Below are 121,656 nucleotides of genomic sequence, written 5' to 3' on the forward strand. Positions count from 1 at the left end.
AGATAAAATGGCAGAACATTTTTTAAGAAGTGGGGTTGAAGCAGCATTGAGGTGACAGGTACAAGCATTGGATTTAACTATAAGCTCTGATAAAAAGGCTGGATCAATGGGAGCGAAATTAGCCAGGGGTTTATGAGTTGAGATCAAATGAAAACTATGCTCAGGTGAGGAAGAAGATAAGAGGACCTGATGGTAGACTTTAGTAATCTTGTCATTAAAAAATCTATGAAATTGCTCAACAGTGTTAAAGTTCTTGATTGTTTGTGACTGAATGAGTTTACAAACAGTAGTGAAAAGTGTTTTGGGCTTGCTAACATAATTATTAATAAGAGAACAAATGTATGCAGAACGGGCAGACTTTAAAGCAGCATTATAAGAAATCATGTGTTCAGTATATGCTATTAAGTTCACAGTAAGATCAGTATACTTTAAACGGCACTACAGACGCCTACCAGTGGTTTTCAGAGCGATGAGTTCAGGAGTGATCCAAGGGGAGGAGCGACCAGCAGGAACCTGTCTAGTCTTTAAGGGAGCCAATTGGTATCCCAGAAACAGTGTCATTAAAACAATCAGAATGTCATCAGGACAGGACAGCAAAGAAATTGCCGAAACTGCAGAAGACTGAAGAAGGACAGAAAAAAATTGAGGTTCGATAATTTTGATATTATACAGAAGGAGACAACATCTGTTAACAGATGTTAACAGATGTTTCAGCAAGCTTGTGGTCAGAAACATCAACAACTGAGTCAGAGACAGAGGTAACAGATAGACCAGTAGAGCAAATTAAATCCAATGTGTGGCCATGTGAGTGTGTGGAAAAATCAACATTTTGTGTCAAGCTAAAGCAGTCCAACAGAGACTCAAATTCAGTTGACAATGAACAGATAACTTCAACACGGATGTTAAAATCCCCAAGCATGATCAGAGCTGGACATACAGAACTGGTCAAGGTGAGTATCTCACAGAGTTCCATGAAGAAGTCAGAGGAAGTCTTTGGTGGGTGATAGATTAATGCAAACAGCACAGGGGTTGAGCTGACCAGTTTCAGAACCATGTATTCAAATGACTTTACCTCATGAAACTTACAAAGACATACATTAAGTGACCCATCAAAATTAACAGCGAGACCACCCCCTTCCCCTGTGGCCTGGGCTTAGCTAAATATCTAAAACCACTAGGTACCAACAAATTGTTGAGTTGATGATCACCAGGTTTTTGCCATGTCTCTGTATGGAAAAACACACAGATGTGGTTCACAACCATGAGATTAGGTAAAGGAGCTTTATCTGTTATAGAGCGAGAGTTAAGTAGTCCAAGTTTGTGTCCGTATGACGTGTTGGAGTAGGTCATCGATGGCAGTGGGGTGGCTCGAGGGAGAGACCGGAGAACGTCAAAGTAGAGCTGTAAGGGGTTCCGATGTGTTGCTTCCACCTACTAGACCATATGACAGAAACAGCAGAGTCAGAAAAATGATAAGTCGAGGTCTGGAAGAGCAGCCAAGTGACTGACATAACTTATATGTAGAACAACATACAGATCTATAACTGGCATCCAGAATCTTACAGAATGAGTGGAGACTCACCCAGGAGAGGCGCATACAGCACAACATTCAAAATGTTCGTAGTTTCAAAATGTTCGTAGGTACGAATGAAATTTACACCTGCTCCTGACACCACGTAAAGTTTGCGTATGTCCATAAGATGCTGAAAGTATCATCTGACCTGAGTGAACTTTATTCATTCATTGTCTCTAACACCTAAAGACACTTTTTTGGCTGTACCCATCAAACATTCATTCACTGTCTGAAACTTATCCAATTCAGGGTCATGGCAGTTCCAGAACCCACCTGTAATCACTGGGCGCAAGGCAGGAACACACTCTGGAGGGGGTGCTAGTCCTTCACAGGGCAACACACACCCACACATTCACTCATACACTCACACCCATGGACACTTTTTTGAGTCGCCAATCCACCTACCAACATTTGTTTTTGGACCGTGGGAGGAAATTGGAGCACCTGGAGGAAACCCACACGGACACGGGGAGAACACACCATACTCCTCACAGACAGTCACCCAGAGTGGGACATGAACTCACAATGTCGAGGTCTCTGGAGCTGTGTGACTGCGACACTACCTGCTGCGCCACCGTGCTGTCCTGTTAATAAAAAATTAAAAATAATTAAAATGCACGAACTAAATAAATAAACAATAAATTAATTAATAATCATACAACATTTAACACAACCTTCCTAATACAGCCTGTTATTCAGAGCAACTTCCAGTAGCAAATAGCAATTTCTTGCTGAATTATTTTGCTACTTGTTTAGTCAGTTACATAATGTGGATTTTCATGACCTACAGTTTTCAGAATACCATATATCACTCAGGTCTAAGAACTGATAGTGGCCCATCTTTGCATGGTCTCTTAGTAGTGCACTCCTAAACAGCCCTTTATTTTACAGAGACTTTATGTGATGGACCATCAATCTGCACTCCTTTCTACAGATAGTGGAAAAATCTCTTGTGCAAAAGTTTGGCACAAAAGCACAGAGCCATGTAAGTAGATACTGGCTGCTATTGCTGAAGATCAGGCAAGATATGACAAAGCTCCTCACTGTCCAGTCAACACATCAGGGATATCATCACTGTGACAAACACACTACCTGTGCATGTGAGAAATGCAAAGCGCCACTGCACATTGAGTGCTTCAAGATATACCACAGACAGTAGAAAAGGAGATAAGAATGAATGAAAAACAGATGAAAATGGCAATAAAATCACAACAAAACAATTGATAAAGGATGAGTACAATATTAGGTCTAGGAAGAGTAGTCAATGAAAAAGCAATTGTTTCTCAAGCCTATCTCTGTGATATTTGAACTGTAGACCTCTATGTGAATGAATGGATATTGTACAGGATAACTGTATAATAAATGTTATCTTTATGAAAATGACAGTAACTGCTAATGACCATTTTAATGTGTTATTAACTGGGCCGGGATATAACACAAGTTTCATGACTGCATATGAGAAATATTGTAATTATACTTAGGATAAGCTGTAAAATATCCTATGTCAATTCATTAAAAATTTGAAAAGGACCCAGTCCACTCTGTTCTGACCAGCAATCACAGCTTTTCTCTGGTGCCATCAGATAAGCACCTACTTTCTTCTGTGTTTTGCTGAATCAATTATATATTAAGTTCACACAGGTATCTAAAATCTTCCATTAGGGAAACTGGCATTTGAAATCCTTCATCCAGCCAAAATTTTGGGGAAGATTTGGCTCTGTTTTGGAATTGCTTGATTCAGTTGTGACATTTGTGTGCGTGTATGTGTTGCCCTGTGAAGGACTGGCTCCCCCTCTCACCGTGTGCCCAGTGATTCCAGGTGAACTCTGGACCCTCCGCGATCCTGAACTGGACAAGCAGTTAAAGACAATGAATGAATGAATGAATGAATGAGTAGTGACATTTTTTATGCAGCAAGATTACACACAACGGCTTCAGCTTAAACAAAATCACAAATGTTTGTACACACCACATTCATTCATTATCTGTAACCGCTTTTCTGTTCAAAACGACATTTTTTACAGCATTTTGAACCTTGGTAGTTTAACGGCATAAAAAAATGCGGTATTTATACTTTTACGGTGTAATTAAGGGCGCCTTACCGGCAGAAACTCTGTATTTTTCTGTGTTTTATAAAGGTAACGTGTCTTTTAGATGCTGTTTTTTGACCCCCTTGGCATTCCATAGCAGAGTGAATTGGCACCGCTCTCTCCATAGGCTCTCACAATGGCATCGCCAGCACAAAGCGGTTTGCAGCGTATCATGTGAAAGCGCCTTTGACCTGGAAAGAATGTAATGTACATTTATTTAACAAAACTGGACAAAAAAAAAAAAACACTGCTGTGCCTGTTCTATAACACTGTACCTTTAGTGACAATACTATACCTATATCGTTTTGGTTTTTTTTTTTGTTTTTTTTTTTGAGAGTGTATAATGATATGAAAAAGTAGATTGACAAAGTAGAGTTATAATATATTTGCTAAAGTAGGTCAAAGTCATAAAATATACTAGTTAGAAATAATTATTTTAATGTGTTATGTTGTACTGAACATTTTAGTTAACACATGTAGCCAGAAGACTGGTCATCTGTACCACAGGCAGCGGTGGTCAGCCTTCATCACTAAGACAGGCTTTGTAATGAATCCATACCCTCTTTAATGAGGACACACATAAAAAGGCTTGTCAGAGTTAATGAAAAACTAAGCTCTACATGTTACACAGCCCTGTGTGACACTATTGGAATACTGCAGCCTTTGAATGGTAATCATTACAGATTTCAAATGGCCTATTTTTACCACTCATCTTTGCATTTTTGTCAGTTAAATGATGTTGTGCAATGAGTGAACAAGTTCTAGCATTTGTGGCATATCTTTGCGTTCCTCATAAATTAAGAGAAAGCTGCTACAGAGTAAATGCATTTTTATTGGAACATATTGAGAAGAAAAGGTGCATTGGGGTCTAGTGAAGCATGAACCCTTGTTTCTGACAGACTGCTTCCCCTCTCTCTTTAACCTAAAGAAACTCACAACACCGCTGTAGTGCACTGTAGTGCACTAGAGCCTAAACTCTATAAGCAATGGAGCTTGACAATGATACTGGTAATGGTAAAGGTGGAGATGCTTAATTAATGCTCATTTCACATGTGAATACCAGCAAAACAAAAAATGAATATCCATGGCACTTCTTATTTAGTCAAAAGATACACTGATCAGCCATTACATTATGACCACCTCTTGGGTGGTAGATCATTCTCAGTGCTGCAGTGACAATGATGTTTTGCTTGTGTGTTAATGTGTGCTGTGCTGGTACAATTGGAGCAACTCCCAGTGAAGGAAGATGAGGTACTTTCTCTGACTTTACATCTACAAGTTGGACCAATGAAGTAGGCGTGTCTCATAGAGTGGACAATGTGTGGACACAGTATGCATTAACTCCAGCAGCACTGCTATGTCTGATCAACTCTTACCAGTATGGCATACACTAATCCACCACCACCACCATATCAGTGTCATTGCAGCCCTGAGAATTATTCACCACCCAAATAATACCTGCTCTGTGGTGGTTATACTGGGGTCCTGACATTGAAGAACAGAATGAAAATGGGCAAACAGCATGTAAAGCAACAGAGGCCTACATTCTGTAATAGGAGAAATACAAAATGCTCCTGTATAAATACTGAGTGCTACTACACTAGTGGAGCTGAAAGAATGGACAGTGAGTGTAGAAGCTAGGAGGTGGTCATAATGTAGATAGCCATGTTATGATAGGCTTTTTATCAGTGCCATGAGTGCCTTGGATATTCAGTTTTTGTTTAAGTTTTTTTACACCACATCTTATAAAGGACCATTGAAATGTACATATTTATTTCCTTCCAATTAGCACTATCTATTTTTATACCTTTTTGATGACCAGCCAAGCTGTATTAAGAACTACTGCTAGATACTGTGGAGTGAAAAGGTTTATGTTTACTGGATGTCATAATTCTGCTGAGCAGGTAGGCTGTTACTGGACTTACTGTATTAGGAATCTGATTGGCTGCAGTGGTGGAGAGGGTGTTGTACAGAATGTTAGCTAAATGCTGTTTTTGTGGTGGCCATTTCCTGGCAGAAGATAGAGGGGGTTGGAGTGGGTTGGAAGGTGCAGGCGGGGAGACAGATGCTTAACGACTCCCCTGGGGCCCTGTCTCTGGCCCCTTATCTCTTCCCCAGTTTGCACGGGTTGCTATAGAAACTGCCCCCGGATGAGCTTCACTTGCATTACACTAACCACTATTAGCTGGATTTAGTGGACTCAGTCAATGATTTAAAAACACTCAAGTACCAATGACCACAAAATATGAACCAGGTTTTGTTTTTTGACCTCTGACAGCCCTGTGAAAGGATTAAACTCTTTAATTGAAATGAACAATATAGTTGTTTCGTAAAGGGTATGTCATTTGCAAAAAACAATATTATAAGAGTTACATTCATTATTCTTTTTGCCAGAGCAACTGGAAAAACTGCCTCCAGACACCAGATCAATTTAAGGTAATCTCCAAGTATGGGAGACTGACAGCAGTCAAGCATGAACAAAAACCAGACACACACACACAAATGTAGGCTTGAGGACCGAAGAGTAGGCACTAGAGAGTATGATTGAAGTAAACTACTTAGATATGAAGGTGCAAGGTCATGCAAGGGTTTAAACACCAACACAAGCAATTTGTACTGTATATTGTACTTCACAGGAAGCCAATGAAGACGACTTTGGACTGAAGTAATATGCTCTCATGATCTTGTATGGGTCAGCACCCTAGCAGCAGAGTTCTGCACATACTGGTTACCCAAAGGGTACATATTCAGTACTATAAGTTAGGGGAAATTATTGTACCATATTCTATATTACTTGTAGAATTTTGTGTTGATTTTAGGCACCTGATTAATCTGCAGTTTATTATATTTTTTTCATAATTCTAAAATGAAATCTTACCAATTCAACTGAAGAAGTAATTGCGATATACCTTTAGGAAGCACAACTGGACTTTAAAACTACTGTTGTACCTTTGAAATGTGCATGTGCACTTTTTGTACCTTTAGTGACAACAATGTATTTTTAAATACATCTAAATATATCTAAAGCAATAGCCACAACACTGTTGGTTTAGGTTTGTATGGTGCAGAGTGCTCTTACTGTCACGCCCTCGTCTCGTCATGTCTGTTTTCCCCGGTCATGTGCTCTTTTAGCACATGGCTATGTTTGTTTATGTTCCAGTCTGCGCCTTAGTTCCGCCTCCTCGTCTGTCATTTGTTAACCCGTCCCCCTCGTTATCTGTCCAGGTGTGTCTCGTTTGTGTCTTGTATTTAAGTTCCCTTTTGTCTCTCCTGTTTGTCGAACATTTCTCCTTTCTCCGTTGTCTTCAGTCAAGTCGGTCATCCTGCCTGCCTGCCTGCCTGCCTGCCTGCCTGCCTCCGTAGTTTTTCCCCGTCGTCGTTTCATTTTCTTTTGTCGTTGTTTCACCTTTGTTTTGACACAAGTCATGTCGTGTTGTTTATCTCCCGTTTTCTAGTCAGGTCATGTTTGTTTCATAGTTTTGTCTTTCTGTGTTTTTCCTGTCCCCAGTTTAATATGCTCGTCTTGTTGTTTTCTTTATAGCTTGTCTTTTTGTTAGATCTTTTGTTATAATAAAATCATCGTGTTTTAGCAAGTGCGTCCGCTTCCGTCAGTCCGCCCCGTGATCCGTGACACTGACTGCTTAAAAGGTTCAGTATGTCATTTCTTCTGAGTCACCTGCATCACTGCAAGGAGAGCATTGTGAAGATGTCCATCAAATCTATTTAGGCAGGTATGAAGGAAGTTTTTTTTTTTGTTTGTTTAATGGGTATTGCCACCTTAAACCTGGCATTACCACTGAACTCTAGGGCATTACTGTGCCCTAATGTAATGAAATATTAAGTAAAAATAGTGGAAGTAAATATCTTTATAAAAAATATACATATATGCAGGTAAAAAAATAGATCATGCTTACAATGCCAAGAAACATAACTGAAATTTCTTCCAATCCATCCTTTGTTGTGAGTCCTATTGTAGCAATAAATTAGTTAAACAAACATTTTTTACAGACTCTGAGACAGAACATGTTTAGTTGCTATAACATCAAATGAACAAATTTGTATAAATTTGCAATGAATAATTGGGCTCCAGCCAAAAGATTGATTGCATAAAAGCTGTTTTTGGTTGAAATCCATTAGTGGAAGCCATTTTTTCTGCACACTTTGACATCTTGTGATTTTATTAATTTTTATTCCCAAAGATGCATGAATCTCCCACTCTGCTCCTTTGCAAAGAGTCCAGCAGAGAGAGAGTAACCACTTAGATGCTGTCATTGATTATAACTTGCAAAGGCCCTAGAATATAAAGTCCCCTTTTGGGAATTGAGAAATCTCCATATGCTTGCCTCCACTTGCTTATGGAAACTGCTGCTTGATTTACATTAGTAAGCATTAATATTAACTGGTGAGGTGGCAAAGATGGTGATTGAACCTGAAAGCAAAGGTGTATCAAGTGGTCCCCATAGTGAGGTGGAAAATTAAAGAAAGAAAGAGAGGGAGAGAGGATAACCCCTTTTCATCTGTCTATTCTAAGTCATCCAAGTCTTTGGTTCTCTTTTTCACCACAGACACTTTGCATGCATTAACATACCAATTAGACCTCAATTAGCAGTTTCCCTGACTGCTTTTTTAAAATCAATGAGTCTTTAAAATGTATTGTACAGTAATAACACCACATTGATTTATCAACTGTTTTTATTAGTTTCTGTTGAGAGAATTCATGTTCTTTGGGTGCCATAATGCTTAATATATTTAAATATTGTCAAGTCCATACAGTCAGAAATGGGTGCAAGAAAAAGAAACTCTTTTTCATTAACACAGCAATTCTCCAGTCTTTCTACTGATGTCGAGAATGCAGCCTAGATGTCTAATTCCTTTAGACTGTTTTCTAAGATTCAGAGTAACAATAACAGTTGAAATTATCTTGCTCTTTACCCATTTAGTCTAAACAACATCCACACTTGGTGCTGTAAAATGGTCTTGGAATGATAAGTCTCTGTAGTTGGCTTCTACTTTTTTTTAGGTGGAGAGGGGGATGCCAGGGTTTCAGGGTGCCCTCTCTACAATACATACAAACTGAATTAATGCCACCTTTTTACTCCCTTTGACTTAATTACTGCCTTCCTTTCCAGTGAGATGCTGATGGCTGCCAGAAGTTCCTGCTCACCTGCCTGAGACCAGTTGTCAGCCCTCCATTCCTAGTATCTGCCACACCCCGTATTTTTACACCACATCTGTGGCCCCTGTCGTCTCCATGCGGAAGCTTCTGGATATTTGATGGGACTGATTTCAGCACTTTAAAGACTCCAAGGCTGCTTCTACCTGCAGTTTTAAATTAAAACACTGTTTTTTTTTTATAATTTGTTTGACCAGAGTAGGAGGCTTTCTTGTGAGTCTTGGTTCCTTCCAAGGTTTAATCCTCCAGCTCTGAGGGAGTTTTTCCTCACCACAGTCTTCTTTGGTTTTCTCACCTGGGGTTATTTATACTAATTTTGTTTTAACTCTCAATTTCTGTAAACCTGCTTTGTGACACCATCAGGTACTAAACAGCACTACACAGATACACTTGGCTTGAATTTGAATATGAGGTAAGGATCTTAGTTTTTCATGGCTCATTCATTATCTGTAACCGCTTATCCAGTTCAGGGTTGTGGTGGGTCCAGAGCCTACCCAGAATCCCTGGGCGCACACCCTGAAGTGGACCCCAATCCTTCACAGGGCAACACACACACATTCACTCACACCTATGGATACTTTTGAGTCGCTAGTCCACCTACCAAACATGTGTTTTTGGACCGTGGTAGAAAACTGGAGCACCTGGAGGAAACCCACAGGGAGAACACAACAAACTCATTAACAGTCACCTAGAGCAGGACAATGGAGCTGTGCGACTGAGACACTACCTGCTGCACCACCTTTTCTTGGTACAAATAAAGTCAAAAAGGTTTTTCAACATATATGCAGTAAGAACACAGCAAAAACAAACAATGCAAAGGAGAGAGTTTTTCCTTTTGATCTCTCTATCTTTTGCACTGTGTAAAAGGTGTGAACAGGTTTTAAGCAGTTCAGTAGCAACACAGGTTTCTTACCATGTTTAGTTTGTGTTGCATATTGTATTTGGAATAGCCTAAACATTGTTTAAAAGTTTTATTTTTATTTGTTTACATCACGTGTACAATTTGGAATAAACAACTGTTTTGGTTCATCCTTACATGGACTCCTGCAGAGGTTTTACTTGGAATAATGCAGACACGAGTAAAAGAAGTTGATTCAGCCGCCAGAACATTGTTTAGCCCACATAAGGCTCAAAATTACAACAGAGTGTCAGACAGGAGAGGTAAACTAGAAGGTTGGGGAGGAATTCTGGACATGGAAGGTGGACCCTTCCTCTCACTCATCTTGAAAATGCAGTCATGGTAGAGTAGGAGGTGATAGGGTGGCGATGGGATGTCGTTTGGTGCGTAAAACTGAAAGGATTTAGGAGTGGTCCTTTGACCAATTAATTTATAACCCTGTTAACTAATGTTTACCACCAAAAGAAAAAAATATTTGTTATATTTACATTATGTTAACAAAGCGCAGCTTACTAGAGTCAAGCTAAACTATATTGCCAAAAGTATTTGCTCGGTTGCTTTTGCACACATAAGAACTTGAGTGACATCCCATTCTTCATAGGGTTTAATATGTTGGTCCAGCTTTTGCATCTATAACAGCTTCAAATCTTATGGGAAACTTTCCCCAAGGTTTAGGAGGACCATTCTTTCAGAAGCGCATTTGTGAGGTCAGATAATGATGCTGGACGAGAAGGCCTGGCTCACAGTCTCTAATTCATCCCAAAGGTGTTCTGTCAGGTGAAGGTCAGGACTCAACTGTGCAATCCAGTCAAGTTCTTCCACACCAACTCGCTCACCCATGTCTTTATGGAATTTTGCAATCACCAAAATGTTTCCACAAACTTGGGAGCATGAAATTGTCCGAAATTTTTTGGTATGCTGAGCCAAAGTCATGAAAAACAACCCCACACCATAATCCCTCTGCCACTAAACTTTACATTTGACAAAATGCAGTAATACAAGTACTGTTCTCCTGGCAACCGTCAAACCAAGAGTCATCCATTATTCATTGACTTATCCAAATGTTTGTAAAAGAAGTCTGCATGCCTAGTTCAGGGTCATGGTGGGTCCGAAGGCTAGCCAGAGCAAAATGAGGAAATAATAATATTAATAATTATTAATAAGTTTAAATTAAGTTTAATGGCAGATTCTTTACCTAATGGAAAATTATTGAAGAAAATGGCAGCTTCTAATGTTGTGTTATGCTTTAATGCCTTTATATTTTCTGTACATGTTTTTTGTTCTCCTTAATGTTTTTGAGAAGGTTCTTTTAGTAAAAAATTATTCATCATAGAAAGTGATAACTGACTGCCACCCATTATAATATTAAATAATAATAATAATGTTATTGTTTTTGTTTTTTTAACTTTTTAGTCTACCTAAATCAATTTACTGGGCTTATAGCAGGGGTGTGTGATCAGATACAAAAATTGCATTATCATGATGCATATGGGGCAGCACGGTGGTGCAGCAGTCACACAGCTCCAGGGGTTGTGGGTTCGATTCCCGCTCCGGGTGACTGTCTGTGAGGAGTTGGTGTGTTCTCCCTGTGTCCGCGTGGGTTTCCTCCGGGTGCTCCGGTTTCCTCCCACAGTCCAAAAACACACGTTGGTAGGTGGATTGGCGACTCAAAAGTGTCCGTAGGTGTGAATGTGTGTCTGTGTTGCCCTGTGAAGGACTGGCGCCCCCTCCATTGTGTATCCCCGCCTTGTGCCCAATGTTTCCAGGTAGGCTCTGGACCCAATGAAACCCTGAATTGGATAAGCGGTTACAGATAATGAATGAATGATTCATATGTATTTCACAATTTATATATTATTTTCATGTGGTATAATATGCCTTAGACTTGTCACATATTAAAAGATGGATAAACAAACAAACAAAAACATATTAGTACTGTAACTACTTCCTGGTCAATCATTGAGTCCACGCTTCATACTGATGTTAATGAAGTTATTTTATTCCTCATTACAAACTCGTCTTCATAGAACACCGTGAAAACTGAAATGAAATTAATATTTCAATAAATTCTTTCGTAACAGGCAGATAATTTCCACACATTCAAATACACTGTTCTATACAATAGCCATGCATAAGGATTCGGGTTTTAGACAAAAACACTGTTAGCTTAACAAGCCAACCATGTGGAAGTTAAACTCTTATTGAATAATCACAGAACAGAATTTCCAGCATTATATGGGAATTGTGTGCTAATGTGCCCACAGCCCAGTGCAGGCTAGCTCATACTACAACATACGATTGTTATGCAAATTTACATTTCACACCGCAAATCAATATGCGTGTCATTAAAGAAAGTTAGTACAAAACAAAGCAGCATTGTTTTACCGTGTGCGCCCTTGACCAGTTGTAGAATGGTAATGTTTCTCTCTCTTACTGTTCTCTCTTCTCTCTCTTTTATTCGTGTCTCTCCAAACCGAATCTCCGCGCTCGGAACCGCTGCGCGCCTGACGAACTACTTTCGATTTAACGATGTCAAAATAAAAGAACAATAAATAACAAAATGCAGTCGAAATAAAATCTTATGGTATTATTTACACTCCCACCAAATTACCATTTGGTTTATGGCTTAAACATACATTATTGGGCATGCCACACTCTTAGACAATAAATCAAAGGTAATTTCACCCTCATGACAAATTATAAACATTTATCTTGAGACACAGGGAATTTATTGCTCTCTACTAAAACAACTAACTTTTGAATGGGCCGCTCAACAACAGATGGCTTGCTGAGGCGTTCACCTCCGTCCCTTAGCCTTTGCTCGCCTATCTGTATGGTGGCTCTGCGGACAAGACCATCATCGTCTTTGCATACCTCCAAAACCCTGGCCAGCTTCCACTCGTTGCGAGGAGCATCATCTTGGACGATAACAATATCATCGATTTGCACATTTCGTCTTGGGGCATGCCATTTCTGCCTGATGCTAATCCCTGCTAGATATTCCTTTCTCCATCTGCACCAAAATTGCTCAGATAAATACTGCACCCGCCTCCATCTTTTCCTCGCGTATAAGTCCTCTTTGACAAATCTGCCTGGTGGCGGTAGAGGGACAGAGGATTTCATTGTGAGGAGATGGTTTGGTGTCAGTGGTTCTGGGCTTGTAGGATCATTAATACTATCCACAGTGAGAGGGCGGCTGTTTATAATGGACATGGCCTCATAAAAGAATGTCCTGAGAGAGGTGTCATCTAGTCTCCCAGCGCTCTGCGCTAGGACTGAACTCAACACACTCCTTGCTGTGCGTATCTGTCGCTCCCAGACTCCCCCTACGTGACTTGCGTCGGGAACATTCATGCAAAAGTCGCACTGTCGTTCCGCCAGAAATCTTGCCACTCTCTCTTCATCTAATTCTTTCAGAGCTCTATGCAGCTCATTCTTTGCACCAACAAAGTTGGATCCATGATCTGATCTTAATTGTCTCACTGGTCCTCGGATAGCTATGAAACATCTTAAGGCATTGATGAATGCGTCAGTAGTCATGTCTTCCAGTAATTCAATGTGTACCGCTCTAGAGCAGAGACACGTGAAGAGCAGACCATACCGCTTTTGTTCCTTGCGTCCCTGTTTGGTGTGAAAGGGACCAAAACAATCCATACCACAGAACGAGAATGGCGGTGTAGGTTCGGTACGATCTGTAGGAAGATCTGCCATCCTTTGCTGTTCTGTGGGTCTTCGAGCTCTTCTGCAGGTGACACACTGCCTTATATAACTGGCAACTGCTTTACTACCTGCAATGACCCAGTATCCATTAGCTCTGATTTCGTTGAGGGTTTGCCCTCTTCCTTGATGCTGGGTTTTCTCATGACAGTGTCTGAGAATGAGGCATGTCACGTCACCATTTGTCGGCAGAATTATTGGATGTCTCACATCAAAGGGTGAGGATGCTCTCCTTAATCGTCCTCCTACTCTTAGTATGCCGTCATGAATCTCTGGGTCAAGTGGATACAGTGGGTGGTTTCGAGAGAGCTTTCCAGATCTTTGGTTCAGAATGAGCAGCTCCTCTTTGAAGGCTTCTTGCTGCACAAGCTTGATGATGGTAAGTGAAGCTCTCCTTCTCTCTTCCACATTTATAGGTTTTATGTTCTTAGATTTTACAGCCAACTGGCGAATACGTGCCACAACATTCACTACAGTGGTCCATTTTGAGAATCGCGCCAGTCGCCCTAAAAAATTGTCCCGCGTTTCGACTAGTGTGTTCAGCACCTGTACTGTCTTGACCTCAGGATCTCCTACCACTAGGTCTGGCATTCCTTGCTCAATATTAAGCTCTCTTTCCCATAGGAATTTAGGTCCCTGAAACCAATTTGAGTTGATCATCTCTGATACTCTGAGGCCTCTTGAGGCATGATCGGCAGGGTTCTCACTTGTGTCAACATAATGCCATTGTTGTGGGTCAGTTGTTTCACGGATTCTCTGGACTCTGTTGGCTACAAAGACATGGAATCGCCGAGCTTCATTGCTGACATAACCTAGGACTACTCGCGAGTCTGTCCAAAAGTGCTCCTCATCAATCCTGAGCTCTAACTCCTCTTTCAGCATGCTGCTAACAGCAGCAGAGATTACTGCAGCAGTTAACTCCAGCCTTGGTATCGTAACTACTTTTGTGGGTGCGACCCTTGCTTTGCCCATTATCAGAGTGCAATGTACACTGTCTTCACTCACAAGTCTAATGTATGTACATTGACCGTAGCCTCGACTGCTGGCATCTGAGAAGTGATGCAGTTCAGTTCTCAGGATCTTTCCAAAGTTCTCAGGAGAGTAACATCTTGGGATTTGAATTTTTTCAAGGTTCCCAAGATCACTGACCCAGTTCTCCCACCTTGGCCTCAACTCATCAGGAAGTGGATCATCCCATCCTACACCTTTCTGACACATCTCCTGGAGCACTTGCTTTCCTGACAAGAGGAATGGAGCCAAGAACCCCAAAGGGTCATACACAGAGGCTATGGTGGAGAGAATCCCACGCCGTGTTGTTGATTTCTCTTCCAGAGAGACCTTGAAGGAGAACGTATCTCTCGTTACATTCCATCGCACTCCCAGTACTGTTTGGACAGGAAGATCATTGTGGCTGAGAGCTACGTCTTCCACTCCTTTGGCTCGTTCAGTCTCACAGATTGATTCCAGAACTGTTCGATTATTGGAAATGAATTTGTGGAGACGTAGTTGCCCTCTACTACACACAGCTTGAGCTTCTTTCACCAGCTTAATAGCAGTGTCCACAGAGTCTAGACTTACAATGCCATCGTCTACATAAAAATTTTTTCTTATGAAGTCTGCTGCTAAAGGGTATTCTTTCTCATTTTGGGTAGCTAGATACTTCATGCCATAATTGGCGCACCCTGGAGATGAGGCCGCTCCGAAGAGGTGGACCTTCATGCGGTATGCCTTGGGTTCGGATTCTGTAGCTCCACCTTTCCACCACAAGAAACGCAGATAGTCTCGATCCTCTTCGCTTACGTGGAATCTGTGAAACATCTTCTCTACATCGCACATCACAGCGATTGGGTGTTTGCGAAATCGACATAGCACTCCATTCAGTCTGTTAGTAAGATCGGGTCCGGTGAGAAGATGGTCATTCAAGGCAGTGCCCTCATACTTTGCAGAGCAATCAAAAACGACTCTGATCTTTTCTGGCTTTCTGGGGTGGTAGACCCCCTGATGTGGGATATACCACACATTGCCTGGCTCTGGTTCATTGAGGGCCTCTTCTGCTTCACCATCCTTTATAACACCTTCCACAAAGTTCACATAGTCACTCTTGAACTTGAGATCTCTGTCAAACTTCCGTTTCAAGTGCTTTATTCTGACTAAGGCAAGCTTCTTGTTTTCTGGGAGACAAGGACGTATTTTGAAAGGCAAAGGCATCTCTAGATGATTACACTCATTCTGTTGGATTCTTCCTTCTAGGATCCGGAGAAACTGGATGTCTTCCTGCGATATACTTTTTTCTGCCGGGTTGGTGTCTGCAAAATCAGACTCAAGTACTCGAATCACAGCCGCTGGTGTCACAGGAGGCAACTCTTTCACAGATATGCGATTGCACAGCCCTGTTACATCCTTGGAATTTACACTCTGAGCCACACTCCCAATGATGCTCCAGCCTAGGTCTGTCTTAATAGCATAAGGTTCATTGTCATCCCCTGTGATGACATGACGTGGTGCTAGTGCTCTGGAGCAGTCGTAGCCGATCAACAATCCTACCCCACAATCCATCAGTGGGGGCATTTCATGGGCTATGGCTGCAAGGTGATTCCACTTGTTAGCAGTTTCACAGGTGGGAATGTGTCCTCGTTCAAGTGGAATAAAATCTCGAGAATAGGCCGGAGGTAAGCTGATGGTGGTCTCTGATGAATATCCTCTTACTTTAAGCCCACTAACTCTCAGGCTTTCTATGACTGAGTCCTTTCCCATCATGGTAGAGATCTTGAGTTTCACAGGCTCTCCTGCTGCTTGCAGATTTTCACACGCACTTTGATCTACGAATGTTTTACTACTCTGAGTATCCAGTAAGGCATAAGCTAAGGTCTCGGGACTAGTGGTACGTGATGATGAGATCCATACTGGGACTATCATTGATGTGCTGCCATTCTCACCTCCATTCACACTGCATGACAGTGCAGAAGTATTTCCTTCTCTACTCTGAATTCTTTGCATAGTTGGCTTCTCCACACGTGGACGATCTTCGTGTAATGGAGTGGGATGGTTCCTTTTACACTTGCCACATGTGGCTTTCTTTTGACAGTCCTTTGAGTTATGCCCTTTCCTCAGGCATGAAAAGCACAGACTATTGTCTCTTACAAACCTTTGCTTTTCCTCCACCGAAATTGCCATTAGCTTTTGGCATTTATGTATAGAATGACTTTCTTCACAGTACACACATTTCACTGGTTCTGAGTTCTGTGCTGCTGAGTTCTCTTTCATGGGTTTGTTGAAGTCCTTTGGCTTGGCTTCATCACTATTGTTTGGTTTGGTTGTGGTGGTGTCTGAGGCCTGCACTTTGGTTGCAAACGTGTTTGCCTTTGTACGCTTTATTTCTCTTGTCAGCTTTTCTTCAGTGGGCCTCAGCGCATACAGTGAAGAGACTGGGTTGCATGCTATACGTGCCTCCCTTGCAATGAAGGAAGCAAAGTCTTTAAAATTGGGATAGTCCTTGGCCTGGTCAAGCTGCTCAGTGACATAGCGGTTCCACCTTGAAGTTACCCACTCTGGGAGCTTGAGCAACATCTTCTGATTTTCCTCACAGTCATTAAGCACCTGCAGACCTTTTACATGAGGCATAGCGCTGTCACATGCCTGTAGAAAATCACTGAATTCTCTCAGCTTTATATACTCCCTTGCTCCAATCTTAGGCCACCCATTGAGCTTCTCTCTGTACGCCCGTTGTACTACAAAGGAGTGGCCATATCTGACAGTCAACTTCTCCCATGCTTGCTGATAGGCCTCTTTATCAGTTCTGTAGAAAATACCCTCCAGGACTGACCTGGCTTCCCCAGCAACATATTTTTGCAAGTAGAAGAGCTTGTCGGCAGGATTGGGGCAGCGTCGATCTATTAGAGATTTAAAACTAGCACTCCACTGTATGAACTTCAACGGGTCACCAGAGAATATACTAGGTTCTGGAATTGGGAGTCTGGTGAGTACAGCTGAATCACTCAGTGCTTGCAGTAATAATGTCTCATTTTTTGGAGCTGCTTGATCACGACTGTAAGAACCTGAGTGATGAGAATCTATCAAACTGCTGTGTACAGTGCTGCATCTTTGACCGTTTTCCTTTGATTCCTCTTCTGTGTATACTTTAAGCTTGGCTTCCATAACCTCAAGATCCCTTTGTTGTTCGAGTCGTTTCAATTCTTGGCGCTGTGCGCTGATAATATTCTCCTTTTCAAATTCAACCTTTTTTGCAGCTAACTGAGCAGCCATCTCTGCTCTCTTGGCTGCTATGCTTGACGTCTCTGAGGCAGGTTTAAAGCTGCTAACCATCGATGGTGAGAAGGCTGTGGATCCATATATGGATTTGGCATAGTCTTTGTCCAGTAACAAACGCAGCCTTGGCTCTTCGGCTTCAGCATCAAAGTCTTCTCCTTCTTCAGACAAACGTACTCTCATCAGTTGTGTTAAGTCTCCTGTCACTGCAGAGCAGGCATCAATCTTTCGTTTCACTTCCTGAGAAGGAGTTGATTTTTCTCGTAAATTGTTATATTCCACTTTGGCTATAGCCTCAAGACTTTCCAGGGATTCCATCATCTTACACAGGTCATGGTCAGAGCATTCATGTTTTAGACTCGCACGGACATTTCTAACATGGGCCTTCCAATTCTCGTATGCTGAGAAGAACTTCCTTTCTCTTTGAGCGGATTGCTGCTCTGTCAACTCTAGCATCTTTGGTGTCAAACGTCTCTCACGTGAGGATTTCCTTATCTCCACGTTTGGTGCGGCTGCACCTTGCTCATTAGACACAAGCCCAGCGTCCGACATCTGTGCAGGCTCTACCCTTTCATGTTCGGACTGTGTAATTAGCTCATTCTGAATTTGTAATTCACTACACAATGACATTTTTCATTCTAGTTAACCATTATGTTAGAAAGAAATAACAATGCAACAATGTAAACAGACATTAAAGGCATAAAGGAAAACAATATAGCAATATTCCCTTTTTTTTTCTCTTTTTTTTGTCTATCTGAAACCACTTTAAATAGAGTCTTTTTAAAGAATTGTGGGGCTATCCATCAATTGTCTGAGAATGCAATGTTCCAATGGTAAAATCAGACCTTAAGGCAGTAAGGCTTCTCTTTGGAGCTGAAGTTCACTGCATTCCATGAAGAAGTGCTGCTCACTGAATCTTGAGGACCACAGACTGCAGGCGATGAAAACAGTGTTGAAGCCTGAAGTCAGGTGTAGTAGCAGACATCGTTGCACCTCAGGAGGATGGACAGTAGGCCACGTTTTCACTGTAACTACTTCCTGGTCAATCATTGAGTCCACGCTTCATACTGATGTTAATGAAGTTATTTTATTCCTCATTACAAACTCGTCTTCATAGAACACCGTGAAAACTGAAATGAAATTAATATTTCAATAAATTCTTTCGTAACAGGCAGATAATTTCCACACATTCAAATACACTGTTCTATACAATAGCCATTCATAAGGATTCGGGTTTTAGACAAAAACACTGTTAGCTTAACAAGCCAACCATGTGGAAGTTAAACTCTTATTGAATAATCACAGAACAGAATTTCCAGCATTATATGGGAATTGTGTGCTAATGTGCCCACAGCCCAGTGCAGGCTAGCTCATACTACAACATACGATTGTTATGCAAATTTACATTTCACACCGCAAATCAATATGCGTGTCATTAAAGAAAGTTAGTACAAAACAAAGCAGCATTGTTTTACCGTGTGCGCCCTTGACCAGTTGTAGAATGGTAATGTTTCTCTCTCTTACTGTTCTCTCTTCTCTCTCTTTTATTCGTGTCTCTCCAAACCGAATCTCCGCGCTCGGAACCGCTGCGCGCCTGACGAACTACTTTCGATTTAACGATGTCAAAATAAAAGAACAATAAATAACAAAATGCAGTCGAAATAAAATCTTATGGTATTATTTACAAGTACAATTTATCCTTTTTAGTATACTCCATAACAACACAAAACCTTTTATATTCTACTACAGTAACAGAAACAAGCAATTGGTCAGTGTCCTTTTAAATACTTGTAATATCCAGAATATCAGAAAAACGTGTTGTGATTTAGCTTATTATGGAATTTATGAAATATCATCATACATAAATCACTCTATCAATGATACAAACTTTTGCATGTGATTGATTAGTAGCAACACAGCACAGACAGCCAGACAAAATTTTCAGAATTTTCAAACACCAAATTTTTTGTTGTTGTTTGTTTTCACCACTGTAATAGATCAATCTTTAAGATTTACTCCTATTTTTCTATTCTATTCTATTATCCAGTAGACGTCACATATTCCCCATCAACTTCAGCTGATGCTCTTGCCATATTGCGGCCCCCGTCTGTTGTTCTGAGGGGACGGGGGCCACGACCATCTGTTCCCTATCCTCATCCTCCTCCTCCTCCCCCATGGCTTTAGCGCCCTATCCCTTCTTCTCCTCACTACCTCCATCCATCCACTTCCCTCTTGGCCCCTCCACTCACATTGTCTTTGCCTTCTCCTTGTAGATCATGCAATATTTAGACATTCATGTCTCAGCCATCATAGACTACATGCCTCTCCACTCTGAGGCCAGCATTAGGCACATTGATGAGATGTGTATTTGAGGAATGAGTGTTGTGGCTCAAAACAAATTACAACTCTCTAGAATGCTGGAATATTCTGGGTTGTTTGAACTCCCTGGACCTGTAATTTTCTTATGTTGATACTTGGTTAAGCAAAAAAATTGCTTGTTATTATGATTATAATGATAGCCAATTGTGGTGGGGTGTGAAAGTGGGGTGTTTAATGATAAATTTTCTGCAGGTACAAATAGACACATATTAATTAAATAAATAAGTAAATGGTAGTTAAACCCAAAGTTGCAGAATGTTATTTAATGGTGACATGAACAATACAAACATTACACACAACTCTCTCTCTCTCTCTCTCTCTCTCTCTCTATATATATATATATATATATATATATATATATATATATATTATTATTATTACATTGATACATTTCTGTCTGCTGTGTTTATTTTGTGAATAACTGGGAGGAATGTAGAGGTCAGGGAAGCCCTGTTAAAATTTTCTCTGGCTATGCATATCTGACAGCAGAAAAGCCCACAGCCTTGCATGTGTGCATGAATATAAATTACTCACGTAGCTTTGCACAAACCGAATCTGAAAAGTGCATGGGGATGCCATTAATAATAAAAGCAGCAGGACTCCATTTATTAAAATAGTGAAAAGTCATGTTTTCTCTGATGTGGCCTATTTAGAAGGCAGTTGGGAATAGCTTGGCTTGCTCATCACCAACTGTTCAGGCCCAAATAGGGGAGATTCTGCATCAAGTAGCACTCTGTAGTAATGTTAAAGCCAGGAGAGCAGCAGAGAACTTTTTCAGTGCAGACTCCTTAAATTTATCCTGTCTGGAAAACAAGTGCTCTCTCACTCTCCCTTTTTTTCTGAACTCTTCTTTTTTACTTTCTCTCTCTCTCTCCCCATCTCTTTATGTCTAGTTTCTCTCTTTCATGCTTGGATCCAAGATTTTATTATCCATGAAAATATTCTGTATATTTTTATGCCTGAAGCTATAAAATGTAATGAAAGTGGAACACCCCACAGTGCATAAAATACCCTTGAGATTGTTTTTTTTCCCCTGTGGTAATGTGTATAGATTTCTTGGATAGAAGGCAAAATACTTTAAATTTTATCTTTTGATTCACATTATACTATATTAACATTCCATTAAAAATTATCTATGTTGTCATGATCACAATTTTGGGCTCATAAATCATAAAGCTGCTTTATGAGCCATCCTTAAACAAAGAAATATCATGATGTTTTATTATATGTAAGCCAGTCATAACATTAAAAAGTCCTCCTTGTTTCTGCACTCATTGTCCATTTCATAAGCTCCACTTATCATATATGAGTCCTTATAGTACCAAATATTCACCCTGTCCTTAAACAGATGCAAGAAAGTAATCTGATTTGGCTGACCTGTGTATGCTCCAGTTTGCTATCAACTGGGTTTTATTTGACACTAACCATCCATTAATATAATTGTCTTATGGTGGTACAAAAGTGACCCACGGTGAGTAGCTCCAAACCTTTTTTTTCTTCTTCTTCTGTTTTTTTTTTTCTTTGACCAAACAGCACATGGTGCTGAAAATTAATAGCCTGCAGCCTTGATAATGGAGACACAGCCAAATCCAGGTTTTCCAAACCCTCATTCCCAAAGTCTGTTCCATATGGTTCACAATTTTTCTATTTGCTTTGGCTTTGTTTTTTTATTATACTATTTTACATAAACTTATGTATATATATATATATATATATATATATATATATATATATATATATATATTATGAGACAACATTGGTGTCAATAGTTTACTCTGTTTTTATATATGTTTTCTGACATGTTAAATATGATCCTCTCATGTTCAAATAAACAAGACTATCTTCTAAAAGATACACAGTCAAATATTATGAAAATGATAAGAATACAATTATGGTATATTGTTAAGAACACTTAAAAACTTTCATTTAAAGTTGGTAAGACTTGTCTTATTGATCATTTCATTATATGAAAAGTTTTCTACCTGAGACATTTTATTATAAAAAAAAAAACACAGAAACCGTATAGTTCATTAAAGCTGCATTCTTGTTACTGTAAAGCACAGTCAATTACAAATGATTTGCATCTTAATCTACATAATTACACTGTATTGGTTTAATGTTATTGGAAGCTGTATTATTGATGCCTGACATTTGAATGTTAATGTAAATAATATTATTAAATGTAATATATATTAATAAAGAAAAATAATAAATCAGTGGGTAATCTCAAATGATCATGTTCAAATGTTACTATCTCTGGCCTTATCCATGGTAGCAAGACACTGTGATGAGAGAGTTAGAGAAGTAGGCATGAAGTGGAAATGAACCCTTCCTGGACAGCTGCAGCAATAACCTGAATGGATGTCGTCCCCAAGTGCAATTAAAGTCTCCCTGATTAAGCCTCTCTAGCTATCGATTGGAAACTTTCACTTAATAACCACCAGCATGGTCTCTTATCGTAACCTCAGGGTCCAGGCTTCAGGAACCAGGCTGCTAGAGATTTATGTTCAATGGTCTAGCCACTCCTGTGGGAGTCTGTGTCATTTCTATATTCCACTGTGCAAAGTAGAATTAAGATCGCTTTTCATGTATTGTTAAGAGCTAGTAAATCTCTAAGATCTAGAGCCAGTAATATGATACACATAGATGAGTAAGTTTTAAAAGTGGATAGAAACTAGTTGCTCAGTTATTTTCACTCAGTATTTTTATTTTTCAAAATCTGTCATTTCTACCTGCCTCTTTCAAAAAATATTGCCTGAAATTGCATAAATTCAAATTGTGTGATATTATTAACTATTTTTTTAATAGCTCTGCATATTCTGCATATTTTCTGCACATTAGCTGCATACTTAAATGTTTGAGTAGTTTGAGCTTTGTAGCTTAAAGGAACGCTAGGTAAAATTTGGGGTTTTGCTCCTGTGTCACACTCTAGTGTAATTCATTTTAATAGCACTATACTGAAATTAGTGGGGAGGAGGAAGAAAGGGGTGGGGTTTCATACCTTCTTCCAAACATTACATAGTGCAGCTTTTGCAGTGCAGAACCCACAGCAGCAATGACAAAGGCTTTATTAAAGCACCACAATGACTTTGAAGTTGTAATTTTAAGGTAAAAATATGTAGTTTTCCTTTAATATTTCAGTTATATATAGCAAATTAGGAAATGTAGTAATTGTATAGACCGATTTCAGATTTGTATCCATCTCAGAAAAATAGAAAGTTGAAACATGCCATGTCAAGTTTGAGAATTACTGTTATATAATTTCTCGCCTGAAACAAACCAAAAATAAAAGTATTGTCATTAGTTTTTATTTCTAAATCAGCTGTGTAAGTACCACTCCATGAATGTAAACTCATAATATATTTACTTTTTATAAAATATATGATGTAAAATCAAAGGATAATTCTGCATGACATTTTATACTAGTTCATGCTCTGCTTTCATTTTACTTTACTGAAGACTTGTTAAGTGTATAAATACTTGGAATTCCAAACTGAATGATTGACTCCAAAACAAATAGTGCTTTTGACGTAAGGAAAACGTAGCCTTCACAGCCTGCACCTTCTTGCCGTACACCTGTCTGGCTGAGCATGCCAGTGCAGCTCCCTGGACCACACGCTGCTCACTCATGTGAAGCGAGCACAGGTTGTCCACGCTGCTGCCTTCGGGCACTGCAATGTGTTCACAGGCCCAGCTGGGGAAACAGAGAAGTAACAAGGGGAGGGGGCGGTGGTGGATGATGGTATATAGGGAGAAGTAATGAAACAATGCCGTGGCAATTCTCATAGTGTCTCTGAAAAGAAAGAGAACGATTTTGAGCGATGGAGATTACGAGACCTCTTTTCCAAAAATGTGTAACCTCAAGTATGCAGTTTGGGGGGGAATAAATAACCATAAAATAAAATAAATGTTGAAATCTAAGGTCAAGAACAAACATTAATATTTCATACTGACATTTATGACACTATGTAAAATGTTTTTCAGGTTGCTAATATACGTAATATTCCAGTAACTCGCCAGGATTTTAATATATTTAATTGTTAATAATTTTACACACTTATTCTAATTTAATATTTTACATTAAATACAGCAAATCTACTTTTAATATAAATATCCATTTGTTTGAATATGGTAAAATGAGATGTTTCAAGCTAAGTATTATTGCTTTTACAGTGTTGAGAAAGGAGAGTTGAAAGATGAGGGAAAAGAAGTGTCTTCAATGAAAAGAACTAGACTTCTAGAGCAAAGCTTTCCCTTTGTGCATTAGAGTAATACTGCCTTCTCTTGTGTCGTAGATGCTTTTCTTCAACATGGCAGTCTGGAGGCGACTGCTGCATTTATCACAAGGATCCTTGGAGAGGGGAAGACAATAGCTAATGAGAACTTGCTCCCCATTGGGCTGGGGATTCAGACAATGCAACAACATCTGTGCTGGCGTACTGATGTGCCCCTTCCCCAGAGTCAGGAGAGAAGGGAGGGTTATGGGGGATGCAGGTTCACCTGTCCTGCTCTTTCAGACACCCTCCACTTCTTCTCGGCTCCTCTTTACTTCTCCTTCTTCCTTCAGATGAGCACCAAGCCAAGGTTTTTAAGGGGACTCCCAGGTCAAAGCCATAAAGCATCTCTCATCAAGGTCACTGTTTAGCTTGAAAGCTGAAACCCATTAAAGAAACATTAAAAAATGTTTAAGTTAGCTGTTGGAAAAGAGAGGGAGTTGGTGGAGGTGGGAGGAGGACCAGTTGTGAACATCACTTCAGTTAGGGAGCTTTAACACATGAGTGAAACTATGCCTCCTATTTCCTCTATGGAAATGTCCTGGACATGGATATGATTCAAAACCTATGGAGTGAAGGCATTTTAATCTCACTGAAAAGAATGCCTGCAATTTATAATTTTACTCTCTGCTGAAATATAAATATTAATTTGACCACCAAATGAGAATAGTTTGACAAGTTTGAAAATGTATAATTTATACATTTCAGACAGAGGTACACCAAAGGAGGACTCCAAACCCAAAATGTCTGCATACAGACCCAGGAACAATTTTGTCCAACAGATGCTCAGGAACATTTGAAACTTTCAAACCTGTAAACCTTCAAACACCTTTCACCAACTCTCTCCTTCACCAAAAACTGAAGCACACAGTGACCCCTCTAAAGGACACAGGAAAAGTGGGTGGTAATTAAAATGCAATCTCTGCCACTGTGGCCCCCTGGAGCTGACACTCAGAGCCAGCGGTGTCGCCTAGGACCCTGAGGGCGTGAGGTGCCACCTGCCCAGCCATGCCACCTGCGCCCATCTTCTTCATTTATTGAGGTGTTGTATTTATACCACCTCTTCTGTTGCCCTTCTCCCTCCCCCCAACATCAGGTCTTCTGTATGCCCTAGTAAAGCAGCACTTTATTAGAATTAATGTGGTGCTGCGGAGATGCACAGGAAAGCCGGGAGTGGAGGTGCAGTAGGAGTGAGTCCCCAGCTCCTGGGCTGTCACATTGAATAAAAACGGCAGGGCAAGCCAAGCGAGGAGATGAGTGTGGACGGCCACATGACAGCACTGTTCTCAATGGGGCTGAGGAGAAAGCAAAGTATTTTTCCTGTACAATCTGCTCCCTTGTGCATGATAAGCTGTTAAGTGTGGATAGAATAGATGATGGAGCTGTGTACTGTAGGGATATTTTAGGAGGTGTATAATGGGAGTAGAGTTGATTTCAGAGAGCTTTGAACTGGCCCATAGCGTTGCAAGAGTTATTTTTAATTAGCTGCATGTGTATTTTTTATTTTAGCATTAAGAATCCTATTTAACAAGTTTCTCAGTTTAATTGCTGACCTTTGAAAAAACATCCTTAGCCTAAACCCTTTCCAATCAATTAGATTCACAGAAATTCAGGAAAATACACCAAATCCCTTAGTAGACAGAACATACTTTTATATCCTTGCTTTCCAATCAAATACATATATCTTCATTTTTGTCCACTTTGAACACAGCACTTCACAGTCTTTCACAATGTTTAAAATTTCTTGGTGAATGTGCCAAAATTTTTACAAAATTATTTGGAATGACATGTTTTACATTGGGACGGCACGGTGGCGCAGCCACACAGCTCCAGGGGCCTGGAGGTTATGGGTTCGATTCCAGCTCCGGGTGACTGTCTGTGAGGAGTTGGTGTGTTCTCCCCGTGTCCGCGTGGGTTTCCTCCGGGTGCTCCGGTTTCCTCCCACAGTCCAAAAACACACGTTGCAGGTGGATTGGCAACTCGAAAGTGTCCGTAGGTGTGAGTGTGTGAGTGAATGTGTGTGTGTCTGTGTCTGTGTTGCCCTGTGAAGGACTGGCGTCCCCTCCAGGGTGTATTCCCGCCTTGCGCCCGATGATTCCAGGTAGGCTCTGGACCCCCCGTGACCCTAAATTGGATAAGCGGTTACAGATAATGGATGGATGGATGGATGGATGTTTTACATTGACCTCCACTGAAATGTAAGATGGTATTTTTTTCTTCTCCTGTAAAGTTGCTATTTTGGAGATACATGTTTTTGATTGGACAATGACGAAATCTGTAAGAAATTCTCAGAATTTACTGACAGCCCTCTGATGCTATTACAGTTGAATTACAAACCCAGGCAATTGGAGGCAGTAAATAAATAATCATTTTGATAATATAAACAGAGGCGTCATAGTGGGGTGAACAGTGGGCCAGAGTTACCAGGGCCCCACATGTCATCTAAAAATCACAATAAATGGTAGATTTAATGTTTTGGGTAAAAAAAACGGTTGATTGATGGATTGAACAGGTGCCTTCACCCCTCGCACAAAATAGTTTAGTCCACCTTCACCAGGCTTTTTAACTAGGCACATTTAATATACCCTACGTTCACACTAGCAAGCGACAACTCGCTTACATCGCCATAATTTATAATTTTGGGCATGTCAAGGCCACTCTTGTTGTCTCAAAGGGGGGTGAGTGTGTTCAGAGACTCAGAAGCTGGCTGAACTTCGGACCTTGTGCCTACGATTTGTTCAAAGAATTTCTTGCAGAAATTTCATTTAGAATGTTGCTTCACCACGTCATAACTTATTTGCACAAAGTTGAGGAAATCTCAACTTGACTTGTCGCTCTGTCACTGTGTCGCTTGCCTGAAGTGCGGCTACAAATAGCGTTCTTCCCATAGGAAATGACTGGTCGCTTGTTGCTTTGTGGCCACAAGTTGAGCTTATAGTTTGAAATGAAAGCAAATCATTTTAGCTATAAATACTGAAATGTGTTTAATAACACTAAAGTCATGATCTGTGTTTTACTGTGGCCTATGTTTTGCTATAGCCTGATTAAAATAAGAGACTAAAGGAAATTCCATCCAATTTTAACTTTTTTCTCACATCCATAAGAAAAATAAAATGTCACATAATTTTTATGATGAAAATGATTTTATAAAATTTGAGAAACACTAAGAAAGGGTTGTGGGGGGGCCCATGGGCACTGCTTGTGCATAGGGCCCAGAAATTGGTGCTACGCCCCTGAATATAAACATTAAGCCTTATATAAACACAACATGAAGATGCAGGTGTACCATCTGCTGTCATGCCAATCCCATTTATGCTTTATAGTGTTAATAAGGAATTTAAAAGGAAAATAAATTAGTATTTTTACCTTTAAATTACAGATTGAAAGTGATTTTGAAGCTTCACTGGCCTATAATGGGAAGAATAGAACCTTTGTTTACTTCCTTTCCCTCCCTACTCCCATTGATTTCAGGAGAATTCAATAAAGGTGAATTTCTTTAACTGTAGGGGGAGCCCAGAAGCAAAAATACAAAATGTTGCCTAGTGTTCCTTTAAATCATATGATTTATACTTTTGTCTGAGATGACGTACTCATTTTTTCCAGTCAAGGTTAGCGACAGGAACCTTGCTGTTGTTAAATATCTCTCTGACTACTTTCCACTTGTAAGACTGCTTAAATTATTTCTACTAATTTCCTTACTCTACTCATTATTTTGTCATTGTTAAGGAAAATAAATGTATATCACTCATATTTCATTAATTCCTAAGTGTCATCACTGTGCATCAGCAAAACTGATCATCAAATTGAACATCAACAATAGAGGTGGAAAACTTAATGTGTGCAAAGAAATATTTTCATATTTCTCAAAGATAGCAACTCTTGGACGGGGTATGTCTTCTTTACATGTTACATTATGTATTTTCAACACACCCTGTCATGTTTGGGATCTATTATTTCAGATTTTACCCACCGTGACCCTGAACTGGATAAGTGGTTATACAATTTATGAATGAATGAATTAACTAATGAATTTCTTTTAGCACAGGATTAAACAGGGTCTAATATCACTCAGAAAGATTTTATATTTTTGCTCCTGGGCTGCCCCTATGGTTGCAAAGTGTAGTTCACCTTTATTGCTCAGAAATAAAGGGGGAAGGAGAAGGTAGGGGAAGAGGTTTCCTGCCCTTCTCCAAAAGTTACATAGTGCAGTTTCTACTTTTAATAGTAGAAACTGCACTATGTAACTTTTGGAGAAGGGCAGGAAACCTCTTAGTGTTAATCCTGGAGTACCAATGACAAATCCTCTATTACTCATCAGTGGAGCATCACAATAATTTTAGGGCTGTCATTTTGAGAATTGTGTTTCTTTAAAAGTAAAATGCCCAATATAGCTGATGTTATGGCTGCAGGCTGTTCAAAATGTAGCTTTAGTGTGAGGATTGTATTATTCTAATTTTCTGTTCCAGTTTAAATGCCACAGAATTTACATGCAGGACCCTGTGAACACAGAGACTTAACTAGTCATCTTTTAAGGTGGAACAGAGAGTTCAGACCTCTGCAGACAAAAGTAGATAATGTATCAACATATCTTACTAAATATGGTTGGTTGGTTGGTGCCAAAAAATTTTGAACTGCCCCTCAGATGTTGAGTGACACATGTCCAATATTGTCCAAACTTTGCGAAACAAATGTAAAGAGTGACTTACTAGCTTTGAATTTAAATTGTTTGGGGGCCATGCTAAGAGATTTGTTCCTTGGGAAAGGTTTTGAAATTGGCCACATCCATTTTACAGCTTTAGCCAGTACATTACTGTTCACTGTCTGCTATTTTCATTGTTGTTGTTGTTGTTCACAATAATTGCAGAACTCTTTCTCTTGGTCTGTGATAGACAAGGGGAGAGATCTTATGAAACTGACATATCTGAATATTCATGAGGCCGGAATATGATATGGCACTTTGGGAGGTTTTGCAAGGCTCATTTTACCGCACTTTTTTTTTTTTACTATATGGAATTTGCATCTTTTAAAGGTGACTTATGAGCTTTACCTTAATGCTGATTCTTAGGATTGTTCTTTACTGGTTTTCTGCTTTGGAAACTGTTGATCACACTATTCTCAGGTAGCGACTGAAACAATGGTTGGACTTAAATTGAACATCTACTTTTGTGGAGAAATGCAAAAAAATAAATAAATACTGTTGGTTTTTTTTTTTGTGAAAAAAGTGTAACTTGCATGCAAGATTTTATTTACCAAATTACCAAAGAAACTTATTTGTTTCATTTGTTTGAATGAGTTGTTTAGTTTTTTAGCACTTTCTGTAATGCAGTTAGCCATCACCTGATTTGGAGACATTTCCACCTTAAGTGATCCAAACAGCAAAAAGTCAATATTACCTATGGAGGAGGATTAACGCAATATTCTCATATTGGTTCATGCTTCTCAACGTTTTGTCTAAAATACTCCAGATGCTCCTGCCATGAGCATACAGGGCCATGACTTGTTTTTTTTCCTTATTTACTGACACTGGGGCTTTAGACCCGTTTCCAGCATGCAAACAATTTGAAGAGCTAGCAAATGGTGAGGAAAAATCTTCTGGATTTTTAAAAAGTGTTTTTTGATTACAGTCGTGAATGTCGCATTCAAGGTTTTGGCACTTAAATGGAATGTTGATGACTCTAGAGAACTGCTGTTCTTTAGTTTTTGTTTTAATTTAGAAGCTCTGTAAGTGGAGCAGTGTGTTTGAATAAAAAGCGAAATTTACACACTACTTTGTGCATGGGTGAAGTTTAACTTGAACAGGATTAGATTTTATTCAGTCTAAACTGAATTAGACATCATTCACTACTGAATTAACACAGCCACTTGTTTGTAACTCGAGATGTTTTAGTTTTGTAGCACTTTCGATATGCATTTACTTTCATGGAAAGTTAGCAGTCAATCAGTTCCACCTAAAATTACACATTAAAATCTTAAACAGCAAAAATATGTAAAAATAGAGAATCTCCAACCAATGTGTGCTAACCAAAGATGTTCATCTCCACAAGGCTTACGAGAATATTCAAAAAGTCTGTGGCTTGAATATTCTAGGAAAACATTTGCCTTTGTTTCACCCCATCCACCTGACATGGACTGTTAACATAATGCTGTTTGAGTAAATTCTGACCCTACCCTCTTTTGCCTTAGCTAAGGTTGAGATTGATCAAACTAGCCTATATTCAAGTTTTCAACAGTGCAGTTTTGTTGAGCTTTTACCCACTGCAGCCTCAATCTGTACTTGCTTGACAGAGGCAGAACCCGACGTTGCTTTCTGCTGTTGTAGCTCAACTGCCTAAAGGTTTGATGTGTTGTGTATTCTGAGATTCTGTGTTTTTCTGCTCACCACACGTTTACAGAGCAGTTACCTGAGTTACCGTAGTCTTTGTGTCAGTTCAAAAGAGTCTGACTATACTCTGTTGACCTCTCTCATACGTTGTTTCAATCGGCAGACTAGCTGCTCAGGTTTTTTCTTTACCGTATCATCTGGATTTTAGACCACTGATGTAAATTTGAAATGGGTGAATCCCATTTCTTCATTTTACCCCTTCCCCTCGTTTTCTATGGAGAGGAATTAGGGTCAGAGTGAAAAGCAATCATTGCAATAGAACAATGTGGACTTCAATCAGCATACGTCATTGCTTTTCCAAACTAACATGAAGAATACGTGACAAAATTAAAAGCAAAACCGCTATTACATTGTTTTCACGTTGCTTGACCGCTTTACTGAAAAACAATACACGAGGATTTGCATTTTAAAAATTACATGCTGAATTAGTGTCAAACAAAATACAGTCACCTCGAAATGTAACCAGTACTCAACTACAAAGCTTTACATCGTGAGATACTTCAAAATTAATTACACGTGAGATTACTTTTAAACACAGGCGTAAGTTGTAGTTAATGTAGTTTCTCCAGGACACAGCGCTAACATTAGTTGTGTCTAAAAGCATCTACAAGTTCCCAGCTCTGACCTGTTGTTCTCAGCGTCGTGAGATACTTCAAAAATAAACGTCTCATTGAAAATGTAATACACGTAAGATTACTTTTAAACACAGACGTGCGGAAAACGTGCAAATATTCTTTATTTACTGAATGTCGATCTGTCTCTTACCAGAAAAAAACAATACGTGTCGATTTCCATTTAAAGAATAAAATGCCGAATTCGTGTAAGAATTGAACACAAACCACCGAAAACTGCAATCAAGCTCAGCTGTATTGTAATTCCATTGTGTGGCGCTGTGAACGCGAACGAACCGGTTCAAAGAGCCGGCTCTTGTACGTGAACGATGAGAGCCGGTTCCCGTCTAAGACCGAGACATTTTTTTCATTCAACCAATCAGAGAACAACAAGCAAGTTCAAACCCTCCAAGCTGAGACACTTGGTTTTCCAAGTGTGGATGGTTTTCCATCCATCCATTATCTGTAACCGCTTATCCAATTTAGGGTCGCGGGGGGGTCCAGAGCCTACCTGGAATCATCGGGCGCAAGGCGGGAATACACCATGGAGGAGGCGCCAGTCCTTCACAGGGCAACACAGACACGGACACTTTCGAGTCGCCAATCCACCTGCGTTTTATTTTTGGACTGTGGGAGGAAACCGGAGCACCCGGAGGAAACCCACGCGGACACGGGGAGAACACACCAACTCCTCACAGACAGTCACCCGGAGTGGGAACCGAACCCACAACCTCCAGGCCCCTAGATCTGTGTGACTGCGACACTACCTGCTGCGCCACCATGCCGCCCCACGTTGAAGAAAATGTTAAATCAGTTGTGGTTGTTTTAATCACTACCGTTGAATGCTGCTGTTTTGCACATTTTATTTGTTTATTTTATTACCCAGAAATGGATGATTATTTAGTTTAATAAGCTATTTTGTAATACCTACCTTTTGGGTTCCATTGGCTATATTTCAGAGTTTACAAGTTATTTTTTTATTAAGGTGTTTAAATAAAAATCCAGTTATTTATACAATTGAATGTGTGAGTGTAATCAGTGAGTTATTACAAGACAACAATTAAAACTGTTGAGGACAGGCATAGGCTTGGGTTTTTTTTTGGGTTTGTGTGCACCTAAGGGATGACGTGCGCTAACTGGGTCACGTGGTGTTGGTGGCGGTAATGGTCTGTAATATCACCTGTTCACTCGTTAGATGAGGGGAAGTGAGTGGGTGATGGGGGAAGCCTACTTTTTGCTGACCGTCCAAAACGCTGTAACCTTGGCCGATGTAAATATTTTTTGCCTGTGAACTGATTGAATTGGATTTTATACCGTTGTCGATCGTGGATTTCTGTGGACCGATTCATTGATACTTTAATGTTTGAACGTTGAAGATTTGATAAAATAAAGCAACATCAACTGAAGCTTGGACTGGTGTTTGAACAGCAGAACGCGTCTGGCATTCGTTTCCCCTATTCAGCTGCTCGGCGACTCTGAAGTCTATTGAAGTCGCCAAACATTTGTCAGCAAAAAATACGGCAACGGAGGCTTCCGGATTCAGTGCACAGCCTGAACGCTGACGCGAGCCCACACACCACTGCCATTAAACCAACGAAAGCGGCCCGCCCGAGAGAGTCGGGAAGACAACGGTGGTATGTAACCAGCGCTTGTGCTGTTTTTTGGCTATTGCTTGTTTGAACGCAGTTTGGTTACTTCCAGGAGAAGACGTTGTGACGGGCTTGTCGCTGTGTTGTTGGACCGTGGCTATTGCCGTTTAGAGCTGTGTGTAGGCCTGAAGTTCATTGGGAATTTGGCATGTGTGTTGTGGCTTTGCGTGTGCTTAGCGAGCTGTTAAGAAATTGCTACTGATACTGAAGGCGCCTTTAAGCTGGTTTTGCATGTTCTTTGTTTGAATGCTAAAAATGAGCGGATCACAAGCTGCATCTGTCGTTGGGAAAACTGAACAGGATAAAAGATCAGTTGTTCTTACTGGGAAAGCCATTGCAAATAAAATTGAAATAATTCAGACAGGAAGAAAAAGGCATGTGAATAAAATGAAAAGGGTAATTCTGTCTCTTAAAGAGCTAATGAAGGATGATAAAAATGATTCACAGGTTAAATCACAGCTTGATGAATTAATGCATCTGTTTGAGGATGCCAGTGCACTGCATGAATCCTTGCTGCCTTTAATTCCATCTGATGAGAAAGATAAGCAAAATGCATGGTTTTCAAGCATCATAAAGTACAATAAAGGGTTTATTGAGGATGTTAAAATATGGCTTTCTGAGGTCGATAAATGTTCAAGCAGGCCATTTTTTGACACTGTGCCATCCCAAGAAACCCCATTAGAGGGGGAAATGGGTTTTCAAGACCACGCTGAAAAGGAACCTCAATTGTTTCCTAATCTTCAGCATGACATCTATGATGATGTGTTGCCATCCGATAGTGTATCAAATCAAGGCAGCAAGTTAAGCTCAAAGGTATCGTCAGCTACGTCTGCACATCTCAAGGCAGAAGCAGAAATGGCTGCCTTGCTCGCACGTCAACGTATGCTCAAGGAAAAACATGCAATTGAAGAACAGGAGGAGCAATTGAGGAGAAAGAAAGAACAACTTCAACTTGAAGCAGACATCGCCGCAACTGTTGCAAAGGTCAATGTGCTGAGAATTGGATCCACTGCGCGTAGTACAGCTTCACGGAAATCCAATGGAATGGAATCATATTTTAAAATGAAGGAAAAATTTTTTGAAATCCTCAATACTGATGCAGAGACCTTTTTTCCACAGACAATTAATTTAAAAGGAAATACAACTATTAGAAATGTGAAGCCTATGGTTAAACCAGTGCAGCAAAGCATGAAAAGGGATAAGCCTGCACCTCTCTTAAGGGGGCCTTCTGATCCTTTAAGACCATGTAGCACAATCCCAGGTTTGCCACTGCAGCCAACAGTTCGCCCAGCAACCAGTGAAAATCTTTTTTCCATTATGGAGAAACAAAGTGAATTAACTAGTATGCTGGTCTATCAACAAAGTCTTTCATTACTGCCTAAAAGAGAAATTCCAGTCTTTGATGGCAATCCTCTGCACTTCCATGCCTTCATGCGTTCGTTTGAACAGGTCATAGAAGCAAAAACAGGCAATGCTGACGATTGCTTGCATTACCTCGCACAGTATACCAGGGGGCAGCCCAATGAACTCGTCAAGAGCTGTCAACATATGTCTGATGGTACTGGATATATAAAGGCGAAGACACTGCTGTATGATCATTTTGGAAATGAACATGTAATTGCATCTGCTTATCTGAACAAGGTCCACTCATGGCCATTAATCAGATCAGAGGATGGAAAGGCTCTTCAAGCATACTGTTTGTTTCTACGTGGGTGTTGCAATGCGATGGAAGAGGTTCATGGCCTCTCTGAATTGAACACGCCTGCCAATATGCTTGCTGTGATTAAAAGGTTACCATATAAGTTGAAAGACAAATGGCGAACAGTAGCGTGTGACGTCCAGGAGAGGCAGCATCGCAGAGCTACATTCGTTGATATTGTTTTCTTTCTTGAGCGTCAAGTTAAAATTGCAACAGATCCTGTCTTCGGAAGTCTATGCGACACTCCTCCAACACATTTAATAGTAAAAGATAGTGATGGAGGGAAACGTCCTTATCCAAGAGTTAAAGGAAGTAGCTTTGGTACAACTGCTATTGCATTTGGGAGAAAAAATCAAACAGAGGCCCAAGATCATCACACTTCTGTGGAGATTTGTTTGTTCTGTAAGGGTGGACATACGCTGGAGTCATGCTCTCTGCTTGATAAGAAACCTCAAAATGAAAAGATTTCCTTTCTTAAAAGGAATGGTATTTGTTTTGGCTGTTTGTGTATTGGGCACATCAGCAAAGAATGTAGAAAACGCCTTTTATGTAAAATTTGTGGTTTCAGACATCCAAGTATCCTTCATATCCATCACGAGGAGGAAAAAGAGGTCGAGTCTGACACTGAAGCAGATAACATTCCCGTTACAGTTCAGACTAGTGGTCTTACTGGGGCCGGTGAACAAGACTGCAAGCTTGCCATTGTACCAGTTAAAGTAAAATCAAAGAAAGGCCGAAGAACAGTGGAAACGTATGCCTTCTTGGACCAGGGAAGTTCAGCGTCATTTTGTACAGTGGGTCTTCTGGACAAACTGAATCTTGCTGGGAGAAAGACCAAGATTCTCTTGCGTACCATGGGACAAGAGAAAGTAGTGGAAAGTTTCGTTGTGACTGGATTAGAAGTTGCTGGGTTGGAGAGTGATGTTTACTGTGAAATGCCTGCTCTCTTCACTCAACATAGAATGCCAGTTAATGTGTGTAACATCCCAAGACAACAAGATCTGGATGACTGGCCACACTTGAAGCATGTTTATTTGCCAGAAATTGAGGCACAAGTGGAGCTTTTGATTGGCATGAACATGCCCAGAGCGTTGGAACCTCTGGAGGTCGTCCAGAGTGTAGATGATGGACCTTTTGCCATTAAGACTGTGCTTGGTTGGACGGTAAACGGGCCACTTGGCAGGGAGTGCTGTGGAAGGCCAGGATGTTCGTCAACAGTCACCGCCAACAGAATTTCTGCTTTTACGCTTGACAAGTTATGGAAACAGCAGTTTAAGATGGACTTCCCTGAGAGCAGCCAGGATGAGCAGCTGGGACTATCAAGGGAAGATTCCAAGTTCTTGAAGTTGGTTAGTGAGACCACGATTCTGAGTGATGGGCACTACAGTATTGCCCTGCCTCTGAAGGACAGAGATATGAGAATGCCTGACAACCGTGCGATTGTGGAACAACACACCTTAAGTTTGAAGAGAAGGTTCATCAGAGATAAAGACTTTCACGAGGTTTACACCGCTTTCATGGAAGATCTTATATCCAGGGGGTACGCGCAAAGAGTGCCAATCGAAGACTTGGAGTGCAGTGAGGGTAAGGTTTGGTATGTTCCCCATCATGGGGTTTACCATTCTTTTAAAGGGAAACTCCGGGTTGTCTTCGACTGTGCAGCATCATTTCAAGGTGTTTCTCTTAATGCACAACTTCTGAGTGGTACTGACTTGACAAATGCATTGGTTGGTGTGTTGACTAGGTTTAGGAAGGAGCCAGTTGTGTTGATGTCTGATATTGAAGCCATGTTTCACCAAGTGCGTGTGCCAGAGGAAGATGCTGACCTTTTGAGATTTCTCTGGTGGCCTGGTGGCGATTTCAGTCAGAGCATGCAAGAATATAGGATGGGTGTTCATTTGTTTGGGGCGACTTCTTCTCCCAGCTGTGCTAACTATGCTCTACGGAAATGTGCAGAAGATAACAAAGCACAGTTTAGCCAGCAGGTGATTGACACCATCCTATACAGTTTTTATGTGGATGATTGTCTCGCCTCAATAGCCTCAGAAGAGGAAGCCATATCCCTTTATAAGGACCTTGGAGACATCTGCGCTAAGGGCGGCTTCCGCCTGACAAAGTGGATAAGTAATAGCCGCCGTGTTCTTGCCGTAATACCTGAGAAGGAAAGGGCAAAGGAAGTTAAAAACTTAGACTTGGACTGTGATCTTTTACCCGTTGAGCGAGCGTTGGGAGTGCGGTGGTGTGTGCAGTCAGATGCATTTAAGTTCTGCATATCCATCCCAAACAGGCCAATGACCCGCAGAGGAATCCTTTCTACAGTGAGCTCCTTTTATGACCCTCTGGGATTTCTTGCTCCCGTTATTTTCACAGCCAAGAAGATTCTTCAAGATCTGTGCCAGAAGGGGATAGGATGGGACGACGTTATACCACTCGCAGTTTCCCAAGAATGGAAAGACTGGGTGGGAGAGTTGCATCTGTTGGACAACATTAGCATAAGAAGATGTTTAAAACCTCCTGACTTTGGAGAGGTGACCACTGCTCAGTTACATCACTTTGCAGATGCAAGTGAGAAGGGGTATGGTGCTGTTACTTACCTGCTCCTGCGTAACAGTTGCTCACGCACCCACAGTTCCTTTATAATGGGGAAGTCTAGGGTGGCACCCCTAAAACTAGTAACGATTCCTCGTATGGAATTGACGGCAGCTGTGGTGGCAGCTCGTATGGATATACTGTGGAGGAGGGAGCTAAGGCTATCTCTCTTAGATTCAGTGTTTTGGACAGATAGTACCTCGGTGTTGAAATATATTAATAATGAGACATCTAGGTTTCGTGTTTTTGTAGCGAACCGAGTGTCCGAGATTTTAAAGGTTTCCAGGGCCTCCCAGTGGAGATATGTGAACACAACACACAACCCGGCAGACCGTGTTTCCAGAGGTATGAGGGCAGAGCCCTTTTTAATTAACACTGAATGGATATCTGGTCCCGCATTTCTTATGCAGCCAGAGAAAGAATGGCCTGTAAACCCAGAGAACATGCAGGAACTTCCACATGAAGATCCTGAAGTCAAAGTGTCTGCCGCTATTAATGTTTTGCAAGCAGATGATGATGGTGGCCCATTGACTGATTTAATTAGTCGTACCTCTTCTTGGATACGCCTTGTCAGGGTGATGGGTTGGATCCTGAGGTTTAAGACATTGTTTTTGCATTATGGAAAGGACAAGGCACGTTTTCAGCCTTTATCGGATGCAGCTCAGCGTAAGGATGCTCATCGCAAGGTGAAGTTCCGTAACGACTTTCTCTCATTGGAAGAGATTAAGGATGCTGAGATGCAAATAATAAAGTTCTGTCAGTGGAAAAGGTATGCTGAAGAAATCTCCTGCCTCCAAAGGGGAGAGAGCGTGAAACGAAGCAGCCACATCTATAAACTGAATCCTGTTTTAGAGGATGGTGTGCTCAGAGTTGGTGGACGTCTTAGTAGGGCTGTTATGTCAGAAAATTCCAAACATCCTGCCATAATCGCTAAGGATCTTCATATTTCTAATCTCATTTTACAGCATATCCATAAAGAGGTGGGTCATAATGGTAGGAACCATATTCTCTCAAGGCTGCATCAGAAATATTGGATTCCTGGTGCGGGCACCTTGATAAGAAGCATCATGTCAAGTTGTGTGGTCTGTAGACGGCTTCATGGATCCTTAGGCCAGCAGCAAATGGCTGACTTGCCTGAAAGTAGAGTGACCCCTGAGAAACCTCCCTTTAGCTTTGTTGGAGTGGATTATTTTGGCCCATTTGAAATAAAGCGTGGGAGAAGTATTGTGAAGCGTTATTTACGTGTTTGGCGATTAGAGCTGTACATATTGAGGTTGCCTCATCTCTTGATACTGACTCTTTTATTAACGCTTTACGCCGTTTCATTGCGAGACGAGGCCAGGTTCAAGAACTGCATTCCGACAATGGTACCAACTTTGTGGGGGCAGAGCATGAGCTGAGACAAGCTATGGAAGAGTGGAATCAGGAAAGGATTGCTGATGCATTGGCTTTGAAGGGGGTTAAATGGAATTTTAACCCTCCAACTGGATCGCATCATGGAGGAGCATGGGAGCGGTTGATTCGCTCCATCAGAAAGGTTCTCAACTCCACCTTGCAGACACAGTATTTGGATGAGGAGGGCCTTCAAACTGTTCTGTGTGAAGTGGAGTCAATCCTGAATAGTAGGCCCATTACACAGGAATCCAATGATCCAAATGATTTGGAAGCTTTAACACCAAATCACCTCCTCCTTCTCAAGTCTAATCCATGCTTACCACCTGGTCTGTTCCAGAAAAATGATCTTTATGCACGTAAGAGATGGAGACAGGTCCAATACATATCTGACCTCTTCTGGAAAAGATGGGTTAAAGAATATTTGCCACAACTTCAACAGCGCCAGAAATGGGCACAGAATAAACGCAACTTTACTCCTGGAGATGTGGTTCTCATAGTGGATGACTCTGCCCCTCGTGGTTCCTGGATAATTGGCAGAGTCACGGCAGTTGCACCAGACAAGAAAGGACTTGTACGTCAGGTCTGGGTTAAGACCTCAACCAGCCTTGTACGTAGACCGATCACGAAGCTATGCCTTCTTCAGGAGGTTTCTGACCTATGACAACATATTGGAACCAACTTGATAGGACTACAATATGACTTGATGTTGACAACACTACAGATATATGTCACAAACTGACTTGATATTTAGGCTAAGTGCTGGTAACCTCTGGCCTATGACTGACTGACGAGAAGAAGAAGAAAAGAAATAACTTGGATGGATTTTTAAGTGCATTGTATTATTATTATTATTATTATTATTATTATGATTCTCTTCCTTTTCATTGAGAATCTGTGATGTAACGTGTTTTTTGTGTGTTTGATTGTGGTGTTAGATGTATAATTATTACTGCGTGGTAATGTAATAATTAGGGGCCGGAATGTTGAGGACAGGCATAGGCTTGGGTTTTTTTTTGGGTTTGTGTGCACCTAAGGGATGACGTGCGCTAACTGGGTCACGTGGTGTTGGTGGCAGTAATGGTCTGTAATATCACCTGTTCACTCGTTAGATGAGGGGAAGTGAGTGGGTGATGGGGGAAGCCTGCTTTTTGCTGACCGTCCAAAACGCTGTAACCTTGGCCGATGTAAATATTTTTTGCCTGTGAACTGATTGAATTGGATTTTATACCGTTGTCGATCGTGGATTTCTGTGGACCGATTCATTGATACTTTAATGTTTGAACGTTGAAGATTTGATAAAATAAAGCAACATCAACTGAAGCTTGGACTGGTGTTTGAACAGCAGAACGCGTCTGGCATTCGTTTCCCCTATTCAGCTGCTCGGCGACTCTGAAGTCTATTGAAGTCGCCAAACAAAAACAATTGGCCATTGCAACACTACTTATTATTTTTAATATTGAACAATAATGTTTTGTCCATATAGTCATGTAAAATGTAGGTAATATTGTTCTGTACCAGTGTAATTAAGTGGTAAAACAAAGAGCCATTTAGGAGCCGAAAGAGCTGGCTCTTTATGAAGAGGCGAGCCAAAAGAGCCGGCTCCCCAAAAAGAGCCGAAATTCCCATCACTAAAGCGGGGACTGCATTTCAGCTGAGAACAGTGTTGCATTCGTGGCACAATTGAAAAGCAATCACTATCCAATCACAGTCCTCTACCGAATTTGGGGCGTGTTTCTTCAAGATTCTGGTTCATCCATACCAGGGGCGTAACCACGGCTGGGCCTGGGAGGGCCAGTCAGCCAGAGCTTATTCCCGGTGTGCGAGTTCACGTTCGTGAATACATTCTAATTTCAGATTGTTCCGCACAAACACACATTCCCGCGAGTCGCATTCAGAGTGCTTTGGAGTGCTTTGAAACAGTTTATTAACGGATTCTTTGTTTGAGACACGCTGCTGTCCCTCAGCCGGAGGGAGGGGCGAAAACTCCACAGCGCCTAAACAGAGAACGCGCTTTTCATTGTCCGTCACTTTTATTAAGCCAATGAGCAGCTAGGGTTGGCTGTCCTTCGTTCACTGCTGCAGCATGTATTTTTTCAGTAAAAAAGTCAAAAAACGTGAAAACAATGTAATAGCAGTTTTGCTTTTAATTTTGTCATGCATTCTTCATGTTAGTTTGGAAAATCAATGATGTGTATTGATTGCTTTTCAGTCTGGCACTAATTCCTCGCCATAGGTTTCAAGTGTTATCTTGCCCCACACGATGTAGTGGTTAAAATCCTCCCCTACAAACAAGATGGTCCTTCAAGACCACGATGCATTATCAGAACACAAAAACAAGAGCAGCACTTCAACTGTGCTGTCCTGCCGGGCTGCAGCGACATTAAATAAATGCTTCTGGATGTTAACGTAGTTAAATTTTGGATATCATATTTCTCCGAAAGCATTCCCCAATAATATAATATACCCCCAATCGTAACTATGTGGTATTAAGCTGAATTCAGCTGTTAATTATGTGACTTTTTGTTCAAAACCTCCAGTTCTAGCCTAAAATGTGACTGTAGATACAGATTCTAGCATTGCGTTACCATTTAATTTCCAAGACACTGGCAAAGTACTATCATTTTGTTTAAATATTTGTTATGATGGAGAGGACCATAATACATTAAAATTACATTGAACTAACACAATACAATGTTTTTTAAAAGGAGAAAATACTGACATTTGTAGCATTTTGACATGTGTTTGACGTGTGTCCCTGAAATTTGTTTACTCGGGTCTTTGTAAAGTAATCTGAGCAAATATTTTATAATATATTCAGATTTGGAATCGTTTCTTCATTTTGTCTATAAACTACTCTGACATAAAAAAATTAATAAAATGTGGTTTTGGAAGCCCAAGCCCAGGGATGTAGAAATAATATATTAATTTATTCATTTTTCCCAATGGGTCACAATAGATTTTTAACAACTAATGCCTAACCTCCCCTAGGTCTCCTGTATATAGGAGAGCTAATATGTTGAGCTGCCTGGTGCAAAGAGGAAGTGAGAGGGTGGTTGATAGATGCAGGACTAGTTTAAAATTTAAAGTAGAAGTGTGAACACAGGGCCCTTCCCCATTACAAGCATTACCACCATCATGGTCATAACCAGCACCTGAGACCCTCTTGAGAGGCAGGGGAATTTCCAATTCTACTCATTGCCAAGGGACAATTAATACAATGGAGTTTTAGGGCCATGGCATTGAAAAAAAAAAAAAAAACAAGATTCCCAGAATAAAGTCAGAATTCTGAGAATATTCTTGGAATAATTCTGAGAAAACATCTCAGAATTAAAAAAAAAATCTTAGAGTAAATGTTTAATATAAGGTTATCTTGCTTTTTTTCCTATAAAAAGAAACATTTGCAGGGGAGTGAAAATTGCTTAGTGTTTGCGAGTCTTGGGCAAACTGCATTACATTTAATGCCTGTGCAGTAGTGTGACTTTTATTTTGATAAGACTTATCCAGCACTCACATTTTTTTTGTCAGACTCTTATCAGTTTGGCATCATCGTATGATACCAGGGGGAGTTTAGCCATCACATATTTTTTCTTTGATAACGCTAAGTGTCCCTTGGAAATGGCTTGTGATTTTGACACAATGAACTTTAAAGGCCATTCAAGAATCAAAGCCCACCTCCAAAGTGGCAGTATGTGTCACTACACTGACTACTGAAGCACACAGCTTGAAATTTCATCCTGGCATTAATGGCATTGAGTTATGCACCAAGGGCCGTAGACACTTGTGGGCCTCACCCAGTCACTCATAGGTAATTCTTTATGCGAGTTCACATGTGTGGACACATGATCCTACAGATCCTCCTTCTCCCCTCCAACACCCGTAAACTGATTTTGGGATGCCATCTTGCCATAGGTCCAAATACTGGAGGAGACGAAAGAAGCAGTTTAAAATCAGCACAGAAGCCGCTTCCAGCAGAGGATACATAAAAGTATTTCAAAGATATGTCTGTGATTTTTCAAATTTTTCAGACACAGCATACACACAGCATGGAAAAGGCTACACACAAATATTGTGCAGGTGTCCTTCTATTAGAGTAGCTTAATGTATAATATGCATAGAGGAACTAACTGACTTCTTAATAATTTCTTTACAATGGTAATGTTAGGAATGAAATGTCTTGATATCTACATTCTATTGAACGCTAGACATGGATACAGCACAATATTAAATAGCACAAATTTCCAGTATTTAATTATATGTGTAGACTATAAATACACCATAGATCTAAGCTTTAGGAATATACAAAAATAAAACAAAAAATATAAGGGAAATTATGCAAGGGCAAAGAACAGTGCAATGATAAAAGTAAAAGAAGGCAAAAGAAGTTTAAAATATATATATACCAATTATACTTTGTAAATTTTGATTATGCTGAAATAAAACATATTTTCACATAAGTTTGTATTTCATTTTCATATACATTTTGAATACACTCATGTAAATTTGTCTTTAATATCTTCAGTGTTCTCCAACTCTCAGTTGTTAAGAGCTTGCCTTTCATAACTCCTTCACCCCAGAAACCCATTCATGCCAGCTATGACATGATAACAATAAGTGTTTCATGGGCAGTCAAGCACAACCTAGCTGAAGAATGAAATATATCCATGTACACTTTTTTTTTTTTACTCCACATGCATTATTTTTCTCTAATTGTTCACTCTTTTCCTGCCGCTCTTTGTTGGAGGCCACATGGGAGAGAGGAAAATTACAGACTACCTGATAATTAGCAAAGTTAAGAGCCAAACGGAGATCTGAGCTACAGGAGCAGTTCCCCGCCACTACCAGCTTTCTCTTAGCAACTAATTAAGGCTGCCTCAGAGGGATCTAGCTGTGGAGGAGCTAGATGCTACAACAGCACAATCAAAAAAGAAAGAAAGAGTGAGCAATAGAGAGGCTTAGCGTTCCCTTCTCCCTCAGCTTTTGAACAGGAGGATTAAAATGACACTGCCACTCCTGAAGGTTTGTTCCATTAGGATTTCTCTAATGGAAATAACAGTGGTAGTCACCATTATATGCCACTCCAAACAACAAGGTATGCTTGACTCATAATTAGACCTTTATTATTCTGTCATTATCCATATTCAAAAATGTGGCAAGACAGAAAAGAACAGCAGAGCATAATGATTTTTTCTGCAGAGGCTTTCAATAGCCTGCGGTTGAAACTTCTATACAAAGATTGTGATATTTAGCAATGTTACACTCATAACTGAAATAGGCATCATCAAATGGCATTTATTCTCATAATTTGTATTAAAAGGAGTTCTGAAGGTACATAATTCAATGTCTATAACCACTTATCTAGTTCAGGGTCGCAGTAGTTCCGAAGTGTACCTGGAATCACTGGGCGCCCAGCAGGAACACACCTTGGACAGGGCAATACGCACTCATCCAATCATTCACACATACTCACATCTAGGGTTAATTTGGCATTGTCAATCTACTTAGCAAAGTGTGTTTTTGGATTTGGGACTAAACCAGAGCACTCTGAGGAAACCCATGCAGACACAGGGTCTGTCTAATATAGAAAGATAAATAAATATCTGCATCTGATTCATTAAAGAAAGATATACCTGCATCTGTCAAAAAATAAATTAATATCTGTATTTTGAAACGTGATTTCCAGTTAAACAAACATGAAATAAACACAATGACAAAACACAACCAGCACAAGATACGAAGACATTCATCTTGACTAGTTTGAGCACCTAATTTCTTGAGTGTTGGGTGGGCAAGCATGAGCCCCAGGGACCTGTGATTGACTCCTGTAGCTGCAAAATAAACAAACAGTCCTTTATACAAGGGGAGATGAGTCCTCCCTGTTGAGAGGCTGCACTGCAAGTGTATTTATGATGCAATCCAAGATAGATGCATGTAGCTAGGGAGAAGAGGCAGTCATTATTTTCAGAGCAATTAGGGGAAACCTGAAGTCCTTGATAACAAGTGCAAAAATTCCACATAATTAGAAATACACCACAAACAGCATTATTGTCAGGAGAACACCAGCATATAATGAAGCAATTATAAATGAGCGGCTGAGCTCCTGTCATTAATTTCAGCTTTTAAGGATGTGAGTGGATGAGCAGAGGCTAAATGTCTCAGAGAGGGAGAGAGAAAGAGAGAGATTGGGGAGGAGAGGGAAGGTGCTTAGATGAATCAGTGCAGGCTTGGCCACATGAGGTTTCCTTCATTGACCTTAAGAGCTCTACAGAGAGAAGTGTTTACTTGGGAGTTATTATGTTCTATAGAAGTGGATCACAGACATAAAATGTCAGTCTACCATTAATCGATACTATCACGTTCCATCATAAAACCATGAAAATCTTTGCATTTGGTAACATATACATTCTGACCAATTTATTAGGCACACCTAACTTGTATCTCAAATCGTTTTTGTAAGGCCCAAGTAACTTATATATAGCATTCTGCTGTTTTGCATTTATGTGTGAGTGTGTGTTGCCCTGTGAAGGACTGGTGCCCCCTCCAGGGTATGTTCCCGCCTTGTGCCCAGTGATTCCAGGTAGGCTCTGGACCCACTGGGACCTTGAACTGGATAAGCGCTTACAGACAATGAATGTTTTGAATATTTTGTCCATCAAATTTGTGTACACTAAAATGCAAAATATACTTAGTAAGTGGACTTGAAAAATACATACTAAATGTAGGTAACTAGATAAAGATGCCTAACTTGTTAGAAACAGTTTTTGTAATAAGTGCATGGAGAGAGTGAGAGAGAGAGAGAGAGAGAGAGAGAGAGAGAGAGAGAGAGAGAATAATCATTACAGGCAGTCTTAGATCTTTCAGCAGCAATGAATACAAAAAAAAAAATTATCATCCTCGGCATAAAAAATACCTTAAACTTATTAATATGTCTTTGCAATGCACACTGAACTCTGCCAATTACAAGAAAAGAATAGAGAAACAGCATTTCATTAAAAAGCCACTGCTAGACTTAAACAGAGCATGGAATGGATGGACATGCACAACTTCATATTAAACAGTTGCATGTCTTTGACTTCCCCCATTACTTTTTGACCAACTGATTCACAAAAAGCAACATCTCTCTTCAATATGCATTTGAAATATCTAACACGAGTGCCTCTGAGGTTTCTAACAATAAGCCTTTAAACCAAGAGAATGAGAGAAAGAGCAAAATAGAGAAAGAAACAGACAGAGATGCCACTCTGCCTTCATAAGGTCTAGGAACTTGAACTCAGAAGATGTCAGCACCGTCCTTTGCAGTTAGAAATACATTCTTATTAATAGGCAGACACAAGCTAAAGGCACGCTACATCATTATTGTCTCAAGTATGCAGTGGCAGAGAAGGAGGCAATTAGACTGGGGAAGCTGCGAGGTTGCTATTATTTTAGCATTTAATGACCAACCGCTACACCAGGAACTTGATGCAAAAATAAGGGTCTCAGCGCTGAAATTATGCATTATCTGGCAGATCTTAGCATACACCCCGCCAAGACTCTTTTTCCTTCATAATGAATAAATTTACATGGAAATACTTATTTCTGTAATTTAGGCAGTGGAATTAAAATATACAATACAAATTCACTGGTGGAAGACAACTATCTACTTGCTGTTTTGTTTTTTAATGACCCTATTTCTTTCCCACTCAATTTGCTTTTTATTTTGTGGGGTCAGAATTGAAGGGGCTTTTTCAGAATGAGAATCATGTTTTTTCCTCCATCAGCTAAGGTATTTTTTGACAACATTAATAAATTGATTTGTGGACAAATTAAATTGGTCATATAAATTGGTGTATCTCAGTTTTATCTAAGCAGGATGTTTTAATTTGGAAAACTATTGTGGTTGTTTACAATGCAGATACACCAAAATTATTTACTCTCAGAATAGTGTGCAGTATGCTTTTAATAATAAAATAAACAATACATAATATTTAAAATACCTTAAAAACAGCTTTGAAATCATTGTGATGTTTCACTGAGAATTGAGTCTCTTTAATTGCTACTCTGGGCTCAATACTGCAGAAACTCTAAACTAGAAAATGTAACTTTTGAAAGAGTATAGAATGTAACATTTTTGTTTACTACATTATTCGAACACAGCAGCAGGAATTTTTCACAATGTTCCAAAATTACTTGAAATAAAATCTTTTTACACTGACTTCCTACGAAATTTAAGAAGATTTCCTCTAAAGTTCTATTTTGGAGATATGTGTTTGTATGTGCACAGTGAAGACATTTCACTTTGTTCATGAAAGAAATATGTTCATGTACTATCAGCACAATAAACAAATTTGTTTGGGTTATAATTTTTTGAAGAGACCGAAAAATGTAACATTTCTCAACATTGTGATTGATTGTGTATGAATTTAGTTGTTTTTTTTTTTCATAAACTGAATGCATGCATTTTGGCTAGCTAACCAGCAAGCTATTACTAATAAATTAAACTATCACACTGGTACAAAGCAACCTCACAAGAATTGTTGGAGAAAGAATGATCCCAACGCACCCCCCTACACCCCCCAAAACACACACATGTTCATGGAAAGATGTATGCTTAATGAATTTAACTGAATTATTAACTTTATGTAAATAATTATATATATATATGATTATTGTCATTAATCATAGTTTGACGTATAATGATTAAATGTAGACAAAATTCTTTGACCGATTTCTTTAAAATGCTGGTGATATTTACAAAGCAAATTTAGAATCTTAATATTTTTTATCACAAATCTGTCATAGCATAATATCTCTAGCATCAGGCAATGTAGTATTGAAGCAACGTTTTATGGAATCACTTATGAGAAAATACATTTTACAGGTATTAAGATACCCATGGTTTTAATTGCTTTAATGTTGAAATATTTTTTATTGCCTTTAAGATCACATATTTTGGTGTTTGAGCTGCTTCCTGGCTATGCAGCTGATTTCTGCATTGGAAACCTCAGCTATCTAGTAGAGTAGGAGTTCGTAGAGGCTTGTCTCCACTGCTGAAAGATGTTCATCATTCTTGATCTGGCTCTGTCAGGCCCTGGTGTTTTAGTGCCTCTTGCCATTAGGTGGAATTGACAGGCCAAGAAGGCACCACACAGCAGAAACGTGTGAAATTAAGGAGGGTGTGGGAGAGCGGGGAGGGAGAGCAAGTGGAGTGTGGCCGTCATTTAATGTGCAATTTATCAGTTTAGGCTGCACCTCGTTACAATGGAGGGATATCACTCCTGCTTTCAGGAGGGATGAGACGTTGTCTTGCCTGTTCCTCTGTCTTATTGTCTCTCTCTCTTTTCAAATTCACCTCTTAATATCAGCTGACAGACCAGCAGCAACATTTAAGGGAGAGAAAGATGGAGTTGTGGGATTCTTTTATTGTTATTTTTTCTTTATAATTTATATAACATTCAATCAAGATATATATATATATATATATGGAACTGGTTGCGTGGCACAGCAGGGTTAGTAGTGGGGTATTAGTGGGCAGGGGCACATCTTTTGCAGCATGTCTTTGGGCAGAGGTCACACAAACTTGTATCAGTTGCAACGGTTGCACACTTCTGCAGTACCATTCACATTTATTTTTGAGCAATCAATGTTTAATTGGCATTTTTTTCCATTAAGCCCCTCTTTTAATATCTTATTAAATTAAATTTGTATGAATTATGAGATTTGTTTGATTTCTCATTTTAGAAGGCTAATTAAATTACTTTCCAGTAATTGTGTGCAGTGGTATATTTTATATTCATAAGGAAATTCAATTCAAATGGCCTCTTTTCAAAGCAGCATTATACACATGTATTATACTTTGTCTGTCATTTCAGAAGACACAGTATAATCTGTAAACAAAACTTAATCATGTTTATGTGTGACAATATTTGGAGATAACCTATCCATTATCAGGTTGATCATTAAAAATAAAAGACTACATTTCAGAACAGTAAGTAAGAGTCACTAGCACTCAGAATGCTACTGTTGCACTAGCATCATTCCTTTAGAACTTAACTGATTAAGTGGACCTAATCCACTAAAAGAGAACTAAGTTGACATGCAGTGAACAAGCTAAGCTCTGATTTTGCTTTTTGCCAGTGTCACTGCTGAAAAAAGCCAGGCCAGTTTTAACTGTAGGGCATATTTCAAGAAATAAGGAAGACATTCATTCATTCATTCATTCATTCATTGTCTGTAACCGCTTATCCAGTTCAGGGTCGCAGTGGATCCGGAGCCTACTCGGAATCACTGAGCGTAAGGCAGGAACACACCCTGGAGGGGATGCCAGTCCTTCACAGGGTGACACACACTCACACATTCACTCACACTCCTATGGACCTTTTGAACACATTTTACTATCCAATCCACCTACCAGCGTGTGTTTTTGGACCGTGGGAGGAAACTGGAGCACCCAGAGGAAACCCATGTGGACACAGGGAGAACACACCAAACTCCTCACAGACATTCACCGGAGGGGGCCTAGAACCCACAACCCCAGGACCCTGGAGCTAGGGTGGCCACTTACATAACCCTAAAACAGAGGATATCACACCACCAAAAGGAGGACGTGACATTAAAATATCAGGGGGAAAAACCCCTTCTAAAGATTGCATTTATCAATTTCAAAAACCTCACAGTATGGTATGTCTAGCTGAAATGCTTTCATGAGTGTACAGAATAATTTCAACATCAGGTAACATCAAAACCTGTAAAAGAGGTAACCAACTTGAACTACAATTTCTCACCAAACCTGCCTACTTGCCATACTTAAGTCCTTTCCTTGCTGCCTCCAGGAGTTTGTTATTGGCCAGGAATGCGTGGTACATCTCTTTACACCCTGCTGTGAGGTTCACACAGATCTGAAGCTCTGCCTTGACATTATCCACCTCAAGACGATTACCCTCATTTCTCCATGCAGTGCTCATTTTCACAGTGTTGCTTGCGGCTGTTGTTAGAATTTACTAATTGACTAGCACTTAGAAGGCGTGTTTTCTGAGGTTAGCTGGTTGGTGGGTTATGAGATCACATGGCAATGCTGTTAAAGCAATTAAATTCAATGTATGTTTTGCGGCATGTTCATGAACCAATGACACGCAAAAACATATATGTCAAATGCAACCTCAGCTGCCCTCCAATAGTAGGACTAATAGTTGTCTGTTCAGGCACTGAGCCGGACGGAGGACAGGAAGCAGAAATACCGGATTGTCCGACTAAAACCCGGATGTCTGGCCACCGTACCCAAAGCTGTTTGACAGCTACACTACCTGCTGCGCAACTTAAAAGAAGACAGCAATATGAAAAAATATTGTTATGTCTGTGTAGTTAAAGTCTGTCCTGCAGCTCCTCTTTGGGTTTACCTATTCAGCCTTGCTCTGCAGCATGTATCAGGCTGTAAATTATATACAGGGCAATTTCTATTCTATAGCAGCATCACAAGATTGTGAGGGTACAGGTAAATATGTACTGTAGAATCTGTAGAAGCACGGGCTAGAGGAAAGGAGTTTTGGCATTGTGTCCAGTACTGCAAAACCCTGTGTATAAATAAATATGCCACACCTGGAAAATGAATATAAATTAAAGGGATGATATTATGGAAAACTTAAGTGTCACTTTAATTAATTCATTCATTCATTCATTCATTCATTATCTGTAACCAGTTATCCAGTTCAGGGTTGCAGTGGGTCACCAGCCTGCCTGGAATCATTGGGTGCAAGGCAGGAATACACCCTGGAGGGGGCAACAGTGCTTCACAGGGCAACACACACTCATTCACTCACGCATTCACTCACAACTAAGGACACTTTTGAGTCACCAATCAAACTACCAATGTAGGTTTTTGGACTATGGGAGGAAACCGGATTTAATTTTAGATCTAGCTAACTTTCCAGTTAAACCTGGTTCAGCAGCAAAAAATCTTGGTGTCATAATTGACCCGGATTTATCATTTGATCAACACATAGGTAGTATCACTAGGACAGCTTTTTTACATCTTCGCAATATTGCTAAGATTAGAAATGCCTTATCCCTCCAGGACGCAGAAACATTAGTACATGCCTTTATTACTTCAAGGCTTGACTACTGTAACGCACTACTGTCAGGATGCACCAGCAGCAATTTAAGAAAACTTCAACTAGTTCAAAATGCTGCAGCTAGGGTCCTCACTAAAACTAGAAAATTTGAACATATCAGCCCAGTTTTATCATCACTTCATTGGCTGCCTGTTAAATTCCGCATTGACTACAAAATTTTGTTATTAACATATAAAGCTCTACATGGGCTTGCTCCTGAATATCTTCAAGATACAATTTCCTATTATGAGCCTCCACGTTCACTCAGATCACAGAATACTGGATTTTTAAATGTTCCCAGAATTCAGAAGGCCTCAGCTGGGGGAAGAGCCTTTTCTTATAAAGCCCCCCAACTCTGGAATGATCTTCCAAAAAATGTTCGGGACTCAGACACAGTCGCAATCTTCAAATGTAGGCTAAAAACTCATTTGTTTACTTTATCATTTGGTAGCTAATGCTCCCCCATAGATAAAGGCGGCAGAGCCGGGGGGTCCATGGACACAGGGAATTATAGTATACTGAGAGGCTGGTGCTGTCGTCCCGCCGCTTCTCGCGATCACTCAGGTTTGTTGACGGTGGAGCGGAGGGATGCCAGTGTTTCAGGATGCTCCCGTGTCTGTGTGTCCTTCTGGTTCTCTCCTTTTAGTTAATGCTGTCATAGTCAGATCTGCCGGAGTCATTAGCCACACTCTGGAAATTTTCATATTTTCTACTTTACAAACACAAAACAGTTCAAAACTAATTCCATCCCTTTACATCTTTCCGAGTAAACGACTGCCCACCTGTCTGTCTGGACACTGATGGATGACTGTCGAGATCCTCCTCCACGCTTCAGACCAGCTGCCCACGCTCCAGCAACCACCAAGTGCCTTGAAGCTGTCCCTACACTGAAGTTCTCATGGACTACTAACTATCATCACCAGTAGATTGACCAGAGGAGGATGGGTCACCCCTTGTGAGCCTTGGTTCCTCCCAAGGTTTCTTCCTCAGCTGGGGGAGTTTTTCCTTGCCACTGTCGCCCCTGGCTTGCTCACTTGAGGGTTTTACATTTGTCTTTACATTTCATGTCAAATCTTGTCTTACTGGAATTCTGTGAAGCTGCTTTGTGACAACATCAGTTGTGAAAAGCGCTATATAAATAAATTTGATTTGATTTGATTTGATTTGATTTGATTCACTCACGCATTCACTCACAACTAAGGACACTTTTGAGTCACCAATCAAACTACCAATGTAGGTTTTTGGACTATGGGAGGAAACCGGAGCACCCAGAGGAAGCCCACGCAGACACAGGGAGAACACACCACACTCCTCACAGACAGTCACCCAGAGGAAGCCCACGCAGACACAGGGAGAACACACCACACTCCTCACAGACAGTCACCCAGAGGAAACCCACGCAGACACAGGGAGAACATACCGCACTCCTCAGAGACAGTCACCCGGAGGAAACCCACGCAGACACAGAGAGAACACACCACACTCCTCACAGATAGTCACCTGGAGGAAACCCACGCAGACACAGAGAGAACACACTGTACTCCTCACAGACAGTCACTCAGAGGAAACCCATGCAGACACAGGGAGAACAAACCACACTCCTCACAGACAGTCACCCGGAGGAAACCCACGCAGACATAGAGAGAACACACCACACTCCTCACAGACAGTCACCCGGAGGAAACCCACGCAGACACAGAGAGAACACACCACACTCCTCACAGACAGTCACCCGGAGGAAACCCACGCAGACACAGGGAGAACATACCACACTCCTCACAGGCAGTCACCCGGAGGAAACCCACGCAGACACGGGGAGAACACACTACACTCCTCACAGACAATCACCCGGAGGAAACCCACGCAGACACGGGCAGAACACACCAAAGTCCTCACAGTCACCCAGAGCGGGAATCGAACCCACAACCTCCAGGTCCCTGGAGCTGTGTGACTGTGAGACTACCTGCTGCACCACCATGCTGCCCATCACTTAAATTTTTATTTATTTATATTCGTCAGAGACCATGCAGTATATTATCACTGTCCAAAGAAAAACATGTATCTCCATTTTTGTCGATTTCTAGTTTACTACATCACTGAACACAACAGCTGTCCTTCACACTGTTACCAATTCATGATGAATGGAACAAGAGAAGTGCTTCAAAATTACTTGGAATAAAATCTTTTACACTGATTTTCACTGAAAGATTTTTTCCTTCTCCTACAAATTTTTACTATTTTGGAGAAACACGTTTTTCTTTGGACAGCTACTATATATGAAAACTGAACATGCCTATTTTGATTAGCACTATGACTGTGATCATAAAAACAGGTACATAACCACATCTTTAGGTCATATACCAGTCTTAAAGTAACATGAAGAAAGTACTCAAGTACAGCGAATGGTTTCTGATAAATAAATTAAAAAACACATATGTGAATAGAGGGGAAAAATATATATATAAAAAGTTTATAAACAATGCCGTGGAATTTGTGTATGTATGTATCTGATCTGATCATCAGTGGAACTGAGATCATATCTGATTCATCATGACACAATAATCTATATATTTGGACTGAACATCTCTCATATGAAGGCATGACATGGCATTCTCGGTTCAGAGTTTGTCAGCATTCAGACAGCTCACTTTTCCATCAGGCACATAGCCAGGCAGGTCTCTTTAGATCAGGCCATCAGAGCCAGGCCACTATGTTCAGTAACACAGATTTGTCTGTGATTTCTGTCACATTTTGTTCCAGTGATTCACAATTTAGTCAAGGCCATTCATGTTAGGACATAGAAAACACAGAAGCCCTTATTTGTAATGGTGTAGTGATTAATCTTGGAATTTATCAACAAATTTAGTTTGCTCACAGAACTCATTAATATGTCTCAGATCAGACACATGACTGACTGGTGTTGAACTCAGAAACTCCTTTTATTTAGGGTGACCATTTTTTATTTTTCCAAAAGATAGGACCCTTGGGGCAGGAATCTCTGGTGTTTTAGCTGTAATAATTTTGCCTGTTTTTACTTAGTTTAACAAAAAGCTGTGACTGTGTATTTGTGTTGTTACAGGGAAAGACAAGATGACATTCGTTCATTCATTTATTCATTGTAACAGCTTATCCTGTTTTGTGATATATAGAAAGGCATGTGTGCCAAAGAAGAACACACTACAATAAATTACCTTAACAACTTTCAACTCATTTCTGTTCAAGGCTATAGCAAATCACTGCAATGTTGTGCAGAACTTGGCTGAAAAGCAGTGAATTTGGTTTGCTGTAGCATTGTACATACAAAGGCAAGCGAAACAGAGTGTTTTTAATTCTAATCTCAGGTCCCTGTCCTCTAGAAAACATCCACACTCGTGCCCCTTTTTCTCACCTAAAACGTCAACAATGTGCACACTCCATGGAAGAGTTTGGGGCTTAAGGCATAAATTGAGACTGGAACTCCTGCAGACAGCAAAATCCCAGATATTTGTGGCAATATAAAATCCTGAACGGTGTCCTGATAAATTTAGATTTTCAACAATCCTCCAGTGAAACATAGTGTTGGCCAGTGTTTTGCTTCATAGTACAGCAATGCCAAATGTTTCAGTCTTAAAGATGTATTCCCAGTGTCTACAGGTTGGGTGGGGTTTCATTATTTATGGCTCTGATCACCGTTGGCAAGAAGTCTGCAGACTCTCTTGAGTACCAGTCTGTGTGTCCTGAAGCTACCTCAAGGCAATTTCATTCAGCTTTAATATGTGCACTTGAAGTTTTCTTCATTTAGCCTCCCTCTTTAATTTACCTGACATGATGCCGCCTGGTTTTGTTTGTTTGCTCTTCATTGAGAAGCCACCATCTCTCCCAGTGGATGGTTTAAGAGCAGTTATTTTGTGTGGAAATTTCAGAAGTTCAGTGTAAAAAGCAAGAGCACAGTGTCTTGTTATTACTGAGGTTCTAGAGGGAGCTTCTGAGATAAATCACACTGTGAACTATGGTGTAGTATGTGCACATAGTGATTAGGCCTCCTTAAAAAATTTAGGCATTTCTATTAAACATAATTCCTTGAAAGCAATCTTAAAAACATGCCTAAAGACTTGTTACGGCAGTACTGTTATATTTATCTCCTCTTATTCATGCCATTCTTAATGTGTCTTATTCCTGGTTTCTGTTTTCATACAGTTCTCTCATAACCTGCAATATGATCTTGTGCCTTTCAAATGCCATCATTGCAAAGTATAATCTTTAAGTAAAACTCAGTGTTTGCCAACAGGGAAAAAAAAATGCAAAACGCAATTTGCATAAATATTCCAACCCCTCAGATTTCAGTACATTTCTAAACATTTTACTGCAATAATAGTTTTACGTCAGTTGAGATAAGTTTCAACTACCTTTTCATGCTGTTTGAAAGCTTCCTCCATTCCTCCTGGCAGATTTGCTCCAGGTTATCACTTGTGCAATGTAGCACTCGAATAGTGCCACAGAGTCTCTGTGGGATTTAGATGTGGACTTATTTACAAACCACCAAAAATATTTACCAGGGCTGGGTTTCCCAAAGGCATCTAAAAACAATTAATATTCTTGTGGTAAAGTGGTAGAGTGAGAATCACACTGAAAAACCTCTCTCCCTGTTAAGATGACTACACTTGATAACTTAACGCTAAAATATTTTTGGGAAACTTGGCCCAAGTTGTTCAAGTTGTGACATTGTGCTTGAGATCACTGCGCTGCTTCATTTCTCCCAAGTATTAGTTTATAACACTGAAGCAAGCAGTCTTGCAAGATCTTTCAATACTTACTCAAAACTGATCCTCATTTCCTGCTAAAGAAATGCAGATTTACAACATGATGTTATCACCCCATACTTCACTGACTGGATACTGTTTGGTGAGGAAAGGAGAGTGTTGGGTTTGTACTACCTTCTGTGTTTAGAGTTTTGGCTAAGAAGTGTCATATGTCTATCAAATATTTATCTGCAATTTAACTGGGCCACATTCATGCTTTCTTGCAAACTTCAGACATGTTTCTATGTAGATGTTGAAATTTTTGCAGAGCTGTTGAAATCTTTGAGTGGTGCATTTTTGGTCCTGTTTAACTCTGTGCCCTTCAAAGAGAGGCCTTTCCGTGGCCTCCTTTACAAGTCTACCTTCTTGACCTGGTGCTGAGTTTTGAAAGATATTTTTGTCTAGATAGTGTCTGCATGGTATGACACAACTTTTGTTTACTCAAACAGTTGATCCAGCAGTGCTCATTACTAGCAATGTCTAAGTTGAAAACAAAATTCTGAAAATGTGCCAGTTTTTGTTTTCTGTAATACCTGTGGTACTGAAAATACTGTAGTATTTTCACAGGTACTGGAGGCACAACATTTCTAAAGGTCAATATCAGCTTGTTTAGGCTATCGCAGTGATAGCTTGTAATATGTGCCAGATGATTCTCAAAATCTTGGTAAGCGACCAACAATACAGTTCATCATCATCATCATCATCATCTTCTTTTCTGCTTTTCCATTTCAGGGTCGCGGTGCATTAGAGTTCAACCTGTCATCAACTATAAGTGTGTATATTTGAGGGTGTTAACATTCCTAAATTGGCTTTTTGATTTTTTTTTTCTAATCAGTATGTTTAACTGTTTGTTTTTAATTTATTGGCTGGACAGCAAAGTTGTAATGCTAGCCCAACTGGTCTAATCCCACAGAAGAGCTATTATAGTAAAAACTGCCTTCAAAAGCTCTTCAGGTATCACTCCGCAAAATACATGTAACCTAGCAACGATGCCAGCGCTATGTGCCTGGACTTTTTTATCCAACCGCGATCCGGTTAATTTTCCTTTCGCGTACATTATTTTGAACAGAGTAAAGGGTTATGGCGCAGTGGACAGTTAACTGCTTTCTGGTTTGTAAACAAAGGAAACCGGAAACAAATAAAAAGTATCTTGCTACGTCTGTGTGGTTTCTGTGATTCTATTTAAATCGAGTCTAGGCGCGTCTTTTTTCTCCACTGCTCTCGTTCACCAGCTCAGCAGCACGGCTCTGGAGCAACACGCCAAAATAACTAATTTTTAAATTAAACAGGGAGAACTTGTCATTGTTTAGAGTATGATATAGCTATGTCACTACATTCTGAATCCGCTATAAACAATGACATTTTATTGACTTGATGCGTTTATCTCTGCTTCTATCCTGATTTACACAGAGCTGAATAATGCAGCCTTGTTTCCCAACAAATCTGACGTAAACACGGACCGGCTCGCTGGACAGAACAACAGTTCAGAAACCCTGGACGGGTCCAACATCGCACAAGGTAAAGATCCAGAGTTAATTAAAAAGATCAAAATGTAGTGTGTGACGGAATGGGACTATTCTACCTCGCGGAAGGTTGATAAAAGAACCAAATCACTTTTCACTGTTTTCTTTATCTTAAAACCTAATAATAATGGCGATAACGAACTGTGGTATGATCGCATTAATATACATGAGGTTTGTGCTATAACGTGAGATACTGGCACTGATGAACTGATCCTACGACCGCAGCACACCAGTGCCAATAACTCAGGTAACAGCACGAACCTCGAGTGTATTATTGCGTAAATAAAAAAAATTAAATTGCATTTAAGTAACATCAGCTTAGCTAATGAGTGGCTTGTCAGCCAAATATAACAATGGGATTTAAGTAGTGTTTAGTACAGTTTTGTCTATTTCAGTAAACAATTGTTTTGAGTGGCTTTTAATTTTTTCTTTATTTTTAGACTTAATATTAGAACGTTAACAGTTCAGTACACAAGATCAACTTAAGTTGTGACCCAAACCAGCTGGACAGACAGCACCTGAACTTTGCCACAATCCCACAATAAACTGGAAACTTATTGTCAAATAAATTTTTTTCACTCCTGTTTACGCTTCATTTAGGTGCTGCCATTGTTAAAATAATGAAAATGAAGAAGTGATAGGTTCCTTTATTGCTCAAAGGCTTCATTGTACTCTGAACTTGTATTTCAGTTCTCACTCTACTTGTATTATTCTGGTGGTTTGTGATTAGAACATGTTAATAATAACAGTTTACAGCTAATACGTTTAGACTTTCTATTATTGTTATTATTATTATTACTATTATGTAGAAATACCAGGAAAATATCGGAAATATTTACATGCTGTGAACTTGAACCGTGGAGTTTGTCCGTTGTTTTTCAGATATACGTTAAACCGTCCCGCCTGACTGAAACGATGTGGTTAAGCATTTTATTTGGGATATTTCGCTATATATTGGGCACACTGACAACTCGAAACTCATTATGTTCTTTGTTTGCTCTGTTTGGTCGTTTCATATGGTGCGACTGCCATCTACTGGTAATTTAAGGCATTGCTAAAATTAGTGGAAACAGTTTTCAGTTTTTTAAAGAGAGAAAGCTGTATAAAAAGGGTTTATGACCATTACATTAAACTATTTAATGATGTAAAATAGATTTATATTAAATTCTAAAATATATTTTAAGTTTACCAAAAGGACACATGCTGATATATTTAATTACAACCCAGTTGCAGAAATACCAATTATTTTTTCTTTTTTTATGCAGCAGCAAAAGTAATTTATCTCAAATATGTACTTTAATGACAAAAGAATAACGAAAATGTTTGATTTTGTCACAGACTTTCAAGTTTGTATTTGTAAACATGAACCATTTCAGATGCCTGAAAAACATAAACACACACATATAACAAATAAACACGCTGGGACACAGGGATGTTTATCATTATGTTATCACCTTTCAATTTAATTGTACCTATTAATCCTATGGGATTTGAAGATAAAATTATTAAATTTCTTGTTTGGAACTGGATTTTTTGCCAATTTCTTGTTACAAGCTGCTCACCTATCCGTGGTCACCACTGACTGTTCTTTCAATGATTGCCTTACCAGACATGCTATTCTAAAACAAACATCCTGTGTCTATCAAGCCACACTGGCACGTACAAAAAGAGGCCTGGCATTGTCTTATTAACATAACTATGGACTTCCTTGGAAGGAACATTGCCTTGATGGCAGCATACGCCTCTCTAAAATCCCAATATATCTCTACACATCAATGATACCTTTACAGTTATGCAAGTCTGCAATATGGTTGGAACTGATGCACCCAAATACCATGACAAGATGTTGATTTTTTTTTCTCACCTTTCACTGATAAAAGTTTGGATGGTCACTTTCATTTCAGGCAAAGACAATGTGTAAGGTTACAACTGATTTCAGAACAACCCCAAAATTAATGCAGCTGCATTTATCACAGTAGCACAACAGATGTCCTAGGAAGTTTGAGGTCAGATAGATAAAGGACAACAAAGTATATAAGCCACCTGTATAGAAAGACCCCACCAGAAAAAAGGACTGAAAAAGATCAACTGTGAAGAATGTCAGAATGACTCTTCACAGATATGTGCTGTACCGGTTTCGTTCATGGCAAGGAGGTTTACAGCTGTCATTAACAAAGATGGTCATACAAAATACTAACAATTCCAAAACAACCAAATCTCATGTTTGAATTTGTTTTAGTTCGGTTGAATGTACAAACTGTTCATTGCAGATTAACCAGTCAAACATGTAAATGTTTATTATTTTACTTGAATAAAAAACAAACAATATAAATAAATAAATATCGTTGTATTGACCTGAACTGATGGTATTTCCAAACATTATTTGATGCTGAATATGGGCATGCTCATATACTGTATTCTGTATTTAGCCATCTTAGCTTGGCCTCAGGCTGTTAGAATAATTTGACATAAATACATCACATAGATGCATCAGATAAAGTTAATTTGAAACCCAACACAATAGAATCTTTTGATTTTAAACTGACAAAAACAACACTGGCACAACCATTAGGTGTTGCTGGATAATCTAAACATGATTGGAAGAAAGCTAATTATTTCATGTTGTGCCATTAAAGAAATTTGTAAGTAGCTTTTGTCACACTGTGGTTTTCAACTGACCTCTTTCTGTCACAGTGGGTAGTCCATAGTCCAATTTCTCCCAAACAAAAGCCAACCCATCTCCCAACCAGCAAGTCATTTTGGTTTATTAATACAACTAATTAACTTTTCCTAGACAAATTTGAATTTAAATGAACAACAGTAGATATCATCAGCAGATGCAAAGGCACCCCACTGTGGACTTTTTTTTTTTTTTTTGATAGAAAGATTACAATTAAAGCACTGGAGTGCTAAGGCTGAGGGAGAGGGAAGCTATTAGACGAAGAAAATCTCCAATTACAAATACGCCATACACTTGTCAGTGGTAATTAAATGTTTGGTGTGTAGAGGCTCTGCTATTTGTAGCTCGGAAATGAGACCAGTCTTGTTTTGTCAGACATGAGCTCAATTAATAATTTAGTGGACATGCTCTTATTGTACCCAGAGAAGAGCTAGACACAAAAATGAGTGAAAAAGATCCTGTTGTTGTTGAAAATTCAACTTTTAGGAATTAAAATGCTGTGCATTGAAATTCTGGTGTAAGGAAATACGCAAATACACCATATTCATGCATTCCTTTAAAGAACAAACCTTTTTAGTGTCCACCATTTTTGATTTATAAACTAAGGCTTATGCTTATTGTCTTAACCTTAACCATGAATAATGTGAGATATGAAATGGAAATAATATCCAACTTCTGCAAAGGACCTAATAACCATGCTTGGACAAGAGAAGATGGGAATTTTAATCTGTTTTAGCATTCTGTACAAATAGACACCAAATAGACAGTACATCTTCCCACAATGGGGCTAATAGTGCAAGGTCAATCTGGAAAAGTTGTGGCCAAATACAAAGCTGAAATGCTGCTCCGATTTATACCATATGGAATACTCAAAGTATTTCAAAATTTCTACATGAATCCTGAAGATATCACCAGTAATTTAGAGTTGTTTGAGGTGAAATACTCAGTTCTAGAAAAAGTTGGAATCAAAATTACAGACGTAGTTGTAGAAAACATATCCAAAGCATTTATTGCCTCTTAAAACTACCTCACAGAAAATGATTACATAAAAGGGTTAAGAATGTTATCCTAATATCTGAGACATTATTTTACAAGTGTAATATTTTGGCTAAAATTTATTTTTTATAAACCATTCTTGGCAGAGATGATGGGCATTGTAAAGTAAAATAAATGCCAAACCGTTGTTTAGATTTACCACTATTTTACCATATTTATCAGTACATATAAAATACAGACAACACAAATATTTGTACAGAAGATCAAGGTGCATATATTGTATTTGTTTATACACACTTCAAATACACATTTGTTTAAATTACTGATATAAAATAAATGTTCATACACGCCTTTTCTTGATTATAATTTAATTTGGCTGCATTAGTCTAAACTTACAATATATCACTACAAATACCAAACTGTTGCTTTGGTAGAAGGTTCCATAACTGTTATGTGCAAGTGAGACAAAATGCATATCCATGATCAGTATTTATGGAGATAGCACAGAGGAAAGATTTGAGGAGCAAGGAGGTCCTGTAGCAAAATTCTGAAGTTAAATAATTCTGTTAGTGCTGCATGTTCAAGAACAGAGGTCTCTACATTAGTAACTGTTATTAGCAATTATGCTTCATGCATCATTCAAATAAGAAGAAAAAAGGGTGAAAATACACAAGTATAATGACAAAAGAATGGAAGGCATTACACTTGGTAGTCTGTATTAAAAGCACACAAAAATAGACTGGCCATTCAGTGTACATGTTTTACACCAAGAACTGTACTGAACCTTTGTTGTTTTTATTTTTCAAGTACTCAAGTATTTAACAAGCATGCAAACACTGATTGGTCAGCACAAAAACACAGTGGAAAAAAAGAAACAAATAAACAAACAAAAAAAAAATTTAAATTTGTACATTTAAAGAATCTATTTTTGTCATTTAAATTTGCTTACGTGTATTGGGGAGTCGTTTAAAACTTTGAGATGATCATGCAAAATAAAATAATAATATATAAATTTAATATATTTATTAGTTCTAGGGCACTAAAAATGATTATGACAGAGGCATAAATAACTACTTCCATCAATGTTGTGTCATGGGACAACTACAGCAATATATATTGTATGTTCCTCCTACTGTTAATTTAATTGTGGTATAAATGAAGGATATTTGTCCTTGGTTAATTTTCCTTAATTATTCAATTCATTAATCCAGATTTTTATAGCTATTGCATGTATCTGAAATTTCTAAATATAAATTAGAATATAAAAAGGTATTTTATACTTTTAAGTTTAAAGTATTTTTTTTAGTTAAAAAAAAAAAAATTCTAAAACTAAAACATCTTCATTGTATATGGATTGGGGGGATCTTAAGCATACTGGCTGCTACTGATGCTCTCACCAAATTTATAACCTACAAGGGCAGAGGGAGGGATTGCCAAAATGCTAAACAAATACTGCAAATAGTAAATATTTACGCAATAACGCACTTGAGGTTCGTGCTCTAACGTGAGATATTGGCACTGGGGTGCTTCGGTAGTAGCGGCTGAGTGCCGAAGATCAGTACACCAGTGCCAAAATCTCATGTTAAGAGCATGAACCTCAAGTGTATTATTGCAATTATACCACAGTTCGTTATGGCCGTTTATTGTTAGGTTTTAAGATAAAGACCGTTGTTTGTTTATCAACCTTTCACGAAAAATAGTTCCATTCCGTCACACTCCTTTTTGCTCTTCTCAACAAACACTGGATCTTTAGTTAACTTGTGCGATGTTAAACCCATCTAAATCAGGACAGAAATAAAGATAAGCGCATCAAGTCAATAAAATGTCATGGTTTAACCATTGTTTACAGCAGATTTAGATCATAGTGATATCATACACTAAAAGATTCCAAGTTCTGTTCAAGTTGGCTCCAAAGCCATGCTGCGCCTTGACTCGAGTTAAATACAATCACACCAACCACATAGACGTAGCAATTTACTGTTAAATCATGTATATAAATTTCATATTTTCTTTTGTTTACAAATTAGAAAACAGAGTCCACTAAGCCATAAATCTTTACTCTGTTCAAAATAACGTACGCGAACAGAAAACAAACCTACTTCCCGTTGGCTGAAAAAGTCCAGGAAAAACTCCTACAACAGTTTTGGAAGCACTGACGTCGTTGCTAGGATACATGCATTTTGTGGAGTAATACCTTAAGAGCTTCGGTCAGAGTGCAATTATCATGTAATATTGGCACTCCTGGAACGTCTCTCAGCCAATCACATTACAGGGTCGGAACTGTGGTATAATGACTAATATAATACAGAACAAAACCTTGAAGGCTCCCATTAAAAATTATGAACAATGTTGCAACATGCTGATTCACCTGTTAACACAAGAAAGCCTGTTTACTCAGCTTACCGCCACATGCACCTCTTCATCCCCACAGTGCTTATTCATACTTTTAACATCATCTCATCTTCTGCAAAGCGTTAATTCATTAAAGTATATGAGGCATCATGAAAAGGATTAATGCAAGAGGAAAGTAATAAATACACTTTTATTTTATATAAATATGTGGGCCCTCATTTTCAAGCTGTCCAGACAAGAAAGACACTGACGAAATGTTTGAGAATGTCATGCCAGCTTACATCCTACAAGCTGCCCTGTTAAAAGATGATAGACAGTAGCAATACAAATCAAATGCTGTATTAGCATAATTTATTTGGTAATTTAACCAAAGCAATGACATGTGGCTTTCTATATAACTTTGTATAATTATATTGGGTTTTAAATGAGAAAAGATTGTACAATTTACATAAGGTGGAATCTGATTATTTTCTTAACTATCCTTACACTAACATGATTACATAATCACTGCAAGGAAGCCAGGTCCCTTTTTTTTTTTTTTACTATTTCCAAATTTTTAAATAACCAAACCACTTCTTGATGATTAAAATAAAAACGGTCATAATAACCCTACAACCTCATCAACACATACTCACAAGTAATGAAATTCAAATTTCCAAAATCAGTCTAAGGTCAGTATAAGCAGTTTCCCCCTCTTAACAGTAATTCACCCTGTGTAATTGTATATATTTTATTATGACTTTTGAAAATGTTAAATGTGTCTGTGGCTCTATGTACAGCTGTAGGCAAGGTGAGTATCGCTTTGCTGTGTGGGTTTCATGAAGGAGAGAGCAGTTCGTTGTCGCATCTTTTTCTTTCTCTCCTCACTACAGTCTGCCCATACAGGTGGATGTTCTGCCTCACTTGCGATCATCGATGGTTTTAATGAATTCCACAGCAGCCGTGAATTGCATCCACCAATAGCACTCCTCCCCACTCAGCCTGCTCGCATAGAAATTATTGATGTACTGGATGGTGGACAGAAGGCAGGGTGGGTTAGCCTGGAATGAGGGAGGGAAAGAGAAAGGAAGGAAAGGGAGTAAGAAAGAGAGACTGACTCACTTTGGAGAACTAGACATATATGCATGACGCTCGTAACTTGGTTTACACTCATGAGATGCACATATAATCAGTCTTCATAAGAACTTTACAAGAGAACGAATACAGCTCACACACATTAATTTTGGACAATTTCAATCAATCCATTCATACTATAAATGTTCATATCTTGGAAAGAGCATTTAAATTGAGAAAAAAAAGTTACAATAATAGAAAACTGTTATCGCACTTACATGGTACTTAATCAACAGCAAAGATATCATGACAGGCTTAAAAATACTGTATAAATACCTGTATTTAATACCTGTAGATACCTGTAAGATTATACCTGTAGATTAACTCACCCTGATAAGGACGAATACAAGCACAGGAACAAAATCATCTGCTCCAGGCACAGCATCCTCATTAGCTAGGCTAAGCAGGTTCATGATAGTGGAGCACATACGCAGGATGCACTGTACTTTGTCCCGTGGCGTTTTATATGCACTAATTGTCCTAATCTCAGCCTGTGCTGAGGGCCACGGAGCCTCCTTTATATACACCTACAAAAGCAAAATAGCCAGTTAATATAAACATGGACATTCAGATTTTCACACATTGAATTATGATACATGTTATAGTCACTTTCCATTTAAATGTTTCTACAGGTGCACCTCAATAAATTAAAATATCATCAAAAGGATAATTTATTTCAGCAATTCAATTCTAAAAGTGAAACTCGTATTATATAAATGCAATACAAACAGTGAAAACCCAAAGTCATTGTCTCAGAAAATTAATAATAATCAACACAAAACATCTGCAAAGAATTCCTAAGCCTTTAAAATGGTCCCTTAGTCTGGTCCAGTAATCCCCAATCATGGGGAAGACTGCTGACTTGACAGATGTCTAGAAGGCAGTCATTGACACCCTCCTGTGGAGCAGCCTTGGCCCAAATGGTTAGAGGATCAGGCTTGGTACCAAAAGGTTGTCGGCTCAATCCCCAGGACCAACAGGAACATCCATGGCCGAAGTGCCCTTGAGCAAGGTACTGAACCCCCAAACAGCTGCCCACCGCTCTGGGTGTGTGCTTACAGCTCCTAGTGCACTAGTGTGAATGTGGGTTCACTGCCACAGATGGGTTAAATGCAGAAGACAAATTTCATTGTATGTTGTACAATGACAAATAATTGCACATTATCATTACATTACCATTATCCAAGCATATTCATGGAAAGTTGATTGGAAGGAAAATGTTGCACAAACAACAGGGATAACCACAGCCTTGAAAGGATTGTCAAGAAAAGGCCATTAATAATTTGGGGGAGATTCACAAGGAGTGGACTGCTGATGGAGTCAGTGCTTCAAGAACCACCACACAGACGCATCCAGGACATGGGCTACAGCTGTCACATTCCTTGTGTCAAGCCACTCATGACCCAGAGACAACGCTAGAAGCGTCTTACCTGGACCAAGGAGAAAAAGGACTGGACTCTTGCTCAGTGTCCAAAGTCTTGTTTTCGGATGAAAGTAAATTTTGCATTTAAATTTGGAAATGAAGGTCCCAAAGTCTAGAGGAAGAGTGGAGAGGCACACAATCCAAGCAGCTTGAGTCTAGTGTGAAGTTTCCACAATCAGTGATGGTTTGTGGAGCCATGTCATCTGCTGGTGTTGATCCACTGTGTAATATAAAGTCCAAAGTCAGTGCAGCCCTCTACCAGGGAATTTTAGAGCACTTCATGCTTCCCTCTGCTGACAAGCTTTATGAAGATGCAGATTTAATTTTCCAGCAGGACTTGGCACCTGTCCACACTGCCAAAATTACCAATACCTGGTTTAATAGCCACAGCATCACTGTGCTTGATTGGCCAGCACGCTCGCCTGACCTAAACACTATAGAGAATCTTTGGGGTATTGTCAAGAGGAAGATGAGAGACAGATCCAACAAGGCAGATGAGCTGAAGGCCACTATCAAAGCAATATGGGCTAACATAACACCTCAGCAGTGCCACAGGCTGACTGACTCCACGCCACACCACATTGATATCGTAATTCATTCAAAAGGAGCCCCAACCAAGTATTGAGTGCATCCATACTTTTCAATAGGCCAACATTTCTGTATTTAAAATCAGTTTTTAAATTGGTCATATATAATATTTGAATTTTCTGAGATAATTACTTATGGGTTTCCATTGTCTGTAAGCCATAGTCATAAACATTAAAAGAGATAAATGCTTGAAATAGATCACTCGGTTTGTGATTAATCTATATATGAGTTTCACTTTTTGAATTGAATTACTGAAATAAATTAACTTTTTGATGATATTCTAATTTACAGAGATACACATGTATATCAGGCTATTTTTGAATGGCTCTTCTTTAATGTGCTTTTCACTTCATGCTCCTTACTCTACTCGGCTGTACAACAACGGCAGCAGTAAGGTTAAGCACTGTTTACTCATCGTGCATTTGTGTGTTGTTTTTGAGACTGAATATGGCTTAGTCACACATGATTTCAGACAGACCAAAGTGTTTTTTTTGTTCTTTGTTGCCCTGTCCATCTCTCACTTGAGTCTTTCATCAGCCACCACCCCAAGGAACTATCATTCCTATTTCAAAGGCCAGAGTATAATTTTATAAGCTGCCGTTATGAATGGGATAAAAAAAAAAAAAGTGATCTATACTGTAGCTTGGAGAGTTTAGTTTGTTAGTCACAGTTTAGTCCCTATTCTATGTACCAGATACCAAATTTGCCTAATGGAAAAGCAAACAAGCCAATTAGAGTGGGAATCATGCAATGGAAAAGCATCTGGGTTTTTGACTTCACAGCTTTTGTGATCTACTATGGCATGCAGCAGAATATTTATGGCGGATGGAGATTCAGATTCTTTACAGAAAAGTTGGACAATGGCAATTTTTTGATAACTTATTGGTTTTCTTGTGTAGGTTTAGAAGCAGTCATCAAAAGAGAAGAATATATATAATTTATGTCTTGGAATTTGGTAAAATTCTGATCACATAACATGGAAGAATAATCTGCTGAATTGGATAAAGCATCCCTAAAATTCTATAATGACATGCCTTTACTATTCTGTGGTCTAAAATGCTATTTACTTTTTGGCCTATTTCATCTAATGTGCTGTTTAAATCTGTTTCTTTCTGAAATATATATTAAAATGAAGTTCATAACTGCGTTTACCTCTGAGATTTGGAGAGCTTTGTGGTTGGCAGTCACTACCTTAGACAGACGATTAATATGCTCTTGTAAGACCCTGTACACAAGAAGTGTCAAATCAAAATCAAATCAAATCAAATAAAATCAAATAAAGTTTAGTCCCTCATAGTAGTAAAAGAAATAAGCAATACAAAATAACAGACAAATTAAAAGTACAGTAAGATACAGTAAAATTAAAGTTTATACTTTACAGACATGGAAATCATAATAAATAAATAAATAAATAAATAAATAAAGAGTCGTGAGTCCCCTCACTGGTCTCGGAGAATGTCTCCATCCTGATTGGGGTAGAAAGCCAGTTTGAAGATACGGTTCATGACGCTACGTTCAATGGCCATCTGGGCATCTTGGAGTTGCTCCTCACTGGCATACTGCCATATGGCATCATGGGCCATGGCACCATAGAGGTAACGCAGGAAATCTTCCACGGCTGCAGTCTTATCATCAGCTGCTGTGAAGCCCTGAAATGCTACAAATGTAGCCATCAAAAAACAAGAGGATGTCCGATTAGCTAAAGACATCTATGGCTATTGATTATAGCCTTTGCTAATTTTGATTAAGAACTTCAAGAAATAAACATGTACACAAAATACACACCTCTGATGAAATCCTGCATTTTGGACTCCATGTGTTCCAGAAGCAGTCGGACACAGACAGTGGTGAAATAACGGTTGGCCACTTCTTTATCTCTAAGCACCCTCTGCAGCAGCCGCTCCAAATGAGCCTGAGATGTCTGCAGCCCTTGCCGACATCTTGTCAGATATGCTATGTATGGAGCCCGCTTCCTGGTGGACACACACACTTCAGCTACACAGCGACTCATTGATAGCAATTATGTGTGTTCTGTGGTATGTTGCTTTATTTATTTTCCTCAATTAACACTATTAGCAGTCCTGTCTGTGTACCTGTAGTCTTCTGCAATGGCAGTGAGGAGTTTTCTGCAGGTGCGGGGGTCAAGACGACTGACACAGCGCATAGTCTCCTGGATCTGAGCCATCTGGTTCTTATCCTGTAGGTTGATGGCCTCTGCCAGTTGCACCTTCAGAAAGCATACAATCTCATTGTCTGTAGGTGGAGAGAGAGAGAGACAAACTAGATTCAGTGAGATGTGAAAAATTATTCTATAAATCCCTGTTCTTGGAAAAAAGAAAAAAAAAAAAGATTTACATTTATTCAAAATAAATGTAATTTTACATGATGATGAATGTGGGCAAGAAAGATAAAACTTTACAATTCCGCAGTGTCATATTTTTCATATATATATATATGAAAAATATTTTTTTTGGATAAGGCTGATGTGCATTTCTCGTTAAAATGTTCTTAAATATACCACTGCAATTATGGCATACTTTAAGGCAGGACATTCAAACAAGAAGGTACAAATATACAGAGTGGGAACCTGCAAAAAAGATAAATGTATTATAATCTGTATTTTGTAAAGCCATCATTTACTGATACATATTTTTTCCTTTTATCTGCCCCAGATCCCACTGTCTGCTCTAGATTCATATTTGACTGGCCAATGCATTTATTATACATACCTTCTGGGTCTGTATTGTCAGGGAGGCCATTCCGTGTTGTTGCAGGGGGGAAAATAGGAAAAACCACAGAATCTGCTGAGCATAGAGCCAGTCGTAATTTCTTCTTAGCATCACTGTAGAGAAGAATGGGAAAAGAGCGGTAGGAGTTACAGAGAGGAACATTGAGGGAGGGAGGGAGAGAGAGAGATTTAATAATCTTTATAAACAAGTCCAACACCATCTCACTTTTAAATTTTAGTGCACTACAGATATAAATTCATTAGATGATCCTCATGCTAGAATTTTAAAGAAGGAAAATTTTAGCAAGACCTGAAGGAGAACTTGTCCTGAAGTTGTGTAGTCTGACTGGCAGAGTCTGGAAGGTCATCTGTAGACATATTCTGTAGGCCCCTTTCTCTAGAGGAGTCATGTTCAATTTCTCCCTCTCGGCACACATCTGTACAACAGTAATGCATGATAAAGTGAGTTAAAGAATTAAATCTAAATAAATTTTCCTCTAAAGAAAATAACATTGTATGTGTTTTTTCATGGACGCAAAACAGTAATGTGCTTGTACAACATTAAAAAGGAAATCAGAAAATTCAGCTGTTAATGAGATATGGTGGATTATAAAGAAAGAGGTATTTTGACTTTTATGTAGAGTGATTATACAGATATCATATTCTTTTGGTATTATTCCATTCTATGAAATATGCATCTTTGTCCTGCAAGTACAATCACAATAGATTGCGTTAGTCATGAAACATCAACAAATTTCCACAGGAAAGTTGAAGTTGGTTCAAAATATATTAAAAGTATATTCAAAGTATTATATTTAAAAATGCTGAAAAAGGAGAATTGAGCTGTAGGGAAGTGTTTTGATAAGTCATGTGTAAACAAAAAATAACAATAATAAAATTACTTACTTTGTTGGCATCGGTACACTGTGTTTCTGTGGTTTTGATCTTCTCTTCCTTTTAGGCAAAAAAGAAAAAAAGTTTTACTATTAGCGCCTTCTAGTGGGCTTTCTGTAAAATTCAGACTAATAAGTGGCTAATTTCATTAGTTTATCAAGTGTGTCTCTCAAAGTCTTTAATAATGTAATATTCCACATTTTTTAATTCCTGAGTGTTACATTAAGTAATAACTGTTATGCTGGCAAAGTTCTATCTTTGGTTGATAACAAATTTGCTTTATGTTCATTCTTGACATAATTTCTGCTCATGTGTGGTTCACAGGATATCCATGTGTGAATAATCAATGGAGTACTGGATAATCACCAGATTAAGACCCTATTAACCATGCACAAGAGAAAGATTTAAGAAATATATAGTATAACAAAATATACTCTAAATGATGCATTTTAAATGTCTCCTGGCAAACAAATTCAATCATTCAGTTTACAGAACATACAAGAAAGTGTGACATTTTAGCCTTTCATCCAGGCTCTACCCCTTTAAACCTTTTATCTGCTTCAACTATTTCTGAGCAAGGCACGTAGGATGACACACCATCAAATTCATTTGGAGTGACTTCAGAATGCAATGGCATTTGTGTTGTTCAAAAGACATAGAAAGTGCAATAAGATATTATCTAGAATTGGACAACCAAATTGGTCACTTTCCAGGTCATAGGATTAAAGGACTGGAGTCACCATTTCCATTTCATATTTGTGCAAGTTCAATGTAAAATGGCTGGGTAAATGCAGAGTCTGTTGCAGAACCCGTAGATGACAACAGTAATAAGTCTATATTCCATATGACAGAATGGACTTAGCATTTAATCATCCCCGTCTATGGTCTACTCTCTTTTTACCTTATGAAAAATACAAACTTGCTCTACTGGGTCATAATATCCTTAGTAGGGGTGAGCAATATGGCCTAAACATCAATATATTTTAGGGTATTTTCGCTATAACGATCTTTGGCGATATGACGACACAATGAAAAATACTTTTATTAATTTCAAGAACACACTATTGCAACAAAAAATAAATGTTATATTATTATTAATTATATTAAATTTATGCAATATATATTAAAAGTATTTAATGGTTTTATTTATTAAAACATTTTATTTTACTACAAATGTAACTTCAATCATTGAGAGCCACTTTCCAATGTGCCACACTGTGCCTAAACGACTCATGTAAAGAACGTATGCCATATTATGGCTAATTGCATGATGTTGTTAAGGAAACATTTTAGAATATCACGATATTGACCTTGTAAAATTGTTTTAAAAATGATGATGATATTATTGCGAACGATACGATATGGCACAGCCCTATACCTTAAGAGAAAGCAAATACTTTGGTCCATTGTTTCACCTATGCACAAATGTTTGAAGTTGTGAGTCACTTGAAGAACTTTGCTTAAGAGAAGCAGAAACCTGAAATATTTGTTACTTAACTCATCGAAGTACTTGAGAACACATGGCATTCTTTGTTACAAAAAAGCAATAACCACGCATCACATGTCCACCAATTTCAACTTCAAAATCCTTTCATACCTCAAAAGATAATTTATTATGTTTTACTTATTAGAGATGAACAAAGAAACTATATAATATTTTAATCTGTTTTATTATAATATAATGTATGTATACATCTGTGCCTTCTGTGCAACTTTGGTTTATCAGATGTGTGTGAAAGAGAATATGTAAGGGCTTGGTCAAAGTGTAATGAAGAGGAATTTATTCATGCTTTTTACCAAGAATTAATTAATTATATCTGAAGAATGATTTGCATTCTTTTTTTTTCTTTGGTAGGGCATGATAGGAAATGAGAAAATAACTGAACCACTATAGGATGAAATAGAGGTTGATTTTATGTACAATGCTTTGATCCTGTGCCACCTCCTGTGTACAAAAATGGTTTAGCCTACATGAGGAGGAAAAAGATGAGAAGAAATCCATTATTTTAACCTTATTTTGCTCTTGTGCTATTATCTTGAAAACAGGGCAAGACATACATTAACTGTAGCAGTATTGTTTGCTTTCTCACAATCAAACAATCTTACCCGCATTGTCATAGGGTGCAGCTGTAGCTCCATCACCAGGGCTGGTTCTCTTGATGTTTCGGTATTTGTCCAATATGTCTTCTGCTGCCTGAGCATGGCAGCTCTGCCTATGCAATGACGACTCATCTGATATAACACACAAACACACAACACTAATGACAAAATCTACAATTACATGGTATATTAAAGGCTAATATCATCAAAATGTTTTAGTCTGGTTCAGTAGGCTACATAACCATACGGAAGACTGCTGACTTGACAAATGTCCAGAAGGCAGTCATTGACACTCTCCTGTTATATCCAAGCATATTAATCGAAGGTTGAATGGAAGGAAAACTGCTGCTGGACTGCACACACACTGGTCCAGGCCACAACTGTCGCATTCCTTGTGTCAAGCCACTCATGACCCAGACACAATGCCAGAATCGTCTTAGCTGGGCCAAGGAGAAAAAGAACTGGGCTGTTGCTCCGTGGTCCAAAGTCATGTCAGATAAAAGTAAATTTTGCATTTTATGTGGAAATTAATGTCCCAGAGTGGAGAGGCACACAAGCCAAGCTGCTTAAGGTCTAGTGTGAAGTTTCAACAATCAGTGATGGTTTGGTGAGCCATGTCATCTGCTGGTGTTGGTCCACTAGAAATTTTAGCACTTCATGCTTCCCTCTGCTGACAAGCTTTATTGAGATGTGGATTTCATGTTCCAGTAGGACTTGGCACCTGTCCACACTGCCAAAAAGTACCAGTACCTGGTTTAATAACCACAGAATCACTGTGCTTGATTTGCTAGCAATCTCGCCTGACCTAAACCCCATACAGAATCTTTGGGGTACTGTCAAGAAGATGATGAGAGACAGCAGACCCAACAAGATGATGAGAGACAGCAGACCCAACAATGCAGACAAGCAAAATGTTTTTTCTAGACATTTAATCATCGGAATGGCTACCCTCCACCACAAATGGAAATGGGGAAACTCTACCAGCATGGCTCTGTGCACACAACTGCCCAGCATCCACAAGGCCTAAGACATCCCCTAACCTAAAGACAGAAGCTAATGTCTGTGTGATGGAATTTGTTTATTGAATTGACTCAATCAATAGATATTTTTAATCAGCAATGACCACACATGCTTGTCTAACTGAAATTGTTTTATTCCTAATTCTCTGTGTGAAACAGCAGACGTGTGCGTGTGTCTCAAATAACAACATATCGACACCTTCTGTTCAGTCAACTCCTTTTGTCTCCAGACCAGAGAGGAGACAACTGAATAGACTGAATAGAGGGGGTGCACAGAGCACGTCTGGAAAGGTGTTAGAAATACCAAAGAGAGTAAAAACAAATGGTAAAAGACTTGGAGTCATACTGGGAGCAGGATACATTGAAAGGTGATTGAAATGTAAAAGAGCAAACAGATGGTAACTTCAAAAGGAATTCCAGGTATAAGAGACGCTAGTTGAGAAACGGTCAGACAGAGAGGAAACAGTGGTGCGCATAGCATTCTCTCTCCGTTAATAAATTGTTGTTTTACTTGATGCCGACTCATAGACTTAGCTTTCTTATTTCTGTCATAATTTTCCACCACAGTCTGCTAAAAACTGCTATCAGTACTGTGAAGACTTGGACTCACTAGGCAAAAGACAGATTCCAAAATTTTCTGAAGGACACCTAATGGAGTGTGCCTGAGTATGCAGCTGACAACTTGGATGAAAACACAGACATTGACATCTTACATCAGTTTCTGTGAAAACATGTGTTCCAACCAGGACTCAAATTAAATACAACAATAACGAGCCGTGGTACAACACAAAAATCAAACAGCTGCATCAGTCTAATGAGGAGGCGTACAAAGAGTGGATACCGAACGCTGTACAACAGTGCAAGTAATGCTTTACACAAAGAAATTTAATTAGCCATAAAGAGGTTCTCCAGCCAACTAAGTATTTGATGCCTGCCAGTGACCCATCAGCTGTGTGGAAAATCCTACAAGACATCACTGGCTACAAGAAGCCATCCCCCCAGGGCAAATGGGGTATCATCGCCTGGCTGACAAACTGAAAAATGGCTTTTATTGTAGTTTCGAGAAGCCCAGCACCATTCACACCTCTCCAATGCCCATTCAAATCATATCAACAACAATCCACTCTCCCCTACTCTGATTGCCCCTCTCAGGAAGGCACCAGGCACACTTTCCTGCTTGAATGTTATGTTTGCGTAGACCAACTTGCACTATTCTTCACTAAGATTTTCAACAAAATTTTGTCCCTGTCCCTGAGAGCGCCCCATCACTGGATTAAATATCTACAGAACCATTGTTCTTATATCTGAAGCATACACCTATCCCTCTGTCAAAAACTCAAGGTTCGCACCACTGTCATTGATTTTATCCAAGATGGTGATGAGTGAGGGTTCTGTGTAAACCATCCATCCATTATCCACCGCTTATCCGGGTCCGGGTTGCGGGGGAAGCAGTCGGAGCAAAGAAACCCAGACCTCCCTCTCCCCAGCCACCGCCTCCAGCTCCTCCGGGGGTATACCGAGGCGTTCCCAGGCCAGTCGAGACATATAGTCTCCCCAGCGTGTTCTTGGTCTGCCCCAGGGCCTCCTCCCCATTGGACATGCCCGGAACACCTCTCCAGGAAGGCGTCCAGGAGGCATCCGAACCAGATGCCCGAACCACCTCAACTGGCTCCTCTCGACATGGAGGAGCAGCGGCTCCACTCCGAGTCTCTCCCGGATGTCCGAGCTCCTAACCCTGCCTCTAAGGGAGAGTCCAGACATTCTGCGGAGAAAACTCATTTCAGCAGCTTGTACCCGCGATCTCGTTATTTTGGTCACTACCCAAAGCTCGTGACCATAGGTGAGCGTTGGGACGTAGATTGAACAGTAAATCGAGAGTTTTGCTTTTCTGCTCAGCTCTCTCTTCACCACAACGGACCGGTACAGAGCCCGCATTACTGCTGACGCTGCACCGATCCGCCTGTCAATCTCCCGCTCCATCTTTCCCTCACTCGTGAACAAGACCCCGAGGTATTTAAACTCCTCCACTTGAGGCAGGATCTCACTTCCAACCTGGAGAGAGCACTCCACCCTTTTCCGACTGAGTACCATGGACTCGGATTTGGAGGTGCTGATCCTCATCCCTATCGCTTCACACTCGGCTGCAAACTGGTTCAGCCTCAATGAAGCAGACATGGAATCCTGAGACCACCAAACCGGACACCCTCCGCCACTTGGCTACGTCGAGAAATTCTGTCCATAAAAATTGTGAACAGAACCGGTGACAACAGGCAGCCCTGACGGAGTCCAACTCAGACTGGAAACCAGTCGGACTTACTGCCAGCCATACGAACCAGACTCTTGCTCTGTTTGTACAGGGACTGGATAGCTCGTAACAAAGAGCCCAGTACCCCATACTCCTCGAGCACCCCCCACAGAATACCCCGAGGGACACGGTCGAATGCCTTCTCCAGATCCACAAAACACATGTAGACTGGTTGAGCAAACTCCCATGCACCCTCCAGGATCCTAGCGAGGGTAAAGAGCTGGTCCTGTGTTCCACGACCGGGGCGGAATCCGCATTGTTCCTCCAGGATCCGAGGTTCAACTATCAGTCGGACTCTCTTCTCCAGTACCCCCGCATAGACCTTACCGGGGAGGCTGAGGAGTATGATCCCCCTATAGTTGGAACACACCCTCCGATCCCCCTTTTTAAAAAGGGGAACCACCACCCCAGTCTGCCAGTCCAGAGGCACTGCCCCGGATGTCCATGCAATGTTGCAAAGACGTGTCAACCAAGACAGCCCCACAACATCCAGAGCCTTGAGGAACCCGGGGTGAACCTCATCCACCCCAGGGGCCCTACCGCCAAGGAGTTTCCCTACCACCTTAGCCACTTCATCCCCAGTGATAGACGAGCCCCCCCCCCCCCCCGGGGTCCCCAAGCTCTGCATCCTCTGCGGAAGGCGTGCTGGTGGGATTGAGAAGATCCTCAAAGTATTCCTTCCACCGTCTGGTGACGTCCCCAGTCGAGGTCAACAGTTCCCCACCCCCACCATATACAGTGTTGGTGGAAAACTGCTTTCCCCTCCTGAGTCGCCTGACGGTTTGCCAGAAACTTCTGGGAGCCGACCGAAAGTCGTTTTCCATGCACCGACAACCTTGCAGCCACAGCTCCATTCAGACGCCTCAACAATGATGGAGGTCCGGAACATGGCCCACTCGGACTCAATGTCACCAGCCTCCCCCGGGATGCAGTCGAAGCTCTGCCGCATGTGGGAGTTAAAGATCTTTCTGACAGGTTCCTCTGTCAAATGTTCCCAGCAAACCCTCAGCACACGTTTGGGCCTGCCAGGTCTGTCTGGCATCCTCCCCCGCCATCTGATCCAACTCACCACAAGGTGGTGATCAGTTGACAGCTCAGCGCCTCTCTTCATCCGAGTGTCCAGAACATATGGCCGCAGGTCAGATGATACGACTATAAAGTCAATCATCGAAATGCAGCCTAGGGTGTCCTGATGCCAGGTGTACTTGTGGACACCCTTATGCTCGAACATGGTGTTCGTAATGGACAAACTGTGACGAGCACAGAAATCCAATAACTGAACACCACTCGGGTTCAGATCAACGGGGCCGTTCCTCCCAATCACGCCCCTCCAGGTCTCACTGTCATTACCTACGTGAGCGTTGAAGTCCCCCAGCAGAACAATGGAGTCCCCAGAATGAGTGTTCTCCAGCACTCCCTCTAGGGTCCCCAAGAAGGCATGGTACTCTGAACTGCTGTTCGGTGCATAAGCACAAACAACAGTCAGAGCCCTTTCCCCAACCCGAAGGCGCAGGGAAATTACCCTCTTGTCCACTGGGGTAAACCCCAACGTACAGGCGCTAAGCCGGGGGGCTATGAGTAAGCCCAAACCTGCCTTACGCCTCTCACCTTGGGCAACTCCAGAGTGAAAGAGCATCCAGCCCCTCTCAAGGAGATTGGTTCCAGAGCCCATACTGTGTGTCGAGGTGAGCCCAACTATATCTAACCGGTACCTCTCAACCTCGCGCACCAACTCAGGCTCTTTTCCGACCAGAGAGGTTACGTTCCATGTTCCAAAAGCCAGTTTCAGTAACCGAGGATCAGAACGCCAGGGCCCCTGAAACAGACCGCCAGAAGGTTTCTGTGTAAACCTTCAAACACAAACATAAGTGAACCAATGAAACTGCAACATACAACATACAAACTTCAAACTACAATAAATACCATCAAAAGGACAACCCAGCAGATAGTAAAGGTTTTCTGACTGCTGAAGTATCTTAACCTGCCTCCGCATCTGCTGGTCCAGTTCTACACAGCTATTATAGAGCCTTTCCTTTCATAGCCAAGTGTATTTTTTTTTCCAAAAGAGGTACAGATGTAATCAGCAGCATACCTTGAGAGACCCTCTCTGCTCCTTGCTCATCCTTCTCCTGCTTGTCCCGCTTTCGGAATGCTGCCATTGGTGCTGCAGAGAGAAAACTTCCAAATCAGCATGTCAGCTGTATACTGCATCTATGCTGAAAATTCTCCTCATATGAACTCACTATGTTTTCTAGAAATGTATGAAAGCTGTTCAATCATGTCACAGCATAGTCATAATATTACACAAAAACTATATCACTATTACAACACTTAAAAGAACAAAAAAGCAGAGAGAAAAAGATTATTGCTTTCATTTACAACACAATTGTAGAAGTATGATTCAAATAACTGATGCAACTCTTTCTTGGCCACAAATAGCAAAATACCTTATATTTAAAGGATTCTGTTTTCTTTAAGTTATTTTGTAGGCACTATGCCCAAAGTTTGCATCAACCACCACACAATAAATCAAAGAAAGTACAACACAAATGAAATGTCACAGCTCCAGCCATCACACAGTGGGAGTCTACGGGATCTAGAATGTGTCTACTGTATATGAAAGACTCTAAGTCTTTGGCTTACAGTGCTAGCTCATGAGAGATACTGTGGTTACCTGGGATTTCATTTTCTGCAGTCCAATAGAGCACTGTGTGAGGAACACAAACAGCAACAAATACAACAGGGCTTAATAGACAAACAAATTTTGCCTCAGCCATGCTTCTTGCTAGTCATCGGTAGAAACCATTAAATACAAGTAATGGGTGAGCAGAATAATATGCTCATTTGGGAAAAACGAAAAAAAATCCCACAAAGACAAAAAAGACCACAAATAAGATGATGTGCCTGAAAATTAACTCACATTAAGGCAAAAATGCCACGCATACTGAATACAAACTTAAATCCAAATAATCTTAAAGCAAATTAAGCAATAAAAATACATTACAATAATAAAGTGCAGAATAAACAAATAAATCACTAATGGAAATGCAATATCTCAAACCTGAATTAAGAGTTGTATAAATAACGGATACCACTTTAGAATAAGACAACCCTTATGCAGCTTTATACATGGTTTAAAATCAGTTTATAAATGGTTATTAAGCAGGTTATCAGTTATAATGCATATATAGATAGAACAACAGTGACGTGTTTTTGCCAAGTAGTGAACTCACATCCATCTACACTGTTACTTATCTTACTTTGTCTGTTTCATTGGTCAACTTTAAGCCTGTCAGCTTCATTGCATATTAGTTAATGTCTAACCATTTAACCACCAAGTTAATTCCAAAGCACCAATTAACATCCAACAACCTTTTTAGTCATTAATTCATTTATTCATGACTATATTCACATTCTATATCTATATACTGACTGACAGACACCTCATGTTGAAGCGCACATGCACGAATAGGAACCCTTAGTTTAGCCATATTTCACAGAGAAAATTTAATGTGGCGCTACTACACTGTCTGTTGTTAGTTCAGACATATTTCACACAGTAGCTTGTGAATGAAATTTGGAATCATTCAGCTGTTACCAAACATCATCCCCTGGACAAGTCCTCTTTTTGGTATCTAAAAAATGTGCCCGGCCGGGATTTCTAAATCACCAAAAACGTCTGGGGTTTTGCTGTCTGCAGGCTTTCCCCCGTCCCATTTCTTGCCATAAGCCCTAAATCCTTTATTGAAGTGTTCACTTTGATGATGTTGTTGAAAGGTGAGGAGAAGGTGTGAGGGTTGAAATGTTCAAGGGGTCAGAGAGTTGAAAGCTCAATTGGGACACATTTGTGCCGCTACAGCGCTGTAGGTCCACCATCCAGCGAGTAGCTCAGTGTTTTACTGGAACCTCAAACAGAAATGTTTTTAACATTGTTGAGGTAATATTTATCATAGTCTCCTCTTTATGTTTGGAGAATGTTTCTGTGACCCAGCCTTTTGTTTTCTACTATATATTTGACAAACAGAAAGCCATTTTTTCTGTCCCTATGACACGAATACACAGACACATCTCACCATTACTGACTTTCTGAAAGTAAATCATCTGCACAGATTTTTGTTTAACTTTACACAAAAATAGACAAAATCTATTAATCTATTAATATTAAAGCCAAAACACCAGAGCAAGGTGTTACTCAAGTCAGTACATAAATATCTAGTTCCCAGAGATGCTCTGTTTCTTTATCAAGTATATATTACTTTGTTGATAAAATGTAAAGGTGCTTGGTATTAGAAATTTTTAAAAACTTAAATGTTTTTTTGTTGCTTTCTAGTAAACAAGTTGCTTTAATGTCACCTCAACACAGTGCTTCAGTTTTGTAGCTTTGTATGAACAGAACATAACAGGCTTTCTATGATCATATATACAAATTTGCACCTTCCTGTTTATGAAATGCCAGAAACACCTCTGTGACAACAGCTAATGGCAAAATTAGACTTGCCTAGTTTCTCTTTGCTCTTGTATTTATCTTGACATTTTCAGAGACATTTTTGATTATTACTATTAGGATAAAACAGATTACTGTTTCCCTTTCTGTCTGTGTGTTCAAATGATTATTAATTAAATCCTAATTAATAACAGTTTAATTAACTGATTTTAAACCATTTAAATCTTTAAATGGGCATACAAGGTCTTATAGTAAATTTTATAAAAATGCTCATATTTCACAGACACCAAATGCTCACCTTTTGGAATGGCAGGAACAAAGCGCTTCTTCCACCAGGGCCTGTTTCTGTCAGACTTTTCATCATCACTGTCCTTCCTGTCTTCAGGCTTGACAAACAAACATAAATAACTATCCATTTAGTAAATTACAAAAGATGGCAGTAGCAGAATTCAACCTGCAAGCCTGAGCTAAAAGTAGTCTGATTTAAGTTAACAAAAAAGTTAACTAAAGTTTCTTTAAAAAAAAAAAAAATATCAAGAAGCTACTCATTGGCTTGCAACTTTCAATATGATGTTCAACACAATCATTTGTATTGAATAAAGGTTTACAGTGTTTATTAAATTGAACAGTTCTTTCCTAAAAGAGAGGCATACAGTAGAGTTATAGCCTCATTGAAATTTCTTGCACTGCCCACCTCTACTCGTAGAGAATCTTTGCTGGGGGAGGCCGTGGGTCCTGTTGAATAGATACCAGGCTGGTCCCTTTCCTCTACCATGGTCCTGCGGTTTAGGCCTGGGTCGCTATTGGGTCTGCGGCCTGCAGACACAAGGTCCGTGCTGCGACTCCTGACCAGACGGTCAGGGTAAGAATGCCTCTGCTTGGTGTTCTCCAGGTCAGAGTGGGCTAGGGAAGGGGAGCTAAACAGTGAAGGACGGGGCTCAGATGACCCCACTGCACTGGCTTCTGGAATGGGAGGGTCTGGGGGAGGGTGAGGGGGCCTGGCATAGTGCACCTTGGGCCGAACAATGGTGCCAGTGCATGAGCCTGTGAAACAAAAATAATCAATAGGGATGGGCAAATGTGCCAAACACCTGCACTGAGGTCTGTCAATCAGTCATCAAATTCACCTCGTCCCATGCACACAAAAAAGCATACCCTCACATTAAATGCCTTTCACTTACCACTATCAGCCTGTCAATGTGATATATTTCCAATTTTTTTGTTTTTTTAGAGAAAGCCTGTCACGTATGGAGGGATGTGTTCCTGCCTTGTGCCCAGTGATTCCGTGTGGGCTACAGACCCACCACAACCCTCAACTGGATAAGCGATTATAGTTAGTGAATAAATGAATGAATTTACTTATTCACATAATGTCTCAAATATACCTCCACAGTCACAATCATGGAATCATAATTAATTTTAAAAAATATTTAAATTTAACCACTTTCTTTGGTATTGTCTATTGTTTCTAGCAAGGAAATTATATTATGTAGGGAGCTAGTGTGTCAGTCTACATAATGTTTGTCCACTGGGTTAATGTATAGGGTTTGCATAGGGTTGCAGTTGTTTGCACTTTCTAGGCACTGGACTCAAGGTAATGGCATGCATTTCTAGCACAGCAGTTTATACGCAATTTATAAGTTGCCAAGAGCAAAGCAGGTTGATGGTTAATATTACCTTCTCCAGAGGAGAGGGGATCGAACATGGCCAGCACAGAGTCAGCTTGAGTAGAAACACAGGTTATAGCATGTGTTCCTGGAAACATACAGAACAAGACAGGAGAATGCAAGTGTATTGTTTGCCTGCCGACATATGCATTGTCTCAGCAAAATTCCTTCCCAAGTTTAACAAAAGAGTAATTATATAAAATGTAAAATGACAATTTAAAACATTAAAAAAAGTGTTATAATTGTATTCCAGGTGAATGAGCTTATGTACCTTGAATAGACTCTTCTCCATCAGGACTAGTCACAGAGTCTTTGCCACCAAAGTCTGAGCTACATTCTGAATCTTCAATTTTGTTAGGGATGTCTTCCGATGTTGCACTGATACCTAAACAAGAAAGGCAAAACATGCACCACAATCATTAACTTGCAATGCAAAAATAGTTCTGCAAAAACAAATATATATATATATATATACACACACACACACTTAGAAATTGGAGTGAAAATAATGATAAACACGTTGTGGGTTCAAACCATGTTTCTTTTGCTGTCTCTTGGGTGTTTTGTGCAATCTCCCTGTGTCTGTGTGGGTTTCCTCCCACAGTCCAAATACACGATTGTAGGAGGGGTGTGAATGGGTGAGTGTGTGGGTGTGTGATGCCCGGTGATGAACTGGCACACCATCCAGGGTATCCTCCTGTCTTACACCTGGTAGTTCCAGCTGGGCCCAACATGACCCTCAACAGGAAAGAGCGGTTACAAAATATGAATGAATGAATTGTGATAAATGCACTGATAAAGAAACTCCCCTGATTCACCAAAAGTGGCTTAGATGTATTTCTGCACCTTTGCCTTCATTCAGTATGCTATTATATGTGAATATGCAATTAGTCCCGTCTCCCATTGACTCTGGCCTGTGGTTAGTTTGGCAGGTAGCCATGGATGTTCTTTCAAATTAAGGGGAAGGTGTAAATTCAGTGGTTAACTGTGTGACATGCTCTTTGCTTTCAGGTGGAAGGAAGATTCTGTCATTCCCATAAACAGTTTTCTGGCCTAGCTATTATGTCTTGTGTTGCGTTGTCATTTGATCACCTCCAAACAGGAATAACGGTGGCAGAATGTATCACATGATTATTGTATAAAAATGTGTTGTTGTTTTTTTAATTTGGGTGTGAAAAATTAATTGTCTTTTTAAGAAATTTATCTTCACAAATCACAAATTCCATCAACTTGTTTAAAGACACCGACAAATACTGTGCCTAGAAATTGCCCCAACATTTTATGATAATGACCAAACATAATATTTTACTGAAAATGACAGAGGAACCTACATTTGTAAGGTTTCCTCAATTCTGCTTTCTGCACTTATTTGGAGTGTGGATGCTGAGTCTGCTCTGATGCTAACTTGATGCTGAAGGGTCTTAGCGCACACTCCCCCCACCACAATCATCAGTTTGGGACAGGCCTCAGCCCTCCTCTTTTAAACAGAGGTGGCATGGATAGACGAAGTGAGTAGAAAGCTACTTGAGATTGAGGGTGAATCATCAAATGATGTTCACTATTCACTAATGATGTGCTTTTTTTTTACTTAAAAAGCAGTATGGTTTACATTTAATTTAAAAGGTAAATAAATATTTCTACTCTTTTTTTGGAGTGAGGTTAGTGAGTATATCACCATGTCACCTCCTTCTCTGTCATTTACACTGCCTCGATTTCCTTTTACAAGTCCGAAATATGGAATACAACCTACACATCACTGCACATGGACCAAACCTTGTTCCTATGTTACTGACACTTCATCCAAGGGACCTTTCACACATGCTATTTTAGTTCGAACCAAACCTTAATGTCAGAAAGTCCAGTCCAAGCAAGGTTTTAAAAAAAAAAAAAAAAGTAAAATGTTTTCAAAGGCAAAATACTGAATAAAGATGTCCTGAAATACATAAAACGGCAGTATAAACTACAATACTGCAGAGGTTAATGAAAGCATATTTGATTTCTCAAAGAAAGTCTTAAGAGACCTGTGAGTGTTTTTGTGACAGGGTATGAGTGTAGGAGAGTCTGAAATTAAAGATCTGAAGAGGTAGAGCAAATAACTTAAACTCTGGGGTGAAAGATGCCCATTGGAAATGTCATTCCCCTCAGTAATGCATTTTGTTCTTTTTTTTTTTTTTTTTTTTTTTTTTTTTTTTTAAATATCATTTTATATTAAAGTTTTTGTAAACTCAAAAGGTGTCTGATGTCTGGTCTTGAAAGCCCAGTTCAGTTGGTTGCTTGATATGTGGGGAATATGGCTTAAAATGAAGTGTGTGTTTGTGTGTGTGTGTATACCTGAGACAACACTTAGCCCTGGAGTGCTAGGCCGGGAGCTGACCTCTCTGACTTCAGTGTCATCTGACGTGCTGCCCACACCCGAGCAGCTCTCCAACTCCTGCAAACGTTCCTCCTGCTTTAAATCTGCAGTTTCTGCAAAACACCTTACTTTCATTAATACAAACTATTTTACCAAATCTATACAAAATCACTTCTGAAATTTCCTCCCTTGTTTGAATATTGCAGCAGTAGACTAAACCTTAGAGAAGCAGGCTTAGGAATGAAACATCTCCAACTCCAAATCCAGCAGCTGAAAAGCACTTTCTCTGCCCATGATCAAGGCACCTACCATAGAATTGTTCTACTCCTTCATACAGAATTTCTCTAGATGAGGGGGTATTTGATTAATTTAAATGAGAACTTGCTAAAGTTTCATAGTCTTTCAACAATAGCTTTGTCCATTTTCAAAGTAGGATACTTCTAACATAGTCATTATAAACTTATAGCTGTTGCATAGTAAAATTCACCCATGAATCAATCCCAGTTTCATGAATTTAAGGCCTGTATTTCAAGTATAAGAAATCAAGACATAATCTTCAGAAGATTTTTTTTTAAATGGCCTATATTTTAGATATTAAGAAAAACATATCCAGGCTTACAGAATGGCAACAATGACATTCAAATTTAGTACAATTCCACTTTATGTGCAGTCAACTGGTAACAAGCAAAAGGAAAAAGGCAGAAATCATTAAATACCACCACACGGCATATCTGTGACTACCTAAAATCCACTGCACTGCCTTTTAAGGTCCACTGTTTTCACTGTTGTAGCTCTGTTTTTTATCTAGGCAATACTGTGAAGGTATTCTTCTGTCATGGTATAAGGTTTGGGTTCTTTATTTAAGTGCAATATCAGAGACTTTCATGTTATGATGTTATTATGACATTATATCAGAAAGCACCTCTAAATATCTGCCTTATGTTCCTTAACATAAAGAAGCTGCTCAGCTTCTTATTCCTCTTTGTTCAAATGCTTGTCTCTCACTTTAAATGGTGCTAGCAACACAATGTAATATCTGCACTATATAATGTGGAATGGGTAAATATGAAAATGAAGCTGGGAAATAATGGAATGTCGTCGCTTAAAAGGAACATTTACAATTGTGGGTAAACCCTTTTCTCTAATTAGTTCAAAACTAGTTTTGTGTACGTGGCTGAAGTTGAACTTGTCTGTAAGTTTTTATTCACTGTTTGAATTTCCAAAGAAACTCATTTGGTACTCGAGTTATTTAGATTTATAGTGCTTTGTGTGTGTGATTAATTTCTTTGCACTTGGAACTCTCCCAAATTTAGAGTCAGTTTCATCAACAGCAAAAATAAGTCAATATTTTATTAACCACATAGCAGAAATAGAATAATATCCTCATCTCAGTTCATGCTTTTCAACATTTGGCTGTCTGTTCATTGTCTAAAATCCTCCAAAATGCCACTTTTCAGCCGTGAGCATTTAATCTAACATACCAGACTGAGACACTTTAGGTTTTTTACCAATTTACACACACTGGGGCTTTGTAAACACAATAGATTGGTTTTGAGCATACAAGCAGACTGGAGAGCAAGGAAATGGTGAGGAAATATCATCAACATTTGATAAAAAAGGGTTTTGTTGTTTAAAATCATGAACACCTTGAAGTTAACACTGATGCAAAGTCTTATTCTCCACCCAGATGTTAATTTCCTGGGATGTACATGAAATTTTAGCAAGACAATATTTGGCACTATTGTGCATGTGCTACAAAATGGTAGCTTTGCAGTGTGTGTGTGTGTGTGTGTTCAGTCTAGATCTGTCTCCAACTTAAAATGCATGGCATAACATGGAAAATAATTTCTTTGCATCTTTTTCAGTTTTTCAAAATCAGCAAATCACAGATACTTCGTTACATTGAAAAGATTCGGGTCTTGCTAACCTGAGTCACTGGGTAGGACCTCCACACTCCAGGCCTCACTTGTTGTCTCAGATACAGTTGATCCATAAGGATCCAAAAGAACAGAGCCAGACCCAGGCAAACACAATAGACTACCCAGCACGTTGTCCATGGTTGCCCCTGATAAGGAAAAGCACACAGAACAATAGAATTGAGTAGACCGTTGTTTATTTTTTTTTTATTATTTACTATTGTATTGTAATTCAATGACAAGTTAAAGTTTACTAACTATGAGGCTCTATGAGGATACCCATCCAGGTTGTCTGGAATGCTTCTAGTTTGGTTAGTCACCATTTATGCTATATATTTTGAACAGATTGTTTTAGGGCACTGGTGTAATCATTGAGTGTAGGCCTGTAACAATAATTACATTTTCGATTTATTATACAATAAAAGGATACTTCCTCAATAATTTTTGCTGACCTCAGGTGTTGCCCATTGGGTTTACTTGCAGTTATGTCAATAACTTCATAAGAGTGGTTATATTTTATTTTTGTATTATTTATTTAAAATACTTAAACATACATACATACATATATATATATATATATATATATATTCATATTCCAGTTCCAGTGTCTGAATATTCTTAATACCCAACTTACTGCTAAAAGTTTAATGCTCTTTAAAGGGGTGTAATTGCAATATTATGCTATTATTCTATCTTAATGTGAGTGGAATAAAATGGCCTTAAAATGAAAATAAAAATGTATCGCAATTATTTCTGGGACACTACATAAAACACACAAAAGGCTATAGTGACAAGCCTAACTAAGTGAGCTTTACCTGCCTAACGATTTTGTTACTTAGAACCAAAGGTTTTCTCAAAGCGCATGGATACCCTATCCACTTCCGTTTGCGCTGATGGAGAGTTTAAAAAAATCTGATAAATCCCTTTTCTTGCATGCATACAAATGCACATGCAGCAAGAGTTGTCTGGGTCATAATAGAGAGACAGAACAAGCAGGGCATTACTCTCAATCTCATTACTCACCCTTCCACTCTCACATATGCATTCCCTTGACAACCTTCATGTCAATAGCCGTAGATTTACAAGATAAGAGGCAAGGTGAATGAGTGATCTGGGTGCTATGAAAAGATAACTAAAATAAGTGAGTGTTTGAGATGGAAACAGACCATAAATGCACTGTGTGGTAGCATGAAAACAAACGTACCCCTCAGCATATACCAAATAAAGGGGGATGTGTGTGTGGGTGGAGTGCTGCAGGGAGTGTTTTGTGGGGCAGCAGAACTTCCCAAAACTGGCCATGTTAACAGTGAATGAGACAGGGACTCTGGGCTGCCAGTCTTTCAGCTGCATGATTAAATGAAAGGAAGCCGCAGTAGTACAACAATTAGAATTTCTGCCTCATTATCATGGTAATCTTATCAGTGAGATAATGAGGTATTAATGGTTATTTAATGTGCATCTCATAACCCAATCCCTCAGAGAAAACATAAGGAAATTGCTGTAAATTCACTTAATGATGGAAAAGTCCCCCAATGCCATATTCTTAGGTATGAAAAATTGAGTATGCTAATGAGAAGGAACCAAGGTCAATAAGACTGCAGAGTGTGAGAATATGAGAGAGAGAGAAGGTGAAATGTACAAGAGAACAAGAGTTAAGTGAAGCAGCGAAGGTGAGTGGTATCTTAATGGTATGGTGTGTAGGGAATAGATAATAGCTAGGCTTCTGTGATATTCATGTGATATACATAAAAAAGGTTTTAAAAAAATGTACCAGTTAAAAATATAAATATATATTTGAAAAACAAACAAACAAAAAAAACCATTTAACTCTGCGTAATGTCAAATAACACAAGGCAACACTCTCAGATGCAATTGTGTAAGTAACCACAAGATGGCAATAAAACATTTTGAAAAATAAATTTCTAACAATTTCATGTTCTCAACACAATAGCAGCCTTTCAACTTGAAGCATATGCCAATACAAACTGCTCATGGTTTGATGAAAGAAGACAACACTTATTAAGCTAGGGACAAACATAGTTTTTGTTCTGCTCAAATAAATGGCCTCCAAGTTCTGAAACAAAATTTACCAGAAGATAAACTGCATACTACCTGCTATTTCCTGAAGTCTGTCCTCATCCATATTGGGGTCAAAGTCACTACCAAGGACATCAGTGCTCCATGTTTCACTGACTGTCTCTGAAATATCCCGATCATCTGTCAGGCCCATCATGTCACGAATCTCAAACTTGCGGAGTTTATCATCCAGATTATCCTGTGTGGTGGCTAAGGGATAATATAAAAGGAGAATGGTTAACATCCGCAGAAAATATGTATTTGAAACACTGATGACACAATATAAATGTTTCTTTTCCTTGAGGTATCAATAAGATCAAAGATTAATATCGATAAGATAAAAAAAAATAAAAAATAAATGGTGCTGTAATCAAAAAATTATGCAATATTTGTACATTTATTCATAATAGGTAAATTTGGCTTTTCCCTGCGTCCCCTCCTTTTCCATCCCCTCACCGTTTACATCACTAGACGATGGTCCAATTAAACGACAATTACAGGCAGGAACAAGAAAATGAAGAACTAATGATGGGATCAGATTTTTGTCTTTCATGATGGCCATCATGTTAAATTTACAATAATAGTGCCACATATTAACCCCATATTTTGGTCAGCAGACTGGCAACATTACCCGTTTCATGCTGGTCAATTATCATTAGCATTCTTGTGTGAATTCATATGTCATGTAGGCAAGTTAAGTAAATGTCAATTATGGCTGCAGCAGCGCTGTGAGAGATGCTGGCAGTTTGGATGTTTCAGAGGAGGCGATGAAGAAAACCTACTGAGGGTGCATTCCTGGGAGTCACAAACAAGATAGTAAGGGCTGTCTAGCCTTTCCTTTGTTTTGCTGTTCCACCTCACAGCTGTGTTCCTTTTTTGTTTTATGTTTACACGTGCGCCAGGGAGAGACCATACACATGTTGGTCAGGGAGCATGTCGCACATTATGTCAAACAATGTAGACATGAGGGTGTCACAAGGCGACCCAGACGACACATTACTCTTCTTTAATTACAGCAGACTGTATGGCCTGTTCCTCATCTCTGAGGCTTTATATTTTGACAACATCACGTCAAAATCAGGCTAAATTCGTGTAGTCTGATTCTGTCATAAGGAGAGGTAAGAACTTTTGAAACATTTTAAACTGTCTGGGGTTATTTTACATGCTTTTTCATCGTTTTGCCAGGCACTTAATTTTTTTCCTAGCACTGCCCAGAACGCTTAAAAAGGTGTTCTATGATCAGTATCATGGTTATTAATGTCTAAATACTTAGAGTTAAGTAAATGACTAATAATGTAATAATCTAAACAACTAATCAAGTTATGTCACTAAATGTGGTCCCTGAAATTAACAAGATTGTGAGAGAAATTTAATTTAAAATGGGTACAATTACCTCACTCACCACATATATAACAGATACACCACATAATACATACATCTATACACACACACACAAAGTAAAGTAGTTCACATAAATGAAAAAGCATTTCATCGTAATACACTATGAGTCTTTTTTATACGTGCTGCATTGTAAGAACAGGATACCCATTGAGTTGCTGTTCATTTTTTGAAGACACTTAAAGACGAAGTTCACGATTGTAATAAAAATTCAGATGCTACCTTGCCATTTACAAGCTCACCAGTCTGCTTGTGTGCTTAAAATCTATCTAATGTGTTTATGAAGCTCTAGTGTCTATACGTGTGTATAAGTTTTTAATATAATTTAATAATTATATTAAAAAAAAAAAAAACGAAACTTAAAGTAGAAATGTCTCCTAACTCGGGAGACTGCTAAAGACATTACCGAAAAGGCTACAAAACTACATGTCTTGAGGTACAAATGAGTTTCTGTGGTAATCCAAACAGCTAATAAAAAAACTGACAGACAAGCTAAACTTCAGCCACATCGGGATTTTCCCTCAAACATACTGTTCCAACAAAACAGACATGGCACTTAGACATGATTTTCCCTACAAACATAGACTTTCCTTTCAGAGGAGAACCATTGGCATTGAATTAAGGACAAATTTTAAAATAATTGAGCACGTCCTGGTTTGGAAATGTTGACAGGGTTTCTGATAAGAAAATGGAGGAAAATGAAAAAAAAAAAGAAAAATGTGAAGTTAGCTACATTGTGCTACAAGCAGTTCTGATATATTACAGACTAGATTTATGACTGCATCTGATCAGGTTTGTCTCCATTTTTTTGATCCTATACAAGTATTAAAATTACTAATTCACTCATACAGGATATAGCAGTCTTTCAAAAAAAATCTATGAAACAAATCTCCATATTGTTTTCAATATGCCCTAACAAGCCCATAAAATGTATAAGCAATGCATTATCAGGGTCTGAAAAGTTTTATTTCAATATTTTTGATTGAGAAATTTATGTCTATTTGCAAGTCATACCTGCTCTTTAGTGGTCTTCCTGTAAGAGTCCTGACCACTGAAGAGCAAGGTAAAATGAGCATAGGAAAGTATGCAGAGAAGCAACAAAAAATTAAAACTACTACTGTAATTTTAGAACTATAAAGTTCTCATGCACGCTCAGTGGAGCTGATAAAATTGACAATGAATGTCGATACAGGAAGGTGTTTCTAATTAATTGATAATTCAGAACATTTCAATTAATTAATTAATTAAATAAATCAATCAATCTCCAACAGTGGGGAAGACAGTGGAGCTTAGTGGTCACATTTATGTCAACAGCTGCTAGTGCTTTACAGCGAGTGTCTATAATCAGGTTATGCAAACACCTCTAAAAGGTGTTGAAGCAGTTTTGTCTGTCATGAGATGAACAAAGATTCTGTGCCTAAACAAAGACATTCATATCTGAGTGCACACATCCATACCTTGTTCATGCTCTAGTAGCTGCAGAGCCTCAACTCCATTGCTGCTTGATGGTCCAGGGCCTAATTCTGACACAGACTCTCCCTCTAGGTCCAGAGACGACACAGAGTTGGAGCGGTTAGATGGCCCTACACACACACACACACACACACCAAAAAGAAAAAAAAAAGTAAGTAAATAAATAAATATATAAATAGATAGTTAAATAATTTACAAAACATTTGATCTTTATGATTTACAAACCCTCAGAAATGCCCTCCAGGTTGTCGCTGCAGAGAGAAAATCGCAAGGTTTTATCAGGTTTGCCATGTAGTTTTGTCTCATCAGTTGGGGCGTCTCCTTGACCTCCATCTGACAGATGTAAATTTAGCACCTTAAACAGAGAAAGATAATATTGTTTAATTACTACATTTTATAGCTGGTTAATTAGAAATCAATTTAAAAATACATACCTGAACATTTTTCAAGCTATCATACAACCAACTATAGTGCTATAAAAATCATGTACTGACAGAACATTCTCAGTGTTTGCATGGCAATGCTGCGGTAATTTGCCATGTTTTAATTAATTTGCACATGATGTTTTTTTTCTAACAGTAAAAAGAGAATAGCATTTACCATGGGCCAGCGAAGACAACTATCTAATAAATTATTGGTAACATTTTATAATAAGAATACATAATTTATGATACTTAAGACACTAATAAGCCTTAATAAATGATAAGGTAATTTCAGTACAGTTAATATACTCTTATTGTTAAATTTATCCCATCATGAAACATTGCTCTTCTCAGTTGCCTTAATTGTTTATCTATAATAGAGGTAAACATAAACACAGCTTAATACCTTAAATAAAATGTGCCACATTTCAGTTGTATGTAAAGTGAAACTTACAGCTTAAAAACTATTATTTTTTGGTTGAGCTTTGATCAGTTACTACAATCATGCCATAATAAATATTTAATATAAATAATGATATTTTTTTTTCCTTTTTCATTTACTGCTCACCACAGCGTGCTAATTTTCATCCTTTCCTTTAACATTGTTCACATACATATATGTTTTTATATGCTGCAAAACACATCATGAAAAAGCCAGGGTTTCTTAAGTTACTTCTTTTTAAGCACCAACCCAAGCAACTCACAGGGTGGGGCTTTCAATAAGCTCAAACTGCATTGATCATTGAAAAAGTGGGTGGAGACAAAGGTGAGAGATGCTTGGATTTTAAGTTATGTTTACTGTATACTGTAATTGCCTCCATGACATGAAGAAAATTATAAAAAACTATGAGGAAATCTAAAGGATAATGCAGCCATGTGTATTTGAAATTAACTTTGTCACCTCATTCTCTGACATCATTCCAGGTACTGTCTGAGGGGTTGTTCCTAATGAGATTACAAACACTTCCTCAGGAGTGACTTCCTGCTGAGAGTCTTGGGAGCCAGCATCAGGGTCACTATCTTGAGCAATGTTGGAGCGGGATCGGCTACGAGACGTTGCTGGGGAAAGAGGTACACAGATTCATGAATGCCCAAAGTGAATAAATAATAATTCATAAAAATAGATAATGTATTAATTTGTATGTATGTATGTTTGTGTGCATCCACCCATCCCAACTCCATGACTACCTCCATGTTTCTACATTCACTATGTTCCTCCAAGTATACAAGAGTGCTTTGTAGTTCTAAATTTACAGACTGAAGTACATCTCTGCATACTTTGGTTTGCCAGCTTTTGCCCTGAATTCCAATGATGAGCACCTCCACAGGACCACCACAGTGCAGGTATGTTTGCATAGTGGCTCAGTCTGACACTGACGTAGTGATGGGGTATTAATGTGTGTTGTGTTAAAATGGTCAGACACACACATAAGCACTGTCCAAAGAAAAACATGTATCTTCTCCAAAATAGCAACTTTATAGGAGAAAGAAATTTCAAGGGAAGTCATAAAAAATGTATTACAAGGAATTTCAAATTCACTCATCAAAATATTCTCACACAGTTGTAATTTTCAAATGAGGTAGTAAAATAAGAGCAACAATAATGGAGATACATGTTTACTTCGGACAGTGAGGGGAACAAAAAAAATATTATATCATAATATATATATATATGACAATTAATTTTTGTATTTGTCTCTGCAAAGTACTTTTTCTATGATAACTAAAGCAACAGATTCTCTTTGAAGTCCAGGTAACTTCAGACACCTCCACCAGGGGGAGACAGCAATTTCTTTGTGTGATAGGTGTAATAACACCAAATGAGGCTATGCTTCATAAAATCATATGTAAACAAAAACAATTACTTAAAATAATAACTACATTCTGATGATTTCTACCACCCTTATGCCTATTAGAACATGCACTTATATTAAACAGGAAAATGTATACACTTGGTTCAAATTTGAGCAAAAACAACAAACATCATTATATATATATATATAGACATTTTAATCATGGTTGTTGTTTTTGGTTATATATATATATATATATATATATATATATATATATATATATATATATATATATATATATATATATATATATATATATATATATATATATATATGCGCGTGGGTGTGTGTGAGTGGGTGTGTGGGATTGAATTTTTTTAAACAGAGAATTGCATTTAATTTTAGCATACAAAAAGCACATAGCTGAGGCAAGCCTCACTGGAAGCTTATACAGCCACACATAACTCATGCTTGTTATAAGAAAAGCATTTTGTTAGACTCACAAAAATGTCATGGAAGCATTTGTTTTGTGGTCAGTGGTATTTGCACCCCTGAATATTATATATAGAACATCACATAAAATATATCCTAAAATAATGTGCTAGTAAATCCACTTGGAAATATACATAAATACATTTTTTGATAATTTTTTGATTAAGTAACAAGACACAAAAATGGCAGGAATTTGGCAGGAAAAAAGGATGCAAAATGGAAAACAATGCCAGAATACAATTAATGGCACCCTTTGTTGAGTTTTAAACAATGACAAAATCAGAAAATTCTGTGATTAATTAAAGATTAGATTCAACTTTCTCCACCTAGTCCATGCTCACATGACTTTAGTTAGCATCATAAATCATTAAAATTGATGCTTAAAAAAGGGTTTAATCCCTCTTCTTTGTTCACAATCACAAAAAAAGATGTCAGAGGAGACCAAAAATGCTATTATCACCAAGCACAAGCATTTTAATATGGAAAAAGATTTGTGCCAAAAAGAATATCACAAACAAATTAAACTCAAACATAAAACTTATAACATGCAAACAAATTAGCCAGCTCTGATGTTTGTGTGTGAGCTGGACAAGTTTTCTGAGCAAGCTCTCCAAGTGTCATGTAAATGGTTCACAGATTCACTGATTATGACAAGTTTCCAGGTCCTGCAGAAGCAAACCAGACCACTACCATATTTGACTTTGGGTATGTCTGTCTTGTAGTAGGCACTGTTGGCTTTCCAGATCTAACTGGACATACAGCTTCTAAAAAAATATTCCATCTTTGACTCATCAGTTCATAGAATATTATCCCAAATATCTTGGAACAACCTAGATGTTCCAAATAACTGAAATCAGGTGTTCCATTTACTTCCATAGCTAGAGGTGTGTAAAACCAAGCACTCAGGCATGCAGAGTGCTTCTACAAACATTTGTGAAAGAATAGGTCACTCTCCATCATAATAGGATGCCACCTGTGCAACAATTCCAGTCATGAAATTTTCTCACTGCTAAATATTACAAAGTAAATTGTGAGAGGTATTTTAACAAAGTGGGAACGACAGCAATTCAGCCTGTACGTGGCAGGCCATGTAATATGACAAAGTGTAGTCAACAGATGCTGAGAGGCATAGTGCGCAGACGTCACCAACTTTCTGCAGCGTCAATCAGTAGAGACCTCCAAACTTCAAGTGGCCTTCAGATTAGCTCAAGAACAGTGAGTAGAGAGCTTCATGAAATGGGTTTCCATGGCCGAGCAACTGCATCCAAGCGCAACGCAAAGCATCGAATGCATTGGTGTAAAGTACACCACCACTGGACTCTAGAGCACTTCATTCTCCATCTGACAATCCGAATCTGGGTTTGGCGGTTGCCAGGAGAACGGTATCTGTCTGTTTGCATTGGGCCAAGTGTAAAGTTTGGTGGAGGGCTGCTTTTCAAGAGTTGGGCTCAGCCCCTTAACTAAAGTGAAAAAACTATTACAGAACCACTAGGTAAGAGTTATTTGCTCATGGGACTCCCCCTAGTGTAATTTATATTTACAACACTGTCCTGAAAACAATACAGGGGGGGGGGGGGGGGGTCCTACCTTCCTACAATTGCTACATAGTGCAGTTTCTATAGTCCTGAGCCCAGAGTAGCAATGATAGAGGTTCAACAGTTTGGGGATGCCCCTTGCTGTTCCAACACTTTTGACTGTGCACCAGTGCACAAAGCAAGGTCCACAAAGACATGGATGAGTGAGTTTGGTGTGGAAGAACTTGACTGGCCTGCAGAGTCCTGACCTCAACCCAAAACAACACATTTAAGATGAATTGAAAAATCTAACTGCCTATTAATAATCCAATCCACTCTCTGATAGAATAGACACCACTGAGGAGGCTAGTTATGCCTTTCATTTTGTGCTGTATTTATTTAAAATAAATAAATTGAGAGTAGTGTGTATGTGGTTTGATTTACATTAGCAGTTTTGCATATATGATTTGCATAAGAAACAAACAAATTCCTTTTTTTTTTTTCAGGAAATAAGCTTACTGCACATGACAGCTATTATCTAGGTTCACAATTTGAGTGTATAAATCTTAAGTGTATACAACCCACAGCAAGCACATAGTATTAATTTTATTAGATGTCATAACTATTACTTCTACAGTATCTAAAGTGTGTATTTCAGATCAGAGACAGCTAAAGGCAGCAACAAGCACACTGAAAGCAAAAACATATAGGCAAAATGAGGATTTGCAAGCAAACTTGCAAGTAAAATCATGAGGGTTGGGATATAAGGAGAACAAAAGAGAGGACGTAGGCCCTAATCTTACAGAGTCAAATAGCTGCCATATGCATTTAATGTGAATTTTGAATATTTGAATGATATTAATTTGAATTATGAATATTTGAACAGGGTGGCACTGTCCTTAGGTACGAGTGGATGAGTGAATGTGTGTTTGTCGCCCTGTGAAGGACCGGCGCACCCTCCAGGGTGTGTCCCTGTCTTGCGGCCAATGATTCTGGGTTGGCTCCGGACCCACCGCAACCCTGAACTGGACAAGTCATTACAGACAATGAATGAATATTTGAGTAATATTTATCTGTATTTTACATATTTTAATTGTATTTATACAGAAATTGATAAACTTGAAGTTATTTGATGGCATAACTAATGAATCTGAATTTTAACATTGCCTTTTTTGTGATCTTTAAACTTGTGTGGTGATGAAATTCAGCTCTCAAAAATACAAATCCAGGCCATAGGTCAACTACCCAGGCTTCTCAGGAAAAGTAAACTTCCACTTTCCACTTTGAGCGATCAACCACAGCTTTTACTATACAAATCTGTGACTGCTTTCTTACCAGCTCAATTTATTAAATCTGAACATTTCTCCACCCAAACATTTTCAAACACAAAACAAATTTATAAATTACACTATCAAATATTTCACATTTATCTGTGCCATGTAAATATATTTGAATATGTTAAAATCAGATAAATATAATTCAAATAAATAAAATTGGGATAAATATAATGAAAATATGCAAAAATTCAGATTCAAATATTTAAGGCAGCTAATTAGCTCCATGTAAGCTCAAAAACAATTCACAGCCTTGTAACAGAGCTACCCACCAAGAGAGGTTACTAAAGGAATATGAGAAGACAGGGCTGTGGCAGAGGAATCCCAACATGTAATGGCAGCTAACTGTTGTCCTGATGATCATTGGCAGCAAAGAGAAAAAAAAATTAAGGAAAAGAGGGAAAAGTGGAAGGGACATAAGAATTGATGGATGAAGAAGAAAAACATTGAGGGCTTTTGGAATGTGGTGACTTTGTTAGGCAAGAACAAGTCAATAATAATTAATATTCAATCGTCTTTCAATTGTAACCCAGTCTTCTCCACAATCATTAGTTCACCTGATAGCTAAGACTCCCCCAGTCACAGACAATGCCACCGCACTGGGAGGGTGAAAGCAAGCACTTGCTTCCTCAGAAAAATTTTTAGCCAGCCACTACTACTTCTCAAACTGCCAACTGCCTAAATTTGCCATGTCAGTCAAAAAACACCCACGCTGGCTAGCACTGTGTTTGTGATGGAGGAGAGGTGGGTCACTTGTATTCTACTGGAGTTTGTGCCTTAAATGGCTGAGGAATCCCCATCTAACTGGCAATCTATTAAACTATTGCACCTCTTAGGAGAGCCCCAAAAATAATGTAATCTATGCCTAAATCTATCTACCACATAGAAATTCCATTTGTAACAGTTGAAGTCATATTTTGTAATAAATAATCATTACAGCGGCACGGTGGCGCAGCAGGTAGTGTCGCAGTCACACAGCTCCAGGGGCCTGGAGGTTGTGGGTTCGATTCCTGCTCCGGGTAACTGCCTGTGAGGAGTTGGTGTGTTCTCCCCGTGTCCGCGTGGGTTTCCTCCGGGTGCTCCGGTTTCCTCCCACAGTCCAAAAACACACGTTGCAGGTGGATTGGCGACTCGAAAGTGTCCGTAGGTGTGTGTGAGTAAATGTGTGTGTGTCTGTGTTGCCCTGTGAAGGACTGGCGTCCCCTCCAGGGTGTATTCCTGCCTTGCGCCCGATGATTCCAGGTAGGCTCTGGACCACCCGCGACCCTAAATTGGATAAGCGGTTACAGATAATGGATGGATGGATGGATAATCATTACACGAGTGCCAATATTTGTCATCATATGAGAAAGAATACATTAGATATACTGTACAATATAATATTATAAAAAAATGCTACAAAATTTTGCATTCTTTTGTTGGAGAATGGCTCTAGAGCCGTGATGAGCTGGTAAATGAGAGCTGCATACAAAAATAAAGTACACACCTCAACTCACGCTGAACACAGCCATCAAATCAGAAAGCGGATAATGGGTCCACTGCACCATAACTCTTTATTCTGTTGAAAATTTGTTGTATGACGGGAAGCCGGAAGTCTAGGTGCCCCACTGCTGTCTTTTAAGCACTGATAAAAATTAAAAATTTAAGATCTGATAAAAATTTTTAATTAATAGACTGCATACCTCCCCATGTGGGAGAGAGCGAGCAAGAGAGAGAGAGAGAGAGAGAGTGTGAATGAGTCTAAGTGAGTGAGTGAGATAGATGGGTGTGTGTGTATAGAAGGGCAGAGATCCAGCAGCGTTTCTGAACTGTACAACGCAATACATGTTGTTGTGATTCAGTGGGCCAGCATTGTATTGCGTCGTTACATCTCTATTTCCTGTACACATTATTTCTGCCTAGATATCCAATACTTGATCCAGATAATTTTTTAAATATTGGGGCCAATATCCGGTCCTAAAATTCGATCAGTGCATCCCTATTGGTTAGTAAATAATAATTTGAACTATAATCAAAATACCTATGGGCAGTCTGTTCTTCTTGTTGGCAGGTGTTGTAGCTGGAGAAAGCTGGGGTGTATTGGAAGGAGTGAGCTCCAAGCTGTTGCTCTTAGTCGTGTGAGGCTGCGGTACACTGGCTAGTAGGGTCTCCAGTGCTAGATGATCTTCTTCTCTGAGCTGATCCCCTGTAGTCACACTCCGAACAAAATCAACCTAAAATTGTCACATAACCAATGTCAATAATTTCAGTTAAAAGGTTCCCATTATGATACTTCTATTTCACTTTCTCCCAGTTAACAATTAACAATTGACTGTTACATTTTTTTTTTCATATTTATTTATTTGTTATTATTTTACTGCAAGGAACTAGCTGATCCAAGTCATATAATAATTTTATGTTTAACAATTTTCCTAATTATACTTTCACTTCAGAACCTACCAAAGCCAGGAGCTGGCTATGCGTTATGTAAACCACAGTTCTTGTGAGACCTTCTAAAAGGTTCACGGATGACATAGGAGGGGTCTCCACAGCTCTTCCACCAATAACAACATCCAAAAAGGCAGCAACACAACTCTAGAGATAAAGAGAACAGTCAAAATCAATATCTTATAATCACAGTATGAAACTGATTCATGAAAGTCATTATGCATTTTCCTTTCAAACGAAAACAGAATCAGAATACTCAGGAATTAATTCTTACTTTATCAAATTTTGATAAACTGCTTTTTCGTCGAGGATCTCCATCATCTGCGTCAGTCATGGCTAACTGTTGTAATAGCTGGCCCACCTAAAACATTCAGATAATATTATGGGTGAGTATCTCAAAAAAAAAATAAATAAATAAAATAAAATAAGTGTACACCAACATACACTTTTTAAACAACTCAAATATATGTTATTTTTAAACAATGTCAAATATGACATTTACATAATTTATATTAGTAATATTTGAAATAATAACAACAAAAATACTAATAAAATTCTCAGGTAATAAAAATGAATGCATCCCCAAATTATCACCATTTGTGATCATCAATGATGGCAGCGCATATACATTGAAGCATATAATGCACATAATCTATTCACAATATCTGATTTGGTTTTACATATAGCATTTAGCATTAAGTAAATATTTTTACATTATTGTTGTGATTATTTTATCAACAGACACATTCATAATAAATTATCAAATTATTTTCACAGATGACTTGTTTACACTTGAAGGCGACATTCACAATTTTAATCAAAAAACACTTTTGATAAATTTCTGAGGATATAAACATATTAGACCGATTTCAAGCACCAAACAGAACTAGTCAATGGTAAAGGAACAAATTCTGAATTTTATAAAAAGTGTTTTTAAAATTACAGTTGTGAACTGAATTTAAATTTGAATAAATGCATGACAGGATGTAAAATTGTGAATTTCAAGGCAGCAACTGTCTTTAGCACAGGAAAAGAAGAGGCAGAAAGGATAGACAACAGGTTACTAAGTAACGTGTTGTAATCAGATTTCAGTCTGATTAACAACAGATGCATTTCTCTACCAAAAATGTAAATGCATGTGGCTAAAATCTTATCAGGATACAATCCAGATACTACTCATATGAAGTGATCTGGTGTAAACAGGTCAAAGGTTAAAGCATCAGACTTAAGGTTAAATACAGCAGATTTCTCTGTAGCACCTGGGTCAGCAGCAAAACATCTTGGTGTCATAATCGATCAAGGTCTATCTTTTGATGAACATTTAGGTATTATTAACAGGACAGCTTTCCTTCATCTTCAAAATATTGTTAAATTAAGAAATGCCCTAGCCCTTCATGATGTAGAAACATTTGTGCATGCTTTCATTACTTTCCAGGTAACACGCTGTTGTCAAAATGTTCCAGCAAAGTAAACTTTAGCTAGTTTAGGATGCTGCAGCCAGGTTCCTAACTAAAACCAGAAATTTTGATCATATCAGCCCAGTTCTATCAGCATTGCATTGGCTTCCAATTACATTTCATATTGATTATAAAATTCTTTTATTGACACACAAAGCCCTTCATGGTCTTGCTCCTGAATACTTGCAAGAACGTTTTTCCTATTACAAGACTATCACGTCCATTTAGGTCATAGTATGCTTTTTGGGCGGCTTTTTTACTTTAACTCCACTACATTTGACACATCAAGTCAAATATCTTACTTTTTACTCCACTACATTATGAAAATCTGCCATTCCTTTTGGCTTATGTGTAGGTAGAGCTCCCCCAGCTCCCCACCTAAAACCAAATAATAAGAAAGGCAGACTTTATATTTTAACCTTTGTACGTATGAGACAGTAAGTAATCACTTGTTTCAGTTCTTAGAACCATTATGAATTAGCAAAATGATTTTTATATGATCTGTAGATGTCATTAATCACTCCAAAACGATGATGAGAATCAGTTGCAGGTTCATTTATCAGTGTAAATTAACACAATACTCGATGCAAGGTCAAACCAGAAATATTCCAAAACCTGAAAATCAGTACAGCGAGATAAGTCCAAAGGGCAAATCCAAAAAACAACACAGAGTATCAGGCAAAAAGTCAGAAAAACTAAAAACATATTTAAAAAAAAACAGATGGCTCCGAACTGCAGAAATAGCTCAAATAATAAGCCTACTTTGCAACTATGAAGACAAAATAGAGCTTAAAAGGAACCCTACGTAATATTTTTACCTTAAAATTACAGCTTCAAAATTATTATGATGTTTCACCGAGCTGTAATAGGTAGAATAGGGCCTCTGTCATTGCTAATGTTAGCTCAGCACTGCAGAAACTGCACTTTTAGAGGAGGGTAGGCACACTTTTCCCCATGTGTTCCCGCTCCTCGTTGCTATTTTTTTCCTTTTTCTTTTGTTTAACCTTTTTATTCATTCTGTGTCTTCCAAATATATGTCTGAGGAAATCTCCTCAGTTCAGCTTTATCCATGTTTGTCTGACTGCAGATCACAGTCATTGCCGTCTGCGTCGATTAGTTTGTTGTATTTCTGGAGAGTTGCGAGTCAGCTTGGTTTGGTTCGAGGTGTGCCCTATGGTGTAGGTTCGATGCAAAATCTTAAATTGGGCTTAATACTTAGGAGACAGTGACTTCTGATAGAGAAACAACTTGGGTGTACATGACAGTTGATATAACATTCATTGTAATTAATATTTGGCTGTTTCTGCTGTATTCATCAGTGTCAGACTAATTAATGACATTCTACTAAAAGACTGGGGAAAGAGTGACACTAGAGTCTTTTGACCTACAATGTGTTGATTAAGCATGAATCTTGTTATAACAATGATAACAGGACATTAGAACCACAATAAATCATGGTACTTTTAATAATTAAGTACATTTGAAAGAAAATACTTCAGTACTTTTACTCAAATTGAGATCTTCATTGAGGAATTCTACTTTTACTGGAGTAATATTTTAATTTGAGTATCGGTACTTTAACTCAAGTACATGGATTATGTACTTTGTCCACCACTGAATAGTAGTCACTGCTGACATTAACTAACTAAACGTACAAATATATATTTTTTCATTCATAATGGTCCTAAGAACTGAAACAAGTGATTACAGTCTCAAATATGCACAACAGTTAAAATAAAAGGTCTGCCTTTCTTATTACATGGTTTTAGGTAAAAAGTCACCGAAAATGGAAAAAGTCAGTAAAGTACAGGTACACAAAAAAACTACAATAACAAATTACATTTACTTTGTTACTGTCCACCACTGGTGTAGATAAAATGTTAAGTATCTTAATAAGATGAAAGGACCCTGATGACACTGAAGGAAATTATCACTGAGTTTCAGTTCTGGTTTTAACTTGCCATCACCCACTTCACCTTGCAATTTCCCCTTGAGGGAAACCCAGATGAGATTTTAAAAGGGCCATACCATTTCTGTAGTAAATAAAGTACATAATCTGTATTAAATAAAGTACTTTAAACAAGCTCTTAGAAGGCTAAGTGTACAAATGAACAACAATATCCACTTCAGAAGAAGAAACTGCAGAAAATATATATTTTACACTGTGGTTTATTTATAAACATTGGGGGAAGAAAATCAGCTCGTGATAATGCATTGAAATCCTCCCAACATTGTCACTATGAGAGTACAGACTGTCCAGAAATAAATCAAATCTGTTCAATTAAAAGCATGTTTGTGTTTGTTGCCAAGGGTGAATGTGTTCCTATTCCCCTTGTACCAAGAATGAAGGCAAGTTTAAAATCTGAATTCAAATGCAGCTTATTTTTCTGGATGCAATTTGTATTACTATTCACACAATGAGACTAGCCATTTATTAAATTTCCTGAATCACTAGGGTCTAGCAAGACAACTTCAATTATTATGGGGTTATACAGCATTTTTTGAAAGAAGACAATATTTACCTCAGTGCCCAAATGTTTAAAACAGTCTGTGACACAAACCATAAAGATTATATTTTGGTTGTTCTGTGCTAAAACAAGTAAATTTAAGTTTATTCTAAAATATTTTCTTCTGGATGGCATTCCATATCGCTATTTTATCCATAGGCACTCCTTTGCTCTGCACCTCTGGGGTGCTCCTCCTGTACCCAGGCGCTGCCTTCCTCTCCCAGGCCAAGGGAGTGAGGGAACTCAGCACATCACCTCTCTTTGTTTTAGTTTGAGTCCCTGCTAGCTCAGAGCTAAGAGTGAACCCCTGTGGAGAGCGGGGTCCAGCAGTGCAGCCCTCCAGCGGGATGATAGGACCCTGCTTACAGCCAGCAGCCACTCATTGGTCCATAGCTACACTGAATCTCAGTTTTGAATTTATAAATACTTGAGTTTAAACCTTCCTACTGTCTTGGAGCCAGGAGCCAGGCATGTTTACTGTGGTGTGATGAACAAGGGATTATCTTGGGTGTTTATTGGGTTAAGATGTGTTTTTGTTCTTAACGCGTGAAAATTTTAAGGTATGTAAACATGTACAATCGCGATTATTACACGAACATCACATGAAAATGTTCATTCGAATTAACCAAATTAATTGTGAAAATCGCCCAGCACTATTGTCAGTATATAACAAACACAACACACCATACCTGCATGAGATTGAAGCGTGCTACTTCATTGATGGGAGCATCTGAAATGATCCCATACTGCTCAGGATTCACAATGGCAGGGCAGATGAAACAGGTCAGCAGCAGGTCTGTGCACATGGTTTTTACCTCTCCCACATCCAGACTTTCCACACGTGCTAGTGTCTTGTACATCTGAGACACAATCCAGCGCAAACTCTGGGGGAAGCAGTAGGTATTCTGCTTTAGGTAGCCAATGAAGGAATTGACCAGGGCCACTAGTTTTGCTTCGTTGACCTCTACAGCTGCTTGAACCTTTTGCCGGTAGACATCGGAGCCCTTCTCCCCAAATAGGCGCTCTTGTTGGGCTGGGGTGAATCTTTCAGTCAGCTTTGCTGGGTCTGTTTCCAGGTGGTCTTCATCCTCCACCAAAAGCTGCATAATGGGCTCATGTAAAGTGGCAGTGAGGAAGAGTTTGGCAGAGTACAGGCCCTCAGAAAAGAGCTTGAAAAGGATGCTAAAGGCACATGTTCCTCGCCGTAGTAGACGACGAGGGTTGTCGCTCTCCTTAAGCTCAAATTCAATCAGGTAACGTAGGACCTATGTGTAAAGGAGGAAATCATTTTTGGACAAAGAGTTTTTTTTTGTAAGCCAAAGCTGAGCAGTAATGTCATGTTATTATGTAGTGTAACCAAATAAATAGTAAAGGTCATTAGAACAGTGGTTATTTGAAGCGCATGGCATTAAACATTACTTACATATACATACACTACTGTTCCAAATTGAGAAAAAATTTCCCTCTTTTCCAAAGGAGAACACATGCAATTCAGAAGCAATTTTGTCCATTACACAATTCTCTCTGCCTCAATCTCCTGGTACGGCTGCCAGTTCAAGTTAAGAATGTTATTAGGCTAACAGCCATTTTGGGGTCTTTACATAAAAAACAAATGGAAATGAAATGTATATACCGGTATATATCCAGCATGCACCACGCGCGGAAGAAAATGAAGTAGGCGGCTGCTTACCGTAGTTGCGAGACCTGTTGTGGCTCAATATTGGTCCATATATAAAGGCGCACCGGATTATAAGGCGCACTGTCGGCTTTTGGGATAATTTGAGTTTTTTAGGTGTGCCTTATAGTGCGGAAAATACGGTAATTGACAGCTGCACTAAATAGAACCTGTCAAACACCAATGCATCAACAGTGAAAAGCCGACTTCAAGATGCTGTACTTCATGGCAGAATTGCCAAGAAAAAGCCATACCTCAGACTGGCTAATAAAAAGTAAAGACTACGATGGGCCCAAGAGAAAACACACTGGAAGATTGAAAGAAGATATTGTGTACAGATGAGTCCAAGTTTCAGGTCTTTGGATTAAACTGAAGAACACTTATGAGATGCAAGACTAATGCTTAATGCCATCTGTCAAGCATGGTGGAGGCAGTGTGATGGGGATGCTTTGGAGGTGGTAAAAGATTTATATAGAGTTTAAGGGACTTTGAAGAAGGAAGGCTAACACAAAAATTTCCAAAGCCAATGGGCAGCACTTTGAACACATTTTATGCTCAGAAACTTGTAAATAACTCATGAAAGAATAAAGTTATGTTAAACCATTGTTTTTCTTGTGAAATTCCCAATAAGTTTGATGTGTCACATGACCCTCTTCCCATTGAAAAAAAAAAGCTGGATCCAAAATGGCCACCACCCATCTTGAAAAGTTTCCCCACTCCCATATACTAATGTGCCACAAACAGGAAGTTAATATCACCAACCATTCCCATTTTATTAAGGTGTATCCATATAAATGGCCCACCCTGTATATTATATATATGTAGGGCAGCACAGCAGGTAATGTCACAGTCACACAGCTCCAGTAACCTGTCCCACTCTCAAATGTGTCCATAGGTGTGAGAGTGAGAGTGAATGTTTGTGTCTTCCTGTGAAGGACTGCCGTCCCTACAGCATGTGTTCCCTCCCAAATGAAGCTGTGTAGCCTCCGGACCCCCCGCGAACCTGAACTGGATTAGTGGTTACACACAATGAATGAATGAATGAATGAATATATTGAATATATATATATATATATATATATATATATATATATATATATATATATATATATAAATAAAAAAATATATATATACCTGCAGTAGGTAACTCTCATCCTCCTGCATGATGCAATTGCCATAGAGTGAGGTGAAAACCGTGTGGATCACTCCTTGAGTATGTTCTTGGTTTAACCTCTCTCCAGCAACAAGACAGGAAGCTACCAAACGTGGATTCTCCCTCAACCGCCCAAGGAACTCTCCATAGATGCTCTCCTGAAAGCAGAGTGTCTTATAGCCATCCACAAATACTGTGTCCTCTAATACCTTGGCACGCTGACAGCATTCAGCTGGGGAGGCTTCCGCACTGTGGGGAAGTCAGAAATCAGACATTTAGGGCAGGGAATGTGATTTGCATGAGGGTAATTAATTAAAAAGTAATAACAACAACAACAACATACTATTCAACATGTAGAAGTCTAATCTTTGTCTAAAAAACCTCAGATGCAGAGAGAAGGCCTAGCATATCGACGTAAGAGAGTTTTTTTAACCCACTGACAGACACAGTTTTTCGCAATTACATTAGACCTGTATCAAGCACAGACTGGAGAGCTGGCAAATGCCGAGGAAATATTCTCAGAATTTCATATGTAGTGGTTTTTATTAAAATCGTAAAAGTCGTCTTTAAGCCAAGGGAGCAGATGTGGCCTAAAAATCTAAAAAAAGAGAACCTGTGATCAAAAGGTCGCTGGTTTATGATGTGCATGGTGTGTCATTTCTGTTCTGTGTCCAAGTTAGGCACAAGACCAAAATATAAATTCATGTGCATTTAAAAGAGCAACAGGGAAGGGGTGCTGTGTGAGCTCACTGACTGGTGATGTCACAGTCTGAAAACAGGTGGTGAAAAAACACAAGCCCTGTAGCCCACCACAATTTTGAGTTAGCACTGAGCTTGGGTTAAAAGAGAGAGCAAGTAAGCTGAAAACACTCAGAAGACACTTCACTCAACATTTTGCTCACAGGTATGAGTCTTTATCCTCTGAAAAATATGTGTTTTGTGCCTTCACTTTGCAGGAAAATCATCTGTTGTGGTGTGCCAAAACAAGTGCCTGTTAGTTGGCCAGCTATGCTTCTAAACATTGTAGAACTAGAAATGTAGAGTCTTATTTCACTTCTTTTCTAACTGTTCTGTTCCTCCAGCACTTTATTTTATCTTTAACGTGTATTGGTATGTATTGTCGGGCTGTGCTGAGCTGAACTGTACAGCTTAAAAACCCTCGACCCATACTCTCATATGAGGCTTACGCAGCCCGACAGTGCACCCCCACCCTACGATAATACCATACAGCTTATTAATATTTTGAGACGGTATGATGGTATGAATAATGTGGATACTGCCTATCACTAGGTCTGACAGCAGGAGCTCATTTCTGAGCTGCCCAGAAGTAAAATTATCCTGCTATATTATGATGTGTTTAATGACGCTGTTACCTTTTTCTAGTACCTGGTGCAGTTTCAAGCAAATTCGAATCAAAAGTTGCAGTTTCGAATCAAAATGTAACTCCAGAGAAGAGTAAAAGACACAAAAGAGCTGTTGTGTTTACAAGCATTACAGCAAGGCACACATCTTCTCAGCTGGTAAAAATTAATGAAACACTGAGAAAAACCATGTTCGGTATTCTGCCTTCAGTCAAATGTTTCATATCGTTTGGTTTCAGCCAAACATTTTCATTTTTGTGCACTCTAAAAAAATGATTCTTATATCCAGTAATTATTGCTCATTAAAATGAAAAGATTTTACCTAAAATTACCTTTTGTTAACTTCGCTTAATTAAAAGAGTAAAAGCAGCCCAATATTTTGTGTGTTTACTATATTCAGAATATTGCAGAAACATTGCATATAAATTGCAATATTTCTTTGCAAATGTCTGTGTGACTATAGAATGGAGTAAACGTTACTAAATATTTTAAGACTTTTTGGGACACCACATGACTAAGGATGTTGGCGCAAAGAAGAAAAAATTTGGACCACATGCATAACATCACAAGGAAGGATTGCATAGGTAAGAGCACAATGACTGATCATTTAAGTGTTTACAGACAGTATTCAGTCGTTTGAGTCTGAACATTTGATATGTAGCTGTTAACAGTGTGTTCTCATGTGTGGAGCTGTGTCTTCAAAAACTGTTCAAAAACTCAAACTCAGCCGATCTGTGTGCATAAACACTCTTAAAGTTTAATATCCTAATTACAACATTTTTCTCTTCCAAAAAGCGGCATGAACGGCCTTTAGTCTGTTTGAGGCTTCGTCTCAAATCACTCCTTCTAGGTCATGAAATAGCAGCACATCCACCAAAAGAGTGCATGTATATGTCTGAATTAAATTCATTTGTAATGTACAGTAGGTTAGCCAACTCTGTATGTACCACTTTGTCACTACTCGATATGCTATGGTTAAAGTAGTGCACTATGCAAGCAGTGGGGAGTGGTTTGAGACAGTGACGGTGATTTCCACTCTTCAGTGCAATCGTTGTGCAGGCTGGTGGAAGGTAAAAAGAGAATTGGGTAGATTAAATAAGAGAGTATCTCCATACAGTTCTTTTGCGTGTTAATTCATTTTGAGCTGCTGGTAGAGATGCAGCCCTACGGTAAAATACGTTGTCTCCCGACTGGAAGTAAGTTCCTAATCTACTAAAACTAAATCTATTAAAATTACATCTCCTTAATAAACTGGGATGCTGTAAAAAATATCTGACTAATTGCAGGACAAACACATTTCAATTTAGCAGGCAAAGAGCCAAACTGTATATTTTACGCGGTCAAATGCCTCGTTCCTCCAAGCTAATGGTGGTCGTACCCCGCCAGTGACCCACACTGTGTTTATCTGGAGTCATTGTGCAGCTGCAGGTGGATGGTTTAATTTTTCCGACGCAGACTTCAGATGTTCAGTGTGACTTTCTTTAGTGTAAATTTAGGAGAGCTCCATAGTGAAAAGAAATAGTCAAAATTATTGGTGTCCCAGTAAACATTTAGCCGTTAATTCAACGTTGAAATAATGTAATGACTGCCGTCTAATCAACGTTCTCTTAAGGTTGAAAATGAAAGTTGAAAAGACGTCCAAACACAGACATCGTCTGAGTATTAGACGTATTTTGGTCGTCCATTGACGTTATTAATTGGTCCCGAAATAAATTACTTGTATAAAATGCATTTTGGACGTCCACTGACGTTATCGATTGGTCACCACTTAACTAACTTATTAAGATGTATTTTGGACGTCCATTGACGTTTAAAATATGTCCTTGACGGACAGACTACTTTTAGACCAATTTTGAACGTCGTTTTGGGACGTTCCTTGTTTACTGGGGTACGTGTATATATTCGTCCCATTACACCCATAATGTTTAATAAAAAGGATGTACCCAAACCCACTACTTCACCCAAAACGAGGCAGGTAAACCACTGAATGCCCATGAATTTAAAATGGCAGGTAGATTAGACATTGCAGTGTATTTATAATTATACATATATATATATATATATATAATTATACATATATATATATATATATATATAGTGATTTTTGAGATCCCTATTCCCAAATATCAGTTGCAGCTATTGGATAGCATACTGTGCCACAATATACATATAATAAACACTCACAGACCACTTCATTAAACCAACCCTTGTGTCTACACTCTTTGTTCATTTTATCAGCTCCACTTAGGTGCACTTTATAGTTCTACAATAACAGACTGTAGTACATCTGTTTCTCTGCATACTACATACCCTACAGGACCACAAGAGAGCAGGTCTGGTGTGGTGGTGGATCATTCTCAATGCTGCAGTGACACTGACGTGGTGGTGGTGTGTTAGTGTGTGTTGTGATGGTACGAGTGGATCAGACACAGCAGTGCTGCCGGAGTTTTTACAGAGTGCACTCTGTGAGACATATTACCAGGTTAGTGTGGTATTTGCATACAGTCATGTTTTTAACATACTTAATGTGTAATATTTTTAATATACTTAAACATGTGGAGTTTTGGGCTTCATTTTAACAGAATTGAGAGATGGCAATGTAACTACACAAACAAACTGAAGAAATGTCTATGAAAATTAATTTGTAAAATGTAATTAAAAGAAATGCAATTTTCCTGGGAGGAAAGTTAGGACACGTCCACATTTAAGAACATGTAAGGAGAAGACCAGTATGGAGAGGAACACATTTGCAAACACTATCATATAATGTCCTTTATGTTTATTTTAGCACACCAATGGCGATATCGACCCTGATGACCTGAAACATCACACACTGAAGATTGTCCCCAAAGGGGGCTCTGCAGATTGCAGTCCTTTAGAGGCAAGGTTCGTTTTGGGGTGCAGGTGATTGCAGGATTACAGAGTGTACCGAATGCATGCGTCATCCTCGTTGGCCTAATGTATGCAGTCAATCTCAGTTATCCCAAACCACTGAGGTACATGTTTGAATTTTTCCAAAAAAAAAATGCTACTGGAACTAGACAGTGGGAAACTGTCCCCAAAGATTCTGTCATTGAAGAACAAGTTGTTGACATAAATGTATGGTGAAAAGTGATGCTTCCAAAACTCTACACTACTGTTTGGATTTTGGCTGTACTTCAGTTTTGTTTTTCATTGATAGGTTAGTGAGGTGGGTTTGGGGTCGGTAATGATGTGAACATGTTTAAGTGTTCCAGTTCACATACAATGTAATTTTTTTGGCTTTAAGGTTAATGTTTTTAGCTTTTCCTCTCTGATAATTAATGCTGAGCTGGGGGATGAACAACGACAGGCCAATTCATTAAAACCACCTCCTTATATCTGCACTCATTTTCCATTTTATCAGGTCCACTTACCATATAGACTGTAGTCCATCTGTTTCTCTGTATACTTTGTAACCCTCTTCTTCTATGGTCAGGACCCCCACAGAACAGGTGTGATGTGGTGGTGGATCTCAGCGATGCAGTGACACTGAAGTGGTGGTGGTGGTGTTAGTGTGTATTGTGCTTGTACGAGTGAATCAGACACAGCGCAGTCCACTCTATGACACTCCTACCTTGTTGGAATCCACCATGTAGATATGTTGGTCTGCACAGTGTTGGTTATTCTCTAGTCCTTCATCAGTGATCACAGGACATTTGGATATTTTTGGTTGGTGGACTATTCTCTGAGAACCAGACAACAGCTCGTTTAAAAACACCACCACTTCAGTGTCACTGCAGCACTGAGAATGATCCACCATCACATCACACCTGCTCTGTGGGGGTTCTAATCTTTGCAGAAAAAGGGTTACAAAGTATGCAGAGAAACAGATTGACTATTTTATTTACCAAAAATCACAGCTGTCATTAATCATTCCAAGTCTGTCCCTGCTGGTTGAAGCTGATATTGTATGCTAATTGTTAGCTACCCTGAAAAATTCCCCTGTGGTGTGTTTTGTGCTTTGGAGGATAAGCAAAAAGCAGAGCTCTTCTGTCCCTTGCTCCTCAAAGTATCATAACTTGCTAATCGTTAGTAGTAGTAACGTAGGTAAAAAAAAAAAAACCTACTAAGTAAAATATTTTTAAGGGAGAATAATAATAAATTCACCTGTACAATTTGTTTTTCACCTGTATGTTTCTTGCTTGCTTGGAAGAGTACAGTGTATGTGGTTTTATGTGTTTTGCATACCATTTCTTGAAATAAATGATGTTGGATTTAAGTTCACTAAAATACTTTTTTGCGTAATGCTTAATTGATGTACATCTGTACTACAACCTGCCATGGTTTTTCATTGTGTCATTAGTAGTACTCATCAGTTGTAGTATTAACGCAAATTCTTACTTATATTCATCTTAAAATGTTAAGGAAGTCTAAATTAAACAGCTTAATTTTACTGACTGGAGAAACATATTTTTCTAAGTAACAACATGAAACAGAACACTGATTTGTTAGTAATGTCTGTTTAAAATATTTAGTAAATATCGCCAAAAAAAAAAAAAAAAAAAAAAAAAAAAAAAAGAGTGGGTTATACTTAAAAAAAAAATGCTTGCAAAAACGTTGCACTATATATTTAAGTAAACTCAACACATCATTTTTTACAGTGTGCCTCCCTATTATGTACACTAAATATCAGTAAAACAGTTAAAACTTTCCTTGAACGTGACTTGCAGCTACGTTCCGCTGAAAAAAGTAACAAAAATTTGAGTGGTTTTATAGATTTATTAATTCATTATCTGTCGCAGTGGGTCCAAAGCCTATCTGGAATCATTGGGCGCAAGGCAGGAATACACCCTGGAGGGGGCGCCAGTTCTTCACAGGGCAACACACTCACACCTACGGATACTTTTTGAGTCGCCAATCCACCTACCAACGTGTTTTTTTGTACTGTGGGAGGAAACCAGAGCACCCGGAGGAAACCCACACTGTCACAGGGAGAACACACCAAACTCCTCACAGACAGTCACCCGGAGTGGGAATCGAACCCACAACATCCAGGTCCCTGGAGCTGTGCGACTGCGACACTACCTGCTGCGCCACCATGCTGCCTGTTTTATAGATTTAATTTTTAGTTTATCAGTCTATAATTTAAATTGAAAAAGAAAAAAAATAAACCCTTACATTTTTTCCATCTCAAATTGGAGAATTTCTCAGAAAGATGAGGTTTTTCTTTTCCCCCAAAAGGATGCTATAAACTATATTGTATCAATTCATCAGGTTGTGTTCCACTGTTTCTTTGCATTACAGCATTTATTTGGTAATGATAAAGTATTTTTACCTTGTGAGGATGAGACGGTCAAGGTTAATCCTCTGCTGTTTGGCTATCCAGGCTGCACGGTACAGTCTCTCTGCTGTCTTCAGCACCTCACCATTGAGCCGTTGAATAAGTTGCTTCTCTGAAGCCACATACAGTCTCTCTTGCTTCAGGTGATGGGCCAGAGTGTGGATATCTGGCTTCACCATCTTTCAGCTGAGCCTCAGAAAGGAACTGTTAAGTGCAGAGAAGAAAGCTTTGATATTACAATATACAGTTTATTATGGGCATCTTACAAGAGTAAAAATAACTTTTTTTGTTCTTACTGTAACAAACATCACAAAAGATGAACAGAGCATTTGCAATCAGAAAGTAGTTTATTTAACCTTAAGGTGGTCAACATACAATAGCACAGAGTACTATGTGAAGGTGGACAAAGAAGGTGTTTTCACAGAGAGTTTATATAGGTAGGTTATACATCATAACCAGAAGATAATCACTCACTGTTTCTGCCAGCTTAGAGACATCTCAGTTTGACATACAAGGTGAAGAACGGAATGTTTGTTCTGATAAAGCACTGATCTAACATGCACTTAGTTTGGGGGTTTTGTTGACAATTAAAAATGAATATACTGACAAAACAAGCAGACAAGGTCTTTCAATAGAAACATTTCCATTACATATACTTCAAAACTGATATTTACTTAATGTATTCTTTATTTTATTCACTCACTTAAGACTTGAATTTAAATCTGGACTCGGACCACGACAAAAATATGATACTGGTTTTAGGCCAACTACTTTTTGTAGTTTGAGAATGTTCTTGTTAAAAAAAATCATTTTAAGACATGCCTTTTTTGAAAACTGATTTTTGCTTGTGGGAAACTAGTCATTTTTTAGGATTCTCAAAACCATTAAAACCTTTATTTATTTATGTTTAAACACAATACAGAGGGCCTGTGAAATAAGGCCTTATTTTTCGCTAAATGTCATTTTGATCAATTGATTCTTTTTAAGGCTCAGATTTTTAGGTCTTTAACAGTATTTTTTTCCTTCGGTTCACTAAAATCGCTGCTTATTTATTCATTCACACTCTTTAACCACTTATATAACCACTCTTTAACCAGTTCAGAGTCTGGAGCTTACCTGAAATCACTGGGCGAAAGGCAGAAACACACCCTGGAGGGGGCGCCAGTCTAACACAATACAACACACTCACATATTCACTCATACACATGGACTTTTTTGAGTAGCTAATCCATCTACCAACATGTGTATTTTGACCGTGGGAGGAAAGCCACACATACACATGGGAGAATGCACCCAAGTGCTCACAGACACAGCAGCTGTGTAAGAGCAACAGTACCAGTTGTGTCCCGTGCCCCTCTTGGAAATCACAGGACATCATGCTGAGCACACAACTTATTTGCTCAAATCCAAGGGTGTTGGATTGCATGTGTTTTTAAATGACATGTCTGGGGTTATTTCGTTACGAGTCTGATGCACTTGTACCAGCACAACATGAAGTCTGTGGTTGAATATTTTAGTGAGATGGGTAGTTAATTCTGAAGGTTAGTGATAGTGTAGTGAGTGAGTTTACGCTTACCAGACTTTGCAGTGAATGAGTGGAGCTCATTACTGTGGCGTAGCAACAAGCTACTTGTTGAGGAACTATAATTTGACAAAAAGAAACGCCTATTTTCAAACATGAAGCAGTGCTACTTTCACAGCTCTGTTTAATCACTTCTTTCTTTATATATAACTCAAACTACTGCTTGGATAATAAATATTTAATGTGCTAACATACTATGTATTTCATGATAACACACTATCTTGGGTTCTAAAGCTTTATTGTATATGTTCATACAAAAACAGACTAAGACAACTACTGCTTGTTTACATTTGATGATAATTTTGATAAGTATTTAATCACTGCAGTACATTGATTGATATGGTCAACAATGTATAACTCGTGACAAAAATCCTTTAATCTTTCTTTTCATTCTGGGTTCTAGAGGGGATCAGTGCCATTTTTAGACATCCAGGGTAAAAAGGTTCACTTTCTAGAGGCACTGCGAACTAGATCAAGGTCCCTTTTTCACTTCTCCTTGAAAAGCTGAGGTTGATTACATCAGTCAGAAGGTAACTGAGACAAACATTAGAACAGACCAACAGTGTGTAATTTAACTAATGTTTTCGATGCAGCTTCTAGGTCTGCTGAAATATTATGACAATTCATTCATTTAGAGCATTACCAAATGTTAGCAGAACATGATAGTAAGTTTGTAAAATAACTAATAAAAAGTAACCCCCCCCCCCCCCACACACACACACACACAAAAAGAAAAAAGTGACTACTAATTAGGAAAAGACCATGTGACAAATTCCATGGAGCCACAAAATACATCTGCAATACTTCCACCTCTTCAAACCTCTATCTGCAAGTGAAGATGGAATATGTCAGTAATATTCCCTGGTCAGAAAACCTATACTGAAAGCTATTTCAGTACCTGCATTTGGTCAACACTTGCACACTACTGATGACTGATTAACCACAAAATATTTCACAAACCATCAACTGGAAAGTTTCTCACAAACAGGGCTACAAATTTACTTTTTGTAGCTCCTGCCATACAAGTTAAGAATAGTGGCATGGTAGTGGTGGTGTCACACAGCTCCAGGGTCCTGGGTTTCAAGCCCTACCACTGGTCTTACTGTGTAACTGCATTGGTCTCGTCCAGGTGCTATGGTCCTACCAAAGTTTAAACACACATGTTGGTGAATGGGTATATGGATAGACTGCTCCTGCAATGCTCACAGTGATTTAGGCTCTGGACCTAGCAATACCTGTACTGGATAAGCAGTTAAAGACTATAAATTAATAGAGAATAAAACTACAACCACAAAGAACAATGTCTGTTGGGTTCAGAAAAACAATTTCAAATCACGGTTAGATCTGTACACCGTTACAATACAGCTCCATGTATAAAACTGCAAGGTCTTTGCAAGCAATGTCTGGTCATGGATTTCCACTTCATTACAATTCTTCATTAAAAAAACTAAAAAGCCAGTTAAAAAAATAAATAAAATTCTGAATAATACTGTGATCAAATTAAGGAAATCCCAGAAAGCATGTGCCATATTGTTATAGTTTTGCAGAATGAGGTCTGACTTTGTCTGCTTGAAAAAAATGTCATCCTATGTGTCATGATGTATTTTTTTATTACACTTTTAATTGTTTGTGAAAAATCAAAACATGGCGTTTACAAATGGAATTCTTTGCCAAATCTTGTCTGACATGAGACAAGTAGCTCAACTGTCTGTTGTCACCATTCTTCCATTCATGATGTTCATTCATTCATTATCTGTAACCGCTTATCCAATTCAGGGTCGCGGTGGGTCCAGAGCCTACCTGGAATCATTGAGCCCAAGGCGGGAATAAACCCTGGAGGGGGCGCCAGTTCTTCACAGGGCAACACAGACACACACACATTCACACCTACGGACACAGTCGAGTCACCAATCCATCTACCAACGTGTGTTTTTGGACTGTGGGAGGAAACCGGAACACCCGGAGGAAACCCACGCGGACACAGGGCGAACACACCAACTGCTCACAGACAGCCACCCGGAGCGGGAATCAAACCCACAGCCTACAGGTACATTCATGATGTACCACAGGAAACAGAGCTTGACTTCTAGCAGGTCAATCAAAAACATGCACATCATCTACAAAGCCACGATGTTATAACATCACAACACAGTTATTTTCCTGTTTAAATAACCATGGACATCCACAAAAGAAACATCACATTGTTGGCAGCATCTCTCTCTAAAATCCCAAAATATGCCTCAGTGTCAATGGTGCTTTCATACATACGCAAATCACCCATGTTGTGGGCATATTTCTGAATTTTATTAATTGTTTTTTATGATTTAGAAATCACGGCACCTTTCATTTCAACAGCAGAATCTATTTTGTAGTTGATTAAATAATAATGATGGTGTGTATTAGGTAGAATGGAATGCAAATATGTCTTAAAATTAGTTATATAGTAAACAGAGACAGAAGGAAAACAACTTGAGTGAACATTATTTGATGCTTTACTGTGAACTCATCCAGTGCAAAGCAATGTAACTAACAATTCCATAGTGGTTCTAAATTATGACCATGCCTAAGATATATATATGCCTAAGAGATATACATACATACACACACACACACACATCATGAAATGTATGTGTGTACACATTCCCCAATATATGTCACAATTTATTTTCTTTAAAAAAAAAACATTATAAGCTATCAGTTTAGGAATGTTCTATAGTCTTTTTTGTTTGTTTGTTTTTGGGGGGGTTGATATATCATTACATAAAAGCACATTATTGCCCCAGGCAATAGATCATCATCATCATCATCATCCTCATTTTACACTGTAACAAATGTATAGAATACCACTGCTGACTGCCACGCAATCAATGGCTGAAAGTGTAAAAAAATAAATAAATAAATAAATAAATAAATAAATAAAATTTAAAAAAAAAAAAAAAAGCCAACAGACCAGTCTGATGAAAAATATATGTCCAGTTTTGTCAAGTTTAGTTAACAAACTCATTTGAACACAGCTGTCCTTCACATTGTGTGAAAATGTAATGATGAATGGAACAACAGAAATGCTCTATAACTATACAGTCTTTTTACGTTTTCTTTTCTTGAAAGTTTAAGTTTTTTCCTTCTGTATTATAAGATGTCATATGGAGATATAGATGCCTCCTGTCATAAACACAGGCATTTTATAGAATCATCCAAACACACCTTGAATTTGCTGATAATTCTGTTATAGAAGCAGTTGTGTGTACTGTATAAAACAAGACAGAACACAAATGCAACAGTGTCAGGAAAAGTCACAGTGATGGTCACTGCTTCCCCCTGACACATGTGTGGAGTGTGGGTGTGCTAGTGTGTGAAAGAACACACACATACCACAGCTACATCCTCTTGGCTGTCACACTTCCTAACTCCTGACTCCTGTCAGAAACAAAGCCATCAGCTGAAAATCAGCAACAGCAAACATGAAAGACATGACTGAAATTAAATAAAGCAAAAACTCAAAAAAGGGGTGTACCACTTAACACTGTAGAGAAAAAAAGTGACAAATGTATCCAAACAGAAGCTACCAAGACAAACTCTGACTGTTCATACACTCCCGAATCTACTAAGTATCATAGAATAACTGAGAATAAGTCAATTTAATTTTTTCATCTTTACAAGGATGTGTAGCAACAATTAGACATCAGCTCGGTAACTCACTTTCAATATAAGCTAAATGACACTGAAACACATAGAATAGAAACAGGAAGAAATCAAAACAAGCTAAATTACTACTAGACTTTAGCTGGCTTTGGGTCATATAACCTCTGTTGCAAGGAGGCTAACCGGCTAACTGGCTAGCTAGCCAGAAAATAACGACCTAGACATGATTTTCAGTGGACTAACCAAATATATGAGCAGTAGATAGTAATATAGACACCAAAAACAACAAATTTACCAGATAATGTTTTTAATAAACTGCGTGGTTTTTGCAGAAAAAAAAACAGCACACTAGCACTAGCCACTCAACGATATAGCCTCAGCTTGTGTTATGCAGACGTATCTAACCGGAATTAGACAGCATTAGCAAGTGCCATTAGGGATTGACAACAAAAATGATACACAACGTTAGCTAATGTTGGTAGGTTAATAGCAGTTGAAATAGACGGTTTGTTTCATGGCTAAACTGGCTAATGAGTCTGTTTATCGTAACAAACTGCCTACAATACACCAGCGCATTCGCTAGCTAACTAAAATGTAACTGTTACTTATTTAAGGTGACCTAGAAAACCGTACAATAAAACAGCACTGACAAACGCAATACTTCGTCGTAGTTTCAATTATTAGCTAGCTAAATGGCTCTAAATTTCAGATGCCTAGTTATGGTTAGGACCATGCTGGCTAGTGAATTATGTTGTCAGGGATATTTGCAAAAAAATTGTAAGCCTACTTCTTAGCTAGGAAAGCTAGCTATGGGTTTGGCAACAACATCAAAAAAGACAATAAATGACTTCATTTACCTACAAAGTTCACCGTGTATAATATGATCCTATATGATCTCCGTTATGGAGATACAGTTAGGTATGATTCCTTCTTCCGTGTCCCAAGTCCTGCAAGAGCTGATGTTTACAGATCTACGTGAAGCTAGAACACTTCCTTATACTTCCACTAGCAAGAACTTGCAACAGCAAATGTCGTCACTGTGAAGCTGGACCCAGTCACTCTGAAAAAATACCTGGTGTTCACCAGCAAGTGGCGCGTAAATCACATCACAATGCAATTAATCTGACCATAATTAGGGTTCAAGCAATCAGTGTGTAGAATTATATTGCTTGCACTATAGTGCAAGAAAAACTATTTTGTTTGTTAAGATTCTTTTTATTAGGGGTCCAAGCACTGGAGGTGCTGGTACCCTGTTGATTTTGTTCTGTTTTTTCTTCTTCTCCTACTTTTACTTCTTTTTCTCAGAAGAAACGCGATTGGCAGCCCAAACCCTATGGAGAGAGATTAGTCTCAAAATACTTTACAAATGCGTAAATGTTAATCCACAAACTAAACACAAGTCACAAATATTTTTCACTATTCACAAATTAATACGTCCCAATCTGTGTCTCACAGACTACAATTTATACAAATACAGTTCATAAATACATGTTTTTTTGTTTTTCATCGATATATCATACTTTTATGCGAAAATAAATACATTTGTTTACATTTACATTGCAAATATTTGTAAAGTCGAAGTCTCGAATTTAAAATTGATTTGTAAAATGTAAAATCTGCATTTGTGAATCGAGTCTTCGAGTTTTCCGTGACTTTTTTCACTTCCTCTCGCGGGTTTTTGGATTTTGACAATTTCCTTTCGCATTTCGCCCGATCCAAATACAAATGCAGCCTGATGCACAAATGGGCCAACAAACGAACAAGCCACCGCTAGGTGGCACTGTTGTTTTCCCCAGTGTTTCAGGACTGACGTTCCTGTCAGGACCGCAGGAAAACAACCCCCTGTAGGCGGGACTATGACTCCATTGGCTGCGGCAGTAAATGATAGACAGAAAACTCTGGCTGTGGTTTGGCTAAATAAAAGTGGTGACCAATGAGAAGCGCATATTCTGTTTAGGAGCCATGGGGTACCCACCCTCCTGCTGAGGGTGTCTGTCTGAATCACTCGATTTAACTGTCCAATCGCAAAAATACGAAACACATTTTTTTTCGAACTTCCACATTAAATATTGCGCAAATGCATCTCCATTTAAGTTGTCCCCACACGTCCCAAAACAACAATGCCACCGCCTGCTGGCCACATGTGTGGATCAGGCTGCATTTGTAGTTGGATCGGGTGAAATGTGAAAGGAAAGTCTCAAAATCAAAAAACCCGCGAGAGGAAACAAATGCACATTCTACAATTTACAAATACATTTTAAATTCAAGACTTCGACTTTACAAATATTTGCAATGTCAATTTAAACAAATGTATTTATTTTCGCATAAAAGTATGATATATCAATGAAAAACAAAAACATTTATTTATGAATGTAACTGTATTTGTACAAATTGCAGACTGTGAGACACAGATTGGGATGTATTCATTTGTAAATAGTGAAACATATTTGTGACTTGTGTTTAATTTGTGGATTAACATTTACGCATTTGTAAAGTATTTTGAGACTAATCTCTCTCCATAAAACCCTAAGGCCTACAGATTTCATATTTGGTCAAAAGGTGGTAAACCCTCCCGCTATTAAACTAAGAAATTGTTACAAAACACAGGATTGTTTGATTGACAAATCAAACACTTAGATTTTGAGCTAATTTGCATAATTTGCAAAGCCTACTTTTGTGAAGTCCATGGAGCTTCATCCAATTCTCTTGAGCTTGGTTCCAACACATTCACAGGAGTCTCACCCTAAATAATTATCAAAAAAATCTTGGGATTTAGATTCAAAATGGCCACCATATGCAAATGAACCTCTTCAGCTTATCGCATGTTTTACTTGAATGTCTATAACTCTTTCAAATTTTACTCAAATGGGTTCAAATTTCAGATTCTACTTAGGGGCATGATTTTGAGGTAGCATGTTAAAGATGGCATGACAATTCATATAGGGGGCGCTGTAAATGCAAAAAGTTTATATCTTAGCAGCCACAAAGCTGATCAGGCTTACACACAGCACATTGCTTCTGTGGGCAAGGCTATAAGTGGCAATTTAAGGACAACTTGACCCACAGGGGACACTACAATGGGACAATCATTTGTCGCATGACATTTGCTGTATGTAAAGTTTTAAATAACTTCTGTATGTGCATTTCTAACATGAATGGCTGTTACTGCTCAGCAACAATATGGTTAAAGTACTCATTTCTTTCACCACCACGGCACTACAAGACTAAATATTGCTTTACTGATCTATAGTGGGTTTAGACCCTATTCATCTCCACAGGTCAAAGGTCATAACATAAATATTTACCATAATTAAGAACAAGAACAATGCTCATCAGTCATAGCAACAAAAATGTCCTTTTGATAAACTTTGACTTCCTTTAACTTTTCTTTCTCACTGTGTCAATAAGACATCTATTAATATAATTAATATAGTCATGGTACTTTGAGTACTTGGGATATATTGTGTATCAACATGAAGACTTATGCTTTAGGCCTCATACTTTCAAACTTACCCTCCTGAACACCTTATCTGGCCTAATGCTCCTTGAGGTCTCATTGTGCTGATTCTTTCTTCAGATGAGACCTTGTCGACTCAAATTCCAAGTCCTTCTTATTATTTTTTTACTTTTTACATTTTTTTAACTCTTACTTCCATACCAAGTTCTTATTCCTATTCACCATGGTTGCTGTCACATCCTGGCCCAATCTTATTTGTTTTCCCCCGCCATGTGGCTCTGTCTGTCTGTTATTGTCCATGTCTCCACCTTTGTCTCTGCCTTCTCTTCGTCTCATTTGTTCCCTTACTCTTTCTCCTACTCGTTCTCCTTTGGATTATGTCAAGTTGATCATGTTATCTAGTCTGTCTCTGCAGTTTCCCCGTGTCTAGTTTAGCCTGCTTAACTCCCTGTTTGTTTGTTTTGTTTATTTCTTGTAAAATAAAGTCTGTGTTATTAGCGTGTGCGTCCGCCTCAGTCAGTCCGCACCCTACAAGCCTGACAGAATGAACGACCTACAAATGGACGCAGCTAACACAGCTTTATCACTGGGTAAAACTCTGAAAACCACAGAGGATTTACTGGCCATAAGGACGGATGATCAACCAACGATTTTGCAATCCATCATGGGAGTACCCAGTGAATTAGAAAATGGATTCAACTGTAAGGGATTTTTATTACAGTGCAGACTGTATTTTCAATTTTTGACCGTTCTTGCTCCTCCTGACATTGTCCAGGTAATTTTTATAAAATCTCTTCTCAGAGGAGAGGCGTTGCAGTGGGCAGAACATGTAATTAAAGAAAAAGCCCTTGAACTGACTGTTGAGACATTTTTAGAACTCTTAGACGAGAGATTTTCAGAAATTACTCCCGAGGACGTCTCTGCAGGAACCCCT

General features: G+C 38.9%; 1 protein-coding gene across 4 annotated transcripts; it reads right to left on the bottom strand.

The window, feature by feature from the left end:
- Positions 1 to 60,525: 60,525 nt before the first annotated feature.
- Positions 60,526 to 118,313, bottom strand: gapvd1 (GTPase activating protein and VPS9 domains 1). Of its 4 annotated transcripts, XM_066643516.1 has the most exons (30): positions 118,123 to 118,313; positions 112,036 to 112,245; positions 105,360 to 105,627; positions 103,240 to 103,815; positions 98,861 to 98,947; positions 98,599 to 98,733; positions 98,180 to 98,372; positions 96,432 to 96,512; positions 91,928 to 92,085; positions 90,830 to 90,959; positions 90,589 to 90,714; positions 87,770 to 87,943; positions 85,669 to 85,806; positions 83,720 to 83,854; positions 81,660 to 81,773; positions 81,399 to 81,476; positions 80,416 to 80,765; positions 80,020 to 80,107; positions 77,952 to 77,984; positions 77,370 to 77,441; positions 71,960 to 72,085; positions 69,866 to 69,913; positions 69,270 to 69,396; positions 68,961 to 69,073; positions 68,325 to 68,484; positions 68,017 to 68,204; positions 67,675 to 67,888; positions 67,384 to 67,456; positions 64,550 to 64,747; positions 60,526 to 64,147 (listed from the first exon to the last, which is right to left on the bottom strand). In XM_066643516.1, exons 2-30 carry the CDS (start codon positions 112,218 to 112,220, stop codon positions 64,007 to 64,009), a joined length of 4,509 nt encoding a protein of 1,502 aa, XP_066499613.1. In that variant the 5' UTR covers positions 112,221 to 112,245; positions 118,123 to 118,313; the 3' UTR covers positions 60,526 to 64,006. The 4 variants fall into 4 exon arrangements, with proteins under 4 accessions (XP_066499613.1, XP_066499610.1, XP_066499609.1 ...); XM_066643513.1 differs by lacking the exon at positions 96,432 to 96,512 and having other exon boundaries at positions 60,527 to 64,147; positions 118,127 to 118,313; XM_066643512.1 differs by lacking the exon at positions 96,432 to 96,512 and having other exon boundaries at positions 60,527 to 64,147.
- Positions 118,314 to 121,656: the final 3,343 nt, after the last annotated feature.

This window comes from Hoplias malabaricus, chromosome 14, assembly GCF_029633855.1.
Source record: "Hoplias malabaricus isolate fHopMal1 chromosome 14, fHopMal1.hap1, whole genome shotgun sequence".
Classification (NCBI taxonomy): Eukaryota; Metazoa; Chordata; class Actinopteri; order Characiformes; family Erythrinidae; genus Hoplias; species Hoplias malabaricus.

Coding starts and splice junctions, on each gene's coding strand:
- gapvd1 (XM_066643516.1), bottom strand. CDS start 112,220: ATGGTGAAGCCAGATATCCACACTCTGGCCCATCACCTGAAGCAAGAG. Junction 77,442..77,951: donor TGCAGAAAATGAAATCCCAG/GTAACCACAGTA, acceptor TTCTCTCTGCAG/CACCAATGGCAGCATTCCGA. Junction 72,086..77,369: donor AGCAGAGAGGGTCTCTCAAG/GTATGCTGCTGA, acceptor GTGTTATATCAG/ATGAGTCGTCATTGCATAGG.